The 144,179-nt window shown below is 40.5% G+C and overlaps 2 protein-coding genes and 1 long non-coding RNA gene across 6 annotated transcripts; 2 read left to right on the top strand and 1 right to left on the bottom strand.

Annotated features, from left to right (window-relative positions):
* Positions 1 to 33,601: 33,601 nt before the first annotated feature.
* Positions 33,602 to 78,398, top strand: RPRD1A (regulation of nuclear pre-mRNA domain containing 1A). Of its 4 annotated transcripts, none has more exons than XM_042797962.1 (7): positions 33,602 to 33,992; positions 45,182 to 45,311; positions 46,003 to 46,109; positions 46,192 to 46,286; positions 47,237 to 47,363; positions 47,463 to 47,638; positions 73,745 to 78,398. In XM_042797962.1, the coding sequence occupies exons 1-7, from the start codon at positions 33,842 to 33,844 to the stop codon at positions 73,892 to 73,894; spliced, it is 936 nt and encodes a 311-aa protein (XP_042653896.1). In that variant the 5' UTR covers positions 33,602 to 33,841; the 3' UTR covers positions 73,895 to 78,398. The 4 variants fall into 4 exon arrangements, with proteins under 4 accessions (XP_042653896.1, XP_042653898.1, XP_042653897.1 ...); XM_042797964.1 differs by lacking the exon at positions 73,745 to 78,398 and adding an exon at positions 50,703 to 50,785; XM_042797963.1 differs by lacking the exon at positions 73,745 to 78,398 and adding an exon at positions 50,691 to 50,785.
* Positions 78,399 to 84,945: 6,547 nt separating this feature from the next.
* CUNH18orf21 (chromosome unknown C18orf21 homolog) lies at positions 84,946 to 90,220 on the bottom strand. The gene is made up of 5 exons (XM_042798181.1): positions 90,036 to 90,220; positions 89,783 to 89,805; positions 88,949 to 89,148; positions 85,565 to 85,773; positions 84,946 to 85,138 (listed from the first exon to the last, which is right to left on the bottom strand). Exons 1-5 carry the CDS (start codon positions 90,116 to 90,118, stop codon positions 84,985 to 84,987), a joined length of 669 nt encoding a protein of 222 aa, XP_042654115.1. The 5' UTR covers positions 90,119 to 90,220; the 3' UTR covers positions 84,946 to 84,984.
* A 2,437-nt stretch (positions 90,221 to 92,657) lies between these two features.
* Positions 92,658 to 95,869, top strand: LOC122153943. The gene is made up of 2 exons (XR_006165801.1): positions 92,658 to 92,936; positions 95,623 to 95,869. It is a non-coding gene; the product is annotated as an uncharacterized LOC122153943 (long non-coding RNA).
* Positions 95,870 to 144,179: the final 48,310 nt, after the last annotated feature.

Genomic DNA, 144,179 nt, shown 5'->3' with positions numbered 1-144,179 from the left:
TTTAGAGGGTTGGTGTGTTTTAAATAGCTGCTCTAGAGACAAAAAAATCATTGTTCTTTGCCTGGAGCCGGTGTGATTTTATTTAATGTTTTCAGCATAGTTTTAAAATTTAGGGGTTCATTTTGGTCTAGGGGCTTTTTTCTTCCTTTTTTTTCCTTACTAGCTGTACAAGTGTCTTGTGATTTTTGGCAAGTGTTCTGGGCTTGTTCTTTAGCACAAACTCTGGACAATGAGCTCGTGAGTTCAGAAGCATTTGCTTGTCTGAGTTGGGATCTCTGGCTTGCACCCCATTCCTGCACTAGTTTTGGTGCCATACAGAACTTGCTGGCTGGTTCAAAATGATGACACAGACAACACTATGTGCTTAGAGGAGAGTCATTCCAACTGTCCAGGCAGGAAAATTAGGCCACAAAACTGACAAAACCAGATCTAACCTGCAGCTGAATGCTCAGGGCCAGATCCTCAGATAGATTAAATCATCATTAGGTCATTTATGTTAATGGAAGGATGTGCTGATTTACCTCTGCTGAAGGTTTTAGCTGGCCTGTGTATGTGCCTGTTGAAATAAAGAGGGCTTTCCAATAAGTGATGTGATTTTGAGTCATTTGTTTAGTACATTTTTTCTTTTATTCCATTCTTACTGTCTGTCCTTTGCTTACCACAGCACAGGCACCCTCCTCACTGGCCCACTCAAAGATTATAATTTTCCAGGTCTTGGATAATCAAGCGTTAAACAATAACTAATACCAGGCAAGCATATAGATTATTTAGTACCAAAAAGTAACCCTTTCTGGTGCAGCTCTTAGTGCTTTCCTGTAGACAATGTGAAGTTTAAGTCCCTTTGCCCCAGCCACAGTCCAGGCAATTTACACAGAGCTTAGATCTTAACCACACAACAAGGTTTCAGCTTTAAAAGAGAACCGAACATATTACTGTTATTCAGGATATTTGTTTTGGCTTCTCTTTGCAAACAAGTATGAAGATAAAAGAGCTCCACTAGGTAATTGTTACAAACTGTTTAGAAAATAATGAATGCTCTCTGTGCATTGCATGCCTCCAGCTTTCTGATCTGTCATCGTGAGAACGTAAAGGCAATAAATTGGAAGGCAACACATTTACCCTTGGCAAAAACCACATCTTCTTCACAATGCCTGATTAACCTGTGGAAGTCACTGTCATAAGATACTACTGAGGCTTCAAGCAATAGGATGGTTTCAGTATTACAGCCAGACATGTACTAGAACGAAAATACTCTGTACTTCAGAAAACAGCCATGGAGCATTGAGCAGGCTTTTCTTCCCACTGCATTTGAAATTTATTTGTCTAAAGTATTTGTTAGGGGCCTTCTCAATAAATTAGTTTCATGCTATGATTCAGCCTGCCATAGGAAGTCTTGTATTTCTATATTTTGATACAATTGTAAAATATGCCCCTTTGCCAACTAAGTAGCAGAGCAGTATTCAATCTTTATATAAGACTTTCTATTCATATATCAAAATACTTTCCAAATAAAATTTATGAATATAGAATCTAAGACCTGAAGGAACAATGCAGTTCTTTTGGTGAATAAAATACAGTTTTCCTAAATTAATCTAATGACTTTTTCAATTCTTCCTGCTTGGAAAATTCATATGTATTCTTAATTAATTTGGCTTTGAAAAGTCACATTATTTTTAACAAACTCAATTTAAGACAGAATTAATTTTTCAAGAATAATTAATATCCTTACATGATGATCATGGTAATTAATACATTAATACATAACTGGAATGTCTTTTGGAAATGTGAATAGTTCCAACATAAAGGTCCAGTGATGTAATGATAAGAAGTCTCTTTGAGAAAACTGTATGGTAGACGAACGGACATTTTTCTAAGAGAAGTCCTAGGGACATCTGAAAGTAAAATCAGGGGTTAGTAGACTTGTGGGAATCCACAGACTACTGGTAATTAAGCCACAGGCTGTAACTAAGAACAATAAGCCTATTATCAGTAGGATTATATTTGCTATACAGCAAAGTGCAACTCCACTGGAAAATGTGTAAGGACCTGAAAATCAAACAGGACTGGAGGGTACTGCCCGAGCAGATAGTATGTTCCAGCTCCACAACAGGCACAGAACTTGAGAGAGCCATGACTTGTCCTCTTGTTGGTTTTGACTTTCAAAATACAAGTCCTGGCTGCCAAAGGCCCTATGAGTGAAGAAATGTGACTGAAGAAATTTGTGTTAGAAGATCCATTGAAGGCCATGAAGCACAAAGAAACAGGCAGTCAGCTGTACGTCAGCGGAGGCGGAGGGGTGTGCTGGGGGGTAGCATCGCCTGGTTGTGCTGCTCTTGTGCTCCTCTCTCTAAGCATCCGCAGGGGGACACTGTCAGGGGTGGGATATTGGAAAAGAGATATTTCTGGTCTGCCCTGATAGAGCAGTTCTTACGTTACCTGACTTCACAGGTGGGCACTCTCAGGGTAGGGTCTTCTTGTACAAGTAAGCTGGATCACCAGTTGCACGCTCTGTCTTCTATGTTCAGTTCTGGTTTGCTTCGTTGTCTTTTATAACACTGTGTCCTGCCCCATTTCTTTAAAGGACTGGAGAAACAATCAACAGTGTTTGTGGATCAGTAATGTCTTTTTGATTCTGTTGATTTCAGAGTGCTAAAAGCTTGAAAAGTGGGAGGAAAGCAACATTTCTGGTATGGAGTTTTCAAATGATACTGCACACTGTGGCCACCAAATCGGGAAACCTGGCAGCAGTCCCCTCAGAGAAATTTGATGGACATTACAGTACATGCATGGCCTCTGAGGATAGATCTCATAGTGGTGCCAGCCAACTTTCTCATCTGAGAAAGTCACTGAAACTGTTCCTCCATATTGGGCAGTAAGTCAGAAAGTCACTGTCTCTGGACTATTTGCTGAGCTTTAGTCTAGACTTAGAATCAAAAGTCTCTAGTTTCTGTGCTGCTCTCATAAAAGTCATTTCCTAGAACAATAAATAACTAGTCCAGGGTCTCAGATACTTTAAAAGCTACACTTACAGTTACAGTTGGACAAATACTGCACATTTTTAATGTAAATAACCATATAAAGTTTTAAATGGTGCATGGGTCAATCTCACACTCCTTTTACATTCATTTCTTTGGAAACATAAAAGTGATGGAGTTTTAGCAGCACTTACGTTTGTGGGAACAAATTTTTGAGGTCATATATACTAACATTTAAGCGTTCATGAAAACTAGACTGCATATGTAACTACTCATATCGGAAGGGCTTTTGGTTCACATCACTACTCTAACTCAGTACTTGTTTGAGCGTGCTAACCATACCCAGAACTGCAAAAGTTTTTTGTTACCCCAAGGTGTACATAAGCACCTAATAAGAACTTCAAAGCTTTGCGAAATTTCAAAAAATACCACTTAAGTTTAGGTCCTTAAAGGACTTAAAGGGCTTAGACATGCAAGTCTAAAATGTAGATTCTCAAAATCCTCAGTAGGTGTTTATGTGTTAAAGTCTGTCAGTGCTCAGGTTCAGATATGAAAGCTTCAGAGGTGCTCAGAAAGCCACCTGATGAATGAATAACCGTACTCTGAAAGAAAGGAGTGACTGTCCTCTCTTTTTTTGAAGTATGGCCTCACACTTCAGTCTTCAAGAGAGTGCAGTGTAATGAATCCAAAGTAGAAAAGATCAGCCCATCAAATGAAGGACTTAAGGCCTGCTGCTGCCCAAATGCATTTTCATTGAGGAGTTTCATTATTTTCTTGATCTGAAGCTCCCAGCTCTGTGCAGTGTGTGATGAGTCACAGCATCTGGCTCGTCCTATAGGTCCTGCTTGAGGGTACTCTTGTACCAGATGCCATAGCACCCATGTTCTTTAATCAGCTTGAATCTCTGTACCCACTTGCATCTTGGGGAGCTAAGCACCTATGCGCATCTAACAATTCTGCAAAGTGTCTTTTTGAATCTTTAAGGACCTCGTTATCTTGGAAAATATGACTAGCAACCTTGCCTGTATTTGATCCCCACAAATAGATCTAAGGGATCATCTTCCTACTTCACAGAGCTCTTTCACTTCTTCATTATTTTTATAAAGCACTAAACTACATTTCTGATGAGAAGAGGGAGTGAGCTGATAAATACTGAACTGAACAGATCATTAGTGTGCTGCAGCAAAAAAATTAGATTATGCCGATCGGATGCATTTGTTATAAATTATTCCTCAATTATGACTTACTGTATAAATGTACCAGTGTGTAGTCTTGCCATAATTCCCATCTTGCCTCTTGGATGCTTTAGCACAATAACAACAAAAGCAAAAGCATCTGTAAGACTAGGTGCCAGTGGTGAAATCCCTCAAGTAAAAATTTTCATTGACATTAACTGAGCTGTTATTTTCCCTTTCAGACTTAAATCTTGACTTTTGGGGTCCTGACTCAACCACAGGATCCAGAAATTGCTGACTGAAAGGACATTAAAGATATAAGATGTAATGGCTGATCCTCCAGTATGCTGTCTGCAGGGTCTTTGTACTGAACACAGAGGGCTTTTAGGAGTTTAGTACCTTGCTGGATTAATCTGAAAAATGAAGAAGGAATATACTTTTATTGAATACAGAGCCCAAGTTCGCTTCCCTGTATGTCAGTAGCATTTTATTGAACAGTAGTGGGAAAAAATTAAGAAGGACTAATGTATGAAGCCATTTAAAAAGCAAAGTGACTGGGGCGTACATGTGAATAGCAATGGGAGTAAGGATCAGAGTGTAGTTTTGGAAAGGTTTTCTAAATGTGCTGCAGACATTCTTGGCTGCCTGCAAACATCAGATAAGAGTCGACATAAGGATGGTGAAAGGAAGCATAATAGCCACTTTTGGGGGATTTGCATGCCCAGATTAATAACTCAAGGCTAAAAGAAGTTGATCTGTAAGCAAGCAATATTTAGTAGGTGTGAGAAAGCAATTCCAATCATGTCTTGAACTGGAGCATAGTTCAAATCCACGGAAAGCAATCAATGATTCAGTACTATCAGCTTAGAAATTAAATGTAATAAAGCACTGAAGTTCAAAGAAATCACCAGGCCATATTGAAGAGATCAGGCAGAGGCAGAAATAGGTAATACAGCCTTGGCATAAATTAACTGTAAACAGCTGAGCCTCAGCTATCATCTGACGTTCTGAAGACAGGACAGCAAAATAGCAACTGTTCTCTCCAAAGTGAAAATAAATGTATGTTTTTGTTCAATCTGAAGTGGCACTTGGTTCCATAATCAAACAACTTGAAACTCAAAGAGATGCGAAAGGTACATACAGCTGGATTTATTATATATAACAATTCAGAATACTTATAGAAAAATGACTGGTTACAGGAAGAAAAATCACCAGTAAAGCCAAGAAAACTATCAGATTTGAGTCACAATAATAGACTCTGCAGTTCTTCTTGTTATTTCATAGTTTAGAGATACCCACTACTTAAACTTGCAGAAGACTTGCAAAATAAATAAATGAGCATTATTTTTTCTATTCAACTAATGTGTAAGCTCAGACACAGACAGGTTTCTCTAGTTGGTCTCATCAGCGATGCTGTCCCCTGAGACACACGGCTTATCACAGGCTCTGTGCAACAGGGTTTTTGTGGGAGCTCTTTAGTAAGTTACTAGCGGCATAACACTGATTTGACCCTGGTTATTCAATGGTTATCATGAACCATGAACTGTTCTGGGATATGCAAGCTATTACCTTCCCTAATCTCATTTGGCCTCAGCATTAGACACCTGAGCCAACAACTATTCTGTCAGAAGGAGATTGATCGAAATGGCAAATTGCAAATAAAGTTTACAGATTTTTCCTTTTAAACAGGACCAAACCAAGAGCTGTGGGGAGATTTTTCCTTTGATCTATTGGAATAGTCATTGGAAAGAAAGAACACCCTACTCCAAACTGAACATGTTGCTTCAAATCTCCATAACAATGTGAGAGATATATTGGCAGAACCTGTTTTGCTCCTGAAAAATAGCATCCAAAGAGTAAAGTCCTGACAACTCTTGTTTACATTTTTCAGTAGAAATTTGATTTGCCAAAAGTTGCACTACAGAAGAAAAGGCCTCACTAACTGAAAATTTAGGCTTGTATTCATTTAATGATTTCTCCTGTCCTCCAGATGCCATTTTAAACGACCTCCATTCCTTATATTTTTAAGTAATTCCTAAGAACGTTTAAAAATTCTATTCATTTAACTGGTTGGGATATGGAAAAAAGGAAAGCTGCACATGGCAATGAAACTAAGGGGCCATTAAGTTTGCTAAGTGATTTTCTGCAAATGCATCAGTTTCCGAGCTCTTTTGTCCATGCTGAAGATGGTTGACTGGCTGCAAGCCTGATTGAAACCAGACTGGAAAATCAACAGGCAAGCAGGCAGGAGATGGGTAGATGAGTGATAAAAAGCACAGAGGTGGTAAGGTATATAGCTTATATTTATACACAGTGCAGTCTGGCTTAAAGGCAGTCTTGCTTGGAAATATCTGCAGAGTATGGGAAGCAATGTCTTTATACTCATACATACTCACCCCTCTAGATATGTGCAAAAGTAGTTTTTCATACTGCAGCACGTTAGCATTCAGATCTGATAGCGACTGTGTAAAGCAAACTTCTGACTCCTTCTCACAAGGCTTGCAAATCATTTGCAGGCCCTCATTAAAGAGAACTTTGTTTAGCACAGTGTACTAAGAAAGCATTGCCACTAGATGAGAGCATGCTAAAGCTACAGCGGGCCATTAGAATCAGGTATCACTTTTTCCATGTGCAATGCAAGATTTTCCAAGTCAGTGTCTGGAATTCAAACCCAAATACGTCTGAATCTCAGATGAGGCTTTTATCTGGAGGAAAAATACTCCCATGAAACAAGATTTCAAACTAGGAAGGGGGCAGGCATAAAAATCAGGAATGATTTATCTTCAGTCTCATCTCCATATTGGCTTGTTTGCCAGGATCTCAAAGCCTGCAGTATATCAGTGCAAGCCCTCCACAACAACAACAAAAGACATGAAAATACTGAATACACAAGATTTTTTTAGTACCTGTGCTTGTTCCTTTGCAGCTTTCTATGGCTGAATTCCATAAAAATGCAGAGTGCTGTTGGCCCTAATCATTGTCAGCCCTAAACCCTGACAGGTGATTGGCTTTGTTATGGTGCCTCTGTATTTGGAAGGTAATCAACACAGCACAGAACACACACTAGAGTTCAACCTGCTAAAAGGGCCTTTAAGAAACTACGAGAGAGTTTCCCAGAGAGGGACTGCAGCACAGAAAACACTTGCACAGCGAGTTTAGGCGTTTGGTCAGGAGATACTGGCAGAGAGAGAGCACTGTATTCCTCAATGTCCCTACAAGCTTGCTGCAAGCCTTTTTAAGGAAACAGCAAAAGCTGCAAATGTTCTGCTGAGCCTTTCCCAGCATTCCTCCTTTTCCACAATGAATTGGAAAGACACAGGATTATACAAGGGCGATTTTCCAAAACGAAGAGTGTTCTTTTCTCCCCTACGAAGTTGTCTGAAGGCTGCATGGGCAGTGGAAAAATCCAAGGCCATCAGAAGCCGTCAGTAGAACAAAATGAGAATGAGCTGAAAAGCGATTCCCAAATTCCAGCTGCAATCAGTAACTATAAAACACCTCAAGCTCCTGTGTTCTTGATGTTTGGGAGTTTACAGATAAGAATTAGGGTAGGAGCTGAGTTCAGTGGAGTAAAGCAACTTCAAGTTCTCCAGTGTATGAGGGAAAAGGAGATAGACTTCTCCTTGGAGCCAGTTACCGGTTCCAGACAGCAGGGTTCATCCTCTGGTATTCATCCAGACTATGTCAACCAATTAATTCAAAAAAGGGAAAAATGTAACACTGTCTTCCAGAGGGCAAACAGTAGTTCTTGGAAACACAGCAAGAAAGAGGCCATATGATGCACCACGGAAAGACCCAGCCCCATTAACCTTCCCAGCCTCCAGAAGAGAAATCTTTCTGTGGCATTAATCACACCTCCCTGCTTCAGGGAATCATCTTAGATGCCAAAATTAGTAGTCTAGGGACTTTCCTAGGTGTCTACAGTTGATGAGGAAAGAGAAGTTCTCAGAGTGCATAAAATGAGCTCCTACACCGCCTTGCTCTGGAAGACCTTTCACCTTTCTCTATTGACTACAGAAGGATCACAGATGATGAGTTGATTGACTTCTACTCAGCTTAGACTAACTTCTCTTCTACTGCTGCTCTCTGCAATGAAGACTGAAAGAAATTCCAACTGAGAGAGTGAAATCAATATGCAGTTTCATAAACATTTCCACACACTTAACACCTTCTTCCCTCCCCACCCTCAATTTCTCAAGGGTATTCTAGAAAGCTTTTTTTTTTCTTTTTTTTTCTTTTTTTTTTTTAAGGAAAGCATGTAAATGTTGCTCTTCCAACAGATTGTCCTGACTTAACACCTTCTTTTGCAGGCCCTGGGATGGGAAATGCAGAGATTTCGTCACTTTTTCAGACTGAAGAGCTTTTGCTCACAGCTGAGCGCAGCTGTTGCCCATAGGACTCAGAACTGCTGTTTGTGAGATTCTATAAACAATTCCAGGTTGCAGTGAATTGTGACTCTTATTATTTGATAAATCATTTTCAAATACATAAAGCATAGCTTTACTTTAAGGCATAACTACAACGGTTGGAATTAAAGCAGTTTTCAAACTTCACTCTGCATTTCTTGCCCACTTGATTTAACAGTCTTTGTTTTGCTTTAGTGTTGGTTTTCTTTAGAATAGGAAGTTCTGTATCCTACTTTGTCAGCCTCAAATTAGTATTTTAGACCTCTGTCTCTCCCAGATGACTTAAAAATTCCATCAGATTGGTTTAAAATCAAAATACCTAAAAAAAAAAAAAAATCACATAATCTTATCATCTTCCTTCTTAATTTCCAAGTACTTAATGAGCCTTTCTCAGTCACATAGGTGGCAAATTCCCAAATATGTTCTATGCTGGCTGTACTCCCAGGTGTCTGGGGTGTTAGGATTCACAAAGACACATCAGAGACAAGTTGACAGGTAGGAATATAAAGAAAAAGGGTTCCTAGGATGCTGTGGACTACATATTGGATAGAAATACATTCTGCAGGGTTCACGTGACTAAAGTTAAGATAGATCTGGGTTTCTGGAAGCTGTTACGTGTTTAGGACAACATCAGACATCAGTATGATCAGTATCTGCTGGTCTTGGAAAAGATGGTGCATAAAGGTAAAAACAAAACTCAAAACCACAGGGCTGCTGAGGGAATCTGATGTCAAATCTATCTGAAGTTTGATTTCTTTTTCAGGGGTCTCTGAGCCTGCTTGGTGGGACAAAGGAGGGCTGGTAACATTATACAGTGCCTGGATAGCTATTCTCATCTCTTCTTCATGCATCTACGAAATCTTAGAAAGATGTGAAGGTCCTGAAACACAACCACAGAAGAATAGATGACCATCTGGCATCCTTGCTGTGCACTGTATGTGTCATTTCAGAAGATGAAACTATTAGATGCTTCACCCAAATTCAGTGACTGATCTTCAACAATCTGGCACATGGCATACACAGGGAGAGCCTCAGTAAAGACCCTGGAGTAGAAGAACAGCTGCAAGTGTAAGTGGACTTCATCCCTAGATCTTTGTGACTTCTATTAATCACTTAATTACTTAGTGTATTTGAGAATCTAGCCTCTTTGGTAAATATCAAGGCAAGTTGGTAGCAGCTTATGCATAGCATGGAAAAGCAACCAGACACTTGGCTGTGACATGCTCGGACATCCAGAGCGCTGGTGCAGTCTTATAAACCTTTATTATGAGAATGCTTTGTTGCATCTATACTTAACCTGAATGGGAAGAATTCAGCACACCCTCTCCAAACTTACAACAGATGCCTACATGACATTCACAGTGTTTATAAAGACAGCCTAAAATTATCTGAAATGAAGTAAAAATCTGTTCTTTTAAGAATGTTAGCATACCTTTTTTCGTATTTCTTTCCAACAATTGACACTTTCAAACTTCAAGTAGTTGTACTGTCAAGGACCTGAGCACACCTCCCTCCTGGCAGTTTGGCACCCTGGGCTCAGGACCAATTTTGGTAACAGAAATGTCCAGCCTTAAACCAGTGCTGTGAGAAGCTGCAGTGGGGGCCTGCCCCTCCTTCAGCTGGTTACTTGCTCAAGGACTCAGGCTCTTACTCTCTGCCTGAGCTATGCTGCTGGTTCACCTGTGCCCACTCTTATACCTCCCCAATTCTGGCCGTGATCCTTACCTACTGGCTTGACTTTCTGTCTTGACGCTGAACCTGCCCCATCCCTATGGACTTGCCTGGTGATCTGAACTGTTAGCTGAAGCTGGCTGTCATTGCAGACCTGCCCTGTGAGATAAGAGAGGGTGAGCTGGGAGCCAAGAGTCACACCAGGGCAGGCAGAGGCAGTGACTGTACCCACACAGACGCAGACCCATAGCAGCCAAGAAGGAGGAGCAGAGTAGGTCCTGTGTTGACAAGGACTACTACTCAACATTTTTTTTTACTTCAAACATGAGCAGTATTGCCTTCTGGCTTCTTCTATGGCTAGTGAAATACATCTAATGAATGACGCTGATCAGAAGAGAGACTTGTCTCATATATAATCTCACCTATATCCAGCACTGGCTCTTACATCAGGTCATTGAACAGACTTTTGTCCTGCTGGACTCCTTTAACTGTTCTATGGGAACATGTCTTGTGGAGAGGCAAAAATAATGGTGATAATTTACAAAAGAGCCAGACATTGCATCATTTCCTATTGGGGTCAGAACTAGCCATAATGATTCATGGTTACTATGAAGCCGTAGAAACTCAGAAAGACCCATATGCTACATGAGACATGGCAGCCAACTTGCTAGCAGAACAGGTTGCTTGGAAAATACCATATTACTGCTTTCTCCCATATGAAGCCCTCAATGTAATGGACTCACATTTAAGACATCTGTTCTAAACACTTAAAGCTTTCTATCAGTTGAGATGTAAATGTTTTAGGTACTATCTCTCTTTGTATGAATATTAGTTTCCAAGGTAATTGTGTTCCCCTGGAATTACAAAGCCTTTTGGCTTGCAACTTACACCAGAAAGTAAGTGCTAAAGCTATTTTTTGCAGTTTATTCCCATAAAGAAGAAAAATAGGTCATTATAATCTGGACTATAACATCCTCACTTTTTCACTTGGGACACTTGGGAAATGTCCTGGAAAAGACTGGAGCACTCTTCTTGCAGTCTGAGTTAGGACTGGGCCCAATAGCAGATACTGTTCCACTGGGATGAAGCAATTCTTCCTTCTCCCAACGCGAGACTTTTTATTAAATGGCTGAAATGACCCTCTGTCATTAGAAGAGTATCATGTGACTGTTCCGTAGTATCCCACAATGCTCTTTCTGGGCCTTGAAAGAATAGAAGACATACTCTGAAAAATATCTTTGAGATGATCCTTAGAAGAATTTTATAAGAAGATAAATCATGAGGACATTATTTCTCTGCTCTACTCTACTTCTTTTTTTTTTTTTTTTTTTAAACTGAATGTTTATAACCCACCCATGATGAAGAGCTGCATCTCAATGTTAAATACAAACACTTCTCTGGCACTGTCTGGCCTCCATATGCCTTTTATTCTAGAGAATGTTTTTGCCTTTTGCAGAATGAAAAGAACAAATTAAAATGTCAACTTGCTAAGCAGAGTAAAAGAGATTGTTACCTGTGTATTTTGACACATCTGTATCTATGCTAAATTAGCACTGGTAGACCAAAATATGATTTTGCTTCTGAACTGTGGCATATCAGCATTTCCCTGTCTACAGCATATGCGGGACTGAATCTTTTTCCAAAAAACAGGAAGAGTCAAAAAAAACGTAACAGTCTTTGCCCATCAATGTTATTTCATTATTAACTTGGCCCTGCCTGATTTTTACAGCCGTGGTGTTGAGCTTGATTCTTTTGTCATTCTTCTTTATTTACTTCTCCAACAGTAGTTACTCACTGCCAGAAATTACATATGCTGGGCAGATGCAGGATCCAGATATTATTGTGAGTTTTATTTCTCCAGGACTGATATCTGATTTTACCTTTTGCTCCTTTCCTTGTTTGTTTTAAAGCCCTTCTAATGCCCTTTTTGGCTGGTATCATGGCTTTACAACAGCAATTTCACATACAGTGCCAGCTTCTGGGGTCAGCTGAAAAGAATCTGAATGCTGTGACTCAAGACCATCCCTGAAAAAATAGATGTATAACTGAAGTCTCTGCTTAAACACTTCGGGAGCAGCCATTTTAGGATCTGCTCTTGTTCAGACTATAATTAAGAGAGAACTTTACTGCTGATTTTGGGGAAGCAGGGTGATCCCTGTACAGTCAGTTGCAAAATCTGGGGAAAGAGTTTACTTTCTGATTTAAAGAAACTTCAGAAGAGCCTAATTACGAAGGATGGGCATAGAGGAATTTAACCAACAATCTTAGTAATCTCCAATTCTGCTCTTTCCTTTATGGGCTCTGAAACAGCCTAAGCAAGACACATCAATACTCTGTCACATAACATTCGTGCCTATAGTGCAAGACTATCAGTGTGCAACAGAAACAAATTAACGTCTCACATTATATTCTGGAGGGCATCTGAGACAGCAGATTGTCTTATTTGGATTTGCATGTGTTTGTAAACTGCTTACTTGCTGTTTACTAAGCAATACGGCTTATTTATCATTCATGGATATACTTCATCCCAAGTAAGGGGTAACGTTACAGCAGGCATACACTTTGACATTATTTGTTCCGTCCCTCCTCCTTTCTGAACGCTGATGACATTGTTGCAAGATGCATTCACGCTGCTCCAAAGTAAGAGCAATTGTGCAATGATCCTTAAGTCCCACTGATTTTGACAGAGCTATTTATACTTATGCTGGGCACATGCTTAAGTATCTTGTTAAATTAAGACTTCAAGCCACTACATTCACCTGCTGCTTTCTTTTATCCTTGCATAAAACCACAAAACCTCTTAAATCTGATATTTGAGCATAATTTTTAAGACACAGACATCTGGGACAGCTTCTATTATAAATGTATCATTAAGTAATTCAGTGACTGGAGTATTATGCAGTTATCCTAGGCAGTTAATAGGTTTACTCAGCTGGTATGACAACCCACACGTTGGTCTGTACTAACTTTACTGCTGCTGAGTGAATATCATAAATCACTCATCGTTACCGCTGTCTAAATGATAAACAGTGCATCTCCAAGATGAAGCGGGGGTGAGAAGCTGAACTTCCTCCCTGTATCCAGGTGGATCTGGAAAAAGTTACAGCAATGTACACCTGGAAAGGGGTTATACAGAGAGGTGTAAGGAATGACTAATGTAAACATTGCATTGCCTAATCCTTCTAACACAATCCGATAAGAATGCATAAACTATTTTGAACTATAATGCTTTGAAAATTGTTGTTATTATTAATGACATACACTTATGTTGGCAAAATAATAATGTAATTTTGAACTTTCCAGATTTGTTTTAGCACAATAACAGGTGTAACCACAGGTAAGTGCTATTGAACTTGTCTTATGATGAGTGAATCCAAGATACAGAGAGGTCAATTTGTAGCCAAAACTGATTTTAGTCTTCCTGATTCCCAGTACAACCACTAAAGAGTGAAATAGATCCTCTGTGTTCTCCAGTCCCCACTGTGGCAATCAGAGTGGAATAGCAGGTGCCTTGAGGAGGCAAGCGAGGATCTCCCTCCTAGCTCCACCGCTCTCTCAGAGGACGAGGAATCTTGGAAGGTCGGCGTGGCCAGATGTCTTCTGTTTCCTAACAGGGCAATCATTTCTGGATGCTCTACCTTTCAGTAGGCGCCAATTTTTGCCTTGTTTTAGTAGAAAACACGTTATCCCAAAACTAAATTATTACAATTTATTTTATTCTGTGCAAATTAGCTAAAATAGTTAGCTGATGTAAAGCTTGGTTTGGGTTCTGGTAGCTCTCTCTAGTGAGACTGAGTCATCACCATTAGCCTCAAGAGCAAAGATATCAAACCTTTCAGTACAAAGTCTTTTTTTAATTAAAAATTTACTTCATATTTTTTCCCTTTTTAAATTTTCACAGAAACAAACTTAATTTGAATGTCAAACAGAAATTTTTTTTTCTCTTTTTTCCCCTCTTTCTTGCCTCCTCATATAAGAACTTGTTGCCTAGCATCTTCCCTCTGTTCCTTTACTTTTATACATTCCTCTTCACTGTGACAGGAATTTTTCAGCACTTCCATAACTTTGGAAAAATACATGAGTGCAGATCTGATAACTGTTTCAGAATTGGAGCAAGTTTGAATAGCTGTAGAACAGCAGAGAGGAAAAGTAGTTGGAAAAATAACCAAACCTAAAATAAACCTTGAACTTTGTTCATTTTCTACACTCAATGGAAAAAAGTAGAAACGGGAAAAAATATCTATTTGATTATTCTTTTCTGAAAGGTCACAAACATGTAGGTGGAAAAACTAAAGTCTCCACTCTTAAGACTTCAGAATCAAAGAACCTTCAGAATGGCAATATATTTTGCAAAATTATTTTTCCATTATTTGAACCAGGTCAGGACTAAATGTTCAATTCTGGACAAAACTCACATCAACCACTGTAGTAATGTTTAATGGTTAGAGAACTTGTATGAATCATACTATGATTTATGCCTTATTATGTGCAGAGAAGTTAATAGGATGCTGGGGCAACTGTCAGGGAACTGGTACGATATCTTTTGTGTAGCTTGCCAGCAGGACTTAAGAGATTGGATGATGTGTTAAAATACTCTTACTTTAAATCATAGAGATACAGCAGTATGCTGAACAGTCCGTATTCCGGAAAAAACCTGCCCAACCAGATATTAATGAAAAAAATAGTATTGAGTGTGTTCAGTCCCCAAATATCCTTTTTAAATGAGTACAGATTCATGCAAGATGGGCAACTGTCAAACCTGGGATTTAGATTTCCTCAAATTTTGAAGTGTTTGAAATCCAGAACCAGATCTGAATTACACCGTTCAAGCCTAATAAAATAAACACAGGTGAAGTCCATGAACCTTATAGAAATCAGTGGGAAGTTTTATTATGTGCTTCAATGGAGAAAGAATTTCACTCCAAGATGCACTTGGAAACAGGGAGCCTCATTGTATTAAAGTTATGCAAAAATATAACTGTGCATGATGGTGAATTGGTCCACACTCAGAGAAACGGATGAAGAATGAAAGGTCTTATTAACTTTGCCATTAAAGTCCAAAGAATATGTGTGCAGACTACATCTGTTACACCCAGGCTTTTCTAGATGAATGAACACCAGGATTAAATCAAGCTAAATTTCAGAAAGCTACATGTATATGGGATGGCAGGAATGCCTCTAATCACGCATTTTCATTGCCAAAAGGATTTTGAAGTTCTGCTATTTCAGAAGGGTCATCAGGAAGTACTATCCCACAAGAACAAACTGAAAACTCATATAACTGAATTATAATAATACGTTAGCAGTTATTTATCATTATTCCTGTTAGGAATTCACAGCAAAACAATTTTGACTACAATGTATAACACAAAAAATCCATGGAAAAATTCAAAAAGAACAGTCTAGAAATCAAAACAAACTGAGTCTGGCTTTTGATGCAAATATCTTTGTCTGTAACCTTCTTTCTGTCTTGTAAATAATAAACGTATTTCTAACACTTGTAGGATTTGGATTCCTGTTGATATAGAGCTCTAACAGCAAGCCATGTGTGACTCCAATAAGACATGATAATATTCTGTCAGCTCATCAGTTGGACTTTTATACTGGAAATACCTGGCTCGGTCAATATGTGAGAAATCATGCCAAGGCATGAAAATAATGTGATTCTTTTAAAAAGAAAAGTTGTTTAAAATGTCCTCTCCCGGTTTATAGGCCAAATTCCTGCACTAAACCATCCAAGAATAATTATAATACTTTGGCGCTATTGGAAGGCAGATAAGCTGAAAGCATGTTTATTTTTAAATGGTATACTATATAAAAAGCATTACACGTTTCAGTAATTTTAACACATTCCTGTTTGCTTTGAGTAATGTCTTCTACAAATTACTTTGTAAATGCTAATTGATGTGATGTTTTGAAATCAGTCAGAGCCAGTGAACCTGGCAGACAGCTTCAAACTGTCTGTGTCTATTTAACAACATTTTGTGACAATGTATGTTGTGCCAGAGTGTTTTTTCGGGAACACAATGATTCATCCTATTTACCTAGCTCAGTGTAATAGCTAACCACCAGTATGAACACCGTGCAGAACCACAGCTGTTGTAAGCACCATGTGATGGGGACCCCGACTCGGCCAGAGTGTTAGTGTGGAGCTGAGTTGCTGCCTGATCTCTACCCAAAAGCACCGTTCGGATAAAAGGAGGCCTGGACAGTATCTGCCCATCTCTAACTGTTTAGACGATTCTGGTTTGCACTGGAAAAACAAGGAAGCATAGATAGTTACCACACAGGGGGTCCTACCTGAAAGCACTGCTAAATGAGACCTGACCTACATCTGCCCTCTCCAGTGGCTTAGGTATGTGCTGGGAGAACCAGGTAGTGCAATAAGTGGAATGAAAAGGACTTCTTCTTCTTCCTCTTCTTCCTCTTCTTCCTCTTCATCCTCTCTTCTTCTTCTTCTTCTTCTTCTTCTTCTTCTTCTTCTTCTTCTTCTTCTTCTTCTTCTTCTTCTTCTTCTTCTTCTTCTTCTTCTTCTTCTTCTTCTTCTTCTTTTTCTTCTTCTTCTTGTTCTCCTTCTTCTTTTTCTTCTTCTCCTTCTTCTCCTTCTTCTCCTTCTTCTTCTTCTTCTTCTTCTTCTTCTTCTTCTTCTTCTTCTTCTTCTTCTTCTTCTTCTTCTTCTTCTTCTTCTTTTTCTTCTTCTTCTTCTTCTTCTTCTTCTTTTTCTTCTTCTTCTTGTTCTCCTTCTTCTTTTTCTTCTTCTCCTTCTTCTCCTTCTTCTCCTTCTTCTTCTTCTTCTTCTTCTTCTTCTTCTTCTTCTTCTTCTTCTTCTTCTTATTCTTATTCTTATTCTTATTCTTATTCTTATTCTTATTCTTATTCTTATTCTTATTCTTATTCTTCAAACATCAGAGAAACACTGGCTGCAAAATATAGCTAAAAACTATCTGCTCTTTCACACTCATGGTGGAAATAAATTCTTTTTGGTTTTGTTTTCTTACATTGAACAAAAACTAGTAGGGAGTGGAGAAATACGTTTTTATTTGTGCATTAAAAATACAGTGAGCTAAATCCAGCTTTCCTTCTACAGCTAGGCATGGAATCAATAGTACAATTCACATAAGTAACCTTAGCAGGATCTGGCACTCAATCTTCTATACGGATAAAACAAAATTCATACGCTGAGTAGGGTGGTTCAGCAGAATACAGTCTGCAACTACCCTCGCATACGTCTGCCTTTGACAAAGATGGGATGTGCTCACTGAAAGTAGAGAATATAATAGAAAATTTCCTCCATAAAAGGTAGTTCTTTTTCACTTCCATATAGTCTCACTGAAATTAATGAAAATTGTACATAAGCAAATGATAGAATACTTTGGCTACAGCATCACAGGGAGGGATGTCTTGTGAATGAAAGAGGAAGAGGATTAACTCTCCCAGTCAAAGCACAGTATTTAATTTAAAGCAGTCACAATTTGTAAAGTATGTTAAAATTAGGGGGTTTTTTTCCCTTGTTCATGTAAAACTGTAATATTTTTCCATGTTGCTTTTCTATAGAACAGTCCAGTTAAGGATATTTACAAGAATGATTACTCAACACATCATTACCAACTTATATATTTTCAGCTAAGAGTTAATGCAGTATTTGTTTACTAAGAATAAGATAGTTTCCCTAGTGATGGTAATCCTGCAAAAGTTCTTTGTGTCACACTTTTATCTACTCAGGCATGTAAAGTCTTAGGACTGAGGACAGGATATATCTCTCAAATTGACTGATTTGGAATAACAGTAGTGTACACTCTACGCCTTCAGATTTCAAGCCAACAGATCTATCTTGTAGTGTACATCACACCAACCTTGAGTACTAGCAGAAGCAACACAGGAGCAAGTGTGAGCATCTAAAATGATGTTATTGTTAGGGAATGAACTACAGGCACTGCATAACATTGACATTAACAATTTTTAAAACAAAAGAGGTCATATTCAGAGGGGTTAAATAACCGCAGTTGTTAAAGGGAGTGACTTATTTTAAGTAACTTAAGGTCTCAAGTGTAAATGAGTTGGAATTAGTCATCCAGGTGGTTTGTGCAATATGAATTATTTAGGTTACAGAGGTTTAGTATCATTTTAGATTTTTTATGGCAAAAACTGCTGTACCAGATGCATATAGGCCAGGATTTGCCAGCCTGGAGAAGTGATGACAGAGTGGTGATAACAGAAATCTGTGAGCAGCAGTGGAAGGATAGAAAATGAGTAGGAACTGGTTCCTTGAAATACAAAAAATAGGAGGAATTAACTGAAGCAACTTAAAAACACACAAAAGGAAGTAAGTTTTAACAGTAGGTTTAACAGTTTAACAGTAGGTTAAACAGTTTAACAGTAAGTTTAACAGAGAGTAAAATTAAACTCTGGAATCTATAGGATATATACATTGCTATAGGATAATTGTAGACATCAAAGTGAAAATTGATTTAGAAAGGAATTAGAAAAATTCAAGGAAGAAAATCCATCAAATACAAGGATATAACTTCAGACAGGAAATATTTTGTTACTGAAATGGTATTTGCATGCTCTGTTTTAATAACAAAATATAATTTCTATGTGTGACTAGATTGCAGCTGTTCCTAAAATTGCTTCACACAAGATATAGATATTTTTGTATTATACATTTTTATAGATCACCATTTTTAATATCTAATACAAGATATTTCTTTAAATTGCCTTTCAGGGAGGTTGGTTTTTTTATTTCTTCTTTTTCCATTTTTGATACTTAATGTAAAGAGAAGATTATTCATTATTTTTTCTTCCCCCTGATTTTACCATTTTATTCCCTGTTTTCTTAGTTTTGGTTTGGTTTGGGTTTTTTGAGGTTTTTTTTTTAGCAATTTGAGTTTTTTCCAAAAAATTGTAACTGGGTAAAAGCTACCACAAGGCAAGGAAACAGGGGTGGGTTTGTTGGGTTTAAAGAAAACTGAAGCAAGTCACAGTGGAAAAGAAATATAATGGTACCGATGTCAGGGGAAAGTCCTAATGGACCATTCCTAACTGTAGTTGGAAAAGAGGTGCCTAAATCATAACTCAATCAGCTGTTAACAGAGAAGGAGATGAGAGACAGACACAGTCAAAAAAGAATCCCCAGAGATGATGATAAAAGCCTGTGGCCTGCCGGGGTCCTGATCTCAGCCTCCCGGCCTTTAAACCTCTCACACTGTAGCTAGTCATTAGTAAACAGATTTCTCAGAAGAGGCAAAGGAGGAACACGACAAGAACAGGGCTGCAGGAGCCAGAAAATCCATGATTAATGATGTTCTGCAGACATGCAAAAGCAAATGCACTCCATGTTCACGGCATCAAACTCAGCTGCAGCCTAACGATGATTCCTTAATTGTTCTCTTGGCATACAGCACATGGCTCTTCTTCTAAAAATCATCTTCTATTAAAATTCTCGGTAAACCTTTTATCCAGACCAGAGTGAACTAAGCAGTGAAATTTGTCCTGGGGAAAGAAAGAAATAACGTTGAGCAAAATGCGTGGAGAAGTGGTGGAGGAGAAGGGTCCGTCTGGAACAGACTAAGTATCATGCGGTTGCCGACTGCACCACTTGAATCGCTTGAGGAGTAGAGAAATGAAAGTACAGCGAACTTCACGCATGCCCTGTCTGAGGAGGCCATCGTCCTGCCAGAGGAAATTTGCCTCTGGCATGAGCAAAGTTTCCCCCTGAGGCAAATGTGAAGGGTAAGGGTAGAAGCGGCAGGGCAGAACCCGAGGTGTCCTCCTGATCCTCAGCCAGCAGGCCTGCTCCTCTGACCCCAAACCACAACCACCCTGCTGCAGTGCCAGGTAGAGGAAAGGTCTCCCAGCATTGGGAGAAAGAATAAAAAGGCTTAGATTTACATTTACATTCACCCTTCCCCAAAATTAGCAACAGCAAAAAAGTCATTTTTGCTGTCCTTTTGGCAGTCACATGCCACCAATGCTGTTGACAGTGTTCATGGCAGAAAATGAACTTTTTTGTTTACCTGTCATGATCTTTGCTAGCATGGTTATCTCACTGAAGTTTTAAGGTATCTGGGATGTTCCTTCTGGAATAGTAAATTTTAGCTCTATCACGCAGGCCTCAAATGGGGAGCCATTTTTACCTTTCACTAGCCTAGCTCATGGAGCTGCAACCACCACAAGCTGCAATTCCAGTGAAGAAGTCTAACATGGAAAGCTCTAAAATATTCTGAAAGCAGTCTAGATGCAGAATAGTTAGTCGATAACTTGAGCTTTCAACTGAATGGTTATTCATTACATATCTTCAGCTATTACAGTCCTGGTTAAATAGCAAAGAAAAAATTTGCTTTTCAATCTGCTGTCTTCAGAAGAGGTTTGCTTGGAAGCTCTTGGTTTTCTCCTGTGATTTGTCCAAATATTGCTTTCAGAGCCCCTATTCTATTGTTTCAGCGTGAAACCTTTTCCCTAGAATAGCTTTCCCCTTTCTTAAAGCATAATTTTGCCTTGCTCTGCCGAAGACACAAAGGTTACGAGGGTCTCTGAGGTCTGATCACAGCAATGGCACCCAGTCACTCTGCCAGTGGGGTTGGCTACAGCTGGAATGGGATGGTGGAAACGAAGTACAGCTCTACCAGAAGCTGTGACCTTGGGGGATGGTCTTGGGGGATGTTGCTAACGGGAAGGCTGTTAACCCCAGCGAGGCTGTAAGTGCAGGTAGCTGCAGGCAGCAGAGGTGGTCCCTCTCATTACAGTTAGGCAGGAGTGGCTCACTTCTCTGCTTCTTTGAGGTGGATTCTTTGTTTTGGCACATGCTTTCCTCTTGGACTGAACAGGCATTCAGGATTGACTTTCCAGGCATAGGGTCTGGGATTTACTGGTGAATGTAATTACAGTTTGGGATCAATTTAATCTCAAGCTCATTGGTTTCTTATTGGTGAGAGAACAAAGCAGATGGCTTTTTCTTCTCTGCTGTTCTTCTCTAGCAGTACAGAAAAGCACTTACAATCCAGAATAGATCCATTATCTTATTAATGGAAAAAGGTAAATAATTGATAAAAAGGCAAAATTTCCTATCTATAAACCAGTATTTGCAGAAAAAAGTGAAATACCAACCAGTTTTGCTATAGACACCAACTTTCCATCCAGCACTCCTTAATGAAAATAAAATCCAGTGGCCACATCTAACTTACCAAATGTAACTCGGAGGTGCAATCAGAGGTTCTACCTGGGTAGCACCTGGTGGCACACAAAGCATTTGTCTGAGATGTGTCATCAGAACCTCTGAATTACCACACACACACACAGAGTAAAAAGCATTCGTTAAACAAATAAGAGTAGAAATGGGAAGATTTATTCTGGAGACTGTTGAAAGCCTAACAGGAAAGCAGATTTTATTCTTATCAGCTGGGAAAACAATTGCAAAATATAATCTTGTTTTGCCTGGCTTGCATTTTGCTCTCTTTCTTTTCGTTTTTAAGATGATACCAGCTCTGACTTCTGTGCAACTTTTTCATTTGTTTCACAGTCCATTTTTTTCTTAAATACTTTCACTGGCAGCTACCTTTATGTCACTTTTAATTTCAAAGTTGATTTTTAAAATATATTCTGTGGCACCAACACCATTAGTGGCACGTTGACTGCTATTCCTTCTGGTTTTCAGTACTCTGTCACTCCAAACAGAGAATATGGAGCTAACTGGATCTTTTTACATCAGACTGGAAGAAATATAATGCCAGCAATATTACTGTGACAATATATATACTGTAATATTAAAGCTACATTTTAAAGTGAGAGTAGTTTGCAATCAAGGCCAATGGTGAATGTAAAATATGAGTGAACGTTAGCTGTATGCAATTTGAACCGCTGGAAAGTATTTCTTAGATTATGCACAATGCAATTGCAAAATAGAAAAGACAATCACTCTAAACAATAAGGGCTGATCTGAAAAACTTGTTCCTACTCCCTTGGCAAGTACTGCCATCATCAAAAGCAAAAGCAGGACCCATCATGCCTCGATGTGCTGTTCATTGCACTGCAGTGTTCACAGCATCATGTGCCTATCCACATTCGGATCCGAATAATAATCTTGAATGCAGGGAAAGCTCCAGCAACATTGTTTGAATTCCATTTTATCTTAAATCTGGAGGGCAAGACTATGCTTTTAAGATGTACGCTTGCCAGTGACTGGCTGCACACTGATGTCAGTGAGAGGCATGGGCTGTACAAACTGGAGGTGAACTCCAAACACTGCTGTAGGACTGCTATACACTGGTGGTGTTCTGCTGAGGTCACTGATGGTCTATACCCTCATTGATACCAGTATAAGAAAGATGAGAATCACCTCTGCTATAAACAAGAAACTCAGATCGTGAGTTTACAAGCTAAAAAAAAAGGAGAAAAAAGGACTGGAGACCTCAGTCTGGCCTTGCCATGCTGAGAATGGATTAAAGCTTCACTTACAACGCAGCCCTTCCCCATTCTGCCACAAGCCTTCATGCCAAATACAGTATTCAGTGGTTTACCAACCCTCAGAGACTGAAAGCATTTGACTATGCATCTGAATATCACAAGGATCTATAAAATTCCCAGCCTTTTTTGACTGTTAATCTAATTCCTATGTGTTAGGGTGAAAATAGATCTGCAAGTCTTGTTTCACTGACTGACTGATTCCCACTCCAAGCAGCAAATTGGTCTTAGGCTGGTAAATATTACACTTAAAAAGGTCAAAGTGTGAAGGTAGAGAGGGCAGCCTCAGCATTCTGGTATTTTTCATGCTGAATGGGAGATGACCTTTCGGAATTTTTAGCAGGCCCTTTTAAGTCTTGAAGCTATACCGATGTACAGCTGACAGGTAGAGAATGGTAAGGAGTAAATGCCATGACTGTAGATAGCAAAGAGAGGCACATCAGAATGGGGACATCTGGCAACCACGTATTGAATCCTGAAAGGTATTACACCGTAAAATGAGGTGGATACTATATAGCTACGGGAGATGTCAACTCAGGACAATTGACTATGGTGTGTGGTTACCCTCAGTGCATGTAACAAGCTTCAGATTTCAAAAAAATAGGCTTGCATTCATTGAGGGAGAGAGTGGGATTTCAGGTAATTTTCAGTACAAATCATACACTAACTGGAAGCAAGCATTGATCGCTTGGGGTGAGCCAAACTTCTTAATGATATCATATGAAGTCTGTTGGCATAGTCCTGGTACCTCATGAGACCAATGGAACTGACACACCTCAAGGCTGCTGGAGCTCCTTCCTTATAAAAGAAGGAATACAGGCAGTTTTGGCAATTCATACCTCCCTGTCCTGCCAAGTTCTTCTTATGCCATTTCATATTCATAATGTCCAGATGACTTTCTTGGGCTTTTTGGAATATCCAAGGTGGGAGAGGATGCTGAAAAGACAGTCTGTTGAATACAAGCAAACTGAGATCTGTCTTAACATGGAGAAATTACCTGCTTTATGTCATCAATTGTTGTCTTTTGAAAATAATATGACTCTAAAGTTTTGTTTCATCTTATTAGAATATGTATTTATCTGCAGAAAATCTTATCTACCTGTGCCACGAGGACTGTGTTCAAACATACAGTTTCTTTCTTAAAATGCTTTGAGTGATTCCTAGGTCAGACAGCTGGATTATTTCATTCGTTTATTCATGAAACAAGAATGACTTTGATCACAGTTAAATAGCTCTGATTCAAAATACCAGGCAGTAACCAAGAACTATACAATAAGGAATTGCTTTTATATTATTTAAACATGCTTTAAAACTTTTTTATTCTTTTTTATCTTAGCCCTGAACAGAGATGGGAGGACTATCCAGAAATTAGTTCTGAATTGATGATGATCGGTACCATCACTCTGTGCAACCTGAAAATGTGAGGAACAGCTTAAATTCACATCACTGATACAAGGTTCCCCTGGGGGGGGACATTCTTTTTGCCATTTTCTGCCTGGACCACAGTGAGAGCAGTATTACTACAGCCAGGTGATAGAAGTTGTTATGAGGTATGAAAGTTTACTTTAGGTACTTCATAGCAGTGGAGTTCCTTTTGCAAAGAAAAAAACAGATTATATGTATCTTAACAGTGTGAATCATCAATGTGCACCCATCCCGTGGTCATACTGAATACTACTCCAGTCCATAGCACCGTTATGTACACTTTATTGAATCTGTGCATTTCTTTTTGAGGAGTGTTTAAAAAATGGATTTCTACTTAAACTATGAAACTTAGTGAAGGAATTCTAGTACATAATGATTACATTACAAGTTCCTTACTTAAAAGGACTGTGCAAGTCTGATTTTTTCCACATTTTGACTTCTAAATGATCTTTGATAACCTACCTTGAAAATAAGAATGTATTATATGACAATTTTTATTTTCAGCACCATATAGTACTGTTATTGTTGGGTATCTGCTGAAAGGGCAACACAGCAGGGTGCAAGAACCCAGGAAATTTCTGGAGTTTAGGTACAACTCTTTAATATAGATGCTGGATGGGTCATGCACTGGAGGTGCCTCTGCTGGATTCCTTACTCATAAGTAAGGAAATACTGGTTGAAGATATGATACCCAATGACAATCTTGGCTGTGATTATCATGAGAACATAGAGCTTAAGATTCCTTCAAGATGGGCAAGAAGGAGGGAAACTGAGGGGGTACCTGCTAGTCAGCCTAACCTCATGCTCCAGGAAGTTTATGGAGCAAATCCTCCCAGAAAACACATCCAGGCACATGAAAGCCTAACACACAGTATCTCACAGTATCTTTCTGGGCACTCAGTGAGACACAGACCAGAGAAGTGGACTACTAGGCGGTGAACAATGGCTGGATCACCAGGCTCCAAGGCTTGTGATCAGTTGTACAAAGTCCAACTGATGGGCGGGTCACTATGTGTCCCCCACATGAGGGATCTGAGGCATGTACCAAGATCAATACTGGTCAGTACCTACTTATGACCTAGGCAAGGAGACAGCATGTACCCTCAGCAAGTTTGCAGCTGACAGCACATTAGTGGGGAGGTGGGGGAAGGTAGCAAATGCACTGGAGGGCAGGCCAGACATTTGGATGGGCCTCAACAGGCTGCCAGAAATGTCATGAAGCTCTAGAGAGAAACGTGCAGAGTCCTGGGACTCTGCAATGCAGGTGCTGCAGAGTCCTGGGGCTGGGGCTTGGCTGGCTAAGGAGAAGACCTGCAGAAAAGGACTTTTAGGTCCTCGTGGCAGAAAGTGGAACAGGCATGAATAGTGAGCCCATGTGATGATGGAGGATCATCCCGTACTGGGCAGTATTATCACATCATGGACAGGTCAAGGGAAGGGGTTCTTACCCTCCACTTGGCACTTGTGAGACCATGCCTGGACAAGTGTGTCTGGCTTTGGGTTCCTCAGTACAGAGAGAAAAGTGAAAAACTGGGAAGGTCTCACAAAGGGACACCAGAATGATAAACAAACAAACAGTGCCAAGGGACCTGGGTTTATATGGCTTGGTGAAAAAAAGGCTACAGAAGGATCTAATTTTAGTCTTCAGTTGCAGAGAAGGCAGAACTGTGTTCTTTTGGAGGTGCACAGGGAGAGGCTGAAAGTCTGTAAATGAGTTGCAGGAAAAAGAAGAAGGTAGGAATGAAACTGTATCTGCTATTTCTAAGCCACTAGTGACACCTAGTTTCCAAGGAAAATAGCAATAGCTATATTAGCACTGAAACTTAGAAAAATGCATCAGATTGCATTTACGATGCTACAGGTTTGGTAATTTGAAGGTTCTGGATAGCACAACTCCAAACTAATAGACCCTGTTAATAAGAAATACGTGCATTAAATATCTGCTCCAATAAAGGACCCAGAGCTTGCAGGTGTGGCCTCTCAGTAGAAGGCACTGACACTGTAACGTATCAGAGGCATTTCCATGTCTGTGTCTGTGCTGTCAGGCTAAATCATTAAATTCTCATTAAGGACTGACTCCCCGATTGTCCATATACTGTACAACCTTTGGGGTGCTACCATCTAGCTCCTAGGTGGGAAATCTTGGACTTGAAATGGAAGCAGCTTACTAAAGTGTAAGTCCTACTCTCACAGGCAACAGAGATGCAATTGAGCTGGGTCGGGCTTGAGCTGCTCTGCTTACATCACTCTGAAGACACTAGAGTACTGGGAAGGCTGTGAGCCTCCTTTCCTTCACAGTGGCCCCAGCTCAAGTTGAAACAAAAGCAAAGCGAATGGCCACTCTGAGCCCTGGAGGACCTTCCACGAAAAGGCTGAATTCTCCTTTTTGCGACAGCAGCAAATCTCTGGCACATGTGTTGGTTTGGAAATTCTGTTTGTTGTGGACAGAAAGTCACAGGTATGAGACACAGCGTACATGTTCTGACAGCCAGAAGAGGGGAAATGTCAGACGACAATGCCTGTGGGTAGCCAGTCTCCAAGCATTGCTACAGCACTCTCAGCTACAGCATCCTTACCTTGCTTATGAACTTTCCTGCTCCCTGCTCACCGTTTCCCAAGAGAAGTAAGAATCTCACTTCCACAGAAGTGAGGGGCTTTGACTGTAACTGGGCAGCAGCTGTGTCCAGATGTGACAGGAGAGTCACGTAGCGATAAAACATATGGTGGCCTGGATAACTACCAGACGATGACAACGTGTCTGGTCACCACTTTATGAACCGCAGATGTCTGAAGAAACATGGATTTCCATTGCATTCACAGCTGACTCCCACACACAACTGCTTATCCATCACCAACTCTGATTACATTTTAAGTCAGATATGACAAAACGATGGCACAGAAGACAAGCAGAGGACTCCGTCACTAACAACCACTGGCAAAATTACTGTGCTTGAGTCATGTTCCTGAAGATGTTGCAAGTGCAAACTAAGAATCCATATTGCCTGCACAATCTTCCTTTCTACATACCCTCTCCTCGTTTATTGTTCTTTCCTCAAAAAGCAGGCTCAGAAATACTGTTTTGGGGTGAACAAATAAACATCCCTTGGGAACAGTCACCTAGTACTCTGGAAATTCTCAGGTGTGCTTTCAGTGTAAGGAAGAGAGAAGAGCTAGTATGAATCAAAAATTACATGGATTTTATTTCTGGACCCCCCCCCCCCACACACATATTTGGGGAAACTGGCTACTCAAGTAACTAATGTTTTTGATAACAGAACTGATGGCTATCATGTAGAAGATACGGCTGATGGCTGTGTAGCAACAATTCTAATAGCAGAATTTCCCATCCCACTCTGCTTGATCATTGATCAGTAGGAGTTTGAGGGTAAGCACCCTCCAGAAGACGGCAAGTACCCTCCCTACTGAAGGATCATGCTGACATGCGAGTTAACCTGAGGTGCTCTAGATGACAGGAGAGTAATATTGTGTAGCTGGACAACAAATCATGCTATGTGGATCCAACTGATACAAGCCAAGCAAGCCGAGCCCTACCGTGTGGATTTGCACTTGACCTTGTACAAGCACAAACCCTCTTGTACAAGTATATCTCTCAGATAATGTGAATAGTATAGTCTATAGGCACAGTCAAGAGCACTACTTCACCATCCTCCTGCTCAAAGCAGAGTCACGTATGAGGTCAGACTAGGGTGGTCACAGCTTTATCCAGCCAAGTCTTGAAGATCTTCAAGGATGGAGACTGCAAAATCTTTCCGGGCAACCTGTTCCACTGTCTGACTGTCCTTGTGGTTTCTTTATATCTAGTTGGAACCTTTCATTTCAGTTTATCACCATTGTTTGTCAGCCCCTCATCATGCATGCCCACGAATTGCTCCATTTTCTCAGAAGTCTCCTCGTAGTTTATTAGAAAGATGCCATTAGGTTTCCCCAAAGCCTTCACTTCTCCAGGTTAAACAATCCCAGTCTCCTCTGTCTCTACTTCTGGGTTCTGTGCTCCAACCATCTGACCATCTTGGTGGCCTTCTGCTGGACTTACTCAAGCTTATAAATATTTTTCCTATACTAGGAGAGACCAAAACTGAATGCACTATTCCAGATGTGGATTAATGAGTGCTGAGTAAAGGTGAATAAGTGCTTCCTTCAACCCTCTGGCTATGCTTGTGGTAGTATAGCACAGTACGCTGGCAGCCAGCGTCTCCAAAACCATGAGCTGAGTACACAGTAACAAAAATACAGTGTCTGCCTCCTACAGTTGAATGGTTTCTGGGACACTGTGTCCTCTACTGGATCACAAAGGTGAATCAGCCCGTTTCCTTTGATTTAAAGTCGAATTTAAATTTGCATTTTCAGAAATTTTGAGGAGGTTCTTCACACAGTATTTCAATACATTGCAGAGTTTTCCTTTTCTTTGCAAAGATGACATTATTTATTGTTAAGAATGTGCTTTATTACTTTTTTTATTGTGACTAAGAGCTATAAACACTCTAGGGCACATATTAATAATCCATTAATATATTGCTCAGATGTTTAAAATTATTCAGTCTAATGATTCATGCCTTTCTGCACACCTGACTTAATACATACCCTGGAGTGCTTTCTTGCATAGTTACAGCAATCTTTCTACTAAGGAAAACTGGGACTTGATTGCATCCATATATTAATCACAGTGTATGTTTACATAGTATGACTTCAGTTAATAGCGTAATGATGAAGAAGCCGGATGTACATAGCTGTCTGGCTGAATGCCTGACTTAGGGAAAAAGGAAGGTTTTCTACAAACATCTTTACATCTCCACAGAGGGCTAAAGAAATCACAGAAATACTAGAGATTTATTTTTTTTTTTTTTTTTAGATTGTACAATCTATCTTTCTCCGTAAAATATGGGAATGCCTTGCTGGACTATATATACATATCTCAGTAAGTGGTTTTCGTTAATCTCCTAAGTAGCAAATGATTTCTGCCTTTAATGAATTACAGTAAAAGGTGAAGTGCTTAGGGGCAGGAACTAATGTAGAAGAATGATTATTCACTCTGAGGTTTTTGGCTCCAGTAGGCAGCTCCTGTAAGTTACTTCAGTGGGCTTCTTCCCCCCATTTAAGCTTTTATTTTGTTCTCTGCCTGCAGGACTTCACAGTGATTAAACTCAATTTTTATTTATTTGTTCATTTAGTTAGTTAGTTATATTTTCTGGCAGGGATATGCCCTCTTATACAGGTTTAATGGGGTTTAATGTTTCTGAAGAAACTTCCCAGATGATTTACCATCTCTCAGTCAGGAATAATTATACAGCTATATTTCAGTGTCATCTTTTCACATTTCTCCATTTTTCATGCCTTTATTGGGATACAGAAGTAGGATCATTTACACAGAATTAGATCGTGAGATGCACAAGCATATTGTGACAAACTGAAAAATTTTTTTAAGTATGAAACTTCAGAAACTGTTATACTGCATGGACCGGACACTTAGAACAATAAAAAAGAACTGATATGCCAGAATTGTAATATTGAGATCCAGGTAGCAATTGGTATGTTGACTAACACAAATTCCCTGACAAGAAACAAGACTAGAGAAACCTAATTTCTCCTTTAATATTATTACATCTCCTGGGTGGGACTATCTGAGAAAAAGCTACAAAACAGATAAAAATGACCAAAGGCCAGCCTGATACAGAGAAAGATCTGGTCTGCTCCAATGCAAGAGCTGGTTTCAGCTCAAATCCCACATAGCTGACGAGCAATGTTTAGTTGTTTTACTGCTGTTGTTTAGACCGTTTTACTGATCTATGTAGTGGTGTAAAATAAGGGTTCCTAAACAATTCCAATGAAGCACAGAGTATTACTAAAGATAAATAAATCATCCACTTACATCTCTGGGCTTCAAAAGCAAATGACTTCTAAAGGCGACAGCTGTTTGGGGGGAGTATCAGAATGGAGTGCCCTGGAGGAAACAATGAAAGTTAAAATTGACTCTGAGACTAAGACATGTTCATATCAACAAAACATGAAAGGAGATACGTAAGCTCGACGAACAGCAAAGTAGCCAGGTGGTGTTTATTTTTACCATGGTCTATACGTCTTGGATTTGGCAGGTAGAGTGCTGCTCTGTAGAGCAACAGCAGCCAATTCACACTGAACTACGTGACCACTGGAGTACAGACAACAGCCAGTTTCACCGGGGCTTTGCTCATTTTGCCTCTCTGGGCACTCTGTTAACTAGCGCAAACTGTCACCTTTCCTATTCCTTTGGCTCTATCTGAAAGATGAGAGAGAGAGAGACTCAGCGTAGACAACCTGCCTTATCTATCTTAATGCTGATCTCATTTAAAATTTTTCCTTTTCTTGCCAGTTTCAGAGAAAATATCTAAACCTGTATTATCTTTTGTTACCTTGCCTTTAAAATGCCTAGTGATAAAAAGTCATGCTCCTGTCCTGTGGCAGTTTCATTTTGATCCTGCCTCCAAGAATATCCAGGAGCTAAGCCCAGCTAGATTTGCTGAAGGGCAGTCCAAGAAACAGGGTTCAATGTTCTGGTGATCAGCTGGAGTGGTTCAGGCAGAGAAAGAGCACGTATACAGGTGTCTGGCCTGAAATAGTTCTTTCTGAGAGTGCCCTACGGTAGAGTCAAGATTTTGTGTGCCCCAGCACCTCAGTGGAAGGAAGCCTTCTCTTTGAATTAAGACTAGATAATAGAAATGCTCAGATATTTTTTTTGGGGGGGGGGGGGGGGGGGGGGGGGGACGAGACTAGGGGGAATAAATAAAAAAAGCAAGAATGTAGACTGATGAGTTTTGGGGTTTTTTACCTTTCCCACAATGCACCATAAACACTGATATTTTAGACACAGATCAGCCCTTCTAGTGCTTAAACGCTTCCTGGGATTCCCTCAAAGTAAAAGAACTTAAAACTTTCAATTGTTACTAGGGTTAAATTCCCCTCTTATGAAAGGTTTTATATGGATGTCCTTGGGTGAGGGGAAAAAAGAAACAAAAAAATCTGCGACCAGCACATGAAGTGTAAGGATGCTGCTGTACAGCCTCTTGGTGACTGCGGTCTGAAATGTAATTACATCTTTGAACTACTTAGAGCTTCCCAGTCCCACGTTCTACAAAAACATCAACTGAGTAATTTATTCACAGTCATCCTCTTACACTCGCACAGGGTTCCTTTCTCCAGGAGCGGGAGTATACAGTGCACTACCACTAACCCACGGCGGTCAGACGGAAGGGAAGCAGTGCAGCATTTTGTTCTTAGGAAATCAGAGGAAAGATGTTATTTCGGTTTGAACACAGGAACGGATGGAAGAAAACTTGCCATCTGTTGGCAACTCCGCCCCTGTTGACGCGGGCGAATTCTTTAGAGGCAGGTGAATAATGTATGAATTGTTTCTGAATGAAAGCTGAAGTTTTCAAAGCTCCACAGCAAACGAACCCTCCATTGTGCATACTTCCTGTCTGAGAGTCACTTCACTTTGATTAAGTCTTGTGGTAAATTTCCATTCACTGACTGGATAAGCATGGCTTTTAAAATTAGATTACCGATGTAAACATTTACGATTACAAACTTGAATTGTGCTATAAAGATTTATGGGGAAAGTAAAATCTCAATCTTGCTGTATATTATATATTATACGTAGAAGATAAATCACACGGTGTTTAAATATATTTATTTACAGAACAAATGCATATCTCAGAAGATTTATTCTTGTTTGTAAAATGTTCTGATAATCTGTGATGAAAGATGCAGAGGAAGCAGTAATAAACATTGCTACAGTCATTACTAAAATTCTCTACCAATTTCCTGCTCGTATTCCTTATCTTTTTTGCTTTAGGATCTAAATTTCACTTTGTTGCTACTTTTTAAGCTAGTCTTGTATGTGAGAGAAATGTTTCTTTTTCCATAATTGCCCACAAGTTTCTCCTGATAACATCAGAATATATGCCTCCAGAAAATCGTATTTGAATGTTAGTTACTAGTTTACCATTCATATTTCATTTTCCTAATGCTTGAATTCATGTTAGTTCTGTCTTAATTTTACTTCAGTGGCCAGTTCTACCTAATGCCAGAGCGTCCTCTGCTGTACATAGCAAAAATGGCAATATATTACAGGTTCTTTCATGCATGATGATCAAAATGCAGCAAATTGATAGAAGATACTCTGCAGGAATCCGTGCAGTTTCTCACTGAAATTTCTCTGTCAAAAGCATTTTTGCAAAATCCTTTCTAGTTCCCCCCAAATCATCCATGCTACACGTGATTTTGTAAATAGAATTCGCCTTAAAACCTCCTAACACTCCCACCTCACTGTCACCAATGTTTTATGTGTAAAGGGAAGATTTCACTACGAACCAGTATTAGGAAAATCACCTGAAAACAATCCTTTGGGACATCTTCTCTGAATGCCAGGCATGAAATAGAGAGAAAACTTTGTAAAGTTTTAAAAACACCCTACAGCTTTTTTTTTTTTTTTTTTTTTTTTTTATAACTAGCTTTCTGCTGTTTGGTAAGGACAAACTGGATGTGTGAAGGGTTATTGGAGTACTCCATTTTAAGGGTGGATACTTAACCATTGCCTGGATGTCCTATGAGTAATACGCATATTTTCCTAGTTAATACATATTTTTATAGAAATATTAAAAATACCAAGAAAATTATTAACTGCAGTCATAAGTGTTAGCTACAGAAATAGGATTCAGGATAGAGGTGTAGGAGTTAAGGTGGATAGTTCTCTGAAAATGTCAAATAGTTGGTAATGTTTAAAATAAGAAGTGATGTCAGGTGTTTTTAAGAAGAGCAGCAGGAAGGGTACAGATGCTCATGTTAAGACTAGAAGTGCTACTCATGTTTGTCAGCATAGAGCACCTTTCACATGAGGAGCAATGACTCGGATCCTTCAGCTTGAAAAATGACTGAAGATGATACAATACAAAATCTCAGAAGGAATGCAAAGGTGAGCAGAGAACAGTGTTTATTCCCTATTTCCAGAACAGCAGCAGTAGCAAGGACTCAGTGAAGCTGTAAGAGAACAGGTTTGAAACAACTAAGCGGAACCACTTTTGCAGATGTTGTCATCGAACGGTGGAATTCTGTCACATGATACTGCCAACGCCAGAAACGAAGACACAGCTTTTAAAAATGAGGCCAGACGCACTTGTGGAGCACGCGCCCACCTGCCAACAGCGAAACCCCATGCGCCCTGCGTCACAGCTAGCTCCTTAACCCGCTAGGTGAAAGAAACTGGTGGGCTCGTCTTATCTCGGGGCCTTATTTGCGTCCGATTTATGTTACTTCCCAGGGAAAAACGTTAATGTAGCCGATCTGTTGTAAGAAGGGTCCACAACTCGGGCCCCCACACCAGTCGGGCCCACAGGGCCGCGCCCCGCCCCGGCCCCCCCCCGCGCCCCGCCCCGCCCCGCCCCGCCGCGGGCCTGTGCCGGAAGTGAGGCAAGGAGGAGAAGGGGGGCGTGGCCGGGCGGCGCTCCGGGAGGTTCGGCCGCCGCCATTTTGTTAGCGGAGGGCTGCCGGGGCGCGCGGAAGTGGCGGTCGGCGAGGCGGGAAGGGACGGGGCTCGCTCGGCTCCTCCCCCGCCGGGGCGGAGAGGCGGGGACTGAGCGCGGCCGGGCCGGGCCGGTGGGGGTGGGGGAGGGGGAAGGGCGGGCGGCGGCGGCGGCGGGGCCGAGCCAAGCGCGGCCCGGCCCGTCCCGGCCCGGCGATGTCGGCGTTCTCGGAGGCGGCGCTGGAGCGGAAGCTGTCGGAACTGAGCAACTCGCAGCAGAGCGTGCAGACCCTGAGCCTGTGGCTCATCCACCACCGCAAGCACTCGGCGCTCATCGTCAGCGTGTGGGAACGGGAGCTGCGAAAAGGTGAGGCCGGCGCGGCTGCTGCCGCCCCGCCGCCGGGCCTGCTCCAGCCTTTCCTCGGGCGCCGGGGGGGGGGGGGCACCTCGGGGGCGGCGGTTGGGGGGGGGGGGGGGGGATCGCGGCAGGAGGAGGCCGCCCTCGGGTGCGCGGCTGCTGAGGGGGTGACGGCGGGGCTGGGCCCTCGGCCTGTCGAGCCGGGGAAGAAGGGAGAGAGCGAAGGAGGGCGGGCCGGGCAGCCCGCCCCGGCTCCCGGGGAGAACGGAGCTTCTGCAGCAAGTGTTAAACCCCAGGTCTCAGCTTCTTCGTGGCCATGGGCAGGGAGGTGTTACTCCTCCCTCTTTTTTTTTTTTTCTCCACTCCCCTGGCTCCTGTCTTCTCCCTCCCATTCCCCCTTGTTCCCTCGGTGAGATGCCTCCGAGGAGGCTACTTCTCATGCTTTGCTTCCCTTTTTTTTTTTTTTTTTTGCGGAAGGAGAGAGGAAAGTGGGAAAAGGGAAGGAAGCACGGGGGTTAAGGCTTTTTGTTTTAATACTGGTAGTTACGGCTCTTCCATGACGACCCGTTTCAGGCACTGCCTTTTATCATATTTAACCATGGTTAGCAGTAATACCATTTTAATTTCTTGACACGGTGGCTTTGTCCACTTATGCCAGCAACTATTCTTGTAGGGCAGCTGAGGATGGGAATACTCCTGGGGAAGCGCAATTGAATGTGTCCAAGGTGGTTTTTACTTCCTGTTTTTGCCAGATGGCTAATACCGATGTTAGCGTAATAAAACTGGGTGTTTCTTTAGTTGTATTGACTATTCGATGTTGAGTGGGCCGACTTAGATTCTTATATGACTTTCCTTTCAACAGGAAAGAACTTGCAGATGTAGGCAGTTCAGGGACTGAAAGGTAGAAATGGCTTGAGAAGGTTTATTTGACCTGACTAAAAAAATAACTCGATCTGAAGTTGACTCATTTAAGAAAAAGAAAAATCTCGTGTTAAAACTCTGCCTTGCTCTAGGAAATGTTACTGTCTTCCAATAGCTTCCTTTGGAGCCCCTTTAATATGTGGATCTTTAATGGGAAACGTAGAAGGCTAGGTTTTCAAGTGGAGAGGAAAAATAGCACTCAGCCATTACAGGACTTATGAAAAAGAAACCACTCCTTTAGTTTCATGCAACTAGGAGGAATAGTTGACTTGCAGAAGTCGTGTGTAACGGAATACAAAGAGTGCATGGCTGGATCATATCTACCTCTTGGTTAGGGGACATAACTTCGTAGCAAATGGATTGGACTACCCTTAAAATAAAAATATTGAGTATGAAGTAATACTAAACTTTACAGTATAGTATGGACATACGTTCCTATAAACTCATTAGCTTTTCACATGGCTACTGTGGTTTTGTTTAAAATATACTTTTTGTGTGAAATGTTATCTTTAGAACTTTCAAGCATGAATTAATTTTTGTTTCTGTTGCCTAAGGAAACATACTTGGTGGCATATTTCATCTTATGAAATGAACATTTTCACTATATGTTTGTTGCAAGCTTTTTTTTTTTTTTTTTGTTCCAAGAACAAATGAATGGATCTTCTATCTGAATCTGAAACATCTAATGTTTCTGGGCCTTCTACACAAACAACTTGGATGTTTGGTGTTCTGAATGATATCAGAAAGGTATCTTAAACTCACTGGCACAGAGACAGAATTTTGGTTGCTCATCTTAACATCCACAATACCAGTTCATAATAATCTATAATATTAATGGGCAGTCCTTAACTTTAGTGTCAGCATACTTTTCCTGTTTTGCTGTTTGACTAACTGCAGAAATTAAATGTTTGAAACATGGGCTGCATGTTTGAAGGTGTCATTGAGAGGCAAGGTTAACAATCTTCTGAAGAACTCATGGGAATGCTGTGTTTTTTTCACAGCTTTCACTGTCTGGCTTCTACTTTTAAGCCTGTTTTGAGCTTCGGATGATCAGAGCTGCTATAATTGTTTTTACTTCAGTTTGTTGAAGTTGTCCAGCTTTTGCTGCTTCAAAGTAAGATTTTTCTGGTGATCTCTTTTTGGAAGCCAACCTTCAAGGGTCTGTGGAAATCATGTGATTGTCTACCTCTAGTAGGAGTAGTTTAGTTGCTTTCAAGATCCTGCACCTTGCCTTCTGGGCTTTTAGGCCTAGTGTAAAGTGTTTCTTCTTTCATATGTTCCTCTACCACATCATTTGCAGCTGACATAGTTAATATACACGGGATGTATTTTAATTTTCTATCTCTAATAGTACCTGAGCTTCATAAATGTTAGCTTACATGTGCAGGGTACTAACTTCTTGCTAATTGCAGCACAGAGTTGTAAGACCTAATCCCCAAAGGGTGGATTTAGTGTTTGAAGAAGACAGAATGTGGAAGATGAGAAGGAAAACCAGAATGCTGTGATGAAGTGACTTGCGTAAAACATCAGAAAGCAGAATGCTGGCAGTAAGGCCGTAAATTGAGTTTAAGTCTCCTGACTTGCCCCGCCATCCAAGCTGTAGAAACATGATTTCCCTCCTACGTGAGAGGAAAATGATCTCTATTTGGGGAATATGGACACAAAAATGATTGGCACTGTCTGCTGCTATTGCTAGCCACTAGTGTCCTGGAACTGAAAATTGAACCTTGCCTTGCTATATTTTATCTCCTTTCACTATATCCTTTTTTTATTGTCACTCCCATCCCCAGACCTTCCTTCCAGCCTACTCACTTTCAGGCTCATGGAACATTGTATAACCAACAGAGTTGAACATAGTACTGTGTGATACTACATTTTCTCTGGATGCTTTTGATTTTGGTAAAAGATTCCTTGTGTCAGATCAGCTTGCATGAAGCCTTCTGAAGATGTCTTTAGTTATTCGTGAAAACAAGTGTTAGGATCACAGCTCTTTTGTTCCTCAGTGTTTGGTTCTGATTCTTTTTTAAAATAGTCATTGTCTTTATATCATGTTGCAGTAGGGATGAAGAGGCAGCTTTTCAAGTGTGTATATAATTTAGGCAACATAAAGCTTTAGTCCCTTTCTGTTTTCTTGGAATAACTGGTAGTGTTCAGGTCCCATATTAGGACATCTGCAGATCATCAGTTCCATACACCTTCATCTACAGCTTTTCTGCAGTTGAACTTTCACTGATTCTTGGTGAATTCTTGCACTTAGGTGTAAACTTGGAGAACGGGCAAAACTTGCACGTCTTTGTCATAACTTGGAGCAGTTAGGCTGTATTGGATTTGTCTTGCTGAACTCTAGTGTTGCTAAAGTTGTATCAAGACAGTTGATGTAGCTCTGCTGAAGGAGTATGCATATATACTTTTTCCTTAATACTACCCTAATTTTTATATGTAGTTCTTAAAGCACAGGCATGTAGAATTCATAGGGTCATTCTTAGAAATAATCAAAAATTGGAGGAAAGCTAATATATTGTATTCTAGAATTGACTGTTTTGTGAAAGTACTGGTAACTCTGAATCTTCCACACTCCTGGTAAGAGTCACAACTATTTAAGGAAAGGATGTTGTCTTATACAACCAATAGTTTGATGAAATTGTGGTAAGGAGCTACATATTTTATGCTTCAAGAGACTGAGTGTAGAGACATGCTGTTTAATGGCTGACCTCAAATATGTACTAATGAAAAAGGCATGGATGAACTGTGCCACTAGGTTGGGGCTGTGCAGAGCTGGTGCTCTGCTTGGGGTATTAAGTATTCCTGATTCTACATCTGTGTAAAACCACCCAGGTGTTGCTCAAGGTACTCCATATTTTAGTGTGTGTAGTGGGGTTTTTTCACTATCTATTACTATGATTAATGGAGAATAGATTCTGTAGGTCATTGTTTGTTCATTGATGAGTGAAATGATGAGAAAAGATTAATAGAATGCCTTTAACTTAAATAACAACTATAATGAAATAACGAAGATTTCTCCTGTTTTGATAGGTAAGCAGAGGTCTACAATGACAACAGAACAGTACCTTTTCACTCTGTTGATTAAATATGTCTTTAAATATTTCCAATGGCTTTTTTTTTTTTTCTTCTATCTTTTGCTGCTGATGAAAATCCCGCAAAACCAATTAGTTTTGAAATAAATGAGTTCCCTGATGGAAAGCTGGGGCTGGCACAAAGGAGACTGTGAGGATAGTATCAGTCCTTCAGGCTGCAGCCTCTGTTATCACTGGCTTATGCTGATCATGAGTCTGCATTCTTCTGGATTTCATAGTTGATTTATGGAATAAATAATTTGGTAGGGAGGCTATTTTTTCAGTATTTCATTTATAGTAAATGCCTTACATGGGAATCTCACGCAGTTTGGATTTTTTTTTTCTAGAAAAGTGTGGCTTTTTTCCTTTGGTACTTGTGATATGGCAGGTTCATGATTGCTTAAAAGTACCTTGTATGGATTAACTTTTGTGATAATGTTGCACATAACCTAATTATTTTAGAGACCTTTTGAGTGGGGTTTAGGGACAGTTTTGTAAAGGCTTGAAAAGGGTGCACTGAGGAAAATGATCCTGCTTCATCTAGATTTCAGATGTATGAAATTTAACGCTCAAAGTTAAATAGTTAATAACTACTTAATAGTCATAAGCTTACTCAGTATTTAAGTAGTTTAGTATTAATTAATTAACTGTAATATGAATACATCAGTCATTCCCAAAATGCAATGGGTGGACCCCTTAAAACTATTTTATTTTGTGTATCCATAGAGGGATTGACTTACAGGGTTTTTTTTTATACTAAGTTCTGGCATTACACATAGAATTTTGTTCTGTAAGCCTGCAGCCACTGAGAACACCCTTGAAGAGGCTCTTCTGAAATGGAGGCTGTTGAGACTTAGTTTTTGTTATTTGCAAATCAGGTATGTTCTCTTGCTCCCTGGTTTCAGGATTCTCTGCAACTGCAAGGCTTTGTTTGTTTGTGTATTTTGTTTTGGAATTAAAAATTTCAATTCTGTAATTCAAAACATCAGTCTTCAAGGGTGAATAGGAAAGGCTTGTTCAGTAGGCTTCATGTCATATTTGCTGTGCTGGGTTAAAATGTGTTCTCTGTAAAAGAAAGAAAGAAAAGCTAAATCTTTGAGTTTCATAATATGGGACTTTTTATTTCAAGCTCCAATTAGTTGTCTGTAATATCATCTTCTCCTGTCAACTCATTGTTCTGTTAGCTTCTCCAGGTCCAGCTCTGTCACTTGTTAAGGTTTTTACATTCTAGTGGTATTTTAATAGTTGTCGTGTTGTATCTTTAAACCTAGTTTCAGATTCAGGTATCAGTTTCCTCAGAGCCTGACATGGCATCTCATAGATTAGTCAGCCTCAGAAACTGATGCTGAACACCCCTCTCCACCCTCAGCGCCCCCAGTCACTCAACCTCTTGTTTTGGCTGTTATCTGTCACCCCACCCATGTCATGCTGATCATTTTCTTCACTGCAGAGCTTATCCATGTTAGCAGAGCCATTGTCTGTCATTATTGACAGCTACAGTTGTATAAGTACATCTGGGCTGCTTTTTTTATTTTTAGCACTTGACTCTGCCAGTTTACCTGCTGTTCCAGTTTATTATGCTTGATTTTTTTTTTTTTGGTTTTTGGGTGTTGAAGTCATTCAGTGGTATAAGAAGTCACTATTTTTGTTTATTTATGACTGTCCACAGCTTCTGCTGCTGGGACATAAGCTAGTGTTTGGGTCCTCACTCATAGCTGTTGTCATTGATGGAATACATTTTTCTAAAGCTAGTGGCTGTTGTGGCAGTTGCTTAATGCTGCTGAAATTTGGAAGACGGAGGATCTTAGTAGGCAAATTGAGAAGACCAAGCAACATTGAAATCAGGTTTGAAAGTTGTACTGCATCTGAATTACTCTGATACTCAGTCAGCTGCTTTTGAGCAGAACCACAACCAGAGGTGGTAGAAATATATTTCCCTGCAGATCTGAAGTGGATTTCAGGAAACAAGTTCCTGATTTAAAGCAGTTATTTTCTGTACTATGTAGTATAGTTTTTCTGACAAGAGAAGGAATCTTTCTTTGCTGGTGGTTGTAAGTGTTTGTTTTGTTTTGTTTTGTTTTTTTTCTTAATGGTAGTATAGTGACACTAGGCAATGTGATACACTTGAGAGAATAAACAGTTTTTCTTTTATTCAAAAGAAACAAAAGCATGGCTTACTGATTTCACTGGTCCGTAGGTGTTCTTGAGGAGGCCGATAAGATACTTAAGATGGAGGAGCTCGTGGGTACCTTAGTGCTTATCCACATGAATCTTCTCATCTATGCAAAAAGGTTTGGAGATGAGCCAACAGCAGGCAAAACTTCAGGTGAATGTGAGTTGTCGAGTCAAGTTAGAGAAATGTATTTGCTACATACGATTTGCAAAATGACCTACAGCCGGGAGCAACACATTAGCGATATCAGAATCATTCACTTGAAATGGTTACATTTGGATTGTGTAATCCAGTCTGACTAGTTGACGTTCTAATATTAGTCCTGAAATAATGCAGTGTGTATAAGTCTCTATTCATTTATCTCCATACCACTTGTGTCCCGGTTATCTTACCTGTACCTGCTTCTCATCGTTCCGGTTCTGAATACTTAAGTGCAGTGTCTTTTTCCTATCCTAAAACTGTTGTTGTTGCTATTGATTTGTATCCATCTTAGCGTTGTACCAGCCAGGCGAGGCAACGAAAGGAATTGTTTTGTTTCATGTGTTCAGGTAATTCAAGATACACTAAGTGAAGTGTGCAGCTTCTGCAGAGTAATTATGTTAGAATGGTTTCCTTGGTTTGTGACCAACTTTCTCACATCCCCAGGGTAATTTGATGCTGATGGCCTCTTTTCCAGCAGTGGCTGTGTGCTGTGTACCCTTTGTCTGCTAGCCTCCAAACTCTTAAGTCAAGACACTTGGACCTTCATACCTTGAACACACACTCCCCACTTCAAAAAGGAAACACAACTGTTCTCAAACCTTGGTAAAATTCACCAGGAGAATCAGTTGACTGTGGAATGTTGAATGCTTAGTTTAACTTTTTCATAACAGAAGCTTAGTGAATTTTACTATTAAGTGCTTGTTGTACAACATGCCTTTTATGAATATTATTTTTGAATTGTCCTTTCTGGTGGTAGCCCTTCAAGTGACTTTTTACAGATATACTTTCAGTCACGTTACCAAGGATGCTGCACTTAATCAGCTTGCATGAAGACTCAGGTTAGCTCTCAGTGTGAAGGATCAGTTATGTTGCACTCAAGTTTCAGTGTTGCTTCACTTAAAGATGCTAGATCTTGTAATAAAAAGCTTGGAAGCTTGACAGGGGTTTTCAAAGACGTCTGTAACTTCTCTTGCAAAGGTACGGAGCATGCTATGACACAGGAAGCATCCCAGGGATTTTGGGAGAAGTGCTAATACTCATATACTCTGCTGCACATATATAGACTAATGTAATTCAAAAGCAGTTGAGCTAAATCTTTATTTGAATGCGTATTAGAGAACTTTAGCAAAAAAGAAACTGTTTAGTGCCAGTAACTGTTGAGGGATTTTAACTTGCTGATGCTCATTTTCTCAAAACCTCTTGTTAAATGGTATTTTCATTCAAGGTCAGTTGGCATAGCAGAGCCAACCTGCAGAAAGTTAAAGCCTGATGTGACATTTTTGGATGAATCAGTAGTCTGTACACTTGTAATGGGATGTAAGCGAAATCCCTTCTGCTTGTGTGTTTCTCTGTAGCTTATTCTTGTATGTCTAAGGCAACAAGTATCTCTCGGCTCTAGGGAAGAGATGTAGAGCAGCCAGGAAGTAAAACTGGAGAACACAAATACGAGTGATTATGCTGACTTTGATTGCCAGAGTTAACCTCTGAAAAAAACAGTGAAAGAACATGCTTACTGCCTACCAAAGTAAAATACTAGGATTTCTTGCGCTAAACTGGTGGCTTGCCAGTGTTAGAGTTCTTGAAGTATTATGGACTCAAGCATACGATGTCAGGGCATCTCTATTGGACTGGTAGAGAACAAAGAATACTCAGGCCAGGCTAACAAGTATGTGTTCATAAGAAGTATAGATTGCTGAAAACTAAGACTTGATAATGAGTATGCTAAGTCTCTGCACCATAGGCGCCTGAGGGGCCAATCTCAGTCTCATTGTGTATGCTTTAAGAGGAATCTGCTTGGTATGGGCCTTAACCAGTCAGCACTATTGACCAGATAAAATACTTCAGAATCCAGCGCTTCAGGGAGCTGCTTTGGTGGGTAAATGGTAAATCTAACTGAAACAAGCAGAAGAGTTACGTGAACACTGAACAGAGCTCCTTAAAAGATAACTCAGTCCAACATGGATGCTTTCTTAGCAGTTTTGTGTTTGCAGACTCTTAGGATACCAGAGATACTGTGAGCTAGCTCCTACTAACACAAAACATTCTGGCAGATCCTTTCTTAACCTAAGATACCACCTTTTTTCTTCCATTTTCTTCTGATAGTAAGAGTGCTTTTGCTAATAGCCTTGCCATCCATTGAGGACACTAATTTAAATATTCTAACTGTTCTTTGATCCATTTTGATGTTCTGAGGTATATCAGAGTCCAGGCTTGAAAAGTTACTGTGACTGCTACTGGAGAGATGCTTTAAATTGGTAATTTTGCAGAGCAGATCTATCTGATCTGGAATTTAATTCTGTATTTCAGACTTCAGTGGTTAATTTACAGTCATAGTAGCAGTAGATCACTTCATGTTTTCTCAGCTCGGAACTGTCAACCTCAGTTGCTAAAGGTTACATTGCACTTTAGTCTGGTGTGTAAAGCAGAGTGGTAGTAGGCCAGTATGTAACTCCTGAAGATTTGTGAAGTGAAAGGGAATACTTTTCGAGAGTAGGCATAATTTTTAGCTTTGAAATTTTGCACTGAGCATTCTTACAAAAAGAGAAATTAAATTTTACTTCATGATATTCTTTGTGAACGTAAGGGTAGAATATTAGTTGAATTTCTAACCAAAGCCACAGATATCTTAATATTTTGAGGATTTTTTGTTTACGTACAGCTTTGTTTCAGTTGAATTGTAGTAGAAAGAAGAAAAGGTAATACTAGATGAATTAAGATTGAAAGTGACTTTCTGGGTTTTAGCATGCTTTTTCCAAACATGATACATTGATCTATTTACTGTTGCGAATAGATCAAGTCTAGTCTTTGTGAGAATCAACACTGCCTGACTTCATGGCACCTCACATATCTCCTGTCTTTACCAGCTCAATTGATTTTGTTACTTGTTGGAAACAAAGAAGTTGAGATCTGTCACAAATGGGCTACATCACCGAGGATTAATACATGACTTTTTTTTTTTTCCTGTGAAATGAATGGACAAGGACCTGCATGCAGTTCAGAGGATGTAGTATGGGGTACAGTCTCTTTCATTAGATTTTGAGTCCTAATTCTGGGCTCATTAAGAAATGGGGGGTCGGGGGGCAGGGTCAGCTTTGGTAAATGCTAGTTAAAGTTGATGCGCCCAGGAGACAGATGTGGTTTTTAAGATTCTCTCTTTGAATAATTCAAAGCTCTCTATGTGTCAGAACGATGATTTACCTGGAACATAGGTAGGAGATGTGTTGCTATATCATCAGTCAGTTTTTAATATAGAGATTAAGTAACAAATTTATAAAATCTACATTTTAATTTAGCCAGATTTTGACCCAAATAGATGAATTTCCTGGGTGTTTGCATGAAGTGACTTCACTGTTTGAAGCAGACTTTTGATAGATCCACCTGGTGTCCAGCACTCCCAGACTAATTATTTTTTGCCACTTTTTAGTTGGCCTTGATTTGAAGAGATAGGTCCATTTTTGCTTTTAATTCAGGGTGTTGTTGTTTTGTTGTTTTGTTTTTTTTTTCCCCACTTAATCCAGAACACTCAATTTGTTGGATATGTCTGTTGAAGAGGGTGGGGAAAATTCAGTACTCCAAGGAGAAATTCTTCAGAGGAGTCTTTCTATAGTGCAAAATTTATTCTCAAAAACATTTCCTTAGAATGGAGACATACCAACATTAAACTTTTTGTTTGTATGTGAGTGGTGGTTCTGCACATCTGAGAGGTTGGAGTGCAGATTAACAAAATCAAATCATATTGGGAACTAAGCATGAGTTTTAAGAAATCCTAGATTAGCTTTACCACAGTGTTGCTGTGCTCGAGAGGGCAGAAAAAACTTAAATCTTCTCTTTTAAGAGAAACCTCTTTTAAGTCACAGCAAACATACTGAGACTGTGTGGTAGTAATGGATATTGAAAGTTTTTATGGTGTTAACACAGGGTGAGAAGTGTTACAATAAGAGTTGCAGCTCTGAGAAGCCTGTAGATTAATGAAGATTAGATGAAGTATGATGGTAAATGAAAACACCTAAGTAGGAACACCTAGAAAACATGGAATAGCTTTTTCAAAAGCAACTTGTAAATTGAAAGCTTGTAATCTATTGCATGTTAATGGGAAAGGAGTAGGATGCTTAAGATGCTTGGAGGAGAGATACACCACAGCAACCTGAAAGTGATTTTTGAAAATGTTTTCTTGATATTACAACTGCAGACAGAAGTGTTTTAATGATTAGGGTATGAGAGAGGGAAGTATCACAGTGTTATGGAGAGGCTGACTAGGGATTGACTGTTCAGTTTGCTCAAAGATGAGAATGAGGGGTGGTTATATAAGACTGAGTGAAATTCAAACCGAAAGGAGGAGCTTCACATGAATGATTGTGGATCTGTGAAGCTCCTTGTCAGAGGACTTCATGGGTGTAAGGAATCTATACAGGCTTACAGGGAAGCTGAAGTACTTGGAAGAAATCCATGAAGGCTCCCAAAGAGACAAATTGCATAAGGATCAGGAAAACACATGAAAATAGTTGGGGGCTGAAGGACACTTTGGAATATTTTGGGTTTTTTCTGTTTATTTTTGGAGATGGTGCTAGATGGAACTTGTGTCATACTACGAAAGAGGAAGAATCCAAGTAGAGAGTTACAGCAGAAGGAAGAGAAAAGCCAATGGGTGACAAAAGTCTTTTCACATTTTTAAATACAAAATTGGAGCGAAATGTTGTAAGCAGTAGTGAGACTAAGAAAAAACATTTGATTTGTGGTTTTTTGTTTTGTTTTAGTATAAATATGGATAAATAGGTATTAGTTGGAAGGACTAAAATTTCTAATTATTCTTGTTTATGACTCTTTAATAGCAAAACCAAATAGGAAGCTGACATTCCTGTACTTGGCCAATGATGTCATACAGAACAGCAAAAGGAAAGGACCAGAATTCACGAAAGACTTTGCTCCAGTAATAGTGGAGGCTTTTAAGCATGTTTCAAGGTACAGTAAACTGTCATGTGCAGTGTCCTTCATCATACCTTATTTGAGGGGTATTTAGAGAAGTCCTCAGTTCACCTCTTCTGACCTAGCTAGTCCTTGCATGTTATTTCTGTACTTGAAGTCTTGTTAATTTAATTTATTCAGTGTTCTTTTGATCTTGGATAGTCTTGATGCTTTTGGGTGAAGTTGCATAGTAAATTCATCTGTATTCAGTCCCTTTTGCCTTAGAAAGCTATTAGCTATGCCTTAAATTAAGACTTGCTTTCAGTCTGAGTTTATATACTACAACAGTCTGATATCTTTCATTACTGGTGTTACATGATTTGTTTTCCCCAGCAGCCATTCATCTCTTTGCATGAGGATGTTAGAGTCTTGACACAGAATTATTTTCACATGGTACACAGCTGTTGAAGCAACACAATCCTATTTGCAGTGTTTGTGTAATAGGGTTGCAGACCTACAGACTTATGGGTTGAGCAAGCAAACAGAAAGAGGGAATTTTTTAATGTGCTAAGATACCTTGAACTGGTATTTGCTTTCTTTAAAACATTTTTTGCTATTTTCTGAGATTATTGGACTTCGGATACTTTGATATTTCTAAGGTATGACAAGGTCCTCCTGTGAAAGATAATCATACAGCACTGCTGTACTTCTACCTAGTGCTGATTTTTGCTTTTTTTCCTTGTAACAGTGAGTCTGATGAGAGTTGTAAGAAACACCTTGGCCGAGTGCTCTCTATCTGGGAAGAAAGGTCTGTTTATGAAAATGATGTATTAGAACAACTTAGGCAAGCTTTATGTAAGTATTCTGTGTGTGTATGAAGATTCGGTGTCTTGTTTGAAGTATTATTTCCCTGACTCCTCTGTTTATTTTCATTTAGATGGAGACAGAAAGGTGAGGAAGCGCACATATGAACAGATAAAAGTTGATGAAAATAGCTGTTCACCCCGAAGTTCTCCCACTGACCCTCCACAGGTAAAAGCATGTTTATAAAATTCTCTATTTGCATATACTTTGATAGAGAAATTTTCAGTTACTCTTGGTTTTGAATGATCTCTGGTTTTCTTTTTAATGAGGTACTGTTTCTGATCAAGGATGTCTAGACCTGAAACTTTTCTTCATGGTACTTTAGGCTACAAGTGGAGCTTGCTGGAACTTTAGTCAGTTTTACACAAAAACAGAATGTATGAACTATATATCCAGTTTTGTCCACATCAGGATTTCAGCATTAGTTTCCAGAATGTTTTAGGTTCTCATTTGGCTTCCAGGGTGGTAACAAGTAATGTGTTAAATTAAGATTGTTATCACTTTGTCAATAAAAATATTTCTCAATGTTGCAGTCATGGTGGTTGGGATAAGTTCTTGTCTACCTTTCATTGTTATGGCTTTTATAATTCTTATGTGTTTTTGTTACGGTACTGCCCCATCTCACAAGGCTTTTTGTTATGGCAAGGAATGACTGTACTCCATCACAATTTAGTATGTTTCTCTAACAGACATCTGGCTGTCTGTGAATATCAGCCCCACTTCCAAAAGAAATGCACTAATCTAGTCTGATGCAATAGTAAAGCAAAACTACAAGAAAAATAATTTCAAAAATGTATAGTAAAATGAAAGATACTGTAAAATAATCAGTACTGTCAAAAATAAAAGATTTATAATTAGTCCTATACCAATGATTTAAATGAAAAATCTATTTTAGGAAGGTGACCTTTAAAACTAGAAACGCTACAATGTTCTGAGAATTAATGGCTTGGGTTTGGTTTGTTTTCGGTCTGAGAATGGGTAGAATATTGCTCTAACGCTGATATCGTAAATGCTGTTAAAATTACTGTCAAATTGATTCCATAAGCTTATTGTAAAATACTGTTTTGTACTAGATCTGTTTATTTAAACTAGTTCTTAATCTTGCATGCTTTTTTCAGACCACAGATCTCATTAGAGCATTACAAGAACTAGAAAATGCTGCCTCTGGGGATGCAGCAGTTCATCAGAGAATAGCTTCTTTGCCTATAGAGGTCCAAGATGTGTCCCTGTTAGACAGAATAACAGGTGAGGGTTGGGGAATCCAGTAACAGAAATGCTGTTCAGAGAAATTAACAGTATGTAATGAAACCATGCTTTACATGTGTTTTTCTGCTTGCTTTTTAGATAAGGAATCTGGAGAGCAACTTTCCAAAATGGTAGATGATGCATGTATGTTGCTGGCGGATTACAATGGCAGGTTGGCAGCTGAAATAGATGATAGAAAACAGCTAACTCGAATGTTGTCAGACTTTCTCCGATGTCAAAAAGAATTCCTTGCAGAGAAAGAGCATAAGCTGGAAGTGCGTAATATTTTGATTTAGTCCATTCTTCACTAAAGCTTGTTCTTGCAAATGTTTTTCAGTTTGACTAAACAACTTTTCTCTCCAAAGGTAAATATTTAACTGCCACTGTTGGGTCTTTGCTTCCAGCGTATTATTAACAGTGTTTCCTTTGGTTCTAGTGTTCTAAACATATTAAACCAGCTCAACATTAGGTGATGTTACAACTGTAATCTCTTGAGCGTTTGTCTTTCTGGTTTTTAGGCTATTCAGTCTTCGTTATATGTATGTGCTTAGTTTTAGAAGAGCAGATAAAATTCTTATCTTGAATAGAACAAACTTAATTCTTCATAGAGTAAATTTTTTTCTTGTTCTTTTCATTGATTGTTGTAAGTCTTAGTTATGTATTACATAGTTTAATAATATCCTGTCAGTGGATAGAATGATCTTTCTGGTAGTTGTAGGTTTGTGAGGCCACTTAAAGGATAAGAATTTAATTGCTGGTTTCAGAACACCTTTTTTCGCTGACTCAAGCATCCATTAAACCCAGTAAAATGTAATTTTTATTAGCTTCTACAGCCTTTTACACAGCTGGTTAGCAGCACTAGCACCATTAGGACAGGACAAATCATTAATAAAAGACGGATGCAGAATGAATAGCTCATTATGAGCAAACGATCCTCTAAGTTATTCCGTTCTTCACTATTACCAGTCATTTGCTTTCCTTTGCTACCGTGTAATATTGTCAAGCCTTCGTTGAACATCCCACATATTCTAAACAGGTCCATAATTTCATGTCCATTGCTTTCCAAATCCCTTGTCTCAGCTTTGAGACAGGTTCCAGTGCTGACTTGGGTTTACAGTCACAGAACTGAAGCTGCATCCTTTAGCGAGGGGAGATAGCTGAACAGTTGCAGTGTCATGTAACTGCAGCATATGCTTACATGGTGCACAAATTAATTGCTTTTCGGGTTTCATCATATGGGCCTGACAAGAACATTTTCTTTACTCCGTGGTTTCTTTACCCTTTTATAATTTCATAACTTTGGTTCAGATTTTTTGGTGTCTTTGTTCAGGAAAATAGAGTTCATTATGTATCCAAAGTGATCATTCAGATTGGTTGTGTCATTCCTAGACTACTCTTACCTCCTATTTCCTTCCTTTGCTTTATGCCTCACAGAAGAGCAGTTGATGAAGGTTCTTCCTATCAACTTCACTGTGTTTATCCTGTGGGAAGAATATCAACCAACTTCATGTAAGATAGAGATGGTATGCACGGTAGTGCTGGTTGCAGTAGCTACTGATCCAGCTGCACAGTGGAACCTGGAAGATAAAGAACAGGAAGCCTTAAGCTTTTCATCACCTGCCCCTGCCCTACCTTCCCTCTGTGTGTGTGTGTTTGAAGGACAAGTTCCCACAGTACCAGTGTAGGACTGATTGCTTTGAGAGACTAATTTCTCTTTGTAGATCGTTACCAGCAATTAGACCCTGTTTAGATATAGTAGAGCACTGGGATAGTGGTTTGCTCAAAAGGTAGTGATTTAGTCCTTCAGACAGATTTATACTTCCTTAAAAACAAGAGAGCTCAATTAATTAGAAATTACAAATGGAGTGCAGCTGTGAACAGATCCCACCCTCGTTGGTGGTTTTCAACAAATACAAAATGGCTTAATTTCCCAATATTACTAATCAAACAGTTTGGAACTGTAAGAGAAAACTTGCATATTTCCAGGCTGTCATCGTCATTAAAACTCATTTTCTTCGCTGAATTATTTAAACTGTTAAAGAATCTCATTCTAATGCAGCACATTCCAGTTTTAGGCTGGTTTCAGAGGTCTTTAGAAATCAGGAGACAGTCTTCAGTATCTGTAGCAGTGTTCTGAACAGATGAAGCCCTAGGATGTTGGGGTATACTGCTAAGAATGCTTTTAGTCTGATGGTTACTAATAAAGAGCTATGAGCCAAGATGATGTCAGCCCAGGGTACTAATAAGGACCTATAAACCAAGAGATTGTAAAGAACAACAATTTTAATATCAAATTTCTAAACTTGTGTTAAAGTGACTTTATGCTCACTATCAGTAGTGCCTGTTCGTTTGGCAAGTGCAGGCTGATAAACATTCTGAAGTTTTGAAATGTAAGATCATGATATTTTCATGATACTGTCTATAGGGCCAGCTGACTTAGGTTTTTTTTTTTTTTTTTAATTAAGAAATATTTATCTTCTGATGTAAATATCAAATACCTGCAGCCACTTGCAGTTGTTTTCTGAAGCAAGGACTCTGTTTTTACAGGCTTAGGAAATACCATACCTCAGATTGAGCCTTGCTTCATGGCTTCTCATTTGAAATAGCACTGGGGAAGACTCTGTCATCTAATTCTTTGAGAATGTGTTTTCTGAACTGTCTCTCCCTCAGTTTTGCAGCTCAAGTTTAATTTCTGGTGAAATTAGTTTGTTCTAGACAAGCTTGTTTCCTTTGTTAGACTTCCAGCTATTAACATATTTTTGAGTATAAAACCCATGGTCTCTGGGTTGTAACATAGCAAGTCTTCATTTCTTTCTGAATTAGTATCACCAATCTGTGAGTATATTGCTGAGATCCTGCCTTATAGATTTGTCAAACACCCAGGTAGGGTGTATTCGTAGTGGCATTTAGAAGTGCTACCTGCTGTTGAACTGGTTTAACAGTATTAGAATTTGAATTTCCAGAGAATTCTTGCTAACTTTAAACTTCACATGGGAGCTTTAGACCTAAATTTTCAGATCTTTTATCTTATGTAGAAAAATTACAGGTAAGTAACTTTGAATAACCGATCTTTCCATGAATAGATTTTTAAGAATAAGAGTTTCTCTAATAGTTATTCCTACAGAGAAGTGCATGATTCCCATCAAAATCAAGGTAATGTATGCATTAAATCTTGACAGGAAATATTGACAACAGATAAATATTATTAACTATCATGTCTGTATCAAAAGCTAACTGTACTGCTTAGTAGGTGACTTTCATAAGTCTGCTCTGGGTAAGTAGTGTCATCTTTTAACTCTTAAATTGTTTTCTTTAACATCTGTCTAGCTTCTGTTGCAGGTGGTGGACATGGACCTATCTTCTAATGATGTCACCATCCATTAGTACACACATCCTGCTAAAAATAAATTTAAGAATCAAAATCTTGTATTGTCTGTTGTTTTTGAAAACTGAAGAGGAGGAATACTGTAACTACTCATACCAAACCTCTGCTATTTTCATCTATATTCTCACAAATGTTGCTGAGTTTATGCCTGAGATGGATAAGTACTTATCCAGTGTCATTCGTTTTTATTGAAGATTAAAACTTTCACATGCTGTTCCTAAAACTCACAAGTGTTTTCAGTTAAATAATTCAAAATTCCAAATGCAGAAGTTTGGGTGTCACTTGCATTGAAGCTGCCATTACCAAAAGGAAAGAGCTGTGAAAACAAGACTTTCAGACTTTTGCTTTTTAACTTGCACCCTAGCTATTGGGTTTACATGAACACCAGAAACGAGAAGTGATGGATGTAGAACTTGTCCTTCACAAGCACAATGAAGAACTTTATTAATGTACATCTATTTTACATTTTACATAGGTAACAGAGAAGATGGATTTTATAATTGTTCTTATGCCCCTTTAGAGCCTGTCTCAAATTTAGGATCGTCCTAAAGAGTATTTTCCCTTCACTTCTGTAAGTTTTAAAGTAATATAAATATTTAAGATTCAGCGTACGATAGCTGTATCTGGAAATGTATTGGTAGATGTGATTCTATCTGTTGGAGAAAATGGAAATTTTTGCAGAAAGGCTGTTTAGGAACCCTTTTTTTCCCGAGAACTTTGAGGACTGATATCACTTCCTGTTTACTACTTCGGCCAACTCTTCCCTCTCTGCTTCCTCGCTGTGTCCTGCTCCTACCTCCCTGCCCGTCCCCTAGTGTTTGAACAGAAGTGTTGGTTGATCTGTTGATCTCACTGAAGGCCGATAAAAAGAGCTTCTCATGTTATGCAGGAACAGAAAATTAGGTATACCTAAATTAACATCCAGCTGCACTCATCTCTTTTTGATAGACTGTCATGTAGACAATCTAGAAATAACATGACCTTAAAAATACAGGGTTGACATAAGTACTTGATTTACTGTTTTTTCATACTGCTTTGCTTTTGCTTCTTCAACAATCTCATTGATTACAGAGTAAATAAACTCTTACTAAATTTCAAATAAAGGCTTTGATAGTTCAGAATCTTACTTGACTTATGATCCCCTGCCCACACTCGTTAATATGACCTTTTTCTAGAAAAACAAAACAGCCTCCTTGCCTTTATTTTAATGTTAGGGAAAAACATAGCATCACTACACTTAGTGTATACTGGATGACCCAGTTTCTTACACAGTGTTTCAATCAACTTACCACTTTAAATTGGGGAACATCTTGTCACTAAATATGAATTTTTATGGAGGAAATGCTACTCTGGGAGGCCTGCTGTGTTTTAGCAGCTTGCATTTAATTAAAACACTGGCGGTGTTGCCATCTTGCATTCCTTATTTTCTACAGCTTTATAAACAGTATTCATATCCTTACACTCACACATCTGGTTAGAATGGTTTGTGGTTTCATAGCATGTTGAAAAAACATTACATGATCAATGCATTTTTATTTCATGATTGCGCTTTATAGCTCAATATAGCTTGACTTGTCTTCCTAAAGGGTTTCATTTTGTCAGGGGATTTTTATGGGTGAACAGCAAGCAGTTAGTCATCCTAGTTTAGCTCTGGAGTGAAAGGTTTTTTTGTGGGTTGTTTGTTTGTTTGTTTTCTGTTCCAGCTTAATGGTTTCAGATGCAGACAAAAATATTAAGTGAAGAATGTAGGGATGGCAGTGGTATAACAGGCCTCTTGTTTAGGTTTTCTTTCTCAGTGCAAGACTGCATTGATACTACTGTCTAATGTTTCCCTCTACCACGGCTTTCATGTTATCATAGGGTGTAGTGCTTTTCTTACTGCTTTTTGGTTCTGTTTTTTTCTCTCTTTAGACCCCTTATACTTACCTAGTACCTTTGTATGTCATCTTCTTTCTTTCAGTGCCAGATAAGGTAATACATTCAGTCATGCTTCGTGTTTTCAAATCCTCTTAAAAGAATTGGGATTCATTTCTTCATAACCTTGCAGCTGAGCAGCTAAAGTATTTTGCTGAGCTTTGGTTGATGTTGAGGAAGATTGAATGTAGTATGAATCCTACACTGCTTTTTGTTATGCAGTGGAGGTTGCAGCGTTGTAGGTGATGTACAACTGCCTAAATGTGGCAGCACAAGTTAACTCAAGTGAACTTTTAATTCAAGTTAATCTTGAGTTAGAACTGAGCTATGCTGTACCTTCTGCTAACAGATTACAGAACTGGTAGTTGGGAAATACCAGTAAGTGGGCAGTAAGGTTCATCCATGCTCATCAGGACTGTTTGAGTATTTAAGATCTTCTGATACATGCTTGGCAGCAGAAGACTCACTGTAAGTAGCAATAGCAAACAGATCATGTTGTGTGTTCTCTTGACATTATGAACCATCGCATTATTTCTGTTCAGAATTACAGCTTCAGAAATTGAAGGTGGGTTGACAGTGCTTCCAGTTCAGGAAGTATATGACTTACACTGAAAGAGGTGTTTGAATCGATCCACATATTCTTGGAATGAGGAGAGTATGACCATGGATCTCTTTATAATAAAAAAGGGAAAGACCCTTTGCCAGAAATACTTTCTTCTGTGGGCCAATTTCAAGTAACTTTCACTGTTCTTCAGAGAAATGTATGTAGCTCTTAACCATCAAAAGGGATATGTAGGCTAAGGATCTGTAATGAACAAATTCTCTTTGTTCTAGTTCTCCCCATCCTACCCTGTACTAAAGGGAATTTGGTTCAGAAATGGGCGCCTATGCTTTGTGATTTTTGTGTAGATCAGTTCAAAGGCCTTGCTCATAGCTTGGCTTTGAATGGCCGTTTCAGTTACTTCGTATAGTGTAAATGCTCTGTTCATGTTGAGTTGCACAGTGCAAGTCATTTAGTGAATATAGTCACTAGGGGTTTTGTGTTACTTAAAAATACAAAAAAAAACCAAAAAACCAAAAAAACACAAACAACGCACACACTCCAAAAAAAAAAAAAAAAAACACCCCAAAACAAACAAAAAAAGCACAAAAGCCCCAACTCCTGTAACTAAACTTCAGTAAGCTCAGTAGTTTGGATTATCTGATTTCAAGATGACTGGGGAGAATTAAGCAGTCACTGCAATACTCGTCTGTCTTCAAGGTTTATTAGGTTAGAAGTTAAAGAATGTGAGGGGATGTTTAAAATGAGACACAGTTTGTTGCTTCTCTTACCTGTGGTAGAAGTAGGCTTTGCTAAGCATGCTTACAGGTTGCTAACCTATCTTTTAAATGTGTTAGCTCTTTTGTTTCCATGAGCATTTTTTTCGGTGGCAGAAGGTACAGTTGCAAAGGTTAAGTTTTGTAGAAGTTTGCGGGACTGGAGTGGAGAACAGCAGCCCTTATGGCTAACGCAGCAGAGGAAAGTGAAGTGGTCAGTGCATTTTGTTCCTCTGTGCTGTACCCATTTTATGAGACTAATGCTCCATTTCTTACAACAAGCTTATAACCTCTGTACTTGAGCAATAAATATCCCTTTCTTATGTTGTAACTTAATGGCTGCAGCCTCTGATACCGTGGTACATACTTCTTCAGTTTGTATCTGAAAGAGTATTGGATTTCAGAGCTCTAAGTTGTCATTCAGAGCAACAGAAACACTTGAAGACTTCCACTTTCTAAATTGAATTGCCAGATACTTGAGTATAGATCTTTGCTTTTACAAGAGATTGGGCAAATTGTAGGCTGTACTTGGCTCATCCCTATACAATAGTACCTTTCTGCTTCAATTCAGCATGTTTTAAAGCATTGCTTGTCACATCGAAGATGCTGTTTTTGAAACAGCGTGATAATGTTACAACTTTCGTATTTAGAAACCTTTTTACCGATTTCACCCTTATTTGTGAAGGGTGAGGCTTTTTTAACCGTCACCATTACTTTTTATTTGAAAGTGGGGGCAAAAGAAAAAAAAAAATATACAAGGTACCGGGTACTTTAATACTCTTGAGGTACCTTTTGAATTCCTTATTATAAAAAATACTGAGAAGATGCTGGTCTTATCTAGGTAGGACTTTCTGTTGTTTACGAGACATTTAGACAGAATGTTCCTGGCTGTTACAAGCCAAAAACTTGATACTGTTAACCAAAATGAATGGATCTATTTGTGTCATCCTCAGAAGAACAAGTTTTGCAGGTATGTAATGGATTCGGTTTTTATGCAAATAAACATCTGAGATGATGGGAAACTGCAAATGGAATAATCTCAGTGCTCTATCTAGAACTTCTCAAGTTTTTGAATGACAGCTGTAGATTGACAAGTAACTTCATCTGGTGCTCTCTGCAGCAGATGTTCCATTTGCTTTGATTAGATGCTTGCTGGAAGAAAAAAATCACAACTGGATATAACAAATGGATGTAAGAGCTGGATATAAGAAATACTGAAACTGTAGTACCTATTTATGTCAGTAGTAGAAATACAGTTTTTTAAGTTAAAACTACACCTTTTCTGCAAGCCTTAATCTCCCACAGTAATATTGTTACTGTTTAGACTTCTTAAAATTCCGATGTTTGTGTTGCTAGATCTATTAAATTTTAAGTACATATTTTTTTAAAATCTGTATTGTGAATACAAAGTCAGCATAACTGTAAACCCTTCTTGTGTCCCTCCCACAACTGGAAACCTGCTTTTGGAATTGTTTGTTGAAGCGACTGTGAACTCTTAAGTAGAAACATAAGACTACAGTTGAATGGCAGGTAGTAACTACACAGATTAAACATTAGGCTTTCTCACTCAGTGTGAGAGTTACAAAGGAAATGTTGGAAATCCAGTTTCAAAAAAGAAACTGAACATTGTGGATGGAGAGGAAAAGGGAAAGGAAGCTATGAGAAAGCTCTGCTCCACAATTTGAGATGGTTTGTATAAACAAACTGAATCGGGATCCGTTGCTTTAGCTAGTGTCTTCTGGTAGTTTTGTTTAACAGGAAAATAAGCCCATGTGTGTTCAGAGATAATGTATTCGACTCAAGCGCTGTGCTCTGTAGTGTTCTCTTTAAATTGTGTCCTAATTAAAGCCTGGGTGGTTAGGTTGATACTCAAAAGTTACACTTGGAAAATTTTTCTGCCATCATTAAGATCTAGAAACTTTATTAAAAATTCTTTTGTCTAACAAGCTTCTATAGGAAGTTAAAAGGAAGGACCACCCTCCAGTTACTCTTCACTATGACCTATACCAGTACTTAGCTTTTTTTGCTGCATTTCTGATAATGATTTGACTGATTGGTTGGAAGGGCTGACGAGAAGTGCTTCTGAGAATCTGACAGAAGAAAGAAGAGAAATGGCTGGAACGTCAGCTTGCTCTTTCTCTCAGCCTTGCTGAAACAATGCAAAGGTGGTTTCATTCTCAGTTACAAACTTTCGATGTTTCCACTTAAAGCCAGCAGTGTTAGAAAAAGTGATTTGTGTAAAATCTGATGCAGAGCATAGCACTCATTCATTTGTGAACAGGGCTGATACCTTCTTGAAGAATTTGAATGCACTGCAAGGAAAGAGTCTACAAGTGGACAACAACTAGCTGTTTATGAGACAGCATTTAAAGAAAACTTGCATCCAGTGTTACTGTTGCTGAGAAATCCGATTCTTAAAAACTGTCTTTATCTTTCTGTTAAAGCATACAGGTGAAATACAGAGTTCTGAATAATGTTTCCTTTAAACTGGTAGCAACTGTAGTTTAGGTAATACTGGCCTGATGCTGAAAATTAATCTCCAAGAATAATGATAGCCTTTTTCCCTGGAGAAGCCGATCTGGAAGGCTTGCCTCCATACTGAAACACACACACCGTGTGCGCTCTGAATCAAAATGCTGCGGGGGGAAAGGAATAAGAACCGCAGGGCTTTCACAGCTACCTGGTAGATGTGCTTGTTCTTGTGTTGATTGGAACTGGAAGCTGAGATTTATGATCATGTATATGTTTATATGTACACACACACACAAAATTATTTCCGTTGTTTTTTGGTTTTGTTGTTTTGGGGGTTTTTTTGTTTTGTTTTTTTCTTTTTCCTAGCACCTTATTTCCAAATGTGTTGTTTTAGAAGCTGGATTAATTTCATACCTAGATTTCCCGACTGAGCAGGGTATGGGACAGGTGTCTGCAAGGGGGGGAGAACAACTTGGAAGCTATGAATTAAAACATGGTTGAGGTCAGTGTGAAAACACCAGCTGTTACTGACTGTCTCGTCAAGCTGCATGCGTTAGTTATTCTGGGAGGTGTAATGGAACAGTAAGAGCAATTGTGATGGCTATTTCAGCAGCAATGAGGAAACAACCACATCGGTTGTGCTTAATGAGAATTAGTTTCTTATCTGGGGAGAAATGAAGGAAGTTCTTTGTCACAGGAGTGCTCACCATCACCTGATAAAGGTGTAAAGTGGTCCTTTTGCTTGCCTTAAAATTTAATTCTGGACCAAAGGAATAGCCAGAGTATGTTTACTTCTGCATTCAGGCTGAAACAGTTGTGATGTTTTTCAGTTCTACCAAAAGGAAAAGAATACGGGATTAGTCTACTTTGAGGTGGTGGTTAAAATTTTTCCACTGTCAAAATCTGGAATGCTGAAGACAAAAAATGATGGAAGTAAGGAGAAACAGAATGCAGGGAAACAACTCAGGATGATATATAAATCCTGTAAACGAACTCTATGCTGTCTTGGAATTTCATTCTACTAACAGAGTGTGAAGATGTATCTCTGAGATAAAAAGTTGTCAAGACAATACTGCTGGCAGTGACTGGTGGAAGAGGAGAGTGAACTGCTGTTCTAGAAGGCGCATAGGTATTGTGCTAGTCTGATTTCCTGGGAGACTTGACAGTTGCAGTCATGCTGCTAGTCTATCAGTTCTTCTCCCATTTGACAGGCAAACAATTCAGTTCCTTAGAAGTCTGATAAAATTAGTTTTGTGAGTAAGTGGACAAAAGAGGCCCAAAGGAATGCTTCAGTAGCTCTTCTCCCTGTAGTCTGCTATGCAGTCAGCCTGTGTAGCGTGGAAGCAGCCATAACCTCCGCTGCTCTTTGCCACAACAGTAGTTGGGCAATGTGGATGACATTGAGGGATACGGGGATAGGGAGGGGAGAGTTGGAGGGGGCACATTGGATGGGAGTGGAGTTGCTGTGGGATGGAGAACTGGGCTAACTGGAATGGAGTTGGGACGTTTAGCCATTTCTTTACAGGAATCAAACAGCACCACTATTCACTGAACATCCTTTTGCCACTGTGATGCTTCATCTTGATTAAATGGTACTATTAAGGGTGTAAAATACTTGCCTGTGATAATAGGATTGAAACAATGTCTCTGAAAGCATTAGTCTGAAGAGCCAATGTTTTGAGCTGCTCTCTCCAACATCACTAGCTGCTTTATTCTCTTGCATGATCCACTATTAGGTTAAGTTCTTGTTTGTTTTTCACAAAAGCACCTTTCTGTTTCATTTTCTTCATCTGTGAAATGGACCTCACAGCAGGTTCTAAATTCTCAGTGGTTTGGTAATTTAGAAACATATTATGAATTCAAATTGATTAAAGAAATCCCTTTGTACAATTATGAAATAAAGTACACTGCTCCATCAAGCAAACGAAGAAAAATTGCTGCATAACTTTTTCAAATGGAAGAGTTTCAGTAGATAAATGGGAAGGTACATATTTAAATAGGAATATTTGGAACTCTGTTGCCTAAATGTCCAAAAAGAATTTTAGTAGCTTGTTTTTCCACATTTCTACACTATCATATTAAAAACAAACAAACAAACAAGAAAACCCCAACACTTCTTTAAAAAACAATTGGAATGATATTTTTGAGGGGCACAGGTAGGAGAAGAATGTACTGTGACTTTTCAGGCAGAAAATTCAGTGACTGTACGAGACGAATATGTTTTTACATTTTTGTTAGTGAACAAAATAAGGACTCTGAGGAGATAGATTACTTCTAACAGCATTGTCTGGCCCCAGCCTTATCTCCCTGAATCAGACTTGGTAAGCGGGCGTGAGGGAGGAGGCTGAGAAGGAGGAGGAATGCCATGTGCTCTTTCAAATAATAGTAGAAGTTACAGTAGATGTGCACCAGAGGGCTGAAGCGTTAATCAGTATTTTGTGATTTAGCACGATTCCTGAGTTATTTGAAGCTATTCTGCGAGTCTTTGGCTTAGGTGTAGGGCAGTGTTAATAGATAGAGATCACTGTAAAATCACACTTTTGATCTTCCTGCAAGTTAAATGTTTCCCCCTGTGTTGTTTTGGGTGGGGTTTTTTGTTTTGTTTTCTTTGGTTTGTTTTTGTTGTTGCTGTTGTTTTGCTGTTGTTGTTTGTTTGGGTTTTTTTGTTTTCCCTCCCCGTGCATTCAAACCAGACTTTTGTATGCTGTTCCATCTTTGAGGCCCTGTAAACCAGATGAGGAGATTCAGTTTTGCAGTCAGCACGTGCACTGGTTTTAGAGTCAAGTTTTGAAAGACACGGAATTGAAAGTTGGAGATAATCACTTGAGCTTTGAGTTCCACCACCGAAGATATTTTTGAAGTCAGTTCTGAAAATGGCGCATTAACATGTCAAAAATAACAATAAAACAATGTAAAGAAGGCTGGAGAAGCAAGGTCTACATCTGACTGTGGTCCTAGAGGTCAGGTAGCTACTTACTTTGCTCTAGTTCATCAAATATTAGATTCATATTACTTCTTTCCATTCCTAATCATGTATTTCTTTTTCATCCCTTGTTTTCTATTCGGTCAATAGCATTCAGTAAAGCTCATTTTACTCTGGCCCAAATATTCATCAGACACTGGAGGAGGTAGAGGGGCAATGTAATTTGTTTGTTCCAGAGTTGTGCCTGTAAACAAGTTCTTGGATTTTATGTGGAGTGCTGAGCTCCTCGTAGTATGTTTAAAAACAAGCCTCAGAGCTGTCCTGATCTCTAGATGTGAGCCCTTTGATCACGAAGACGATGGAAGGCAGAAGACTGAGCAGACGGTCTAACTCCCCCAAGTGTTACACTTGGCAATGTTTCAAACACGAAAGTTTTAATGCAGTTTATTTCTAGGTTGCTAGTAACTACCAGAGTAGGAGGAATGATTCTGCAAGGGCAGTAGGTAGGAAATCAGTTGTTTCCTGTGAAGCTGCAGCTGAATCTGGTGTTATTCATTGCCTAAGAGTTCAGAGTATCAGGCTGGAACCTGGTTAAATTCTAGATGTATTCTAGAAACATCGTAACATCTCCCATTTTAAGTTACCTATTTTCTGACGGAGGTAATTGACATCCATCAGCCACAGTGAACCATGGTCAAAAGGTGGTGGCTCTTTTATTAAGATCTGTATATTTGATAGATAAACTGAGTGAGCTGTGCCGTCACTGCACCAACTTTATTCTGGACTGTTTGGCCTCCCAGATACCGATAATCACTTGGCATCCAGAAGAAAGCAGGGGTTTAGTTAAACTGATACTTGATGAGTAGCTTCCAGCCATATGTTTTCAGTCATCTATGATTCCATAATAACAAACGCAAGAGACATATGCTGCATGGGTGCCAGTAAATCGTGTTTTCCTCTTTCCCCATTTTCTGCCTTCTGCCCTAGGAAAACTTTCATTGTCATTGTTGGTGATTTTTGTTGCTGCTGTTGTTTTTTAAACCAGTAGTACATTAAGCATCTAGTTTTAAATTATTTGGATCTAGAAGCTGTACCGCTGTAATTAGTATTGCGTACACTGTTTTGCGAAACAATTTAGCATGCTGTCTTGAAAGCCAGGCATTTCTTGTGCTTGCTGTCACAGGTCATGTAGTGAATTGAGTACCATTTCCAGTAGAGAAACCCATCATTAGGCATAGGATGATATTAGATGCAACCTCTGTAGAGAGAATTAAATTCTGTCTATGGGTATACCTATTAAGTTTCTCTCTTAGCTATAACACAATTACTGGGCTTAGTTACAGCATTATCTGAAGACATAAGAGTGAGAAGTCCCTATTTATAATATTCTTTTCTGTGGAAGAATTCAGGTGTTTCTGCTCTGCAGTGTTATCTCAAAGCCTTTTTATCCTAAGGCTGAAAGACTGCACAGTAAAGTACAAACAGCGATGCAGGTACAAACCCAAAACAAAGTACGGTCGCTCCACGCTGGTTTGGTTCTGGGGAACCCACATGAACTTTTTCAGTCAACACGTTGCTTTTCAAGAACTAATAATTTCTGGTTTTCTGCATTTATTGTGCAATAGTGCTGTCTTAGAACACAGCAGCGAGAAATTTAATGTGACTAGGTTATCCTCCAGAAAGTAGTCTTTCAACCACTAATCCTTTGGTTTCCTGGCCGGCTTCTCGCTTGTAATTGATTGGGATCCTCAGTGTATTCTCCTGCTGCCATCCCTGTAATCAAAAGTCAGTGCCACTGGAAATCTACCAGACTGTTTCTTCTGCAACCATTTTGCACCCATGTTCTTAGCATTTCTAGAAAGAAGCACCTTGAAACAAATTTTTTTTATTTTTATTTTTATTTTTATTTTTTTTAACCTTCTGGCTGATGAGTGTCTTCTGCCTTTTGCGGAACAAAGAATCCGGGCTAGTTTTGTGGAACACCAGGGTCTTCCCTTATTCCCAGCCCACACTCCAGTAGAGCTTTTACACTTAGTGCTAGCCCTCGAGTCCTGGAGGGGTGCTGCTTTATTAGCAGGCTGAGCAGTGTTAATAAGATGGGGCTCCAAAGGATCATCCAACTGCTTTTAAGCCAGGTAGTTGAAGATTGTTGTTTTGATGTATATGCAAAGCAGAATATGATTATTAGCATAATTTTTTTCAAATCTTACAATTCAAGATCGAGAAGCTTCCTGTCACTGTGCTGACTAGGAACATCTCATTTATTCCATTCACGTCCTTTGCACTCTATGTATGCATGTACAACTTGGCAAATATCCTAGCCCCAGATCCTTGAAGCTGTGCTGGATAACAGCCACTGTAGGGAGTGGAAAATGAATGTTCTTTTCATGCAACATGATCAGAAAAATTGTATATACTCAACAGCTGCTGTAGGTTTTAACTTTATGCTTCTGTTAAACTGTAAGCAATAATTCTTAGGCTTCTGAGGGTAATTCCATATGTGGACTGTAGAGTAATCTTGGTCACTTGAACTTCAGTTTTGGAGTTACCTGTAAGTATTCCTTGTCTTCTAGTGTTTGAATAGCTAACGTCCAGTTTGGTAATAGCTAAAAGAGCAAGAGAGTTTACAGAAGCTACTCTTAAAAACACTAAAAGTAGTAAAGACCAAGATGTATAAGCTAAGTTTTAGCTATCTTCAGTTATAAAAGGCTGAGCACAGACTCCAAATTTCCATCTTTCAATGTGATTGATAAAGGCTTAGCATTTAAATACGTATTTGTTAATTTAAGAAATCGTAATTGGTTTATGTGATTTAAGATTTAGGGCAAATTAATTTTCTACATGTGAGGCAGTGCCCAAGTTTCAGTAGGAGAAGGTTGCTGGAAAATACTGAATTTCATTAGAGCTCCAATAGAAAAACAAAGCTCTCAGTGGAAAACGTGAACGCACAGATGCAGTGTTGGGAGCGAGGGCAGGCAGGCTCTCCGTGCTGGAGTGGAGGGGAGGGATACTGCTCAGTTGTGACAGCTCCACAAGGTCCACACTTGCATTAAAAAAATTTCCGAAGGAGACACGTTCTACACAGTCATCAAAATGTTTAATGGCAGCAAAGCTTTTTCTTACACTGCTGCCTACAGACCTGTTAAAGCACGTTGCCCATTTTTTGAAGGCATGTGTGTTTAACAGTACTTTTTCTTCCAAAATGTGAGCGCCTAACATGCTTTCATGCTATGTCACGCAGCTTTTGCCGTGTTGCACGATGAACCTTCTCCTACAGAGTTCTGTTGATCTGGAAGTGTAACGAAATACACCCTACACCGCTGCAGTTTTCAACCTACATATGAATGAATACCTGTGGGGAGGGGTTTTCTGCTGGTTTTACTTGGACCTGTTGCCATGACTCTTCTTGATAATGTATCTGCGAGCAAGTCACTTTGAACTGTAGCAAAAGCGTGGCTTTGGAGTTTGTCCTTTTAGCTATGAAAGGGGGAGACGGTCCTGCTCTCTCTGCACCATCAGCAGTTACTTGCTGTCTCTCAGCAGAGGCTCCTCTTGCTATCTTGTGCGATATCAAGGGCATGCTAGTGCTGCCTGGGAGTCACTGAGGGACTCACTTGGGATACTAAGCCCCTTAGGGCTTGCAGTGCCTGGCTGGCTTTATTTTTTTCACTCACAGGTGGCTTTGCAAGATACAAGCAGAGAAATTACCTTTTGCTTTACAAGGCGAGTCCTCTAAAAAAGGAAAAAAAAAAAAAAATGAATGCATGGTGACTTTTATGATCACTGTTTAAGTTTGGGTGCAAGTCTTCATATTTTATTATGGTTAAATTGTAAATCATTTACTGTAAGTGTACCTTGGATTTAGTGCTGTTCATTAGCATGTTTCCCCTCCTACATGGGGGGAAATATTGCCGTTTTGTGTGGCAGTTCCACTGCAGAGTGAAAGCCAAGTGGCATCCCCGGGCCTGATACTCCAGTGCTCTACCTTCTAGCAGATTGGAAACACATACCCAGAGGGCATTTACGTTGTTCTTCATAAACACTTCACTCTACCCTGCAACTGATCATGTCCAGCAGACCATAAATCTTAAAAAATGTCCTGGCAGGCTGGTTTTGCTGTGCCAGCTGGTTGATCCAGCTCTTGCCTGAACCTCAGCTCCAGGTTCAGACCTGCTGGTTTGTTTTCACTTCATGGAAGTCCCAGTCCTCAGATTCTAGGTGTAGTTTATTTTTCCTTTCGAACCTCATGTTTATGAGAGATCTGGAAGCATGAGCTTATGGACAGACCTGTCTTAACGGTTTACTGAACAAGTAGAGGAGAGATGGACAGATATTTCTAAAGTTCTTAAATTGCCTTACAAGCCACGTATATTCAATTTGCATTCAATTCACTTTGCCACAATGGTAAGCCCTTTTCTGCAGCAAGGGTACAGTCTCCATTGTTACTTCAGGTATTGTTTTCTTAGGGAATTTGAAGAAACTCAACAGCCCGGTGAGACAGATGTAATTATTTTGCGATTTGGACTTCAAATCTGATAAAACCCGTATACTTCCCTGCTTTCCTGGGGTATTGTAAGGAAAAACAACATTTTAAAAGATTTTAGGTTCTTATTTTAAACTGTATAAATGGAAATAGAACCTCAGTTTTTATCTGGAACCTTTGATACAAATTTAAAACAGTATCAAGTTTGTGAGAGTGGATTCTGTATGAATAAGAGAGGAATTTGGAATGTCTCATACAAAAAAATGCAGGGTAATGTACCTGGTGAAAATGTACCTGAGTGACTTGCATACTGACATGCAAAAAGCACATGGCAAAACAAGGAATTTAGGTGATTTACTACTTTTGTAATTTCCATTTTTTTCAACACTGTGAAGATCCAAATGACTAGTTTAGGAAATACAGTAAAGCAACCGATGAAGAAGAGTAACTGTGTTTAGGTACTTTATTACTGCCTACTGAATATTCAGAAAACTCCCTCATTAGAATCTTTATCAGGAATATCTGAAATGCTGTACTTTACAAACAGTGATTCTTCCCTGTGTTCCCCTGCATTCCAAAGTTACACATTTATTAAAAACTGGATCAAAATGTAAAAAAACTTTTTTGTTCTTTCAATTATTTGCATTTTCCCTCTGTAACACATCTACCGAATTACTCATTATTTCATTTCTAAATACCTTAGTAATAAATCACTGTAACAACGTTTAACTTAGGATGTTCTCCTGATGACCTGATCTTCCAAGGTCGCTTCACAACTGGATAGAAAGAGACCTACAAAACAGAACCCCCCACAGGTACTCGTAGAGCTTCTATATAAACCAGGATAATAATTTTAAAGACCTTTTTAATGAAATACAGGTGGCTTAAATGGATGAAAAAATACTTTAGAAAGCTAAGACATTTTAAATAGAAATGATTGCTAACCTCTGATACATGTTTTATCAGTAGATCACAGAAGGATGTGCATCGGTGGGGTTATTGCAAGCTGTAGGCTTTTGGAAGGAAAACAGTTCATAATGGGAAAGAAAACTTCAGGAAAAGCAGTGTAAATGTCTTTCCTTGTTCTTTTTAATGCTCTTGTTCTATGTTCCGCTTTCTCTCTGGACTTTTTCTTCTCTGGTTGCTCGTAATTTCTGCCCCGACAAGCTCTTTTTACACTCTTTTCATTATAAAATAAAAGTAGCTATTTGAGCAATTCAGAATTGGAAAAATAATGTTAAAAATGTGTGGGTGTGCCAAATTTGCTGCCTGAAATTTGTTGTAAGAAACTTACATTGTGAATTTTTCCTGTAATTGCTCTGGGCTCTCTATTGGTGTAACTTCCCTTATGCAAAACTTTCTCATCATAATATTTTAAGACTTAAGCTTGAGGGTAAGCACTGTTTTTTGAAACGGTAGAACTTGTATCTATGTATATTATTAGTAAATTAAGATTCTGCTGCTTTCTTGTTGGCTGTAGAAGGGGTACAGTTGTTTGCTTGCTTCATGCATGCTGGAGTTTTCATTGGAGATACTCCCACAGGACGTATGAGGGGCAGTTTCAAGAAGTAGGTCAGAATATCTACTCTGTTGTGTAGTTTTTCCTTTCCAGCTTTACCTTTCTCATGCTCCCATCCCTATCTCTGAACGCTGCCTGATATCTGAAGTATCTATTTCACACTCATGAGAGAAAAACAAAATTACCATTTAGCATATCAACAGTTTGTCTTACACAGATAATTATTCTCATTAGTCACGTAAACGATAGTTTCAATTCTCAAGTGATGCTGAGCACTTTCAACTACTATTAAAGCATATCAGGCTTGTGAATGCTTATCTTTGAGCTGTAACCAGATCCTCTTCTTTAGAATCCATGTCTCTAAAATGGATGTTTCAACCTACTTAGTGAAATTGTGAGAATGAGTTGACAAGTATAATATGAAACTGTATAGCTGATAAAATTTATTAGAGTACAAACACATTGGATGACTCCCTGGCATTTCTTGGATGATTTTGAAAACGGTTCTTTAAAAATCTCTCTAAGAAATAGCCACATGCTCTTCAGGTAAGACTGTTCTGGAATTGTAAAGTTGGATAGGAGTCATTTATGAACTGGGAAAGTAAAAGACAGAAATACATAATTCATGGGGGGAAAAAAAAAAAGTCTGAAGAGCTTGTTCAAAATGTCCAAGACCAGTTTTGCACAGATAGATCTGCATCAATAGATTACTTAAATGAACAAGGTCAATAGCCCGGGCTCACCTGTAGCAGAAAGTCGAGGTCTTCTATCTATGTTACTTATATTTATTTCACTTGAAATATAGCTAATACCCAATCTCAGGTCAATAAAACACTTTAGATTCAAACACTTCTCATTCATTTTCTTTCTTGCTCACAGGTTAACACTGAGTGCCTCGATACTGCCGTTGTAAAAGCTATATACACTAGCCTGCTTTAAGCTCTCTGCTGCTTGGATTAGACTGCTACTAGTATTTAGCCTTGCTACAGTAAGAGTAGGTCTCGTGCTTCTACTTTCTGTAAATCTTTCTGACAAAAGAAAAGGATATGAAACAGTTGTCTCTTGGCTAGCTATAGATAAATCCCCTACCTAGTGACCTGCAGTGTTACTTCCATTCTCAGATTCAGTTTTCCTCTTCAAAATAGTTACCTGTAGTCTGGGCTTTACAGAATTTTCATACTTTCAGATATCCAGTTGTCTCTGTTTAATAATGAGTATCAAAACCCACATTTTTGTGGTTTGAGACCCACAGCATTAGCTTCAGAGTTGCACATGTGGAACCTGAAGTTGGAACTGAGACTGTTGTAGCAACCTATAGGCAAGGGTTGTGTGAAATGAAGAATATGTGTCTGATGTACACAGTTTTTACAGTTCAGCTGTTAGCTATAGTAAATATTTTGAGCCTGAAGACTTTACACAATTGTTCTTAAATGCATTGCTAAAGGCATTTTTTTTTCTATTAGATCATCAAAATTTCTCATTCATAGATTCCTTTAAAATTGAACCTTGATATTCTTTAATTTGGATTTCCTTCAGATCTTTTGTGAATAGGTGAAACTTTAAGAAGCGATTTTTAAGCCTGCAGCCACTTAGGTTTTTTTATTATTTTTCAAACCTATTCTGCTTTATCCCTTGTGTGTCTGTACAGAGCATCAACTTGAATATATGTTTGATCACAATTGTTCTGAAGTGCCTGACTGCTTGTAATCAGAAGTTCTCCAAAACTTAATTCTGTCAGCCAGGATTTGAAACTCAAGAATTCAGTGTAACTTAATCATCTCTTGGGAGTGTGTAGCTTTGAGTTTATTATAACGGCTAAATTTTCAACCAGATAAAAATGCTGTATCAGATAAAACACAAGGAGACCAAATTTAACCTCAAGTAGGCATCTTTTTTTTCAAGCTTCTGCTCATATCTGCCATCACGAAATGCTTTAAATTAAATCGTTGTGCCATAGAGATTCTCTTAATTAAATCAACATCTTTAAATAGTAATTTATTTTATAAATTGCTATTCATCACTGTGGACCTTTTAAGATTGAATGGAGGTAAATATAAACTAGGCCAAGTAATACTCCTTGCGATTAAGGTTAGAAGTCTCTGTTTTCTTTTCTTTGACTTTCCCAACATTGAGTAACTTTTGGCTAACACGGTCAACAAGTTTGTAATAAAACAATTTTTAAAAATGACCTTTTATTTGAGATTATGTAATTCATGTTCTTTCTGACAGTATTATGGAATAGGGAAATCCTTCTTACAGTCTGGGACATTCATTTTGACATACTAACACAAATCAACCTGAATTTAATGAAATTACGAGCCTTTGGAAAAAAACCTTGCTTTTAATAGGCTCATCAGAGATTTCTTAAAATCTTGCTAACTTCCATGAAGAGCTTCTCTGCCAGGGAGTTTGCCAGCTTGGGCGAAAGAAGACTTCTCCTGCAATTGCAACCCTACACAGTGGTATCCTAGGCTGACCATGGGCCAAGCACCTGACATGAAAGCAGAGAACTTCTTCCATGAGTGGGCTGTCCATGGCTCCCGTGGGTCGAAATAATGGGGAGGTGGAAGCCAGTGTCTTTGAGTGCAAAACTTGGGCAAGTTCGATGGAACTTGGCACCAGAGGCTGCAGAGATTAAGAAGGGATCCAGGACTAGGCATTATAGTAAAGAACGGAATAGGAGATCAACTGGCTGAGAAGAAAGGGAGTGACGGGCCAGGAAAGCGTAACATCATGTAGGACTGAAATGGGAGGAACTGGAATTCCTTTGGATTAAGAGAATGGAAGCAAAAACTGGTGTGAGGTGATAGATTTGATGGAGATACTCTGTAGGCAGAGACAGGTTGAGTGTAGGATTGGGGAGAAATAGGTGGAACTGGAACCAGATGCAGTGAAAACTATAGACTAAGTGATGAGTGCAGACCAGGGTTGGGGAGGGAGGAATGGAACATGAAAGGGAAGACAATCAGAACAGTCAGGCAAACACCAGTTGTGAGTGCTTGTATTGCATGTGAATGCAGGCATGACAGGAGTCGGAGGCATTGAACAGCCTTGCTGGACAAAGAGGTTTTAAGTGAATCAGATTTGAGACCCGTGCTTAGGCAGGATGGAGCTGGACAAAGAAATGGCATTTTCAAGGAATGGGAAGAGTAGGTGGTGACCACTGTGAAGGACTCCGTGTTTCTGATAATCACCCTTCAGATGGGATGGCAAAATGCTTTGTTCCTATTTGCTACTTCTGCACTCGGGAATTTATGATTTGAAGATCTGCAGTCTATTCCTGTCTGTACCACAGTGTAACAGTTGATGGTAGACAAAGTTAGTTAATCAAGCTTTCCCCAAATGGTCACTAATTTAGTTTGTGGGTTTCAATTTTTTCTGATTTCATTGCTGCTTCTTGCTTCATTTGCAGACAAGCTGAGGAGTCTCTAAACTTAATTTAGAAAGTGTGCTTCAAAGCATTAAGTTCTCGGTAATTTTATGTACTAAGGAAAATGGGATACTCAAAATTGGGGGATGCATTTCATTTTGATCAGTCAGCTGAAAGTTTTCTGAAGAAAAAATTGTCTTTTGTAATGGTGAAGTATGCCATTAGAAAACCTATGATATTACTGGTAAATCCTCATACAGAGTAATGAGTACAGTAAGTAATGTGTGGGACAATGCGTAGAACAATAAGGAATAAACAAAGCAGTCATTATGTAGGTGCTCATTGCTTCACTTCTCATTTTGCTCTAAATGGGGTATCAGAATGGAAAACTGATAGATGTTAACATAGTGGAAAGCTGAAGCCTTCTTCCAAAAATCTGTTTTGTAGTGAACAGGCAAAACGTGTAGTAGAAGGTTAGCCAAGTCAGTCCTTTCCTAAGCTTGCCCTTGATTGTTCAACCTTGTGTGTGGGTGTGAAGCTTATAGATGTGTTCAGACTCTGTTCAGTGTCTTAAATGAAAGATATTCCAGGGTTTTGTTCGTCCTTAACACTGTAAAATAAGTTGAGCCTTTAATCATACTGGTGAAGAACATGAGCCATGCCAAATTTTTAAAGGCAGCACAAAATTTAACCCTGCTCATCTGTTTTCCAGAGTGATAGCGAGGCTTATCTGACTTCTCAATTCTAGTTGTTGGTCTTCCTTGCAGAAAAATACCCAGATTGGTTGAGGCATTTAGATTTTAACAAGGTGAAATCTATAAACAAATACTGTGTTTCTGAACTTCAGAGTCTAGATAGCAGGGTATCGCATGCCATTTGCCTTTGTCTGAGCCTTTGAGGATTTCTAGTGGTTTTTGTGCTGTTGGACACAACATGCGAGAAGCTATTGCTCTGTGACACAGCTCCAACGTCTGCACCTGAAGCTGGAAGGTGGGACTGGACCTACAAAGTCAGAGATCTCAGTTTTAAATATGATGGGCCTACAGGCCGTGGATGCTGATGTACACCCATGCCCTCAACAATTTAAAAGCCTTTTAATCCTTTTGGGGTTTGTTTTTTTGTATTGAGAGTATTGATTTCCACCTTACCTTTTTTTTTTTTTTTTTTCTGTACCTAACAAAGGTGCAGATTAAATATTTGTGCTTTCTGCATACCTTTTGTTCTTGCTTTGGAATCATACTTTGCTCCTCTTCTTTTGCTACACATTTTCTGCTACACAGTATTTTGATGCATGCCACAGCCTTACTGATCAGATGAGGGTGTGAAGTCATATTAATGTTGTAGAGGGAAAGCATATCCGTGAAGTTCCAAGTTGTTTTAGCTGTAATGGCTCTCTACAGTAATTGCAGAAATTCTATATTAAGATCTGTTTCAATTGGAAAGTAAAATATTCTCTGCAGTGCACAGACTGTTTGGCCTGCCCACATTTTTATTATTAATTATAATTGTAGCACCTAATCAAAAATTATTTGGCTTTTTTGCCTGGTACTTATTTGATAGAGAAGTACTGTTAATCTAGGTCTGGAATCCATATGTGGTTAGCATTGCTTTCACAAAATAACAATATTCTACACTGCTAGGTAATGGCAACTGTAGTAATCAGTGGGATTCTAATGAGCAAAATAAGTTCTTCTAATTATCTCATAAACTTATTTTTATGACTGGAAGTACAAAAAAATTATTGCTTGAAAGTAGTGTTATCTTAGACTGCTGAAGAAATGGAAGAGACTTTAATTCCATACATCAGGTTGCCCATGTATCCCAAGAGTGAGGTTCTCCACAGGTAGCAAGCAATGCAAATTATGCTCAGTGTAGCAAAAGAAAACATCATACTTCTGCCTGTCCTTGACTGTTTGAAGTAAATAGCTTGAATCTTGCCTCATTTACACAGGGGTACTTTGAATTATATCTTAAAATCAACATAATGAAAATGAAATTGAAATTCTCCAGGAGGATTTCTGCAGTTAGAAGTGTCAACAATATATCAGTAAATTGTTACTTGGTTGTATAGCATACAGCATTTCTCATGGAGCAGCAATATCAGAACATAACACCTAGCTATCCCCATTCCTGCTCCTCTGCTTTAAGTCACACACTCAGTGAATACATGGAGGAAAAAGGTTGTAGGTACATGTGCATGCTGTTATGATAAAGTAGTAAAGGCTGTACGTGTAACAAGTATTGCTGAGAATGAGTACTTTATATGTGTAGTCCAACAGCGCAGGAATACTTGGGTAATGCCAGGACTGTATTAGCAGCCTTAAAAATACAGAAGCAAACCCCTTCAGAAGTGACCAGTGATTTTAGATAGAATCAAACAGTGAAAAGCAGCCCCTTTGAAAGTATGCCAAAAGTGCTAAGTCACTGTGCTTGAAAATCAGCCCTCTTTTGAACTTGCTTGGCAGTCATGAAAACTGGACTTTTCCCGTGGTTTCTAGAATGGTTTTAGGAATGTCATGGAAAATGAGGTGCTCTGGATAAGGTGAATAATATTTCTGCTTGTGAGGAGGATTGTCATGGACATCTAACCTGTAGCTGCAGATCTCACATATGGTTTGGATGACCAAATTTGTGCTAAAATTGCATTCTGTAGCTTACACTGCAGCAATAATACAATGAACTATAAAACCTTATGTCATTTTTATTGACTCTAGTTTTATAGTAAAATCCTTGAGCAAACTTTCTCAGAGGTCTCTATTTTGGAGAAGGCACAAGTTTTGACTCCCTGAGGGTGTGCATTATGCTAAAGATGTTGGTGAGAGGAAGAAGACTGTATTATATTGGGAGACTGAATTTATGAGAACATTTTCCTTCGTGAGAAAAAGGAAACTACTGTCAGTAATACTGATCAAGCTGATACCTCACTAGGCAACAAGTCCCAGGCAGAATTTCTATGGAAAATGCTGGATGTCAGAAATGTGATGTTACTATGGAAATGATTTATTATCATCTAAAGGGAATTTTAATGGAGTCAAGGAGCTGGCAGTCTGAATTCAAGCACATTTCAAGTTTTGGAGTAAAGAGGGAATGGAGCTGCTAAGTGTGAGCTGTGCGTATTTGCCTAGCGTCACGCGTTGAGCCTATGCAGGGGTACTGATGTGCTGCTTCACGGTCTTCACTGACAGAGAACGAACACGGGGTTCAGCTGATTCAAGCACCATTTACAAGGATTAACTGCTGGAAAGATTTTCTGGTTAACTTCTTTGATTCTGCTTGAGATTCTACTCATCCTCTTCTGTAGAGCAGTACGTACGACTTTCACAACAGAGGCCAGGTCCCCTCTACAGTGCCAGCTGGCTCAAAGCCCTCGTTGCCTACTGCTCAGTCTCCAGCCATCCTGCTTCTGAAAATGGAGATTGTGGTTAACCAGTGTTCCATATGTTGCCAGATTGTTTTCCTAAACAATGAAACCTGTGTTTTCCTCTGCAGTCTGAACTCAAACCGGACGGTGAAAGGGGCACGAAGTATTCTGTTGTTGCCTTTTTACAGGCTGGCAAAGGATGTCTCTCGCACAGGATCAGCTCACTGAGGCCTCCGCACGCTGCTGCAGTGTTAGAAATGAAACAGCAAAGTATTTGTGGCCTTTGGGCGTTACTGTAAGGATACAGTATCTAGATACAGCCCTTCATTTCCACAGCCGTGTCCTGAAGTCCCTTGCACCAGAGGGAATGTTTTGGGCAGGTGTGAGCAAGTGACGGTTTTCCGAGGACCAAGGGACTTGCAGTTATAAGACTTTTTTGGTCATCTGTATCGTAAAAGGAACGGTGCTTTGGCCTGTGTACTGTCACCAAGTGATTACAGTTCTGCTGACGAGGCATCTGTAGTATTTTCACTCTGTTTAGTATCTTGTAAGACTTTGGACTGTATGTACTATTTAATTTTTAAATACAAATGATATCAAGGAATTGATGATCCTAATTCAGGGACAATTCTTTCTCTTTTTTCAATGTAAGGATTTAATTGGCTTTTTTTTTTTTTTTTAACTATGCATTACCTTCTCATTAAGTATTTAGTATTTCTTGTGGTTCACTTAGTGCCCTTGATAAGAAGGCCATACTGCTACTAGTAGTCACAAACTTTGGTTTTATGTGTGTTGGACCTTCTCCAATAATCTTGATCATGTGCCAGGTATTTAATGTTTGTACTACTGTATCAGTTTCTACTATCAAAATGTCTTTTAATTGGCTTTCCTTGATACTCCATGCTACTAACAGTATAGAAAACTGATTAAAATTATGTTTAGACCTCGTAAATATCACGATTGTTATCTTTTGCAGACATTTGCACAGCGCTTTTATACCTGCTGGAACTTTCAAGTGTTTATATTTGGCACTTTTAGAGGATGATGCGGGTTTTTTCCCCCATTAATTTAGAAGTGTTTATAATCATGAGATCTTGGTTATCCATAGGCTGATTATCCAAGCTGTAGGTTAACTATTTCTTTTTATTTCCAGCCATCCCCAGGCTGCACCAAAACCTGCAGCCATGCTAGAAAGCATCGACATTTGAGGCGTGGTGGCTTACAGTATATTTTCATGAAGTGCCGCTTTGCCTGCTAATGCTTAGTCTCATCTGCTCTCCAAAGAAATGTGTTTCCAAGAGTCTGAAATGTAAATATTCCTGGAGATTGTACCCTACTCTTCCTACATTTTGGAATAACTGGTTTAATTTTATACAAGCTGGTATTCTTCTCCACTGTGTCTTTTGTTCTTAATAGGTGAGCACTAGCTATGTTCTAGTGAGCTGGTTTACAATGTTAAATACTTCATCTTGAGCTGATGTCTCCAGAACAGCCAGCTGTCTGAGTTCTCGCCCGTTAAAAGATGTTTAGTCCTCCAACTTGCAGAAGGAAGACTTTCTTTGGAAACCATGAAGTGCAGTAGGTAGTAGGGACGGTCGTAGCAAAAAAGCCTCATGTTGAATTCTTCTGCATTGCAGGAGTACAAACGCAAGCTAGCCAGAGTGTCCCAAGTACGGAAAGAGCTCAGGTCACGCATCCAGAACCTGCCTGATCTCTCTCGACTTCCCAACGTCACAGGCAGCCACGTACACCTACCGTTTGCAGGAGACATCTACAGCGATGATTGATTACAAGAACATCCTTCCATAACCTCTACTTTTCTGTGAAATGAGGGGTAGGTCAGACTGATTGGTACTCTTGTAGTATTATTTTTGTATATTGTTGGAGAGTGTCCGTAAAAATACTCTAATAATTTATAAAAAAAATGGTTTAAAAAGTTGATTTGTTTACTATTTTATTGGCGAGTGAACATAAGGGTACATTTATAAAAGTGGCATCTGTGTCTATTACATTGAAGAATGGATAATTATCTTATCTTTTGTAAAGATTTTAGTTGGGTGCCCTGTAAAAAAACATGCTAAGATTTTTCTTATGTACCCTATATTTAATGTAGATCAACATATAATCAACACATACTTCTAACTTGAGACATTTCAGTTGCTAGTGAAGGAGTGAAATGTGGAAATCACAAGCTTATGTTTGCAAGAAGGTTGATGCAATTTAATGCAAAGTTAAAAGTGATTGTACTACATTTAAATTACCCACTCCCTAAACAAATCATGTGCGGTTTTTTGAAGTAAATGTTAGTAACCAATTTTGTATTGAAAAACATTGATCATGTTACGCCGAGCAGAGCTTTAATTGACTCAAAATATTGCAATATTTTAGTGTCTTTTAAAAGTCAGCACAAGAAACTGTAGAATTGACCAGTTTAATTATGTTTCAAATTGTAACTTTCCTTTACAGCTGCTTAGTTTTTAAATTGAAGGGCCATTCACTTGTACTCTAATCCCTTTCTGGAACATCCGTCTCCATCTAAAAAGGTTAATCCCAGAAATGTGAAGCCATTTTACAGCTTTAATTAAATTGAAAGGTCATTCTCTAAACTGTTCCAATTGTTAAATGCCCATTATTAAAATCCGACAATGCTACATACCATCCATACGTGCAGCAACACGATGATGCAGCCGTGCTGTACATCCTCTTCCACTGGGAAACCCTGGAGGCCAGCGTGGGCTTCCAGCCCCCCACATCCACCCACTCCAGCAAACGTTTCTAGATCTTGATCGTCTTGTCTCACGGGACAGGAGGAGACAGGTCAGGCCTCTGTATAAGTCAGAGAGTGGAAAATTATTGCTGAGTGTCTGCTTTTAAAAAAAGTCCTTTGCACGGCACAAATATGGTCTTTGCCTACAGGTCGCTGAATTTGTGAAAAGTCTTTGTTGCCATGCTATGCACTAGCTTTTAAGTTCACTTAAAATGTTAAAGATGCAGACAGGCATCTAGCAGATTGGCAGAAAGTTTAAGCTTTCCAGTCAATCGGGCGTAGACACGTAATTGTTGAGGAGTGATTTAAAAAATGCCTACCTGTAGGTTGGAAATTTAGATGACCTTAAAAACGTGGGCTGCAAATGTTTGAGGTGGATGTATCATTAGAGTATTTAATGATTGTATTCCCTTCGTGGGTTCACACTTGTCAGGCATCGTTTTGCATCAGTTAAGTTCATAGTTTACAAGTTTAATACTCCTCACACCAAAGCGATTTTTTTTAGAAAAATGTAGCCCTCCTTTTCAAAAAACACAACAATTCAACAATTTCACTCCAGGACTATTTTGAAGATAGTGACCTGTCGCTTGTTACTGACTTGTACGGGGCTAACGGCTAGAATACTTGTTGGATGTGAATGGAGAATAATCTTTCTCTTTCAAATAGATATCCTTGGACATAAGCACCTCAGTCCGATTATCTTTTCTCAAGTTGCCATGAATTAGACCTCAGTTAAGTAGGGAAAAAACCCTAAAAGTTGATAATACAAGCTGTTGACATAGCACTCCGTAGCATGCAATGTAGAATACTAATTTCATTGAAAACTCTGACTGACAGATAAGAAAGCTGAAAAGAGTTCATCAGAGCTCGCTAGCTACCCAAAGATTTGTAAGTTTTGAGTGGCAGTTTTCTACTCCATAGGAAAAAAAACAGCTAACTATAGTGATTCCAGAGGAGTGTTTCTTTAGTTTAAGTCTAATATACAAAATTAAATAACACTTACTGGCATCTTTTCAGTATAGATTCTTGATAAGAAAATGAATGTTCAGGTACAATTTTAATATTTTAAATATTTCTGTTCTAGAATGCTAAACTCAGCTCATAAACTCTTATATACACGTATGTGCATTACAGTTGCAGTTAAAGCTCAGTCTTTCTAAGGAAGAGCACCAAATTTGTGATAAATATTAAAACAGTTTAATCTATTAAGAATTATAAACCAAGAAGGATAAGTAGGGAGCTCATGGTTGAATCACATCCATGGAAAGCTTAATTTGTACCCAGAGGTGAACGTAAGTACAGCGGCATGGCTTGTTTAGAGTGCACTGAAGGATCGAAGTCTTGGATAATCAAAACCGTAGGGAATTAAGATTAACCAGTCTTTCGCTACCTTAATTAAAAATAATTATAATAAAGTTGAATGCTGAATTTCCTTGATCTCTCAAGAGTATTAAAGAAGACACGACACTTCACTAGAATTGTTTTTCCTATTCCTAACTCTCAGTGATTATGTTTCTTATCTACCAATAATGTAGGACTGATTAAAGAATGAGGAAAAGGTCTCAATTTCTTCTTGATATATATATATATGTTTTAATTTTGAGAGAGTGCTATTTTCTGGATATATTTCTTTCTTTATTTTATTGTGAAATTGTTTACTTCAAGGAATATTTCATAGCTGGGTTCTTGGAAATGATCCCTCAACATTTGTTTGGAGAAGAGGGCTTGTGGAAGGTAAAGGTCACTCTTATAGCAAGTGTCATTTATGAGTGGCTGAATGGTACGTTGTTTTTTATTTATATAGGAAAGGCATCAGGTATCAACTAGTTAGAAGATTTGTATTGTAACTGTAATAGTATAGCAGGAGATAACATGGTATGAAACAAATGCAGCCCTGTAGTATCAAAAAATACCTCCAAATTCTCAGGTTCCAAAACTTAGCGTACATACTTCTGACATCTCAGGAAGAAAAGAGGCTGGGTGGGGACAGGAAGGGTGCTTAGGAGCCGAAAGGGAGAGCATGCCTGGGTGGACGTGAAGAGCAAAACAAACGTCAACTTTTGTCGAAGCAGAAGTTGCACTGTGCAGCTGGGCAGCACCGTGTTGTAGCTGTGGACGGGGTTATACGGTAGAACGGCTGCGGGGTGTTACCACCCTGGGAAAGAAAATGTGGGGGGGTACCCTGCCCATCTCTTCTAACACGGCCTGGCTCTGCTCAAACCAGAACGCCCGCCCTACAAAAGGCACAATTATAAAATATCTGAACATTTTTCATCTAATAATGAAAGCATAATAATTGCATTGTTTGCTTCACCATACCGCACTTTTATTGAGCGTTCTCTGAAAAAAAAAAGCAGATTCCTGCAGCTCTCTGCCATATGAGAATGCTTACCTTGGAGGTCACTGGGACTGCCTGGATATTCTATCGTTCGCGCGCTCAGTCTGTGTTTTTGCGGAATGTTTTGAAAGATATCAGGAATATTACCCCACTCCTGTGGTTTTAAAAATGAATGTGAAGTCCTTAGTTACAAAAATTACCATTCTTACAAATTGTGTTTCATTCCTTCTTTTGAAGATTAACTACAGCCTGCAGTAACATTAGCCTGTTTTACTCCATTAATGTTTGTATTAATATATTAAACACCTCCATTAACCCCTAGCAACACCAACCAAGCTACGTGCTTATTACATATTTTACCTGAGTAGTCTTCTGAATGTCGGACTGAGCTTTCATTATGATAAAATTACATTCCTGGTTACCTGAAGTTTAACAAGACAGTGCGTTAGGACTTCCATAGTCTCATACTGCTCTTACGAGTCAGTGGTAACTCAGTTTGGTGCTTCAGTGCTGACCCAAAATGCAGTAGCCCCCTGTGCAAATGACCACGGACGACATGGCAATCATATGTAGGCTTGATTGGCCCTCTGGCAGAAGAGCTGGATTTCAACCTTTGGAAACATAAGCCAACAGATTTGTGGGTGTGGGTTTTTTTGGTGGAGAAATTAGTGACCTAGAAAACCAGCACCTCTAAGATTTCACAGTTACATTTCTAAATAGTTAGGGCCAGTTCTGCTCATTACTCATGCATATAATCACAGTGACTATTCCTGCAAGAAAGCAGACTCAAATGTAGTGTCTGAAGTGGAATTTTTTTATTTAACGAATGACCAATTTTGTCTCCACTCCTATTTCAGTGTGTCATTTATCTTGATTAAGTAGTAAATCTCTTCCATCTTGTTATTTAGGAATCTAATTCTGATTTCATCCTCACAATATTTAAAGTATCCTACTAAGCATGATGTTCTTGTGGGAATTTGCAGAAGTTCAATAGCACTCGTTACTTGTTTGCAACAGAAATAGACTCATTTGTTAAAGCTAACAAGAAAAGTTTGAAATGTTAAGATGTTTCATTATTGTGCTTTTCTGACAGAACATGTAATCCTTGTGTAATTTATGTCCTCAGAATAATACCTGTATGTACGCTCTTTCATATTTAATAGAATAAAACATTGTTGTAAAAACATCTTTGAAATCACTGTTTATTGCTTGTCTACTCAGTCTCATGGTGTGAAGTGGCTTTAATTTGCACTGCTCCCTAAACTTAGGAGTCAACCGAAATCTCATGGTGATGCAGGGGAAATGGTTGATACTAATTTTTAAGTTTATTGCTCTCTGTGTTTGTATTGTGTGTGACAGTTTTCCGTGAGGAAGCAGTACATTGTAAAGTCTGAGGTCACATCTCTAGAACTGCAAATTTCTTAAAAAGAAATAATGTTTCCTATACCATCTAGTCTGGCTGAAGTTCATGTTTCTTCAGAGGCGGGGCTGGGTGTGAGGGAACCAGTTGTAATACGCTAGCTTGAGGTTCCCAGTACTCAAAAATGGGAAAATGGCTCAAACTGATGTTTCAAAATAAAACACGCTTTACTTGAGCACATTCTATTAAGACAAGCTTTGTATCATTTTCAGTATACGTGATATGATGCTATTAGGGTCAATGATATACATACCATTGCATAAGTAGAATTTGTATGAGCTGGGATACAACTCTCACTCTATAACTAAATCTGTAACCAAACTCTCACTCTATAACTAAAATCTCTATAACACAGAGGTGTATGTTGAACGGAGAGCCGCCTTGGTCTTGCGTTACAAAGTCTGGGTGAAATTCTGGCCTGGCTGAAATCAGTGAGGCCATTTCCTCTCTATGGAGTTGTTCTTCCAACTCTTCAAACACAAACCCAGTAACGCTGCATGGGAGGGGTCTGCAGGGAGGCTCGGCAGTGGTCTGTTGCAGCCAACAATTCATCCTCAGTGTTTCACCAAGTACAGGACTGTAACATATTCAGAAGGGAAGGTGCATCAGATGCCTGTATATGTGTGTGTGTGTATGTATGTGTATATATATGTGTACATATATGCATCTGATGTGTGTAGTATGCATGTATATACCTATATACATCATACATAGATATATACATGTGTCTCTGTCTGTAATGTTTCTCCATACACTGACTCTGTGAAAGGCCAGTAACAGAAAAAAATTCTCTTAGAGATGTAGATAGAAAGCACTTTAGGCAGAAAGTACCAACACTATTTTTGCCCAGCATTTTGAAGCAGACTTGTAAAACAAGGAATGGCATGTACCGAATGATTATTTTTTTTGCCACGGTAAAATCTGATAGCTCGCAATAGTGATCCCTTGTAACAACACATCTGGATATGTCTGGCAACTCTGGTGATTACAGGGAAAAAGATGGTGTTTGGAGCACGACAAGACTCTGTCTACACTAACAAATAGCACATGGCAATAGTAATACACCAGGAGTACAGAATACCTGAAGCTCAGTGCCTGCCATCCACAATGCACTTTTAGGAGATGAATACTTCAGACTAGCTCACATGTGATCCCGTGGCTAGACTGCCCGTTAGCGTATACACTATCTTCTGTACTGAATGCTGGATCTCTTAATTATTAAATTACAGATTCGCAGAGGCAAGGGGTGGAATGTCCTGGGTTGAGTGAGTGGTGGGGTTTTTTGGTAGCAGGGGAGGGGACTATAGGGGTGATCCCCGCTGTGAGAAGCTTCTCGAAGCTCCCCCAGCTCCGAGTCAGCTCCACTTCTGCACCAAAACTGAGCCCATCAGCTGCGCCTCTGCGATAACGTATTTAAGAAGGGATGTGGTGAGGAGCAGTGGGACTGGTGAGGAGGAGTTGCAGCAGCTGCATGAACACCAAGGTCAGTGGAGGAACGGAGGAAGAAAGGAGGGAGGAGGTGTGCCGGAGCAGAGACCCCCCTGTATCCTGTGGGGAGACGGCAGGGCGGCCCCCCCCTGCCACCCATGGAGATCTACAGTGGAGCAGACACTGATTTATGGCCTGTGGCTCCTGCTCGGCATAATCAAGGTTCTGTGCCTGAAGAAGGCCGGGGTCTCATGGGAAAAGGCAGCCCCACTGCTGTAATTCAGCGCTGGGAGGATTGCAGCATGCGGGGGAGTCCCACGCCGGAGCAGCTCGGGAAGGGCTGCAGTCGTGGGAGGGAATCCAGTCGGAGAAAGTTGGTGACCCACGACGGAGCAGTGTGGGGAATACTGCAGCCTGTGGGAGGGACTGACATCTGAGAAAGTCTGTGGAGAACTGTCTCCTGTGAGAGGGGGACCACGCTGGAGCAGGGGGAACAAGTTCCAGAAGCTCCCCCCACCGAAGATGGAAGAAGCAGCAGCAGCAGCACTGACTGCACCCCCCATTCCCTGCCCCTGCGCCACTGGGGGAGGAGGTAGAGATATCGGGAGCAGAGCTGAGCCCGGGAAGAAGGGAGGGGTGGGGGGAAGGTGTTCTCAGGATGTGGCAATGCTTCTCACTGTCCTACTCTGTTATGTGTTGTTAGTGTCTGTAATAAATGTATGTTCTATTTTTTTCCTTCCCCTAACGAGTCTGCCTTTTGCTCGTGATCATAAAGGGGGATTTTTTACCCATCTCAGTCCTATCTTGAACCCCAAGCCTGGCTCTCTGTCCCTTCATTGCCAGAAGAGAAGGGAGAGAGAGTGGCTGCGTGGTGGTTGGCTGCCGACCAGGCCCAAACCACGACAACAGCACACTTGTTGGCCCTGCATCCTGTTTTTTATCCATTATCTGTAGTTTTATCCAAAAGAAATGTGACTCGTACTCTGAGACCACACAGCATCGCGTAAGAAGCACAGTAAACAAGGACAATTGGGCGACCTGCTTCAAAAGCATGCTCTTGATTTGATCTAGCACCTTAATGTTGGTGTACCTTAAAACGTAGCAGATGCCCATGCTGGTTTCACATAAGCTTCATAGGAGCACAGCAGTAGAGGACTGTCACGGATGAAGGTATCTCACACAGATATTACTTAATAGCAATTTAAGATTTATTAGTGGCGTGAGGTCAATCAAAGACTAGATTTTAGCAGCACTTAATGGTTGATTGATTCAAAGATTAACGAAGTGATGTGGTAAAATATGATTAAAATAGAGACTTGATTACAGATGCGAGAATGACAAGATTCACACGAAATGACTATAAGGTATTCTGAATCAAAGCATGTATCTGTATATATGTGAAAGACAAGACATACAAACAGCATGGAAATACTTGGATTTCCAGTGTAGCATATATCCACACTCATAAATGTGAATGTGCATAGTTAAATGGATAGATAGGTAGAGGTGGATGGAAGAGGCTGGCCTGTCGTTAAAATTTCCCTCGAGTTTGGGGCAAATACTCACAATGCGTTGGCATTTCTGAACGGGTGGTAGTTCAGAGTCGAGAAGTCTGACTTCACCCTTGCTTTCATCAGCTTCGTGAGCAACCTACGAGCAGCCTGTGCCCGCGTGGTGCCCCAGCTCGGGGCGTACGCTGGTCACAGCCCACTGCGATCCCAGGGAGCTCAAAGGGTCTCGCTCAGGATCACTATTTACAAGGTCTGCGATTACTGACTTCCCGGCAGGTGCTTTTTCTTTTCAGCCCAACTGGGATGATGAAACACTCTGGCCCTTTCCACCAGTTGCTCAGCTTATCAAGTTCTAGTATTCCCTGCTTTGGGCGACGACCCAGGTGCAGATGATCTGGGCTGTCAGGAGGTGATGGAGCGGCAGGGGAAGCGGGAGCCAGGTTCGTTAAGAGGGTGTGTGTCCTGGGTTGAGTGAGTGGTGGAGTTTTTTGGTGGCAGGGGAGGGGGCTATCGGGGCGGCCCCCTGTGAGAAGCTTCTCAAAGCTCCCCCAGCTCCAAGCCAGCCCCACTTCTGTTTGGGAAATTGAGCCCATCAGCTGTGCCTCTGCGATAACGTATTTAAGAAGGGACGTGGTGACGGGCAGTGGGACTGGTGAGGAGGAGTTGCTGCAGCTGCGTGAACACCAAGGTCAGTGGAGGAACGGAGGGAGAAAGGAGGGGGGAGGTGTGCCGGAGCAGAGACCCTCCTGTATCCTGTGGGGAGACGGCAGGGCGGCCCCCCCTGCCACCCATGGAGATCTACGGTGGAGCAGACACTGATTTATGGCCTGTGGCTCCTGCTCGGCATAATCAAGGTTCTGTGCCTGAAGAAGGCCGGGGTCTCATGGGAAAAGGCAGCCCCGCTGCTGTAATTCAGTGCTGGGAGGATTGCAGCATGCGGGGGAGTCCCACGCCGGAGCAGCTCGGGAAGGGCTGCAGCTGTGGGAGGGAATCCAGTTGGAGGAAGTTAGTGACCCATGACGGAGCAGTGTGGGGAACGCTGCGGCCCATGGGAGGGACTCATGTCGGAGAAAGTTTGTGGAGGACTGTCTGCTGTGAGAGGGGGACCACAATGGAGCAGGGGGGAACAAGTTCCAGAAGCTCCCCCCACCGAAGATGGAAGAAGCAGCAGCACTGACTGCACCCCCCATTCCCTGCCCCTGCGCCGCTGGGGGAGGAGGTAGAGATATCGGGAGCAGAGCTGAGCCCGGGAAGAAGGGAGGGGTGGGGGGAAGGTGTTCTCAAGATGTGGCAATGCTTCTCACTGTCCTACTCTGTTATGTGTTGTTAGTGGCTGTAATAAATGTATGTTCTTTTTTTCTTCCCCTAACGAATCTGCCTTTTGCTCGTGATCATAAAAGGGGGATTTTTCCCCATCCCAGTCCTATCTTGAACCCCAAGCCTGGCTCTCTGTCCCTTCTCATTGCCGGAGGGGAAGGGAGAGAGAGCTGCTGCATTGTGGTTGGCTGCCGACCAGGCCCAAACCACGACAGTGTGTTAATGCTCTGGCCAGCTGCCGTTCACAATCCATCCTGGGTTGGTGTGTGGCCCAGTAGAGGGGGGAAATCACACCCAGCGGCCAGGGACAGGGGGCTGCACCACCACAAGTACCTAATGTGTGCACTTTTTATATAAAAATTTATTGCAAACCTTCTTTTTCAAATACTTTTGTATAATGCACGATTTCCATCAACAAGATTGAAGTATTTTTCCAGAGGACTGGATCATAAATACAGCAACAACAGGTGAATTAATGCCAAGTTCTACATTGCAAGAGGCATAACTCCAAGGTCTGTATTTTGATCAAAGAATGACAGTTCGTTTGATCCTACACGTACGTAAGAAACAAACGGCAGTGAACCTTTCAAAGTTGTTGTGTACATGAGATATAAAAAGGTTACATGCCACTCTTTGAGACTGTAAGTAGAATTTGCAACAAACTATTCTCCCCTGCCCTGGATTGCTTTCAAATCTGCCAACCTACTTGCTGGTCCTATTTCTTAAGCAGTATTCAGTGAGGTTGAATGCACTTTTAAACTATTTATTAGCATATTAAAAAAAAAAAAAGGAAAACGCAGGCCTTTAAACTCAAGAATTCGAATGTTTTTAACTGATTGATTCTATTTTCAGAGGGGAAATCCGAAGCACGATTTGCAGAAATGTCACTGCACGCGGGGGAGGCTATAAACTCAGTCCTGAATGGTGACTTTTTGCTGTCCTTTCTCATCTCTGTGCTGTACTGAAATGTAAAACCTGCCAGCGGAGACCGCCTTAACCTTGACAATCACCTATTCACATCAAAACGCTTTGGTGCAACAAGTTCAGTGCTGTCCAGGGCAAACCCACTTTTCCAGTTTGAAGTCCAGGAAGGCAGCAACTCCGAAGGCTGATAAAACCGCAAGGTGTTTAAGGAAGAGGTTCTCTCCTTTGTCATTGAACAAGACCATTCTCCTCCTCCTCCTGAACAGGAGAAAAGTGACCCATTTGGGTAGCACCAGAGCGACTGGAAAGGAAGCATCCCCCTGTTCTTTATGACTGTGCCGCTCTTGTAGCAGCAGCAAATCGGGGTGCTGCCAGCAGGCTAGCCTGGAGCCATCAGTGGGTTCCGAGAGCATCCCACACCAGAGTGGTTTTACAAGGTCCTGCGTTACCCTGGGACCAGTATCATACGTAGTGCAAGTCACACAGAACAGTCTCACGAAAATAAAGAAACTGAATCAGGGGATACATTGCTTTATCTCCCTTTGTATATGAGGGCTTATCTTCAAGACTGAATTGCTTTGGAACCTCTGTGAAGGCTCTGTTCAAAGCTGTTTAAATTACCGCAGGCATCAAGAGACAGTGACACTACAGGACACTACACCAGACCTTTGAAAATACTGTACCTACAGAAACTGCTGGTGAAAGTGTCTTTGTTTTACTCAGACACGGAAAGCAGGGATGAGATCTTTTAAATTCTGTTGTGATGCATTATCTGAAAAATAGTGGGAGTGTGAGGTGGAGCAAACTATGACCTCCCCACCTCCAAACTGCCTTCTGGTCTGTCATCTACCCGCTGGTCCTACTGCCCCCACGGATGGATCCAGTACGGGCACCTTCCCCAAAGGACAGATCCTGGCTTGGAATTCTTGGGCCATTAGAGACTGCAAAACATGGTTAAGGTTCCCAAGCATATTAGATTGGCTGTTTACTCATCTCCCTCTTGCAGACAATCGGGCCTCTTAGAAACACAGCTTGCTTCTAAAAAATACGGTCCATGCTTTCACAGGGTACATGCTGTTAAGCTTCAGTTTTAAAGAAATCACTTTGTTGATTTACTAAAACTGGAACAATACTTATTGCTGTAATCTTTATTACTTTGAAATAATGTATAACTAAAGTAAAGTCAAGAAGGTTTTCAAATCTGCCTTCTGGCTTTTCTCTTTTTCTTCTAGGTTAAGCATCCGTTTTAGCTTAGAAAAGTGAAATTTGGAGTTGCGGGGAGTCTTGGAAGCAGAGCTGGTTGTCACCTGTCCGGATACACATGTTCTGAAAAACAAAAGACTCAAGTGTCTTAAAGGTGAGGAATCAGAATTAACACAGCGTAGCTATGACAGTGCACACATACAATTTGAGTGCAAATTTTGAATGTAAACAGTGTATTTTCATACGAAAGCGAGCAGTCAGAAGCATAACTTCGTTTTGCAAATTTTAAGCCACATATTTCACAATAATGACAAAACATAACCGGGCATTCTTTGCACTCAGTCACTTTTCATCAGAATCTTTGAATTTAAGGGTTGGGAAGTTAAAATCGATCCCCCTCAATCAGACCACCGAAGAAAAATACTTAGTTACCAATTTAAAGTTGATTCAAGTGACTGATCTGAAATCAGTACATGACACCCCTTCCCAATAAGGTGCAGCACACTCTACTCAGCAAAGTGCCTCTTTAAATAGGAGCAAAACGGGTACCTGGGAAGTGATGAGGGACTGTTCCCTTTTGATCCCAACCTACTGCAGCTTACAGGTGTCACTTTCCGTGCAGACTGGATGTTTACATCTGGTGTCCTCAGGCTAGATTTGATACTTTGAGTGCCAGAATTTTGTGTCTTGGTAGCCAGAAAATCCCTGCTTTTACCATAATGTCGTGTTGTTTTGTTGCACGAGTTGCAAGTAACCAGCTATGGAGAGAAGAAAGGAAATAGCAACCATTCTTTCAGTCTTTCCATCTTTATGTTATAAAGCCACTGGAAGAATTATTCAAACTATTCTCCAAACCTCATGACACAAATTAAGTATTTGCTTAAGTTAAACGTAACATATTAAAAAGCAACATGTACTTTACATCTAGTATTTTCATTCCAAACACATCCTAGGTTTATCTAGAAATGACTCCAATCCCCTAGCAACTAATTTCAGGAAACCCGTAACTCTGAATATAACACTGTACAGTGAAATACAGAAAACAACCCTGTCAAAACAGAAAGATGGAACAGCACCTGAACTGGACATATGATATCTCGAGTATACATTAGGTGCATTTGTATTTTGCTAAAAAAACCCATGACATAGCGTGTGATCTGAATTCATTAGCATATTCTACCCCAATGAAGTTATATTACACACTTTCCAGGGAGTCTTGATATAAAATATTTAAACTACAAAACTCTCAAAGACAGTCATCCGTAACTAATAACACCGAGTCTTAATGAACAAAGAAGAGGCCTTCTATCAGTACAAAAATACTACAATACAGAGAAGGTTCTAAACAAAGGGCACTTTCTCTTCTGTTTACTTGTAGGCTGCAGGGAACTTCCAGCAGCACAGTACGTTGCAGAGATGCATCAGAACAGATAATATCAGACATTCACAGAGATCATCAAGATATTCCTAATATCCCTTACTGCCATGGCAACTACTGTTATTAAGAGACATGAGAGCAATATAGCCACACAACTTTTTTGAGGCACACAATTACACTGACTGAAAAACAGTTACGTGACGTTTCTGGTTAAAAAACACATACTCAAAAGAATGTCACAAAAATGTCTAAGCAGTTTTGAAAACATCTATACCAAATCACTCTTCATTTCAAAGTGTGTAAATTTACCTACATTCAGATTGCTTAGAAAGAATTACATTTAGAAATGCTGAAATGAAATGTTTTCAGTTAAGTGTTTTGACTGTCTTTAGACATTATTTTGTCAGCCTAACAAACTAAAGAGGAGAAAGATCATTAGCTTATAGAGCTCAGGTACTGATGTATTTTTAGTTCTTCTAAATGAAATTCAGATGGGAAAAAAAACCCAGCATCATATGATGATTTATCACTCCACATAATATAAATGGAGAACACCTTACAATGCAAGAATTAGCGCACTAACCATAGCACTGCACAGCTAGTTTCCATTCCAGGAACTGCATATGCAGTTAACTCAAAAAAATTTAAAATCCCTGAAATAGTTCCTATGTTACATGCCTTTTCATGGCAGAAGCACTCTCAAATCAAGTTCTACTTGCTATGAAAGTTATGAGAGGAACAACCTATCACACTGTTGTTTGGTTTGATTTTCAACCATGTTCAAATCTTCATTTTCACAACTCTTAGGTATTAGATTACAGGGATGTAGATTGCTAATTCTGAAAGCTGTCAGTTGCTGACAGTGTTTTAAATATTTAAGACCAGAAATACTTAAATCATAATCCACAGCACAGATGCAAACAGAACAGAGCAGAACACAAGTGCAGCAAATTGTAATCACATCCCAAGATCAGAGTACTTCCCAGGGTTTAAACTGGACCTATTTAAAACTGAATTTTAAACTGCTCACATGAATGTCCTACAAACCCCTCCAGCTACAGACTCAATCTAAGAACCCATCATGATTCTGCAGGACACTGTTAAACAGTTGTCTAAAGTGACAGTTCTTAATGTACACTAAACCTTTGTGATTCCAGAAAAATAAAGCAAAGATCCCAGCTTCTCAGCTGCCTTTTCTGCTGCTCAACTGTGATCTACAATTTGGAGAAGTTAATAGCAAAGGTGCCTTTCTCGAGGGCCCTATTTTGTCCTGACAGCTGAGAACCTCTGTGATATCTCCTGTTTAACTATGTGTTGACTCTTCAATAATTTTGAGGTTTGCAAATTTTACTCCCCAAACAGCAGTCTCCCATCTGAGAAAATGCCAAGTGTGCCAGCAACTGCTGGGCACAATAGGGTGCCATCTCATTTATTAAAACATCCATTCATATAACCTGTTTTAATAGTAGTGCATGCCTCAGCGACACTAAATCAAATGTCTACTATTATTCTTCAAATAATAGTAATTAGTATAAAAAATAGTAATTAAACCTTACATTCCTGATTAATTTTAGGAAAAAGAACTGAAGCCCCAAGAGCAACATTAACTTGTTTAAATTACCTATGCAGTTTAGTTTTGAAAGACTTCCTATAAACAGTAATATTCAAATGTAAAAAATTCGTACAGAAGATAACAATAACCTGATGTAGCCATGACAGTCTACTGAAATATATGAAGTAAAGCTTGTTAAGCTGAGCAAACATATTTTCACACAACTGATAAAGCTGAGAAGACCTGACAATCTATCAGGTCACCCAAGCCCTTCTTCAGAGCTGAAACAAAGGCAGTAAATGCCAAGCTACACATACTGACAAAACCAGCCTGACTTCAGTCCATGGCATGTTTTCCTTCTCAGTTATATTTTGGGGGTATTCTTAGCAATGGATTTCTAAGGATTCTAATGGATTTCAGGATTTATATGGCTGTACTAAAGCTCTGCATCTAGTAGAGTTGCCCGGTCCTAGTTCTGCCACATTCATAGGAAGAAAGGAACGGATGAAATTCTGCCACTCCTGTCATTTTTTGCAAAGCTAAGCAAACCGTACAGTAGCTGACAGTGGAAATGCCAGAGCTTCCCGGCAGGAAGAAATTACTTCATTTACAGCAAGATCTTTGACATCTGCAGAGTGTACCCAAGCTGCCGCTAAAGAGATCACAGGGAAGGCAGAGCTGTTTGTGTAGCTTCTCTGACATGTGGGGTTGTGCTTGTTTTTTGGGGGGGAAGCTCACTGTTCTTGTCATGGTGCTCATGATCCCTTATTGCTGTCCTGGGTTTGAATGAGCAGTAGGGTTTTTTTTTTTTGGTAGCAGGGGAGGGAGCTACAATTGTGGAGGATAAATTTTGTAAATTTCCACTGTGAATACAAGTTATCCCAAAATAAAGGAAGAGTTTCATCTGATGAAAAAATAAACGTGCGGGTATCTTCGTTTTTATGTCACTGAACAGTTTCCAGGAAATATCAGGTATTTGGCGGTTCCAAGCAAACGTCCTTACCAGAACACTTCTTGATTCTCTGTACTTTTTCAAAAGCTTTGTCTGCTTCATATTAAGTTTACGGTTCTTCGCCTCGCATTTAAGAACTTTCTCTATCTGTGGAGTCACTTTCATCTTTGGTTTGAGACGCACCCGGTAGCTATCAGGAACCAGGAACTGGAAGCAGTAAGGACATACCCTTTTTAATCCACATTCGTTATCTACAGATTAATAAAGAATAAAACATAAATAAAATAATTATGTTTTATATGCAAACGTTAAAATGGTATGTTTCTATCTTAACATTATCTAGGTAGGTATGTTTTTATGTTTCAGATACTACTAGAAGACAAGAGGAAGCTGAACACTGGTAAGTGCACCAGTACGTGCTCAGCTCAGCACAATTCATGGTAAGTTTATACACAACAGAAGTCTACACAGCACCTCATTGTCAATTTTCGTGACAAAATGCCATTCCTTCCTAAAAATCGTTAACGCCGGAGGCTCGCAATTCTGCGAGGAACTCCACGCAGGCACACCCTTTTGCCAGACCGCTGACACCGAAGCCTGGCAAAGCCCTTTCGCCCAGGGCAAGTGCGGGAAGGTGTCAGCATCCCACCCCGGGACCAGGAAGTGCTTTCCGATGCAGTTCAGCGCTAATTAGGAGGCACGCTCCCGCCGCCCGCGCCTTGCTGCAGCAGGCAGCAGCCTAAACCCCTGAGGGGAACACGCGGGCCCTGCTGCCTGGCGAGCGCGCCGCTGCTGCAGGCGCGCTGCTGCTCCCCCGCCGCTGGGCCCCGGCCCCGGCCCCGGCCCCGGCCCCGGTCCCGGTCCCGGTCCCGGTCCCTCACTCGCCTCGGCGGTTGCGGAGCGTCCACCTGCGCGGGAAAAGGGCAACAACGTCACGGCGCGGAACGGTACGGTACGGCACGCCACGCACGACACCGCCCTCCCCGGACCCGGCCACGCGGCGGCGCGCCGCGGCAGGCGCGAGGACGGGGGGCGGGGCCAGCCCCACGTGCGTCACCAGCTCGCTCTCCCCGCCCCCGCTTCGCCTCCCGCCGCCATTCCCCCCCCCCCACTTCCCCCGGGGCCGCCGGGCGCTTACAGCAGGAACCGCGCCTGTCCCGGGCAGGCGCCCGCCAGCCCCTCCGCCGCCACCTCCTGGAACCACCGCCGCCGCCGCTCCATGGCGCCGAACGCCCGCCCCGCCGGAAACCGCCGCTAGCCAGGTCCGGCGGCCAGGGGCGGGGAAGGGGAGGGGGCGGGGGAACGTGCAGCGTTTCGCCCGGGCCCGGCGGGCACCCGGGGCCGAAGCACCGTGGTTCCGGGCTCGGACGGCGACGCGGTACGCCGCCCAGCCCGAGGCGGCGCGGTGTAGCCCGGGGTGGGGGTGGGGCGTTAGGCGACGGTTTCGTGCTGCCGCCGCCGCCGCCGCCTGCCCCGGGCGAGGAGCCGCCGGGGCTCGCGCCGCCGGCGGCCGTTGCAACGGGCGGCGCGAGGGGCGGCGCGCGGCGCTGAGGGGCCGGGGCCGGTGGGCGCCCGCCCCGCCATTGGGGAAGCGGCCGGGGGCGACAGCCGTGCGGCGGGAGCAGCCTGGGTCTGCGGCGGTGCTGGGAGGGGTGTTTATGTGGGAAACTTTTACCTTAGCGGCGGGAAAAAAAAAAAAAAAAAACCAAAAAAACAAAAAAACAGAACAAAAAAAATTCTCTGTCAAGAGTTGTCACGTGAAGGATTTCAACCAGCAGCACCAGAATGCCGCTTGATGTTCGAAAGTGCTGAACTTCAGCTATCTCTCGCTCTGTTGAGATGCCTTTTTATTAATTTTGGCAACTACGTGCTTTGCTTTATCACTCTGCAAATGTGCGCCTATTAAAAAGAAAAAAAACCCTCAGCTTTTCAACGTTTGATGTGTGTTTTATTAATTCCCTCAGCCCCATTCATTTGCTAGACATTCTTCTTCTTTGATCTGCTGGTAATAGTGTTCATTTAGGAGAGGTATTCATCTGAGCAGGCTTCAATATTCTATCAAGGAATTTGAATAAATGCAATTATTTCTTATTTTCTAACATGGGGTAGCCAAGGGCTTTAGAAGTAGAAAAGCATAGGAAAAATTGAATTTCTGGGCTTCCTTTAATACGAAAGCTTTACAGTGCAGTCAATAAATCTGGGCTTGTGAATGAAATGTTCATAGTAGCTGCAGTTAGGGCCTCTGCTGACTTTATTTTTTAATTAAATAAAACCATTTCAATGGACCTTTTAATATTACATTTTTTTATTGCCAAGTTGCTGGCTTTGTTGATAGTTTTTGTGTGAACTCTACCTTTCCTGAGTGGAAGAGCAGGGATGTCACATAATACCTGTTTAAAACACAACCAGTGTTCATCAGCCAACAGATTTTTGGCCAATGAAATTCCCATTTATTAGTAGCGGTGGAAAAAAAAAAATGGAAGTGTTTTTTGAACACGAGTGAGCAAAAATAATTTCAACACTTTTATGGCGGGTGGGCCTGTTTTTATCATTTTTAACCACGTTTTCCTCCTAGGGGACTTGATTGCAGAGGAGAAGGGGTGAGGCAAGATACTTCCGTGTTCTCTTCCAGCCTCTGCCCAGCAAAAGGAAAATGTACTGGGGATTTTTGTGTGGTCCCAGGAGCTGGGACCTGACTCCTCCCTGGCCCTGGAGTGGTGCAGGTGGACCAGAGCACTTGAACCAGCATGCTGGGTTAACCTTTTTTTTTTTGTGTGGGAGAACAAGTGCCTGAGTGACTTGGTTAATAAGCACTGTACTGTACTAATTAACTAGTGACTAATACAATGCATAGGATTTGGTTTTATTTCTTCCCCCCCACCCCCCCCCGGCTCTTACATTCTTCTTATCCCTGCTGTTTTTTCCCCCTCAGTCTCCTCCAGTCTGTCTTTTCTTCTGCTCCTGAAAGTACGCTGGCCCATTCCCTTTTTTTACGTTAGTTTGCAGGTTTCTCTTTGCGTTATAGATCATCTTTGTCCAAAAAGCAGTGCAAACAGCACCTCCCAGTGCCATTCAGATACAGTATATCATGTGTCTTGTCCCAGTACCTGTCTCACGAGGCAGAAACCGTATTTCTCATGTTAGGTATGGTGCTGAATGTGCTAAACAAATACAACTCTAGAGACAAAGGGAAAATGACCAAAAAACCATGGCCTCCGAGTCATGGCTCTCTGTGAGCCCCTTTCTGCAGATCTCCCATCAAAAGTCAGTATGCCTGTGCATCCAGTGCTGGCAGGACCAGACCCTTGAAACCAGGTAACCCTCAGCTCCCTGGTACAGTATTTATGGCATCCGTGGGGTAAATTCACCCGCATTTCAAGGCAGAATGCATTCATCTCCACTTTTTCCTGGCTTTTGTTCACCAAAAAAACCCCATGTTAAGCAGACCCATGTTTCTAACTGCTTCCTGCTTCTGTTGTTTAGTGTTTTGTAGCTACCACGGATGGCCAACAAGCTGTAAATCTTGCCTGGTGTTTTGTAACAAAGGAAAAAATAGAATGATTTGTGTTGACTTTTGGTCATCGTGTATCATTATTGATTTGAGGGAGGGCGGTGGAGGAAAGCGTACTGTGTATCTGGTGCTTGCCAATTTTCCAGGAAGGCGGTGTTAGCTAGCAGTCAGTAGAGGGCAATAGAGAAATGCAGTTTGTGATACCTAAAGGATTTGAGGCACTGATTATGTGTTTACAGAAAAGAAAAAGAAGAAAAGAAGAGCCAAGAGGATAGGTTGTTCAGTTTACTACTGGAGACCTGACTGTGACAGACCACCAAGAAAACAAAATTTTCAAAGAGAGCGGAGAAGACCTTCTGCAGCATCTGCGAGTCTCGTTTTTTCTTCAGAGTTACGTAGGATAACTTGGCCAGAACTTATTGATGACTGCATGTTCAGTGGCCTCGGGAATGGACTGGGAGATGCAGGAAGGCATTCTTTGGATGGAACAGAAGAGGAGGCATTTCAAAGATCCTGCAGGTGACTGAGGTGAGCAAACTCACAGCATCTCTTTTAGGTGAGATAATAGGTGTTCAGTCAGCTGTATAAAAGTCATGAGAAAACTGAGTGAGTGATTGAAATTATAGGAGAATTCTGCTTTTTCAGGCATGCTGGTGCAAGACTAATTTTATCTTGGAAAAAAAAGGATAGGGATGCTACAAGGATAAACATTTCTAAGCCTATGTTATTTTGGAGACATGCTAAAAACTAGTGACTTCTTTTATGTGTAATATTTTATATTAGAACTGTTTGAAACATGCTCATCATTTTACAAGGTTTTTGTGCTATAGTTCCTAGACTCTTGTTTACAGAGAAATATATAAAGAAGATGTGACAGTTGTTCCTTTTAGAGGGGATTTTTGCTAAGCTTTTGGACAAATGTGACTTGGAGGTTTGGAGAAATTTATTAAGAGATTTTAGATGCATGGTGGGAATGCTGTCGTATTCCTCTAAGGCTTTATTATCAGAAAGATATGAGAAGTAATAACAAAGAATAAAGCAATAACGAAAGGAGTTAAGTCACAGAAATCAAGGAGCTGACAGAGGGTTGGGAAAGCAGGAAAAACCCAAGAGACTAAGTTAGGAAATAAGCATAAGAAACACTTTTCTATTGCCAAGATCTCGGCTGGTGTCACCATAACACTTGGAAAATATCCTCATGATGCTGGGAACCATTAAAGCGGTACAGATTATCGGAGGATAAACTTCCACTTCAGCTGCCACTGGTACCAGAAGTGACCAATAAGAAACGTTTGGGGAATGAAAGGTGAAGGATTGAAGCACTGACATTCTGGGGATATCACAGAGCAAGTGCAAGGGTATCTAGAGGTCAGACAGTAGTACCCATCTGAAACAAGGCAGGCTGATAAATAAGAAGAATAAATCAGATTCTAAAAAATACCATCAGCTTTGAAAAGCTAATTAAAGGAAAAGTTATCCACTGTTCCTCCTGAGCCTGGATTTATTTCGTAAGTGCTATGACAGATAAGGCTACGGCACAGTGATTTATCTGTGCTTTGAGTGCCGAAATATGTAAAAGATTAATATGATGATTGTTTGTTTATACATTGCTTAGAACGCTGCTTCCTTGCAGAATGTGCCTGAGGGAAGTGAAAGATAACATATATAAAGTATGTCACTATTTTCCATGGGTTGGCAACATCCACCTGGCAGGGAAGGGACTCAATGCATATCAGAAGCCCCCTGATCTTGAAAGCTACAAGTTCCAGTCTGCAATGTTTTCTTCCTTTCATTCCATTTCCAGTGCTCTAGATCTTCTTGTATGCCTGCAAATCCATTCTCTCAAAAGATAACAGAAATTAAAGATGATGTTGAACAAAAACCTCTGAGAGAAACATACCTGCAGTTTAAGGAAATCCATACTTGTATACCAACTCTTCTTTAAAGCAGTCTCTGATAGAAATTACTAGTTCTTTAACTGAAATGTGAAGCTCTAGGGCAATGAACATTCTCTTACAGCTGATGCCTATTTTCAGTGAAACCAGCATGATTGCTTGTTGGTGTCTGCTGAAGAGTTTTCTCACAGGTCGTATCTCTACAGATATAATTAAAAGTATTTTTGTAGTGGGGAGCTAATGCTTATTCAAGTCCGGGCTTTGCTTTGCCTCTGTGTGACTTTGTGGTACCTTAGGCCTTATCAGGGTCAGGTTACGGAGTGGCCAGCCTGGCATCTTGCCCAGGCTGAGGTCTAGGCTTTGGCTGGCGGGCTGCAGATGTACAAGGGGACCCTCCTTGCGTAGACGTTATGGGAAAGGCCATTGTCTGGTTGCAGTGTCCTTCAGTACACAGGCAAATACACTCCTATGCCAGTTCTGGATATGAGTCCTTGTCACCTTGAGTCAGAAGAAACTATTCCTTCATTTTCACTCACAAAAGAGTTATCTAAAAATGTTGAAATCTCAAGCCAAAGATCCACCCGTGAAGAAGATGCTGCTAATTAATGTGTTAATTGTCATGTAAACCTCTTTGCTTAATGAGATGTGAAATAGCCCCTACTGTTAGGAATATCAGTGTGCACCGGATTTTGTCCCAAGCCCTCAGGGTCATTTATCGCTGTGCTGCAGCACAACCCAGGGCTGCTATTTCAGCTTCCTGCCAAAACGGGAACATTTTACTTTCTGATGAGTCATCTGGGTTTCACTCAGATCCTGTAAGGTTCCCCCACCCTGTTCTTCTCTGCTGTACAGTCCAGGCCCTGCCCTAGAGGCCTTGCTTTCCCAGCTGAAAGATGGGGTGGAACCCTCTTCAGCAGCTGTCAGTGCTGTTCCGAAATTAACGTGGAGGGGACTGCTAGTGAATGATACGGAGCATTTTCTCTGTCACTGGAGCTGAACGTGCAGCATTCCTAGCTTTTTCTGGCCTGGACTGTGGTGGAGCAGAGCTGGAACCTGAGTTGGAGTTTGCCACACGCTGCGCTAAATGCTACCTGCATCAAAACAGGAAGGGAACTAGGTCAACCAAAGGAGGCAGCTGTAGATGTTTTCCCTATTGGTCATATTTACTTATGAACAACACAGCAGAGCTACATGTTTCGGGAAAACATTTCTTGCTCTCTTTTTTTTTTTTCCTTCTGGTGCAAAAAGGGGATAGGGGAAGTCTTCATTTTTAAATTTATTTTTCCTTTAAATTATTTTCTTTTCCTTTTAATATTTAGGTGGCACTGGTTTGAACGTGAGGTTGGACTGGATGACTTCTAGAGGTTTCCAACCTCACCCTGTAATTGTCAACACTCGTGCTGTTATTTTGGATTCTTCCTGACTCCAAATTACCTGGGAGAGGAAAAAAAAAAAAAAAAAAAAAACAAAACATGACTATTTTAAGACAGTTTTCTTTCCCCTCAAAGTTATTATTTTAATTCATTAGAAAATGGACCGGAGAGAATAAAAACCAGGTACTCCCAATAAATGTGTCATGGAATAGTTCTCTGCAGTTGTTGGTTTCTGGGTTTTGTGTTCCTGGGCTTCAGCAGTCATGTTCAGGATGCTTAACAGAATTGCCATTATGTAGAAATTTATGTCAGCTGGGGGCTAAACCATGTGAGGGCTGTACTCCCTGCTGCAGTTGAAAAGTGGCTTCTCACACCTGTTTATAGTATCCAAAGTTGGTCTCATGTCTGAGAAGCTGACATCATTGCTGATTCTTCCACTTTTATGCTTGGTGAGTCAGATGGCAAGCAGGGGTGGAATATTTACTGCTAAAGTATGTGAAATAATATGAACTTGAAAGATTCATATCAGTTTTTCAGTAATCAGTTTTGGCTAAATTCATTCAAAATTAAACTGTTTGCTCAGCTGACATCCTTAATTCATCACCCTCGCTGAGACTGAGATCTTCAAAGCCATTCACAACAGCTAAACAAACATATCTTCCATTAGTTTCAATTATGAAGCCTGATAAAGTGTGCAGATGATATGAATCTTTACAGATGACAGTGAGGGATATAATTTAGACACAAGAGAGGTAACATGATCAGACTGATGCTTATAGTGAACTATAAGCCAGAGTTTCACAGTTGAATATGGGTGGGTGGTACAATGCTCCTCACCTGCTTCAAAACTGCTGCTGAGGCACAGCGGTAGCACAGCATATTGTACCTGCATTGGGAGGAGAGCACTTGAGTCTTCATTGCTGGTAATGTGGCACTGTCCCCAAAACTTATTCCTTTTTTAAGAGAAAAAACTGGAATGGAGAGGAGGTAACTACTTCTTAAGTCTAAAGCAGCTACATTAAAGAGGAAAAACTTCACATGACAGTAATTTAATTAGACTGCAGTATTATTGCCTTGACTAGTGATGGAAAACAAGAAACTTCTTAAGTGAGGGTTGTATCATAGCTGCATAATTTCCCAATACTGAAAGGAGCTAGTCTTTCTAAAGCTGGCCTACATGCAAGGCCCTCTGCTTTCACTGGAAAGCTCCTCAGAGATTTTGTACAGAAAACAAAACAGCAAGGGGTAGATGATTCACCAGAATATTTTTCTCTAAAACCCCAGAGGTCTCTACTTAAGCATCCCAAGCTATAAAAAGCTTGAAGTAGTTAATATACATGTTAAACACTCAACATCAGAGCTATCATTAACTTGCTACGTATTTGAAGTATAGGGAGGGGCTGATGGAATCTAGAATTTTTCCAGAAGGCCCACAGCCATGTGCTTTTATGTATTTGTTGTGATTTGAGCCCGGTCGGCAGCCAAACACCACAGAGCTACTCACACCTCCTTTCTCTTCCAGCAATGAGAAGGGACAAATGAGCCAGGCTTGGGGTTTGAGATAGGACTGGGAGGGGCAGATCACCCATTATGGTCACAAGCAAAAGGCAGACTCGTTAGGGGAAGAGAAAAAGAACATACATTTATTAAAGACACTAACAACAACACATAACAGAGTAGGACAGTGAGAAGCATTGCCACATCTTGAGAACACCTTCCCCCCACCCCTCCCTTCTTCCCGGGCTCAGCTCTGCTCCCGATATCTCTACCTCCTCCCCCAGTGGCGCAGGGGCAGGGAATGGGGGGTGCAGTCAGTGCTGCTGCTGCTGCTTCTTCCATCTTCGGTGGGGGGAGCTTCTGGAACTTGTTCCCCCTGCTCCATCGTGGTCCCCCTCTCACAGGAGACAGTCCTCCACAGACTTTCTCCGACGTGAGTTCCTCCCATGGGCCGCAGCGTTCCCCACACTGCTCCGTCGTGGGTCACTAACTTCCTCCGACTGGATTCCCTCCCACGGCTGCAGCCCTTCCCGAGCTGCTCTGGCATGGGACACCCCTGCATGCTGCAATCCTCCCAGCACTGAATTACAGCAGTGGGGCTGCCTTTTCCCATGAGACCCCGGCCTTCTTCGGGCACAGAACCTTGATCAATTAGGCGGAAGCCACGGGCCATAAATCAATATCTGCTCCACTGTAGATCTCCATGGGTGGCAGGGGGGGCCGCCCTGCCGTCTCACCACAGGATACAGGGGGGTCTCTGCTCCGGCACACCTCCCCCCTCCTTTCTCCCTCCGTTCCTCCACTGACCTTGGTGTTCATGCAGCTGCAGCAACTCCTCCTCACCAGTCCCACTGCCCGTCACCACGTCCCTTCTTAAATACGTTATCTCAGAGGTGCAGCTGATGGGCTCAGTTTTGGTGCAGAGGTGGAGCTGACTTGGAGCTGGAGGAGCTTTGAGAAGCTTCTCACAGGGGGAGTCACCCCTATAGCCCCCTCTCCTGCCACCAAAAAACCCCACCACTCACTCAAAGCTGGGACAGTATTCTTTTCGTTATTGTTAAATAATGCTAACAGTAGTATTCGTGTATGGCCTGCATCAGTCTCCTGAAAGATCATTTTGGCCCTCAGTGAGAAAAAACCTTGTTTTCCCTTTTCAGAAAAGTAATTTTAAAGTAGCCAGGCTGGTGGCATGGCAGACATAATAAAGTTTGTCAATTCATAATTGGTTTGTGCAAATTAAAATGATTTTTTTTTCCTTACTGTGTCCTTAAGCAATGTTCCCCTGATGAAAATATTTGTGTTTTGTTTTTTTTTTAATTAATCTCATCCTTCCTCCTAAATCAGTTTAAGATCTCTACATCCCTGTTTGGAAAAAAAAGATGTGGTTATCATAAGAGCATGGGTGAAAGATAGGATGGTGGAAAGCCTAAAGGAGTAGAGGTCCAGATAGAGATGTACTGGCAGGTCTATGAAGAGCTTGTCACAGTGCCTGTTGGCTCTCTGCTCCTGTTTCATTTGCTCTGCTGGTTAATCATTTGCTTGAATGCTCAGGTACCATGGTGATGGACACACTATCAGTGCCACAGACCCAGCATGCTGCATATTCATTAAAACATTATTTCTGAAAGGAAACCCAATATAAATACAACTTTTGAAAATCCTCAGCATAGGTAACATTGCTGTTTACTTTCCTCTCCAACAATACGAATTAGCATGGTAGGATGTAGGCTTCTTCATTTCTTCCCAATTTAGGTTTTTCATTCTGCTGTTGATATCCACAACTCTCTCATAAGAACATAAGTGGTTTGAAAAGCTTCAGACTTCTTCCATATGTTGAATATAGCACATTTGTGCACTGGCCTTTCTGTGCAGCTATTGAGATATGTGTTCCATTGTCATCAATATTAAAATCAGGGAAAGGGCCTTGGAATAAGAGCCAAATGCGTCTTTGGACTATTAAGCCCCAACAGTTTGCTAGTGTGACCTTTGTGAAACTGGGGGTATAAAGTGCAACTTTGAAAATCCTGGCCAGCAACTAACTGCTGGAGTGCCAACTGGCAAGCAATTCCTCCTTCTTCTCCAAATACGAAACCTTCTGCCTGAATAGCTCCAATGCAGCATCTCTTCTGCAGTGTCACATTTTGAGGTGTAATCCTCACACAGGCTTCTGTTGCTGTTGTTACTTTTTATAGTGCAGTGCTATTTGTATCTCTGAATATTTATGGCGGCCACCACTGGACAATTAGCACTGAGCAGTAGCTTCCCACAGAGGGCATTACTGTGCTAGCATCCCTCCAAGATAACTGCACAGAATATAGAAACAAATGTTATCTCTTTATCCCAAGTACCTTATAAATTTGCTCCTGGTTTGGGTATCTTGAGTTGCTTCATGGTGCTGCTCTCTGAACACTGGTGCTGGAGCTGACTGAACTAGCACACCGGCAGCCTGTGAACCCTCAGCACATGACGTGTCCAGCAGGCAAATTAAACCACAGAGGAGGGAATCAGAGCTGGATAATTGTTCCTCAAACTCCATTGATCATAAAAGCTTGCTTTAACTTTAGTTGCAGTCTTCAGGAAATAGAAAAGACATCCTTTCCCTCCTACATTTGCCTCACATGATAAAAAAGTACCAAATACTTTTTTCAGGCCTATCTTGCCATCTGCTCTGACAGCAATTAGCTCACCAATTGGTGTGGGCTGAGTTCCATTAATATATGGTAAAAGCGTGCAAAAAAGCTCAAAACTCAGACGGTGATACAGGGATGCTGTTTATGTCTGACTGGCATGAGGTAGGAAGGGCCTGTGATATACTGCTTGCCAGAAGTTGGAGACACTTACAAACAGTGTGTAGACAAAGCAACACCATTTAAATATCCCATAATACTGATTAAAAAAAATGTATAGTAAAGACACTAAATATGGCAATCCTGTCAGCATTTCTGAACAATGGGTGAGTGAGATTTGTGGAACTTGCGGGTCACGACTGGTCTCCTCACTAACCTGCTTCCTGTAAGATGTGAGCTGATGTCGCAGGGGTGGTGGGAGAGAAGCCGGGACTTACTCTTTAAGGATTTAATTTGAAAGGCAAATTCCTTCTTCCTATCCTTCTGCAGTATGGGACTTTCCACCTTGGTACCACCTGGTCCTTGAACACTCTAGGATCCACAGATCCTTGTAAAAAGTACAGGTACAGCAACTTTTCTCTGCTCTGGTGTTTTACTGGGGAGAAAGAACAGCCCTTGAGGAAAGTGGAAAATGAGTGCTGTTTGCCTCCTGTGCCTCTCCAGATTCCAGGAGCCAGTGCAGATCAAGTCACCTCCCTCTCCCAGGTGGAAGTTGGGCCAGACTGCAGAGGAAGGCACAAAACAGGTGCAGGGTAGTATTGTGGGGTATCAAAGTAATACCTTAGCGATCCTGGTGACCATAGTACGGTTGCAAAACTGGGATGTGGCATCAGAATATAGACCTATACTATTGAGATGGCAAACATCTACAGTGCAGAATCTATGAGTTGACCTGTAAAATGCTTTTGTTGCTGCGATGTTGCCAGTCATGCAGGCAACCCTTCCTGCCAACCATTTCCTCTTTTTCATTAATCTGCAGTAATTTCTTTGGCGTTCCTTTGCATTAAACCTAAGGGGTATTCATGGCATTGACAGGTATGGTTCAATTAATATCCTTCCCTTCCCCAGGGTGTCCCATTTTTGAGAACCACCCCAGGAACACGTGTGAGTTGAGTGTGGTTAGAGGCATCTCCTGACAGCAGATCTGTGTACTTGTTTTTTTCCATGGACTATTGTCTGGAACTTGGCAAGCCTTTGGAATCTTTCTTGGATGAGCAGTTCTGGATTATTCACCAATTTTTTGTGAGATGAAATGAAAATAAACATGAGCTTAGGACTCTGAGCTCAAACTCAAACCCAGGCTTTCCCAATGTGAGCCCAGAAGTGAGAGTTTTAATTTGGGCCTTTAAAGATTATTATCCAGTGACAGAATGAGGTTTTGAATCTGAATGGCATCCAGGTTCTGTGAGACTCATGTAAATACACTAGCTTAGTGCTTGCAGTATGTTTACAGCCTGCTATTAATTTCTAACTAATGGCATTTTCCTCTTTGGCACAGTGGGAGAAGCTGTGAGCTTTATCGTTGGTATTGGGTTTGGTACCTTACGATGGTAACAAAATCTGCAGATGTAGAAGCATGATAAATGCTCAGATATGAGGGTCAGAAATGAGTCAGTTTCTAAACTGTCTTCTGTTGGAATGGGCAGAGAAAGTTTATGTAGGTTGCACAACTGCAGCCATTGATTGTTCACTTTCAGTACAACAGATCCATGATTTTTCTGTCCTCAAACACTTGGTAATTTTGGTTGAAAACAGTAGGCCCAAATCCAAACTGAGTTCAAGTATTCCAAGTGTCTAATTACTAACAAGTATTGGTACACCTGGAATGAAAAGTATATAAGGAAAGGAAAGCAATCACCTGGTCTGGTGCTGACAGAGTTAATGAGGAACTCAGGAGAGGAAGAAAAGACTGCATGAGTTGTGTTTAATTTTTTAGTCTCTTTGCCGTCTGCCAGTCCTTTACATGAGTGCTAAAAATTTAATTAAAAAATTAAAAATATATTTTAAAGACCAATTTAAGAAACTGAACATGCAACTCTATTTTCTGACACAATCTTGCATTTGTGAGTAAGGGGAAACTCAATTATTTCAGTGGATTGCCGAAGTAGATGTGAATCTCACTTTATCCATTCTCACCTTAACAGATTGACTTGGAAACCTTCAGTTTTAAAAGAAAGTAAAGGTGTCAGAGTGAGTTCATATGGAACAGATGGGTTTTCTGGAAAAAGTCTCCAATTTGATAAACTTCCAGAAAAATTTCACATGACTGGCAGGAGACAAAGTACCTTTGTTGTGAATGTTTACTGGTCCCACTGAAGTTGATGCTACTTTGGGAATTGACTTCACCTGAGATTAGGACTTTGGTTATAGACTGGTGTGAGTGCTGAAGATGAAAACACTGGTCATTAAAGCTGTGTCAGCTTCTCAGCAATGATCTGATGTTCTTTCTGGCTTAAGTTCAATGCTCTTTGAATGATAACCCTTGATTTACATTGTGTGTTTCTCAGCTATTCTTGTGAGGTTATTGAGCTGATGTCTTCCTATTGTTTGTGGAGCCACCAAAGAAACAAGCAAAGAGGGAAAAAAAAAAAAAAAAACAACAAACCAACCAAACAAAAAAAACCCCAGAAAATACTGATTTAAGTTTGGTGGCTGCTGTTGAATGTGCTTGTCCTTCCCTCTTGCAGCTGCAGAACATACTGGCATTGCAGGTGGGTCATCCGACAGCTCCCTTCCGGACTGTTGCCAATCCTGCTTCATGGATCAGCCAAAAACTGCCTCCTGAATTGAGCTTGCACCTGTTTCCTCTTCTTCTGGAATAAACAGTTTTGTCTGAAAAGAGCATTAACAAAGGCCAAAGTTGCACACCCAGCCCGGCCTACTGATATAAAGGAAATCACATTTTCTTGATGCTTGTAGAATGAAAGTGGCAGCTGTTACCATGGAAATAGTCAATTTATGAAAGGAGAAGTTTTGAGGAGGCTGAACATCACCACTAATCTAAGAGATTGCAGTCAAGACAAAAGGTTAAAGTTGGAGATGTGCTAATTAGGATATAGCTGCATTTCAGATAGCGTGAGGATGGATACAAAGGAATTTCATTTGTTAAAAATACTGTTGTCCTAGCTAGTCCCTTGAACCTATTATTTTGAATACACAACATGGATTAGATTCATCCCTAGTATAAATCCACTGATTTGTGTTCAAACTGGTGTAAACTTAATGGGTATAAGTAGGTACTATGTCCTGGAAAGACTGTTTCAAATGCTTCCTTAAAATGTATTTTAAGAGTTATTTTTTTCTCATTCTCTTTTTGGAGACTTTTCCTGGGTTTTGTTTTGCATTTTGCAAGTATTGATGTCCCCTCTGTCCTTTTCTGTCTGCTCAACATATTTTCTGGGGTGCAGAAATTACTGTGGTTCAGATTTCTCCTTAAATGTGCTAAAAATGTTATCAGCAAATAGAGAAAAGACTTTGTTATTTCCACTGCACTTCCTCTAGTGATTGACTCTGCCAAGATGAAGTGAATAATACAGTAAAGTCATAATCTGCAAACAGGAATATTTGGGCCAGATCCTCTCTGCTCATACAAAGTGCTAAATCTTTACTCTCTTCAGGAGAGTTGCATCTCTCCACAAGTTCTGAAAATACAGCAACATACTAGTTCTGTTAAATTTCTCAGTTTTAGAGCACTGAAAACCCATCTGACAAACTTCATCTGAACAGCTAATAACAACTTCAAAACTATTCCACAATTTGCTCTGGATTATTTCACAAGAGACTTAATTATTCTTAATTAAAGCTCCTGTTGATTGTATTTGTGTGAGCCCTAGCTATTCAAATAATTTTGGGCGCTATGTTCTTTTATTTATTGATTTTCACTTACAAGTAGCCTGCATTATCACAAAAGTCTTTATCTGTATAATTAGTTTTACAGAAATTTTGTAATGAAGACTGTATGGGAAAAATGAAATGGTAAATGTTGTTGGATATGTCGCCCAGAATGACACCAGTAACATCAAATTAGTAAAATATCACCATCACACTGTTCATGGAAGAGCTAAGGGACATTCTGTGACAAGTGGATGCAAGCAATGGGTCCGGGCAATTGTAAAGGGCGTTACAGCATGTGATAATTCCAGCTGTATCTCAAGCTCCAATTTGAAGGCAGTAATTTTGCCCTAACTCTTGTATCCGGGAGACTATTTGAGAAACTCATAGGCTTATTGCTAGGTCCCTTCTTTACAGCCTAGATGAATGTGTGGCATGTATACAGCTTTTTTTTTTTTTTTCATTTTTTTTTCGCCCCTCATGTTATTACTGCTCCTTAATTTAAATAAAGCTTCTCCCACCTGGAGGTGTCTTCCTCAAGGCATTTCTAGGCAGCAGTTATATCCTTACTTAGATTGTTTTATTGCTAGGTTAAACAACTTAGCTCTGCACGTATCTTTGGATGGAAGATCTCCATTCCTTCATTCATTTTGGAAGCTATTCTCTCTCCTATTCTCCATTTGAGTTCATCTTTCTTGAATGTGTGTAGGATTTCAGGTGAGGAACAACTCACACTTTGGACCTGATCACAGACGTCACCCAGGTTCCACTGAAAATCTCTGTCCTCATGTCCTACAGCCTCTCACTTGGCTTTTTCATCATGTTACCCATTTAGTCATCTTCCCATTGACAACTGCAGCCCTCCTTTATCTGTACCTGGTCATCTCCCAAGTTACATTTGAATTTTTGCACATGACCTTGCGGTTTACTCCATTTCTATGGCTCCCATCCTCACGCTGCTCTATTTGTATAGTTTCACTGCTGCTCAGTATTGACAGTACAAGAGTGCGCAGGTACTTGTCCTGTTTTTGAGGCTGATCAGCAGCTAAACGCCACGCAGCCGCTCACCCACCCTCCCCCCACTTGGGAATGGGGAGGGAATCGGAGGGGCAAAGGGAGACTCGCGGGTTGAGATAAAAACAGTTTGATAACAGTAACAGAACAGTACGGTGACAGCAGTATCAGCGGGTGATGTACAATACAGCTGCTCACCACCCGCCTGCTCCCAGCTCACAATCCCAAACACACAGGCCCCACAGCCCCACTCTGGGAAGTGAGAGCCCCTCCTGGCCCCGCTCCTGCCTTTATATAGTGAGCACAATGTCACGTGACATGGACTATCGGCCAATCGGGCCCAGCTCTCCAGCTGTGCTCCCCCCGCCCCCGCACACAGGTGAGGGCACTGGGCCCTGGGGAGCCCCTGGGGTCTCAGGGGGCTGCAGCTCCTCCCGCTGCCAGACCCACGGGAGCTCTCGGCCAGCCCCAACCGGGACAGTACTCTTCTCCCTGGGCTACAGGCTCTACCTGATCAAGAGCTGTGGAAGGGCAGCAGAAGCCCCAGGATGGATCCTGAACACCCTCATTGCTAATCTCAATTGATTCGTTGTATCCCTTCATAATGGCACTTCCCTGTTACTGCTTTTCCTTTAGCTGTTTTTTAATCACCAAAAAAGTGTTCTGCTTAGTCCTCAGATTCCTTAATAATGTGTAACATAGTGTCAGATGCATTCCTAAAGTCCCGAAAGATGAGATCTATTATACTTCATCTGTTCAGAAAACCACTTACCTCATCGAAGAAAACTATATGGATAGTTTGTATGGTGTTCCTTTGGTAAATGACTGTTGTATTTTATTCCGTTTTCCATTTATTTCAGTGTCTTTATATATTGTCTTCCACAAAATGTATTTTAAGGCCTTTTATACTAATGAGGTCAAATGAAATAGCTTGTAATTTTCCAGCTGCCTTCTCCTCTTATTTTTTTTCACTTTTTTTTTTTTTAAGTAAAGAAACTGTATTTATTATTTTTCAGTTCCACTCCTAACTTGATGGTGGTATTAAAAATATTTGTCACTGGACCAGCGTTACACGTGTCAGAAATTTTTTGAAGTCAGAGATGGTTAACCAGATGGTTAACCAGACTTCAAGCTTGATGCATTTCACTTTTTGGGTCGAGCGTTTGTGTTAGCTGTGGTAGTTTCTACCTGCATACCCACGTTCTCATTGTTCATCCTAGCTCTGTCTCTAAATTAAACTTAAAACTTCTGATTGAAAACTGTGGCAAAATACTTATTCAGGGCCTTCCCTTGTGTTGTCTTTAAACTATACTCTATCCTTCCTCCACAGTGGCACAGCATTTTTTCTTGTCTTTTTTTAATTTAACATTTGTTTTCATATTCTTTGCAAGGTATAACTCGGTTGGATTCTTGGCAGTTTAAACTTTATCTTTGTACTTGCTAACTTCTCAGATGTTTTTAGGCTGTGGACAGTACCTTTGGCATTCTGTGTGGACTCTGCTTATTTCTAGTACCTTCTTTTTGACATAGTTATTCCTTCAGGTTAGACCTGGGACCTCTTCTTACAACGTCTAGCCAGTTGCTGGCTGCAGCTTTGTAAAAGCTCTTTATTCAATTTACTGTCCTTTTTCTGCACTACAGAATAGACAGAACTTGAGAGATCTTAAATGCCAGTTTGATTGTCATTTTACAGTGCTTTACTATGTTAGTGTAATTCTTAAACTCCTATGCCTACCTTGCTTCTCTCTTACGTAAATAATCTCAGTCATGCCATAATCAAAGCTCTGAAGATTGTTTGTGTGAGAAAAGGCTTGCAGATCAGAGTCTACATTCCTTAAAGTACTTTTACCAGGTGTAGCATTTTCTCACAGTGGTGTTTTTTTTAGCTGAACTGTAAAAGCTGTTTAAGAGGTACACATGCAGTATCAAAAGAAGTGCAGAATATTTTGGAAGGTGAAACTGCTTGGAAACTGAAGGATGCATGAATTTGTCCAGGTGCCCAGTATTTCTCTAATAGCCTTCTTGCCACTTGACTCAGGTTTTATTTCTGTCTTTTTAATTATTATTAGATTTTCTTTTGGCACCCTGGTGATTTGCAAATGTATAAGTACTATACTGAGTGGCCAGGAAAATGGTCTTTCACAGAACTAAATTGTTGCATGGAGAAAGTTCCTTGGTAACTACTTATTATGTGGATTTTTGTCAGGTCTCAAGATGTATTGTGGCTGTGTTGCATTAACACTGGAAAAGAATATTCAGCAGCATACTCTGCCTCAAAGAGCTTGCAACTGAAAAACATAAAATACATTCCACTGTGAAATGTGGGAAATAAGCTAGTGTCACTCATCTAGGGCATGACCAGTAGCTGCACCCAGTCTCCTTGACTTCTCAATCTCTTTCTCAGTTGCATGAAGATTTTTCCTATTTTTGGCCACTGCAGTCTTCAATATGAGTAGGAAATTTCAGTAGGATACTGGGAATGAAAAGCAACAAAATTTCATTTATTTTCCTGCTGTTCCACTTACTTTAATAATCTGTCACTATATGACAAAGTAGTTGGTAGAATGGGAATGTATGGTATGATCTCTACCAGTGCCACTGCATGTTTTCGCCAATCCAGTAGGGGAGTATATATTAGCTATTAATCTGTTACAGAGAGAAAGCAGTGGATGGGTCAAAACCTGATTTGGCTGTTAATTTACAAATTTAGAGCAATAGGCAAGGAAGTAGATGACAACGCAGAAAATATTTTTTTTTGTATACAGAAAGCTTTCTTTTAAATTGATCCTGTTCATAAGTAATATTACACACAATTCTGAGAAGGCGTTAGGAAGTCTCAGTACATTTAGATTTTCTGATTAGCTGGTGAGCTGCATAAATGTGACCTGAGTCATGACTCCTCTGTGGTTTCTACTTGTAAATCCTTTTTCCACTACAAATAAATTATGAAATACATTTTAAAAAATCAGGTAATGAAAAAATAATACTTTTTTAAAAAAATCTAATGGACACAGATATATTGAATAGTGTAATTTTTTTGCTGTGTGAATGAAAAAAAACCCTCTCCAAATCTCTTCCATGTATAAATACATCCATTTACTTCATCAGCATCTCAGTGAATCAAAGTTGGACCAATAAAACTTTTCTGCAATGTCAATCCTGTCTGTGTCAGAAAGATTCAGTAGAGATTAGGGAGGAATCTGTATGTGGTTCTGTACTTGCTGCTGTGTCAGCTTCACAGCAAAGCAGGATCCTGGGTCATAGGAAAGCAAAAGCAACAGAATTTTGTTTTCAAGAGTGTCATCTCATGTACAAAGCTATTACTTCCCTCTCTGGCAGCGAAGCTACGTATTGTATTTACCAAAAGAACGCTAACAGATCTCAAAGAAGTGCTCACATAATGTTGTATTCAGGAATTTCAAAGAAATTCTGATCGAGATGGTACTCAGGCTATGAATACCTACAGAATTGTCAGGTACCAGCACAGTGTTGTGAAGAGTGCTACAAGAAGGTTTCTTTTGGCACCAGTGTTGCAGTTACTCACCCAGCAAATCTTATGCTCAGTAATTCATCTCAAAAAAAAAAAAAAACAAACAATTAATTTTATCACTGGTAAAGTTTTTTCCCTAGTCTCTGTTCTAAAATAGCCAACACAAATCTTTGTTTTGTTCTTTTGTTCTGATTGGGTATTTTTCAGGGAAGAAAGAGGTATTCAAACAATTAGAAACTTTTCGATCAAGAATGTGGAGGGAATAGGTTGAACAGGAATGATAAATCATGGTAATGGAAAGCTGTTCCTTCCAGTGTATGTGCTGGCTTTCTGAGCAAGTTTTTCAGAAAACAGGATTTTAACCTTAGGATTTGTACTTCTGCATGAACTTTTCAGGAAAACAATTCTACATGAAGGACACTCCCTCTGTTAACATCCTGTTAGGGTGATGGGTGTTGATTTAAAATCCAGAGAGACAAAAATAACTGGTTTAATTTTCAGATGTGTAAAATGTACAGATCACTAGTTGAAAAAACATGCAATTTATTTTAATACTTATTTGTTAAACATAATGCATATTTTTTACTTAGCTTGTATGTCTGTGTTGATTTTTCTTAGCTGTGGAGAAAGAGCTACAATACAAACAATGTGACACAGGTATTTATTTACTCAGCAGTCTGTCCAAACAAACTGACCTGATTAAGGTGAAAATTTTTCATTGCAGCATTTTTCTGTTGGTGCCTTAGGAGATTTGTAGCGAAAGGCATGTTCTTTTTGCAGGTTTATTTTAATAAAAAACAGAACTACCTCAAAACCCAAATATTCAACCACAAAATCATATTATTTTTAATTCCAGAAAGGCTCCATAATACCTTCTGAGTATTACAATTTAGATGCTTCTTGCTCCTGTTCTACTTCGGGGCCTGTTTTCCTGTCTGGACCTAATCTTCCGTGACACGCTACTATCTCTGCTTTATGGCTATGGACACAGCCTATTCTCTGATGAATTGAGGGAAATACAGTCTAATAATGTAGCTACACAAGGGAATGAGAATATGAGTCACTCAAACTTTAATATCTGTGAAGGCCAAAAGCTTGTATTTAAAGCTCCCCTGGAAAATTGAATTATTCTCTGCAAAGGAAAAACACACAAATATTTTTAATTACCTCTAGACACCTAGTTCTCATTTACTGTTGAATATGTCTGATGACTTCAATAAAACTAGTTCACAGGAAGTGAGCTTAGAATTTGAGCTGTGCAGAAACCTAGCACTACACGTGACAGGCTCAGTCTGAATGAGATACAAATGACATCATCTGGTAGGAGGAAGAGAGGGATGATGGTGAGTTAAAGAGCTTGTTGGGCTATTGGTATTCTTCAGCCATACCCTATTTTCTCAAAAAGGAGAACTTTTTTGTTGATGGCTCTATTAATCCTTTCTCTCAGTTCATAGCATTTGAGACAAAAGGCACTTTTTACACAAGTGTTGTGCATGTGACGTGGTCCACACAACTGAAATCCATCTCTGAACTACACTGTCAGCTTGACATCAATTACTAGAGTCTGTGGCTCTAGGATAGGTATCTTTAAACATCAAGCAACAAGCGAAAGTTGTATTTGAAAGCCTTGAAACCAGCTGCTGGTCTGAAAGCTCTTCAATCTGGATAGAATATTCTCAGCTTGGATTGTTTAATCAATGCTCTGTTTTCACTTCATTGGCAAAAAAATAATCTAAAAATAAAGCTTCTCTATTAACGAATTGTTTGTCATTTCCAAACTCGCTGCAGAGGTCTGTTCAGTGATGTCTGCTGACTCGCTAAATTTTTATGCGCCCTCCTCTTTGGAGAATCATTAAGCTTAGAAGAATTAGGCTCTAAAGGACTGCTCAGGATGGCTTGTTTTAAAGCATGTCAAAACTGCTGGGCAGCAGCTTCTTAAAAACTACCACATTGTGGATCATTCGGATTGACTGGGCATAAATTAGCGCCAGTTCTGTTATTATTCTTAACACAAGTTGCAAAGATACTTACACATCATAACTGAGCATTTAGGCTGGCATCGGCACAGGTATTTAGTGCATCTGAGCTCTTCCAATTTTTCTTTTTATTAACCCCAAATCTTCTATATGGTCTGTTGGTTAATTAGAAATCTGAGTAATTGTTATTCAGTGCAACTATAAAACTGCTGAGAAACTGATTTTCAGAAAGGCTGTTTGCCCACATCTTTATTGGATTTAGCTCAAGTCAACAGTGTCAACTACTTCTAAAGCCTGGATTTGTACAGAGTACGCCACAGCTCTTCAGTTAACCTGTAGCTCTGCAAGAGACTGTTAACTGCAAGCCAGCTCTGCAGACCAACACTTCAGGCCAAAAGGGGTTTGTCAGTGGTTCATGTCCACACACAGAGCAAATAATGCGTCTGTCAATACCTATGCTCACCATGACTTCCACCAGATGACCTCCAGTGGCTCCTATTTGTACCCTGGTGTTTCATCTGCTTTAAGGTAGTGAGTGATGTGTGACTTGGAGGGGCTATGGAGCAGATGTGCATTTCAGCCGACACAGCTTCTGACAAAGGGACAGGTGGGGGCAGCCTGTTGAAAACCTCTGTGCCAGAATTCACTTGAACTTGTCCCTTTGGTGAGTACGAGGCGGGTGGGAGATGGAGGAGAGGGGAGCAACCATCCTCCCTTTCCCCCCCTTATATTTCAGGGAGGTTAGTCCCTATCGGGGAGAAAGGAGTGAACAACTCCTGGGCTTTTTTGCTTTCTGCCTTTGTATGCACCTTGTGAGGGTATGAGCTATGTCTTTCCTCTCATCCCCTCCATTATACCGCAAAGACAGACTCTGCTATTCTCCTATAACTAGGTTTTCAGACCTCAGCAGCAGAAGTGCAGACCCGTGTTCTGCCAGAATATGACTTGACATTTGGTTAGCACCAGAGAGAATTGGACTCTAGTATCCGAAGGTGGACTTTAGGTCTTTTTTTGAAGACTACGCTCCAAGTTATGTAATTTTGTTGTCTGACCAATTCATTGGGAGGAATTACATCTCTGTTTACTGTCTCGTATGCTTGTATGTATAAATACAATTTGAGTATATTATATTTATTACACTTCCAACTTTAAGGATTTCCTTCAATTTCCAGGAAAACTTCCTTTAAAAAAGCAAAAAGCTACTGACCAATACGTAGAAATGATTTAGGGTATTTATTTTAGTAATGGGGAAAGTCCAAAGGAAAAAATACATGGCCTACTGGGACAATTTATAGGGAAGAATAAATATGAGGAAAATCATCAGCTAAATGACATCATATAATTCACCCCAGTCTAATCTGTGACTTTGAGATTTTGAGCATTTCTTAATTTGATTTGCAGGTGATGATCTGCTGCCAGAATAAATAAATCTTAGAAAGTGCCAAGACTGCTCAGCCATTTGCTGTGGGATCACTCCCACATGAGGAACCTGGATCATCATCTTTCTTCAAGTATCTTCTCTCCTGTGGTAAGCTTTTCAGACATACAATCTTCTTCTGTGTCAGGAGTTTTGAGAAGAGGTGAGTTCTGAAAAGTCCAGCTTTAGTCCTAGGTTTTGTTGGCAGAACTGGAAGCTATAGTCAGTAAGCCTAGTTGTAGTCATGTTGAACACGTGTAAGGGTTGGTAAGGCTGCGGAGCGTAGTAAATACCACAGAACTAAATTACAGGTGTCACTAACTGTAGTTTGTATTTCCTTCATCCCCATGAGGTGGACCGCACTTGCACAGTGTGTAAAATTTTGCTACTTGTCTTATTATCTGAAATTAATTTTTTTAATATTGGCATCTGTATTTGCAACTTATGACTTTCAAAGTGATGTCAGTCCCTCTAAATAATTAAAAAAAGAGCCTCTCATCCAATATTAAAAACAAACAAACAAAAATCCATTAATAATTCTGACAACTAACCTTTGGAATGAAGATCTAATTAGTTCTCATTGAGCTTGGTCCAAAGATCATTGAAGTAATTTGGTGTCTTTCCATTAAAGATAATTGACTTTAGAGCAAAGTTCTTTCTCAGACACACTGGTTTAGCAGCATTGGGTAGCAAACAGTCACCGTGTCACCCATCAGCAACATCACCCACAGACAGGGTATGTAAGGTGTTCTGTTTGACATTGTTTCTGGTAAAGATGTCGCCTAAGTTGATGATGCCTCTGTGGGCATGTAGAGGACATGGGAAAAACTTTGTGCCCTGAGTACCCGTTTATTTGGCAGTCACCAAAGCCTGCAGGTTTCTCCTCACTCCAGCTTCACTGTGGAGCTTTCATCAGAAGTGTCAACATTAACAAGATTTTAAACTGCAGGCGAATATAGAACATAATTTGATCCTGGCAAAGAACTGTTTACCTCAGCACTTGTGGGATAATGTAGAGTAAGCAGCAAATCATTGATGAATCTGTAATGCAACACCAGTCCCAGGAGTGTTCAGACAAAATTGCTGCAAAGGAGGAAAGACACCAAAAGTGATTAAATCTGGTGATAGATTCAGACCTTGGGAGACCTCTAGGGAGACTTTTCTTTTTAAAAAAAGAGGAAGGAAAAAAGAAAAAGGGGTGCAGAATTATGTGCTTAACCCTTTCATTCTGGCTTAATAAAAAACATAAGGAACCCACAGATGCTGAGTGTTTACTGAACCTTAATTGGTGGGGAATCATCCTTGCAGTTACTCTAGTTTGATGTTTGGGGTAATGTTGACTTCTGGCCATTATCCATGTATCTCTAGTGAAACTTTTGCGTGTTCTATCAGGCCATTAATTCTCATCACTGTTAAACACCTTATTTGCTTTTTCTGTCCATAGAGATAATTAATAAACATAGGATAAAATTTGTATGACATTAATAGAGCAAGGTATTTAATCACTGTAAATTTTAAACATGTGACAAATTTACTAACAATATCCAGCAATATTTAGATGGTGATTAGAGAACTTCAGTGTAATTGCATTGTCAAAATGGTACAACGTATCTGTCAACACAGACAACAAGTTGGTCCTTAGACTAGCATTTCACTAGATGTTTACTTGCCCCCACCTCTGTTTTGTCTTCTATCTGGCTGCCACAGTTCAAATATAGGTCCAGTGGGGTCAGTGCAGGTTCTTCTATAGAGATGGTTGGGACTTTTACTTAAGACCTGGGCACACTGGAGGTCCCTGCTTAGTTTCCATCTCTGTTATGTATTTGCTCGGGGAACATAGGTGAGTCGCTCTTTGGCCAGTCACAATAGGGTTGACAGAGCTTGTTGCTTGGATAGTCTGCTTCGTAACAGGGCTTTGTTTCCTACTATATTTCTGTACCTAGGAAGCAGGGTTCCAGTTCCATTTGGTACTCCAGGTTACTGAACATAACAAATTTAATTTAGTCCATCTCAAGTAATGACATCAGGATAACAAAAACCTCCCTATCACATTAATTATCCTCACAGTATTCCACTCCCTTTACAAATTTATTTTGGAGACTTAGCAAGATTATACTGCAGTATTAAATACAGTCATCTGTTTGGATGAAAGTAGTTGCAAAGCTCCGGCTAATGCTCATATGAAGTTTAGATTCTAGCATACATTCCACGTACTGATACAAAAAATACTGAGTTAATGTACCAAAAATAGACATTAATTTAAAGAAAACAAAGAAGCTTTTAAGTGATAATTCTGAAAATTCCAATGGCATTTTACAGTCATTTGCATGGCATGATTCATGCTTGAAATATTGTTTCCTACTCTCTCTTAAATATACTTCTCTATTGTTTAAAATTGAGATGCCTTTTCATTTGCATTGGCTGTCGGTTTTGGAGGTAGATGGAGATGGTTGTTAGTCTTTTATCATTTACAGCAGTGGGGATGTGATTTCAGACTATATTGGCCTAAGATGATGTCAGTATCTTTAGCTTCATGTTTATGTCCAGGCTGGTGGACATCCAAAAGAATTTTAATCTCCAAGGTACTATCAGAGAAGTGGCAGGCATCATAGATGGGCAAAGAAGCCCACATGCGAGCAATGAAGCCCTGCCTGCTTCTTGACAAAAGGGCCCCACGAGGCTTTTCAAATCTGTAATAAAGCACGTGCTCAAGGGATTAGGCAGAAGGGAAGAAGAGAATCAGCTTTTTTTTTTTTTTTTTTTTTTCTTTTCTCTGAACTCACAAAAAAAAAGAAATGGTCTCTTTCAGGTGTAACCAAGATGGAAGGCAGTGTCTTACTGACAGACAAACATGTATTTAGTGCCATGATTTGTTGGTAATATTTGTACTTGCTTCCTGAGAAATACATGGAGCTTCTTGATAATGCTAGGTGATAGCAATCTGCCCTGTGGACGGATCTGCACATAATAGATGGTGCCTGAGTCATATTTGCCCATATTTGGTGAATTCTCCTTTTGTTTATGTTACTGTATGATTTAGTTTTATTATATTAACTGTTAAGAACAGAATCTCCTTAATGTCAGAAATCAATACCTTATTTATAGGTAAGCAGATTTTAATAATGCAATAACAGTAATGATTTTTAAAATTTTTTTTCTAAGTGCATGGTAAAAATAGTGTGTCACTGTTCAGTGTCACTTTTCCTGTGATTGAAGATACTTTAAAACTGGTGGACTGGTGTCATGCTGATTTTGAAATAATCTATTTTTGCTGTTGTTCCAAATTATGTAAATTAATGGAAAATTATGTCAGAATCTGGCTAGACAATGCTTTTGCTTGTTTGAGAGTCTATGCACTATATTTAAAAGTCTTACTCTATGCTCTCATCTTAGATTGAGATGAGGTCATTTTCCTTGAAGTTTTGTGGTTAAGGTTCCAGATCAATACAGGATTTATGTTTGCATGTATTCAAGTACACAAGTAGTCCTTCTGAAATCAGTGAATAAAGTTCTGACTTCATTAATGTCAATGCCAAAACTCCCACTCACTTCAGTGAGGCCAGAACTAATCACATTTTTCAATGGAATACTTTTGGGGCAGGGAAAGGGAAGGTTGTTTTGTTGTTTTACCAGTAAATGAAGAGGAGTCAATACTTAAAGATTTTATAACAGACACAGTGCAGATATCCATGGACAACTGTCAGAAATAATTACTTCAGTTTTCTAAAAATCTTCTGGTTTAGTAATGCCAGTTCTTTATTTTGCCCTGACTTCTACATTATATATTAATGTTGACCATATTACTGTGATGACATAAAATGTAATATAAGGTGGTTTAGATAGCATTTAGATAGAATTGATGTAAAGCGTCTTACTACATCAAACTAAAAACAATCATGTAAAAATGAAATGTTTTGTCGTTACCAAAAGCTTTTATTTTAGATTCGTGAATCTATTTTCTTCAAGACATTTGTTTAATCGGAAATTCTGAAGTAGTAACATTATTTCTGATTTAGGGCATAATCGAATTCTGGAGGATCAGGATTTCCTGCAGAACAGAAATTTCAATTTTGACCGTCTCTCAATGCAGCAAGTACTTAATTCACCATGACTGTTTACCAACTCAATGAAAAGCTGGGTACTAAAGTGCTGTGCAAATTTAGGGCTTAGCAAGCTAATGTTATTCCTGATCAAAATTACATGAACATATGATCATGCTGCTGGTCAAATACATTGTCTGTGGTGCCTTGATTTTTCAGAAGATAATGACTGTTGTTACAGTTGCTCTTACTGAGACACGCCTCCCCGTTTCTGGTTGACAGGATTTTTTAAATAGAACCCAAGCTTTTGTAGAAAATAGCACATTACTTTTACCTTCCTTCTGCATGCAGAAAACAACTTTATGACCTATCATCAGAAATAAGTCAGTCAGAAATAGGTCTCTTTTATTGACCCTTTTATTCACTTCTACTTATTTCTTAATTTCTTCATACTCTTAATTTCTTGGCAGAGCACAATATACTAACAACAACTCTTTATCCACTTACCTGGTAACTTTATCTACAGAAGCACAGTGTTGTTTTTATTTTACTGTAATGGTGAGTGGCTGGGGTTGACTATCTTTACACTATTATACAAATATAGTGCCCTCAGTTTAAGTGGAATTCATTCCAGTTTACACGTGTAGCTGCAAAAAAGGTCTTTTGGACATTTCATCACACACTGAAGGTGCTGAACTCTTGGGTAATACAAATGCCTGGCTGGTGGTAATACCCTCAGTAGGTTTGTGCTTGTTTTCTAAAATACCTGCATTATCAGAAGTTTTGTTCACACAGAGTCATGGAGTCCTTTGTCCAAACAGGGCTGACTATGGTGTAATAACTATCGCCAAGTGTTTGATGGGAACTTTTCACATACAGGCTGAGTGACAAGTAGTCACATAAACCTTCCTCCACTGTTGTAACAGAGCTTGAAAATCTGCTAAGCCCAGGAGGACAAGGGAGGTCAAGGAGAGTCAGGATGTAAAAAATAATATTAAGACATAAGCGGAAGCAAACATAGTGAGAGTTTTGCATTTAAATGAGATTTTATATACTCGCAGGAAGCATCATCTAGTGGTTAAAGTACAGAATTGGGAGCTGAGTGATGCCGCTTCTATTCTTGGCCACGCTGCTGCAGGTTTTGTTCCAAATAAAGAAGAGCAGAGGTCAAAAATATACCTGTATAAGAGTTTTCAGTGTTTAATAATAGCATGAGATAAGGCCATATCCCAGAGCATTAAAGAGAATCAGAACTTTGATTGTAGATAAGATTTTTGTGAAAACCATCTCAGAATTTCAAAAAAGGGACAGATCAGAGTTAAATGAAAATGGGTATGAGAGGAAAGTCATACTCAGTCTGAAATCATGTGAAGAGAGGTGTGTAAGTATAGTCTGGGGTCAGCAAATGCAGAAAGCACCAAGGATAGTAATGGCACAATAATTCGTTAAGGAGTCATAAAATGTGTCCATCTCATACACCCATGAAATTTTAATAGCTGCCTAGCATAGGATATCAAAAGCCTCCTTTCGTATGAATGTCATATTACTTACATAGAGACATTTGTGCAAAATTCATTGTAGAATACATGGTGTCCACAGGGTTTGTGCCTGCAAGTTGAATGGGAATGGATTCAGACAAGTTTATGCCCAACTGTGCTCAGCTGCACAGGTAATGTACCCATGTGATACTGCCATATGAAAAAAGCAGAACTAATACTGAGACAGCTTGGAAAGCTTGACCCCAGGTATGCAGAGCTTTATCCTTATTTTTTATCTCCTAGCACACCTTCATACCATCACCAGGTTCTCCACATATCTGTAGTATCCAGGATCTTCTTGAGCAGTTTCACTATTACAAAGCCTGGATTAATGTACCCCAGATTTCTCTTCTGTTTGCAGTCTGCTGTTCTGTGTTCTAGATTTGGAAGCTGGTGGTGCCTGGACATGCTGAAAGTGTGATCGTATATATTTCCAAGATAAGAAAATATCTAGGTCTTTGCAATCATGTATGTGTAGTACTACTTGTCTCTGGATATCAGGTGTAGTCTAAATGTCTAATGTTACGATGTTCCTGATGTGCCTTAAGTCTTGCTCCTCTACATGTCCAGAGTGTCTCCAGCCTTGACACTGCTGAGCAGTTCAGCATCTGTCTTGCACCTCAGACCTGTTGGAATTTCAGACTTAGAAATGGGTGGCTGTGTTGGGTTTTCAGTGTGTGGCAGGGTTTTGGGTAGCAGGGTAGGAGGCTACAGCAGTGGCTCCTGTGAGAAGCTTCTCAAAGCTCCCCCCAGCTCCAAGTTGGACCTGCCTCTGGCCAAGACCAAGTCAATTAGCGATGGTGGCTGCACCTCTGCGATAATGTATTTAAGAGGGAGAACCTGGGAGGAGGAGTGGGAGTTGTGAGGGAGATACCTATGCAAACACCAAGGTCAGATGAAGAAAGGAGGAGGAGGAAGGGGGAAGGTGTGCCGGAGAAGAGGCTCCCCAGCAGTTTGTGGTGAGAGGGCAGGTGCACAGTGGAGCAGATCCCCACCTGCAGCCTGTGGAGAACCCCACGGTGGAGCAGGTGGCTGTGCCCAAAGAAAGCTGGCACTTGGAAGCCCGTGCTGGTGCAGTTTGGCTCTGGAGGATTGCAGAGCACAGGAGGGACCAACACTGGAGCAGTTCAGGAAGAGCTGTAGACTGTGGGGGGAACCCATGCTGGAGAAGTTTGTGAAGAGCTGCAGCTTGTGGGAAGGACTCATGTCAGAAGAAGTTTGGAGACCCCACGCTGGAGCAGGGGAGGAGTGTGAGGAGTCCTCCCCCTGAGGAGGAAGGAGCGGCAGAAACAGCAGGTGATGAACTGACCACAACCCCCATCCCCTGCCCTCCTGTGCCGCTGTGGGGGAGGAGGTGGAGAAATCGGGAATTAAATTAAGCCTGGGAAGAAGGGAGGGGTGGGGGGAAGTTGTTTCTAAGATGTGGCTGTATTTCTCATTGTCCTACTCTGATTGATAAATTAAGTGGTGGTGGTCATCAAATTAAATCAATGTTCCTTTCCTTACTCAGAGGAGTCTGTCTTTTGCTTGTGACCACAATGGGTGAGTCATCCCTCCCTGTCCTTGTCTGGATTCCTGACCCTTTTGTTTTGTTTTCTCCTCCCCATCCCTGAGGGGGAAGGAGTGAGCAAGTGGCTGCATGGTGCTCAGTTGCCCCCTGGGCTCAAACTATGACAATGGCTCAACTGCAGGATCCAGTGTTATAGATATTCTTTGAGCATGGCATTGACACTGTAAGTCTGGTCTAGTGGCATTCATCCAGTAGTTCAAATCCCACCTCTGCCTGAGTAGGTAAGGATTTGTATTTTCTGCCTCACAAGGGAAGCAGCTTGAACACCTGGCTATAGAGTAATGTTTGAGAAAGGGTGATGGGACATGAAGTGAAGATTGTTCTTCCCTCAGCTGAAGCTCTTCCAATTTCTAGGAAGCGATTAAAGGTTCATTGGACCGGGGAGTGGGGAGAGAATGAATGAACTGTACCGAGGGATAGAGGAGAAGAGACCAAACACCTTCAGACTTCTGAAGGATTTGAAGCTGGGATTTGAGATCCCAAGTGAGAGCTCCAAGGAGGTTGGAGAGGATCTTGTCTGTATTTTGTGAGAAACGGATGGCCTAACTGTCCATCTTAAGGAGAGGATTCATAACTATGAATGCAAGAGAAGAGAAGCACCAGCTGCAGATCAGGATAGCAGCTATGTTGGGGAGAAGAGGGAAAAGAGGGGCACCTCCATCCCCAGCAGTACCTCATCAGGTTGGCCTTCCATGTGTCCCATGCTGAGGCACCTAACTATCCCCATCTAATAGCACATCAGTATCTAAGTCAGGATATCGATTGTAAAGTGTCAAAGCATCAAGGAATATTTGTCTTTCTGAGGATATAGTCCATCATACTTTATACATCAAGAATCCCAATGATATCTGTAAACCTCTTTGTAAAGCTCTTTAAAATCTCCAAATGAAAAATTAAATGGCAGTACTCTTTCTATTCAGAATGGATTAAAAATCTAAGAGAGGCAAGGTTTTAGAGGTGAGATTATCTTTTATTAAATCATCTCCTATACTTGGAGGAAACGGGCCAGCTTTCAGGCATGAATCTCTTCATTGTAATCTTGATCACCGCTCATTACCACCAGGTGCTGCTAAGTCAACCTCCTAGTTTGTCTCTCTTTGTATTTCTTTCTCATTTTATTGCAGGAAGTTATTTTTTCCTTTCTGTTGCTGATTTTGTGATTATTCTAGTTAGTCATCTTGCCTGAAGTGTAATTTTGAGAAGCTGGACTACATTACCTTTTACAGCTCCAGGGACTTCTTTGCAGCAGCAAAATACCCATCTGCCATATTCCAGCTGGTTTCCACTTCTGTCTCTGCCACCTGAATGCTGAGAGCCAGAAAAGTGGGCCCAAGATTTTGCATTTTAGCATGCACACATGCAGGAAGTATATTTAATGCTTAAATATCTAATAGTTAATTATTTTTTTTTTCTTAATGAAGCTCTAAAAAGAACAGCTGGTGCTTAATTTATTGAAATTAAGTTACCCCAATGCACTTCAGTTCATGGTTAAAGGAAGTCAGTTCCTTGAGAGTTAAAAAGAAGAGAGAAGCTGGGGTCAAAAGGGAAAAATAATGACATTTTTATCTGTATTTCCAAAATAACTGTCAGTTTTCTGTGGAAAGTCAATCTGCAGTGTCAGTCTTTATTCACTTGCCCTTCTTTGACTTCAGAGATTCTAGTCTGGTATCCACTAGTTTCTGCAAATGGTCTGCAGAGGTGACTGTACTTGTTTGTCTTCTGTTTTCTCTTTAAAATCTTTGTTAAGCTTTCAAAATTTATACATAGACATGCATTAATGAGAAAGCAGAAGCTGGGTGAAAAAAGAAGTAGGTTTTCAAGGAAGTTTGGTTGTAGCATTTGCCCCCAGTAAACCGAACACTCTGTTATGCTCTATTTCAAGATGTCCCCAGGACCCAGTTCAGTTTTGCATCCGTCCAGATTCAAGGGGTTCTGAGAGAAGATTTTGTCTCAAGCTGAGTCCTCAGGCTGGGGTTCAGCTACTGAAGCACTAGTGTACATGCATATTTTTTTCTTTTAAAGAGTTTTACTAAAATTTTGGTTGATTTTTGTTATTTTCAGCTTCAAAAGGCAAGCAAGTCTCCCAGTCCCAAAGGGTTCATGAGTATACTGGTTACACCTATATGAAGCTAAACTGTGACAAGCTAACACCTGTACCTCATGCTATGACTTCAGTGAATTATTTATGGAGCAAAGCATTATTCATAGATATTAATAGGGATAATGACACCCTGGACTTTTATAAGAATAATGACATTCTGGCCTTTTGTTTTTACTTTTTCTTCGTGGTCCTTCTAATAAACGTACAAAATATAAGGAGGACTTTAGGAAACCTTACTTTATGGGAGGAGTCAAAATTAAGAATTGTGATGATACAACCTGAAAATTGCCAGTGAGAATAACAGGGCATAAAAAGTCAATTACTTGCAAGGCGCTGGGAGCTTGGGAAGAAAGTATCATAACAATATCACATAATGGCTCCATTATAAGACTATAGATGCTTTGCAGAGCAACATTAATGAGCTCCTCTAAAACTTTGGGGAAGGTTAAACCAGCCTAAACTCACTTGCTGCCTTCGTCTAATTTAGGCATACATTAATGTCTCTACAGTCACTTGGTGCTAAGTCGTGGAAGGAAACCTGCTATAATCAACTAAATATGCTGTCGTGTCGTGTTAACAAAACTATCAGAATTAATAAAACACTTTAAATATATCCCAAAAATGAGTTTAAATTGCAAAATAAATTATAATCCAGTAAAGCAAAATAATAGCAAATGCAAATAAGTAAATAGTAAAGTGAAAGATTACATTTGAGGGTAAAAGATACAGAAACATTAACATTTTACATTGGTTTGCTTTTTAGAAATCACTAAAATGATGAGTTACGATTTGATGCAAAATTTATTGGGCAATAACTCTTTCTGGAGCAAGGCACCACCGTTTGCTCTAACATCATTACAAAGAAGCATGAATGTGCAAAATTTCTTGGTATAACCGAGTACCTTGAGCTCAGTGTTATCAGTGGAGCCCTCTCCACCCATTCTTCCATCTCTACTCCTTTCAGCATTGTAGATATGCTTCTGCATGTCACCAAGACATATTAAAACATAGCACATTTCTTAAAAGCTATTCAGTTCCTTCTCTTTTATACAACTGCATAAAAAAATGCATTTGTTGGCTCAGGCATCGATAAAGTCATAGCAATTTCTGCAAGCTTAACTATTCAATGTCATTATTTGGAGAAATTCAGTGGAATCAGGCAGGGTGAGTGAAATTAAAGGAAATTTATTGCAATTTAGAGTTGAAAGAATTTGGTAATTAGCATGAAATAAGAAAGAGAAAACAGAAGTTTTCTGTATTTATATACTGGTAAGGTTTGGGGATTTTTTTATATAAATGTCCTTTCCTTCCCCTTAGTAGATGTTTTCAATGACCCATACCTATCTGAGAGTGTGAACTCCACTCAAGTCTAAATCAAGTCTACTGAGTAAATTTTAAGGAGCTGCAAGCAAAAAAGGTTGAAAATTAATGCTATATGATAATACCAGTATAGAGTTAGGCAACTTTTTTCTAATATCATTATTAAGCTCTGAAGGTCTTATCCTAAAAACTTGGAAGTCAACAGGAAAACTAGTACTGACTTCCAGGGGGACTTGGGATCAGCATCTCAGTTTCTTGGAATTTTGTTTGTCTTTAATATCTGAAATGTATGTAAGAAGATGCTCAAATAGCAGTGATTGGAATTTCCTGATTTGGTCATTCAGCAGGCGAGGGTAGGATGCTAGAGATTGGCACTATTGAGTGTTGTATTGATGCTTTTCCATTGACTGGCTGAATGACCTTTGCACACTGACTTGCCCCTTCAGCCCACAGTTAATTTATTGTGAAGAGTGAGAAAATATGAAGAGCCCATTTTTTTTCCTTTCAGAATCCAACAGCTGTGAAATTTAAACTAAAGTATCTTCAGGGATTCTTAGACAGGGAAGGAGTCTTGAAGGCAGAAAAGCAGAGCTTTTTCTGTGCCTGCAGACAGATCCACGGTGGCTGGCAGCCAAAAAGAGGAAAAAAAAAATGCATGTGAAGATAGCTGCACAAAAGGATTTTCCTCAAAATAATAATATATTATTCTAAGTACAGTGGAGTATAGAATATCTTTACTGAAGATGATGGTGGTGTTGCAAGAACGGAGCTGACTTTGGCCTGAGAGGAGCAGAGATCTTTCCCCTTTTCCCTTGTGGAAACTGCCATTCACAGGAAGATGTAGGGAGGAAAGTAGAATGATGTTAAGGAAAAAGGAAGTTTTAGGAGTGGGAGGCTGCAACAGTGATGACCAGCCTTCTACTGCTTTAAGTCCTGATGTGTATTACATTGTGTGTTCTGGGTTTAATTATGGTGCAGGAGTATAGTGCTGATAAGGCTGCACAGTTTTGTCTTCTTCCTCTCTCTGAGGCAGAGCTAATTAAAACAGGCATTAATTAATATGTGCTTTGAGGTCCCTGAACTTTAGGTGATTAAAATATTATAAATAATATATTATAACTTGGAGCACATGGATCACTATGAAGGAGTTTAATGTTACTGACTGTAAAATGTGAGCAGTCTTTAGTGCTCTGCCTGGTAGGGAACAGAGCAGTTTGAAGTAACCACCTACATCTCCATGTCCCTGGAAGGGGTCAGCTGAGCTGTCAGCCCTTGGGCTCCCTCCTCCCGACAGCCATGGGGGACATGAATGGTGGAAATTTTCCATCTTTGATCTCACTACCTTTTTCTGATGCAAAGACTTTGCCTGTTAGGCAGGTGCTTAGCAGTCTATTGCCAGTTTTATATCTGCTTTAGATAAGTTGCAAGTTTTGAGTAGGGCATTTTTTATGGCTTTGTGCTTTTAGTCCTCTAACTATCCCACAACATCTTTGTCCTCTTGTTGTGGGTGATACATAGGAGATAATTAATTAAATATTGAAAACGTTTTTACTAGCTTCACAATGGCTCTTGTAAGTTTTCTTTTTGCATCCACTGCTGACTTTTTATGGTGGCTATGATCAAACATGTGCACTGTCAGCAAGCTAGACCTCTTGGTCCAGAATACTTATTCAGAATGTAAATTCAGTGGGCAGTAAATGTGGCAGTGAATGTTTATAAACTCCGTTAGTACTTGGTCTATGAAAGAGTCAAAACTACCTTAGTGCTAAATAGAAAGGGCCTGGTCAAACGGACAGCTTTTAAATGATCTGCACATTGGTGCCACCCTTACAGTCGCCTCAGGGCTGACAATGCCTTGTCCCTCACATCCCTGCTGAGAGGAGAAGGTTCACCTCCCTGCTAGGAGTGATCTCCTTCGGATCTCCTTCAGGCAAATTAGTAAGGTCGACAGTCCTCTCGCTTTCAGGAGATGGGTTAAAGATCTGCTTTCAAAATGACCTCTCTGCTCCAGACTTCCACCCCCAACCCCACCATATACACAGTAAAAGCCTCCTGTTAGAAAGGACTCAAATCAAATACCCTGGCTACTGAGAATTTTTAATCTGTATCCAGATTTCTAGGCTACTGTTTGGTGTTGATTTCTTATTATAATCACCATGGCAGCAATACTTAACTAATTCTGTTAAAAAAGCAGCTTTTTAGACACTTTGTCTATGAGGCACCATACCAAAAAAAAAAAAAAAAAGAAGATAATTTTTGTAATTTATTACATGAAAACAAAAAATTGGAAGCCTGCAATCAGTGGGAAGTAAAAGCTTTCAGAAATGCAGCCCCAAGGTGATAAGTTAAAATTGCTGGTTGTCACATCTATCCTACTGCTTTTATCCATAACTGCTCTGTTCCTTGTATAAAAGCCTGGCTTTATTAGCATCCACTGGAGGCCTTCAGACACCATAAGCCCTTGTGGCTCCCAGGTTAATGACTGGTATTAATTACTACCAATGTACAGATTTCTAAGGCTGCATACAAGTTGCTATGTTTTATCTCAGGTGCATGTAAAAATCCAGTCTCTAACTTGATTTAATGTCACTGGCTTCAGCACTGAGCATTACTCTCAAGACAAGGCCATTTACAGGTGCCGTGAATAGCTGTATTTGTATTTGACTGTAAAAAGGGTCAGAGTTTATTGCAGCAAAATGGGCCTTCACACAGGTTTCAAGGGGAAAAGGGAGTTGCTGCTTTGGTCCAGCTTCCTCTCTGGATGCACAGTCATTACAGATCTTGCAGAAATGAAGGAACGGGATGATTAATTGCCTATATAAAGGATAAGGAACAAAGACAACTTTCCAGACTTCTTCCTGTCCTAGCAGTATCTGTCTTATCTTGTATTGGAAATAAAGTCTGACTCTATCCTGCTTCTTCTGAGCCCATCTTCAGTGGCATATTCACAGAACCACCCATTCTGGAAAGGTCTGAGACAGCTGTGGGTACCATCTCCCTGCAGGTAACCCAAGAGGTTGGTCCAGCCTCCGGACCATCTTCCACGGTCTCTAAGGTTTGCAAACAGACACTTCCATGCTTTCTCCTCTGATGTCCCTCAAGCTGGGGAACTACAGTCTGCAAATATCCATCGACATCTACTTCATCATCACGCTTCAAAACTATTTTCCTCTGTAGTTCCATTTATGAGTTCTCAACAGAGTACATGACAACATTGACAGCCAGTGGGCTGACACCGTAACTTCCCACTGGCTGGGGCTGCCTCATTCTGTTCTTCCCATGACAGGTAATGACTTCTGAAACTCCTTGCCAAAGGATAGGTAAATTTGCAGGAGATGACTGAAGCTCATGAAAATAAATTCACTGAGCACTGTAAAATACATAAAGCTCACATTCAGAAAAATAAGGTCCTGAGCTAAAATCATTAAAGGCAGAGTATTAGCAAGAAGTTTCACATATGGTTGTCCTGATCTTACTGTTCCATAATCCACTTATGGCCATACTTTGATTTTGTTTTTGGTTTTGGTTTTTTAATCAAGACACCAGAAGTCCCAGGAGCAAAAACTCTGTTCAGAGATCTCTTAATATCAATTCTATAAAAGCATAGTGCTCTTTCGCAATGGACAGACCTTTGGTGGAACAAACTGTGGCCATTCTTAGGTTTTGCTTTTATGTGTCTAAAATGGGAACCAAAATCAGAGTGTTACCCATTTAATTGTTTTTCTGGTAGCACAACTAAATTAGTTACACATACACACACACACACACACACATACAACATTAAAACATTGGCACCTGGGGCAAAAAAACCCAATCCTTAAGATTTACCCCCACATCCCAATGGCAACAGAGATACTCTGATAAGATGTGAGTTGGAGAAGGTCAGTGACATCCTGAGTCACAATCTTGTCTTGGAGAGCTGTTGTTTCATTCAGAAGAGGGTGAAGCAGGCCCTAGTGCATCTTTTACAAATAATTTTATGAAGTTTTCCCTGTGATTTATTCAGGGGCACAGAGTGAGAGGCTAAAACCCACTTTGGGTTTTAGGTATTTTGTCCAGTGCATTTTCTACCAGTAGAAATTTAATAGAATCATTTTCTGCCTTTGAAATACCAGATGCTATATTGATCTTTCTCTTATAAATGCTGTTATTATGGATTTTGATGCCTCCATGCTTATAACAAGACACAGAGATTTGTTGTGGAGCATGTTTCTGTATATGTGTTGTAAATGAGCATAATTTTGAATGATGGAGATTTCTTTTCTTTTTTACTTAGTTTGGAGCTAGAAATACAGTATTTACAGAGGGAAGAATTTTTGAACATTTGAACCCCAGAGAAGGTTTTTATTCAATAGCTAGTTTCTCTTTTACCTGCATTCTTTTATGTGGGACTACAAAGGTAATCTGTCTGTCTGAATACTAGAACAGCTACAGGGGCTAATTTTACTTGTCTATGGCCTCTTAAGGAGAAATACAAGTCCTCATTTACTGAATACTAGTATTCATGTTATTGCATTTTTTTTTTTTGTTGCTTATACAAAAAAATTATTTTACAAATCTCCCAGACAGCCACCTTCTCCTACCTCTATAAGCAATATTCCCCAAGCTGGAGATGAAAACTTCGCTGGGTGGATTGACAGATGACGGCACTAATACCATTTTATACACAAATCCTTGAAGATTATTTAAGCACATACTCTTCTGTCGCAGCTGACGGGAAGTTGGTGCCCAGTGGATTTTAGCCCTGCTGCACCAGAGTGCTGGCAAAAACTGAAGCAGTATAGCTCACCACCAGCTCCATCACAGGGCTCAGCTCTCAGCATCACATTCCCCTGCTGCATCATACTCACCCACAGCCTGCGCTGGTTGCCTCACACTACTTCTCACACACAGACAGTCCAGACTACTGGAAATGTCTCACTGAAAACTACCACTTACTCTCGCTGTCTCTCGTATGTGCATAGCTGTAAACCATCTCCAGTTCTGTCCTCTCATCTGACTGACTGTAGAAAATGTAGAGAGCTCCAAATTTGTGTCACATCCCACCAAAAATTTCTCTGTTGTCCCTTGGCATCCAACTCAACTGTTTTTTCTATCACTGGACAGCTTCTGCTCTGGAGCCTGGCCCACACTGAACCAAGCATTCTTACCACGTTCTGGTCACCATTTAGTGTCTTTAAATTAATTTACAGCCAACTCACTTGAATTAAAATTGGACCGCAAGCTCTAATCTAGATTTACTCAGAGACACTTTACACAGATGGCACATGCACTCTGTGTAAATGCATGATGCTGATTAATCTAAGCCATTTTAATTAACTTAAATACAAAGTCCAACCAAAGTATTTTTTGTCGCTGCTGGTTTTTATTAATGTTACAGAGGAGATAGGGAGATAGTCACAACTGTAGCAACCAAAGTCTATATGGCTGAATGATTCCTGTAAGGAATGTATAGACATTTGATTCCTTTCTTTTCTGTTTCCCTTTTCCCATTTTTGCTCCCACAGTTATCTTTGGGAACCTTCTGTTATCTGTTCATTTCATTCCCAGTATTGAACATGATGCCCCTGAAGTTTCCCAAAATTTGAGGTTTTCCACCCAAAGCCCCTTTGAACCTGGTGTTGCGGAAACTCCCAAACCACTTAACAATTAAAAAAAAAAAATTTAGTTTTATGCACAATTAATCAACATTCTGCAAACATACAAACAGCAGGTCCAAATGTCCGTGAGAGGAGAACAAACTATCACCACACAAACTTCTGGGGTTTAACAACCACCCAAAACACCAGCCAGGGGTTTAACGACCACCCAGAACACTCAATCACTCACCTAATAAAAGGTGAGGACTCTCGACCTCGAGGGACATCTCAGGGCAGCGTCCCAACCCCTGGGGACCCCGAGGAGTCTCCTTGGGCGGCGTCCCAACCCCAGGGCAGAGCCCTTACCTGCAGCACACTGCTCCGGGCGGGACGAGCTCCAAATGGCTCCCCCCGGGACTCCAGTGGTACCTGAGACCAATCTGACCTGGTGAGTTTTAATGCTTGTTGTGGATCATCGTTTCTAAATATTTAAACAAAATCAATCGCAAATCAACACCCCCACATACTTCAACACAGACTTCACTACTTAAACGTCAATATAATCTATTATAACCAAAGTTTTGAAACTAACCATTCTAATAAAAAAAAATGCAAATGTATCCAATACACTAACAATTAACTTCAAATCTCACTACTTCTAAATTTATTAAGTAACATTAATACAAACAAAAAATAAAAACATTAACAGAGTCCAATCGTAATCTTTGTAAAAATGCCAAATTCACAAAGTTTGTTCGCCACCATGTTGCCGTCCAAATCCTGAACATCCACGGGTCACCATCACCTTTCTTTGTTTAGTTTTAAATAACCACACACTTTGGGGGACTGCAATCTTGAGCAATTTTTAATATCTTCAGCTCCGTAGACCAGCAATTTTCCGTCTTGCACATTATCTACAAATCTCCACAGTGGCTCGTTATTGTATTCTTCTTCATCAATATTCTCACTGTAAAATCTTCATCGCCAATATGTGCCACAACCTTGAAATTATGTTCTCCAACAACATGTCCGGTGAAAAAGTTGCCAGTGGAGGTACCGAAGCCATCTGCTTTTTCCTAAAAAAAAAAACCCAAAACAAAACTAGGCCTCGGATTAAAACCTGGGCAACAAGTTAAAAAATCAGGAATTATCCATCAGAGACTAATACGATGAGTCCTTCAACCTTTATCTAAGGCCTCCCCCACATAACCCTCTAGGTTTTCCTGGGGTCAGAGGTACAATGCCAATCGAAGGCAACTTTACCATAACAGGTTGGCCCCCACCTATTCCCAATGGAAACCAACCCTTGTCATTGTTAAACATAAATGTATCACCAGCCGATAACCCCATAGGGCAAAATGCTTATATCTTTGGGTTCCCGTAATTTCCCCAACGGTTATTAACCTTTTTTCAGAATCATTAATTACCTCTAAGATACCCCATTTAGCAGCTATTCACAATGGATACTAAAAAACATGAGTTACCGTAGACTGTAGTAATGAAGGAGCAACTTGCAAAATTCTTGCTTGAGTCACCCTCATCACACCTATTATATTTATGATCTTCCTCGATGGTTTAAGTCCCAACTCAATAGCTTGTTGCCTATTTAAAACACCCATTTGGGCCCCCATATCAATTAAAAATTCTAAACTTATCCATCTGGGACCCACAGGAATAGGTAGATAAGGCTCCTTGTCAAGGGACCATTGATAAAAATTCACCATGCAGAATGGGTGGCCTGATCCCCAAACAGCAACTTCTAGTTTTTTACCTCCCCCAGTTACCCTCCTGATGTCACAAAAGGGTTTAATTTCTCTTCCCGAGGGAATACAGTTACTGGCATTTCCCTTGGTTCTCAAGTTTTCCCCTCCAACAATTCCACCAACTTTCGAATGTTATCAGTGGATTTCCCATGTATTATATTGCTCGGGGTGCCCCCCAATTCCAACGCCTTCACTCTGCCACAGATCCTTCCTTCCTAAATAACAAAATCGACTTGGCTTATCTCGGGGCGATTTAGGCTTCCTGCCAGGAGGCTGCTCGGGGTGGAATTTCTGACTAACTTACTGAACCTTCCGATTTCCTTCCCCGCCACCACCCCGGTCAGTCCACCCCATCTCACGCCCCCAATAACCAGATCGTGTAACGCTTCTGCCCACGTTAACCCGTGCACAAGAGAGGTCGGAGGATTTCGCTGGTACATTCAATAGCTCTTTGCACCCTTTCCCTAAGGCACTGGACATGTATTTTTAGGGCATCTGGGAGCCCTCTAATTAGAGGTTTAAGGTGGGTAGGATCCACCGGGACGGCAATCGGTATTCCATACCGCTCCCTCTCGTACATCGCCTGGATACAAGCAGCCTTTTGCACTCCCTCCGATAATTCTGACAATCCCTTCACCTTAATGGTTACAGGTTCCCCCCTCTCCTTAGGGTCCACACCCCCAACCCAGTAAGCCACTCGAGATGTTATTGACTGGTTATCTGCTGGCCCATCACTTAAAAACATGCCGGGACCCCAAAACCCCCCAGCCTCATCATCACTCAACAGAATTTGATCCCCTGCCCGTTAAAGAAACTCTCCACAAATACTTGGTTTCCGTTTCACCTGGCTTATGCGAAAACTTAACCTGAAGTTCACTAAGCTCAGGTCCTGTCCAGGGAGTCGTACGGATGGTGGTCTGGGGATTCCTTCCTTGTGGACCTGTATGCCTTTCTGTTTTAATAAGGGGTCGCACATTTATTTCCCCCAATTCCTCCATTTCCTCCAAACTACTTTCATCAGACTCTCCCCAGATATCCCCATCCCACTCCTCAAGATCTGCACTTGTAATCAACTTCCAAATCTGGGCAACACTGGGGGATTTTTTTGCTCGAGCCAGCATAACTTCAATTTTTTGTTCCAATAACCTCCTTCTCGCTCTTTCTCGTGACAATTCTGCCTTCAAACAATCAATCTCCAATCGCTTCTCTAAATTCTCTTTCTTCACCACTACAAAATAATCCTGCACCTGAATCAAACAGGCACCTAAAATGGCGCACATATTTCCTTTACTTCCGCTATCCCAGAAACTTCCGTGGCTCTGTTCCAACTTTCTCACAACTGCCACCGGATCAAACCACTTCTCCTTCGCCCATTCTACATCTGAGGGAGAAGGAGCACAACTATGCCTCTGCAAAAACTCCTCTATCAACATCCTGCCAACTACGCCAATTGTTGCGAAAACTCTCAAACCACTTAACAAAAAAAAAACAAAAAAATTATTTTTATGCACAATTAATCAACATTCCGCAAACATACAAACAGCAGGTCCAAATGTCCATGAGAGGAGAACAAACTATCGCCACACAAACTTCTGGGGTTTAACAACCACCCAAAACACCAGCCAGGGGTTTAACGACCACCCAGAACGCTCAATCACTCACCTAATAAAAGGTGAGGACTCTCGACCTCGAGGGACATCTCAGGGCAGCGTCCCAACCCCTGGGGACCCCGAGGAGTCTCCTTGGGCGGCGTCCCAACCCCAGGGCAGAGCCCTTACCTGCAGCACACTGCTCCGGGCAGGACGAGCTCCAAATGGCTCCCCCCGGGACTCCAGTGGTACCCGAGACCAATCTGACCTGTGAGCAGTACCAGCCCCTATTGGCCAAGGACCCCAACTGCCGTGAAGCCCTGAGAACAAGGGCACAGGGAAGGTTCAACAGCCAGGGAGCCACAATTTCATCTGGCGGGTGCACCTGCCACACCTGGGAAATGGAGAAAACATTAAATGATATTCAGGAGAAGCAGTTCAGTGTCTTTGATCTATCTACAGCACTTTGAAAGGTGTCCTGGCTTTGAGTGAGTGGTGGGTTTTTTTTTTGTTTGATGGCAGGGGAGGGGGCTGCAGGGGCGGCCCCCTGTGAGAAGCTTCTCAAAGCTCCCCCAGCTCCAAGTCAGCTCCACTTCTGCACCAAAACTGAGCCCATCAGCTGCGCCTCTGTGATAACGTATTTAAGAAGGGACGTGGTGACGGGCAGTCGGACTGGTGAGGAGGAGTTGCTGCAGCTGTGTGAACACCAAGGTCAGTGGAGGAACGGAGGAAGAAAGGAGGGGGGAGGTGTGCCGGAGCAGAGACCCCCCTGTATCCTGTGGGGAGACGGCAGGGCGGCCCCCCCCTGCCACCCATGGAGATCTACGGTGGAGCAGACACTGATTTATGGCCTGTGGCTTCCGCCTAATTGATCAAGGTGCTGTGCCCAAAGAAGGCCGGGGTCTCATGGGAAAAGGCAGCCCCGCTGCTGTAATTCAGCACTGGGAGGATTGCAGCATGTGGGGGTGTCCCACGCCGGAGCAGCTCGGGAAGGGCTGTAGCCCGTGGGAAAGAGACTCCTGTGGAGGACTGTCTTCTGTGAGAGGAGGACCACGATGGAGCAGGGGGAACAAGTTTCAGAAGCTCCCCCAACTGAAGATGGAAGCAGCAGCAGCACTGACTGCACCCCCCGTTCCCTGCCTCTGCACCACTGGGGGAGGAGGTAGAGATATCGGGAGCAGAGCTGAGCCCGGGAAGAAGGGAGGGGTGGGGGGAAGGTGTTCTCAAGATGTGGCAATGCTTCTCACTGTCCTACTCTGTTAAAGTGTTGTTAGTGTCTGTAATAAATGTATGGTTTTTTTTTTCCCCTAACGAGTCTGCCTTTTGCTCGTGACCATCTGTGGTGGTTGGCTGTTAACCCGGCTCAAATCACTACAAAAGGGTTGTCTCCAGAGTAGCTGCAGGGGTGATATCCTTTGCCTCTTCCTCACCTCCTTCCATGTGGCTGACTTGGAGGCAGGCAGTGGACAATGTGTCTGAGCAGGCTGTAAAAGCCATGCACTAATGTGCTGGTTTTGCTAGGGCACGTGCTCTGGAGGGCATTTCCCAGCTGTCGCAGCAAATGTGCTTTCAGGCCCACCCCTGTACACCAGACATGTTAATTTTGAGAATATTTAAGCTTTGATGCTGCCCTTGGCAGACACTGCAGCCACGGTCTGTGTGACCTCGGGCTAGTTACTTATTATTTTTGTGTGTCTGTTCTTCTTTTGCAGCTAGCTGCAAGAATAGTCATTGAAGTATATGAAGTGCTCAAATATTGTACCTCAATAGTCTGAACTTCAAAAAATGCCTTGTATGTTGTTCCTTCCTTAAGTGAATTCATTTGTTCTCCAAGAGGGTTGGGTAACAGAAGGGTGTCTATGGACAGGATGGCAGCACAGTCTTTTATGTTCTTAAGAACTAGAACGGACATACTTGTGCTCGTTTGGAGTCAGAAGGACTCTGCATGAAAATGTCATTGAATTACAGAGCAATCAAAGACAGGGAGAATACAGCAGGATGATTCTATGGCAGCTGGTTTCATCAGGCTGTATCAGCCTACATACTTCACTAACAAGCAAATGCAATAAAACAGGCACCAGACACGTCCAGTGCAAACAGTGTCTTACTGACTTTGCCCATTCACCAACGTGGTGCAGTGGGACCTGTTCAAAAGCAAATACTGTACTCTGCTGTAGTGTAGACACTTTAGTAAACAGCTAAGCCCGAGTGCATGACTTAGTGCAGTCACAGTTACAGCCTAACATACCCAAGCAGCAACTAAGCTGGAGCTGCCGTGTGCCCTGTGGGTAGGATTCTAGGTGCAATGCTTGTATAATGTAATCGTTTAGTATAATTTTGGATGTGCCATGATTTGGTATGTTCCCACACAGTTCAGCATCGCTGGCGCTAATGGAAAACGGGGACGTGAGCTAATGGTGGTGGAAGCTGTTGCCCTGAGTTTGGTAGCAGGTACCCACATGGGTTTGCCATAGCATTGCTGGCGAGTCATCGTGGAAGCAAAAACTACCAGCGGGTGTGCTGTTCTTAAATGTGTCAGTCGGTACGTGGGTAAACACAAGGCTGCAGTCTGAGGTGTAGCTGTACCACTGCAGTGGAAGAAGAGACTGGGGACACGTAGACAGCAGATCCCCGCCTTGGCGGGACATTTCCAGCTGATACACATTTCACAGTCCTAATCACACTTTCCAGACTGGTGAACAAAGCATAGTTTAGAGAAAGGAATAAGCATTTTTTTTTTTTTTTTTTAAATCTTGTCTTTTTCCCTTATTTGTGAATTTCTGCAAGAAAAGCGACTGCAGTCCCAAGTTTTGGAATGCATCCAGCTATCAAAGTTCAATGGTGTAGTGGCAACTAACTACTTTAATTCAGTTTGAAGTTAGAGTAATTTAGCAAGAAGGGAATGTATCGCAAAGAGCTATTCAATCCCACACATACATTAGACAGCAAATGGACTGTACGTTATTATTATATCATTTCAAATTCCTGTCAGTTGTGCTGTGGGAACAATTTTTTCATATAGAGTATTTAATTCTGGAAGCAATAGTCAGTGCTTAGTACTGGAAGGAAGTAGCAGTGGACAAAACCACCTACAGACCGGCAAATTTAGAACATCTCTAAATCCATCATCGGCTCCATTATTCACCATGTTTCAATTACATACCACAGACAACACTGACAGGGGCTTAACAGGGAATATGGAAATCAGTTTGTGGGGAGGTGAAGTCTGCAGGCTTTCTTTGCACTTCGGATCCGGAGGCTGGCTGGCTGGGGCTACGTGGCAAGAGCTGCGCGGGGCTGGCGGCGTTTCTGAGCGTCCGTGTGGCACACCAGGCATGCCGTGTGCAGCCGTATTTTCTGGTGCCCTCTGGCCACCAGCTCGAAAGCTGCAGAGGATTTTTACATACATCAGCAGCTGCCTGTTCAGTCCCAGCTTTGAAATCTGATTTTCATTGCTGATTTTGCCCCACACTTTCTGGATAGTCATAGACAAGCTGGTGAGCAGCAGCACTCCCAGACATAGAATGTCTGTAACAGCTGCTCAGTTCTCAAGGAAACTATGTTCAGTGGCATGTCTCCAGCCCGTGGAGATGTTTGTCTGAGAGTCACTGTATCAGTGAAGGGTACCACTGTTATATGACTCCGCAGGTATAGCCATACGCCTTCCCTCAGTGCTATTTGACTTAATTAATGAGGTCAGTATTAATAACTGACTGCCTAACTCTGCTTTGTAAATTGGTGCCCAGAAAGCGTTAAGTGAGCACAAGCAGGACACGGATGCTGTTACACAAGCACATTTCTGTAGAAGGACAGCTCAAGTCACAGCTGAATAAGAAGTGGGGGAAAAAAAAAAAAAAAAAAAAAAATTATGGCCTGCTATAATGTCAATGACAGTCCCCTCATCCCACAGGAACAGGGAGGACAGCACTGCCTGACAAGACAGAGCTTGTGTCGTCAGCCTTTCTCCCAAACCTGGGGTGATGCTGGGGTGAAAAGTGGCAGCTTTGTGGGATTTCTTCTGCAGTGAGTGGAAATGCTGGGCCAGCTTCCTCTCTCTCCTCCTTTATTTAGAAAGAGCCACTTTTTGTTAAGGAGTTCACGCCTGCTCAGTTTTGGTCTGGTTTGTGGATAGGCTTTCTCTGTGCTACCCAAGCTGCTGGATAATGAACTGCAGCCCCCTCACAGCAAAAACCAGCTCTGCCTAAGGAGGGAATGCTTGCACAGAAGCAGGTTTGCTAAATACTGATGCTGGAGAATCACTAGCACAAACATTTTCACCTTGACCTGATGCTCCACCATTCTGGGCTCCTGAAATAGCCATGATCTTGACTGATTCATGCATTTTATGCATGTTTGCTGTACAGCTGGAAAGCAAGCAACAGAGCTTTTGACTTTCAGACTTTCTTTGAAGGTTGATACAGAATTTGGACAGATTCTCCAGAAACACAGTGGCCAGGATGATTGAATCCATCAAGCATAACAGTACAAAGAGGTATCATGGGGATATGATGCAGACTTTCTCAGTTCAGTGATGAGGGCTGTCAGCAGAAGCCTCAAAATAAATGCTCGATTTGTTGAGACTGTGAGGTTTTTTTGGGCCTCTTTCCAGAACTGAACATATACAATGCAACCTCCAGAACTTTTCAAAGTCACAATGTTCGTACAGATGGTAAAAAATATGAAGGCTGACTTAATAGAAGACAATTTAAAATGTTTGGAAAAATCCTAATGGATACTGGGAAGAAAAAATCTTTCCCAGAATGGAACACTTCAAAATCAGCATCCAACCAGCAGTAGCCCTTAGTGTTTTGTCTGGTGGTGCAACACTAGCTCAACAGAGTGTGAAGCATGACAACCCATCCACAGCAACTCCAAGCCATTTCCATACCACAGTTTGTATGGTCTAGTAGGAACAAGAGTCGATATCTCCCAAGTTATCATTGTACTGCCACCCTAGAGTAATCTCAGTGTTCAACAAGAGACATTGAGTATGAAGCATGAAGGGATGATCCTTAAAATAAAGGCCAGATGAGACACTTACCCTAAAGCTGCAAGAGCCATTGAAATAATTGCTAGCTCCTTAACCTTTCAAGAAAAAATTAGCTGAACTGTAAAAAATGAAGGATTAAAAAGTGAGGCGAGGGGGGGAGAGAGACAAAACTAGGAAGAGAAAGATGCTTTTAATTTATAACCTGCTCTCTTCATCAGAATTACTTCAGGATAATCAGGCAGATGCGGATGTTTCCTGAAAGGTAGTGCTTGAGTGGTGGAGGTAGAATGCGATGGTTGGATAAAACATGCTTGCAAATTTGACAGGTTATATTATCTTTTACTGACATCTGAACAGAACTGCCAGACTCTGGGGGTTTTATTTTTGCATCAGCCTCTTTTTTTTTTTTTTTTTATGACATCTGCCATATTTAGAAATTAAACAAACTTTTTATTGCTGAATTTTAGCAGATTATCTCAAGCAGTCTTGACTGCTTCTTGGTAAATTATGTGATATCTGACGTGCTTCTGACTTTAACCTGCATTTTTTTCTCCTTTTTTTTTTTTTTTTTCTGAAAATCATTCAAAATAATTTATGAAATTCACTCTGTGCTATAATCTAACTTTGATCTGGGGAGACAATACCAAGGAGAAATAGAAAAAAATGGATTATAGTTCTTGTATTAATAGACTTGCACCAAAAAAACCCTTATGCTTTATGAAATGAGAAAGATAAGAACATGAATTAATAATGCTTTAACAGCTGTGGCACAAAATCCTTGAACGGTGATGCTCTAAAACTACTCATATTGATTTAAAATCTATATTTAAGATAGTTAGGTCTAGAAGTCCCCCTTCAGCCGCATCAGATATGGATTTTCAATTTGCAGGATTATTTTAAATCACAGTCTTTAATTCAGAAGATATTGTGTAAAGCTTTCCTTGTTTAAAAGTAAATTCCTTCCTTTCACTCTCACAAATTATGCTAGTTAGTTTAACAGTCACCACTGATAAAGGCTTGTGCATGACCATGTCAAAGCAGAACTGCCACATGTCCCGCAGAGGCCTTGTCCCAGGTTGCATGGTTATAAGGCTTTGGAGTCTGGAATGAGGGAAACCCCACAGTGAATACAGATTAGAAGAAGATTGGGCTCATGGAGAGTTTAAGGTCATTGAGGGCCAAATTCTGCCTGAGGTGATGTGTACCTATTGAGTACAACAAGGGTTTGCATTCATGCAAGGGCAGAGTTTGTCAAAAATGTTTTACTACAGATAAACAGAGATTGATGTTCTGAAAAATAAAGTTAGACAATTCTTCACTTTACATTGAAGTTGCAGCAACGAGAGAATTGATTATTGCTTTCTTGCATTCCAAAACAGTTCTTGAGGACTGTGCTGGAAGCGTGCACTGCTCATTCAAAGGGAAATGATTACAGCCTGCAGCTACATTAATGTGCTAATATGTAATTAGTACAGTGTCACCTTAAACACCAAATTAATTCACGGTGGCTAGGTAAATTGTAACACATACTTACATTTATTTTTCTATAAAACGACTGAAATTTTTAGTGTGCCCCAGCAACGCTGTCCTCTCCAAAGAATAAGGTGAACTGGTGTGGAACAGATGTGAAATTTAATTAGAAGGACAAAACAGTATTTGTCACAAACTCAAAAATTGTAAGAAAGAATTAGAGCTGGGAAAGAAAATTGATTCCAACAGTAGCAAGAAATGTTTCCCTTAACTAATAATAGTAATGGGCAGAGAAGGCAGTATCCAGATCCAAAGGAAAGTGCTGGTTTACATTTAATGGCTTGAAGATGAGGACAAATCACCCTGGCTCGAGTTCAAATTCACATTCTGTGGCTTCAGTATCCCTGTGATGTGTTTCTGGGACTGGAAAATAACCCCCTTCCCATTTTGAGTCCAGCCACACCACCAAATTTTAAGGGTGGGTTTGGTCTTGGAAGTCAGAATTCCTCTCAGACCTCCAGTTTAGAGGTTTGATTTGCTGGCTGGGTCTGCAGTGGCAGCTCCTCACCCTGGGGAAGGACCCCTTGGACACCTCTGCAGTCTTACGAGCACGTCGTGTCCATTCTTGCTCCTTAGGCAAACCGTAGCAGTAAGGACTGTCTGGCTAACGATATCGCAACTGGTGGTTCTCGAACGGCTCTCTGTGAAGATTACACTGACCAGCTCAGCTGAGAGGACACATTTCAGTGATCTTTCACTGCAGTTTGCTGTTGCAGCTTCCCACTTGTGCCGGAGGAGGGGGGAGTGAAACACCATGCAAGAGGTGATTTGCAAATCTCTTCCCTCGCCCTCCATCCCATCAGTATTCATCATGACTCAAAGTTTATAGCCACGGAGTGAAGGATGATTGTATTGCCAGACTAGGGAAATGAATCCTGAGGAATGAGCAGGTTCCCCATTTATCCATAAATTGACTTACCACTGTTGGTAGTAGAAAACAGGTAAAAGGATGCTCTGTATAGAGCAGGCAGTGCTAATGCATCCTGCTTCCTATTTGAGACATTGCACAATGAGACAGTTCCAGGGAGGCTGGTGAACTCAGAGTAACTTCTCTTGGAAACGCTTTCAGTGAACAAAACCGAGGAGACACAGAAGAAGGAAATATAGACTAATTAAGCAGAATTTTCTCTAACCCAGATGATTTTCTTGCTTGTTCCACAGGGCATCAGCAAATTTTTAAGGATGCAATTTCAGCGCTAACCTTGAATTTCCTTGCTGTAATAAGGATGGAGTGAATCTTTTAGCTTTATCTGAACATAATTTTTCTGTAAAAAGCAGATTAATTCTGGGTCCCAAGTTTCTAGTACTCTCTGTTTTGATTTCCTTTTTGTGCCTATATAGGCACAGTTTAGGGAATTGGTAAGACAGATGGAGCTTTGCATGATTTTTTTTTTTTCACGCTGAATGTAAAAGTGGTTGGTTTTTTTTTACTGTGCAGCTGAGATAAGAAAGGCAGGTGGCTGGAAATAACTAATTTCTAGATAAACTATATAATTCATAGCAAAAATCTCAGACTACATACACACAAAAAAATTTGGAGGTTCTTCAATTTGCAGACTAATGGCTGAAAACTGTTGTTGCACTCGTCATTAGACAACCTTAAGAAGCATGTTATTGTTAAAAATACTGACGGCATTCCTTTTGATGCACTCATGGAAAGATCTTTTAATTCATAGCTTTGTCCTTTGCCTAATCTGAGCTGTGACTGGTTGAACTGTACTTTATTTAATACGAGATAAGACTGGAAATGAACAAAGCTGATAGCTGTGAGTTTTATTTGAAGTAGATAAGAAAGTTTTAAAAAAATATTTAAAAATCTTTTGAACAGAAGTTTGACATTTTAGAGCAAACAGCTTATGTAATTTACTAAATTCTATTAATGTGAGTAGTTATCATCAGAGTGCCTGAACAGGCAGTCAGCGGGTCATCTTCATAAAAATAGCAGCTAAGTACACTTCATTTCCTCTCCCGCTTCTTCGAGTTTGTTTGGAGAAGCAAACGCTCCAAACGAAGTAGCGACAGCATAAAAGTGATAAGTAGAGAGTCAGGGACAAAAAAGCAATAAATCTGCCAAAGATATTTTGAACAGAGATAGCAATAATCTTGTCTTGTATACCTGGCTCCAAATTGTTGATCTTTATTGTAATGTACAGCAACGTACAGCGCTGGATTGACATTTATATATATATATAAAAAAAAAGTCTTTTCAAGCTCTGCCTCTCAAAGCATTTCAGTTGGGAATGAATTCTAAGTCCACAAGGAAAAGAACACATACAAGTAAATACTCTGCTCATAAGAAATTCAAAACCAACTCTGACTATTTTTGATAGCATTAATTTATGACTTCAGTTGAGCAAGCAGTAAAAAAAAAAAAACATGTTGTCCTGTGAATATTCACTTGGATTCATAAGGGGATTTCAGTTTAACTCTTTGAACCATTTCTAGGGGTTGTTTGCTGTGGATATTTGGCACAGAGTTTTACTGGCAGAAACTATGCTCAGCAGTGCCCATTTTAAATTCAAAAGTTTGAATGTTTACCAAAAGTGATTTCTTGAGCTGTGTATCCACTGTGCCAGTTAATTAGACAACTAACCTCATCAGGAATAAGTTTTACATGGATTACACAATTCAGAAATTCAGTGTGATTTGCAAATGTTCACAATTCCTTACAAGCGATCTGCAGACCTGGAATTATTAATTATGAAGGCATTCATAAATAATTCTCCATAACAAATTAGGAAATGTTGTGATCCGTGTAAGGGCAATTTGCAAACAAGAAACAAAAGGCAGAATTTGTTTATACATGATTAGTTGCTAATTATTTGCTTAGCTTTATCTGCCATTGAAAGAATAGGCGCTGGCGAAGTTGCCAAAGAAATGGTTTCAGTCTTCAGGTTCTGGATGTGATGCTGGACGGGCGGCAGGGCTGATTCAAACTGCTGTGAGCTGGCGTGTCTTTGCTGAGGTCAACCGAGTGGCAGCTTTTAACTCTGGGTCTGAACTTGACCTTTCTGCCCCAGGTTGGCAGCTCCTCGGGTTGGTTCTCCATTTGCAGTGTTGACAGTAGCAAGAGCACACAGCGTTATCTGTGTGCTGTCCACAAGCACCTGATTTCCATTCTTGTCCGCTTCTCTTTCGCAGATTGACCCACAGGTTGAATTCAAAAGTGCAGGAAAAGAGCTCTGCCGGTGAAAGAAGCCAGCACTCCAGAGGGTTCACTCTAAACTATTGTGAGACCTCCGGCTACAACACAGGACATGGGAGCTTTTCTGAACCCTCGTGTCTTGTGTTGCAGCCAGAGGGGCACATCTTTTCAACCGAGTCTGAGACAAGTAGAAGAAACCAACATGAAAGATGTTTAAAGAGAGAGATGGGTACGGGCGTGGGACTTCACTGAGCATCTGAGAGAAGCAGACTCAGGAACGTGATCCGTGGCATTGGCATTTGAAGCCATCTCCTAGATCCGGAGGACATGCCAGATCTCTGCCTGTTCTTGAATGCACATTGAAAGATCTGAATCAGGTCGTAAAAGTTGCTGTGCTTACAATGCCACTGGCACTGGTCTTTCGGTTTCTTTCTGCAAATTTGACTAGAATCGCTGAATTGAATGCTAAATGGTTTGGAAGTATCTCATGATCTGCCCTTTTAAACTCAGCAGTTCTGTTTCTGTACTTCAGCAGTTGTAGGTGAGAGCTTTCAGTTGAAACAGAATTAAATAGCCTCACATGTTTTGAGCAGAGAACATGACTATGATTAGCATTTAATTTTTTTTTGTCTCACTGGGACAAATTTTTCACTTCTTCAGCAGCTGACTTCAGGGTGAGTAAGAGCTGCAACACAATTTCTCTTTTGCTTAACTTTGCCACTTGTTTAAAACATCGCATGCCGTTATGGCCCATCTAATAAAGTATTAAAGAGTACTCAACTGAAATCTTCATTTTTAATACTGCATTAGACTGGATATACTGGGATATAATGTTTTGAATATCTGCATTAAAAAAATGTGTATGCCACTGAAATACCCAGAAGAGGACTCTGGATTTGTATTTTGAGTTGTTAAAATAACATGGGTGATTAAGAATGTTCTCATTCTGACATCTTTTAGGAAGCTACGAAGACATGTCCTCTCATGTGGCAACAAACATGGTTAAATTTGGGGGTAAGACCTGAATAATTTAGAGTATGTTTCCAGACTGCCTATGATTATTCAGACTTTGCCCATTCTGTGTTCATTGATTTCAGTGGCAATGCACCCAAAACAAAGCTCTGCTTAAGGGATTAGCAGGAGCCAGTCCTTGGATCATCACAAGGCAGATTTTTCTGAAGAGTCCCTTACCTGATAAATTTTGTGTTTTTTCTAATCCATTTTAGATTGCTATTGCCCATGGGAAAAATAAAAAGGTAGTTATAAGAAAGGTAAATAAATATTCTCACCTTCACTTCTCTGATCTGGCTCAGTGTTTCATGCACACTTTGTGTAGCTATAATTTAAATGAGAGAGAGTGTTTTCATTCAGAAAGTGGCCTTCTGTCTCAGTACTCCTGGCTTAGTTTTCAATGCCATTTACACTATTCTGCTTGTCCTCCTGATCTTTGGTGCAAGTCAGAGGAAAGAAGTAGTAAAATAACCCATGGGAAGCCGATGCTCCAGTGCCATCCGTTGCCCCATTGATTCCTATTGGGTTGAAAAGCCCAGTTGTTGCATCGCTGTGTGTGCACGCCTCTGCCTCCAGCATCTCCATCAATCCCAGGAACATAAAACCTGGTAATCTGAAAATTCTTGCTAGAGAAGCGCCGTCTGTCAGTATTCTCAAATACAAGTCATGTTCAGACATTTTCTGAGGGAAAAGGGGCTTCCAGTCCTAGACAACACTTCAGGAGGAAACAGAGACACATGCAGTTGGATAGAAGAGCAGAAGTCTGGGTATAAATCTCTGCAGTTGCACGAGTTTACTCCAGCCCAAGCATTTTGCCTACTGATTTTCGCCTTTCTAAAGTATCCCGTATGGGCTAGCAAAAATTCCAAAAGCTTTCTAAACTACTCAAAGTGAAGGATGTACTTTGGGTTTTTTTCAGTGATCTTTATTCAGATTCTTTTCTTCCTATTGCATACATTCAGTTTTGTGTTAGAAATACAAAGCAAATGGTTTGACAGAAAAATATGTCTATACTGTGGGAGAGGGGTATTTTTTTGCTCTGGAATCTACCAGTTAGACTGTATCAGTTGAGAAAATTTTTGCAAATAGTTAGCCATCAGACTGTAGCCAAACCGCCAGTTTAAAGAAAAAAAACCCAGCAGTTAAGTATAATTTATTTTTTTTTCCCAGGAAGTATTGTTATTATAAACTGTAATTAGTGGTTTTAACTCAGCAATATTTCATTTCTCTTAAAGGAGAAAAAGCTTCCTATCCGAGCATCTTTGTTAGAGCTGTCAGTGTCTGCATTCATAAAAGGAAAAAAAGCTGTGATGGAAAACGGGTAATTTCTTGGCAGTTTAGATGCACACCCCGCCAATCAAGAAAGCCAAAGCCTCCTAATGTTATTAAAATAACATAAAATGGAATTTTGTCAAACGTTCAGGTGTTTTTCAGAGAACCTATTTGCTCAAGTGAGAAGTTTATTTGTTGGCGATGGCTGAATTCTTAATTACAGTAGCTGTGCTAAATATCACTGCTGGTGCTTGAGATATATTTAGATTCAGCTCCCTCTGTCTCAGAAAACATAGCAATTAAAATGCAGCACTGTAACATAACGTAACTGATAATAGGTATAGGGCTGAGGAAGGTTTGAGCTGTTGCCAAATCTGCTATGGAAACCATAGATGAAACATGAAAATGGTGGGAGCTTTTTCTTCCTGTACTCCGCTCCATCGGTGCAACATGCAGCAATACAGTGATTTTCAAGGGAATCCGGAGGAGTTAGGTGCCTTTGACAGAAATAATCATTACAGCATTAGTCTTACTGTCCGTAATTGATCCGCTTCATAAGATTTGCTTCAAATAATGAAGCAAGACTTAGTCCTGAACAGACCTAAAGTATGCCTTTAAAAGGCTCTCTTCTCTCTCCTCACCTTTCACGTGAGGCATGCACGTCCCTTGGGTCCTGAATCGAAGCATGCGATTTCCACCTGCTCTGGCTTCTTGCACACATCAGCACCAGCCAACACGATCGTCCTAGCTCTCCCCGCAGGGGCTCTGACACCGTCTTGTGTTCCCAGATGGTGACAGAGGAGACTGCGGGACACAGAATCTAAAAGTTTATCCCAAGCATGCCTGAACCTTTTGTGCTTTCATCTGTCCTCTGCTTCCCTGTTCTCCTCCCCCTTCTCTGAGCACCTTCAGACCCCTCTGATTTAACGAGCGTTCAAGTTGTTGAGCCCTATTAAGACTCAGACCCTCAGACAGAGAGCACACAGCAGAACGCAAGCTCTAATATCTAATTCTTGACTGTATTTTTAACACTGTCATGCGATGTGCAGGAAATCAGGCACAGTACATCTTGAAGTGGGAAGGCATTGTCAGCTTGGCACATACTGTCTGACTTTCTGGAGGAAATCTGCTTTGCAACATGTATGGAAAAAGCCTGCACTCTCATGGGCTCTGAACTTGCCAGGATATGCATTAACTGTGAAA

This window comes from Tyto alba, unplaced genomic scaffold (assembly GCF_018691265.1).
Source record: "Tyto alba isolate M040663 unplaced genomic scaffold, T.alba_DEE_v4.0 Super-Scaffold_27, whole genome shotgun sequence".
Taxonomy (NCBI): Eukaryota; Metazoa; Chordata; class Aves; order Strigiformes; family Tytonidae; genus Tyto; species Tyto alba.
The sequence above is the reverse complement of the archived record's forward strand: the minus strand, read 5'-3'. Positions and strand labels throughout refer to the sequence as shown.

Coding starts and splice junctions, on each gene's coding strand:
- RPRD1A (XM_042797962.1), top strand. CDS start 33,842: ATGTCGGCGTTCTCGGAGGCGGCGCTGGAGCGGAAGCTGTCGGAACTG. Junction 46,287..47,236: donor CTCCCACTGACCCTCCACAG/GTAAAAGCATGT, acceptor TGCTTTTTTCAG/ACCACAGATCTCATTAGAGC. Junction 47,364..47,462: donor CCTGTTAGACAGAATAACAG/GTGAGGGTTGGG, acceptor CTTGCTTTTTAG/ATAAGGAATCTGGAGAGCAA.
- CUNH18orf21 (XM_042798181.1), bottom strand. CDS start 90,118: ATGGAGCGGCGGCGGCGGTGGTTCCAGGAGGTGGCGGCGGAGGGGCTG. Junction 89,806..90,035: donor GGACAGGCGCGGTTCCTGCT/GTAAGCGCCCGG, acceptor TTTCCCGCGCAG/GTGGACGCTCCGCAACCGCC. Junction 85,774..88,948: donor GAGAATCAAGAAGTGTTCTG/GTAAGGACGTTT, acceptor TTCTCTCCATAG/CTGGTTACTTGCAACTCGTG.